We start from the raw sequence: 144,179 nt of genomic DNA, 5'->3' as shown, positions 1-144,179 counted from the left end.
GGTTCGAGTATTGGTTGTTACTAGTGCTTATGTAAGACAACCCAAATGAAAATGGACTAGTGTCACATTTAGTTCAAAGAGAGTGGGAAATGAGGGGAAGATGGGCATACCAACCTCTCTATCTATGGGGTCAAGTCCTACTTTGATATCCTAAAACAACACTAAGTTTGGGTTATGGGAGGACATATTGGGACATTTAGCTCTTCCTAGATCTTCCTAATCTAATATTCTCATGAGAAATCTCTCGGTTATTTGAGACCACCCAACCATTGCACGAAGCCATATAGAGATTCATCCACCATTTCCTTCAAATTAGAAGTAGTTTTTAGTTTTCTAATTAGTCCTACTATAATTATGTTTGACATTCATAAATGACTTCCTTAATTAACATGTTAGAACTCCTTCATTATTGTAAAGCTAGAAGAGATATAAAGAAAAGTGGAAAATAGTCTCTTTGATAAAGCATGTGATCTTTATTCCAAGAGAAATGTGTACAATCCTTCATCAAGTTTTAGTCCATAAAGCGGATTTATTCTAGGGTTGTGAAAAACCTTCCCTTGTGATGACAAAATCTTGAAAGAAGGCCCTCCAAGTATGTAGACTTGACAAAACCTTGAAAGAAAGCCCTCCAAGTATGTCGACTTGACACCTTGTTAAGCCATTTTGTCTTAAGTCTTATTACGGAGATAATACCTTATTAGTCAATGAACATGATATAACATAGTCAACAAAATGACATTCTATTGGCCACTCCTTTTAATGAATATGGTCTTATCAAGTATGACTATCGAAATAACATCAAGGCTATCTTAACCCTACTCCTCTTTTTAGCATGGTATGATCACATGAAGGTTCATATTGTATTATCTAGTCTACTAACTTCTCTGCATAAGAAAAAGAGTGAGTATTAAATCTAATGATCTCTTTAATTATAACCTTAAAATAATGGTTTTATTTAGATAAATAAATAATCATTCCATTGTTGTATGTGAAAAAAATCTAATCAATTTGAATAGCACCCTACATATGGACTAGGTTCCATCATGGGAGGGGATGCTTCTTAGAAAAATTCAATCTTAGGCACCCAATTTATTATCTATCTACTTAATCCAATATACCCACAAGGATTCCCAAAGGAGTAGTTATCCTATATTAGTTTATCCTTCCATAAACAATCACTAGTTCAACTAGTATTATAATGAAGAACATATAACCTAGATGCAAAGAGGGGCACTTGAGCTTGAGTTAATGTACATGGAACCTCATTTGTTCGAACAATCTCTTGCCCATCTCTAGTAGTCCTTCTCTTGGCGGCCATCACCAAAACAAAAATTCTTCTAATTCACTCTCCTCGCTTAACTCCTTACTCAATCCTTGTTGAGCTCCCTAGTTCGATGCTCATATGATCTTTGAGATGGGGCTTGGACAAGGGTAAAATGAGCATTTGATTTGAGCAAAAGAATGCATTAGTAATTTGATATGGATAGTAATATAAGGAATTGATATGATGTGTTGATTAGGAAGAATAGACTTGATAGGCACTAATGTAGTGTAGGGATTGTGAATAAAAGGGGATGTGAATTGTTTTGATACGGAATTAAAGTGGGGGAAATAGTGAGCCATGGATATGACTTAGAATATACAAAGAACCAAACAATCCTTTACAATGCATCAAGTAGTCCTTTACAATAAAAATCCATGTATCGGATGTATCTAAGTACCTTGCTCTCTAACACAGGGTTTGTTCAACCAATTAAGTTGCCATGAGCTTGAGATAGCCCTTAATGTGCCTCTTGGAGGTATATGATCTATCTAAGTATCTTGCTCTCTAGCACAAGGTTTATTCAACAAATCAAGTGGCCATGAACTTGAGATAGGCCTTAATATGCCTCCTTGGAAGAAAGTGAATATTTTGTATCTTGCCCTCTAGCACGAGGTTTATTCAACAAATCAAGTGGCCATGAACTTGAGATAGGCCTTAATGCATCCTTGGAAGAAAGTAAATCTTTTGGGGTTGTTATGGCATCTTTAACTTAGCCTAGATTCTTCCTTGGAAATTTATTCCTTCCTAAGTTTGTATCTGATGCCAGGAGGCATATTCCACGGTGGATTCCGTGAGGTTTTATGGTGGATTCCGTAAACTTAGATGACCGGGGCTCATACACAAAGAGGATTCTTTGTGCGAGAAGTTGATGGGGACGCCTGTCCTTTTCGGGCGTTTCATTAATTTAGTGTGTACATGGGTGATTCCATAGCGGGTGATTCCGCAAAATGCATATTAAATTAATAAACATTTATGAGTTTAGAGTGCGCACTCGTAATAAATTAAGGTTAGGATTTATTTCTAACCAGTTGATTTATTTATGTAGCTGAAGACTGCTAGGTATTCACTTTTGGCGGTTTAATTGTATTATTTTACTAACGATTGTAAATGCTTCAGTTGATGTGTAGAGATAGCAGCAGTGGCGAAGGAAAGCATTGGAGTCTAGCGAGTATTCAACCTTTGGATTATATTTTGATAGGCGCCACGCCTATATTTTGTTATGTCTATTGAGACATTGATTATTGATTATTATTTTGTATGCGCCTATGCGCACGGATATGTTATTTCTATTTGGACATTGAGATTGGGCGTGCCAGACTCTATGGGCACCGTCCATTAGCTTTATTTTCCTATTTTTGTAGAAAGCAAACTCAAAAGCTAAAAGCTTGTCATATTTTTGTAAATTGGGCTATTATTGAGCATGAAGATGGAAATATACATAAAATACATGCTTTGTGAAGCGCTCATACAAGGCATGGGGGGAGATTGAACCCAATTGGTCTCTTGCTTCTTGTCGTTCATGCTTTTACATTGTTTTTTGTGCAAAAAGGTAGAGTTCATTGTTCTTGGGGACCTTCTGGGATTCACTACATGAGCATACTGCGACCGATCTGCGCACCAGTGGTATCAGAGCGGAGCTGAGATCAAGAGCTTCCAATCGCTACCCATCTCGAGCGAAGGCGGAGCTCCAGGAACGATCGGGCTCTACAGTCAATCTCATCGCGAACCGTCGATACAGGCAGAATTCTGGCGATCAAGAACCCTTGTTTCTACTCTCAGATCGCGAAGGACCAGGCTGTGTAGGCGGAGGACCACGCATTCATCTCCTTCATCAAGTTGTGGTTATACAGTGAGAAAAAAATTTTCATATCTCTTATTTCTCATAAGTTTAAGCTTAACTTAAGCTTAGAAGAAGCTTAATTGCTTCAAATCTGATATCGTGGTATTTGAGGAGCCTTCCGCGTTTTTCGCGACGTCCACAAAACGGCTCCCCCTCCCCCCCACGAAATCAATCGACGCCTTCATTAAGCTTTTCAAGCTTAATCTCCTAAGTCAAAGCTAAGGTTTCTGCAAGTCACACAGGGCAAGAAAGTCACCAAACTCCGGGTCCTGCGCACCAGAAGTCAAGTTCTGCAAGTCGACTGGAATCAAGTCCTGCAAGTTCATCAAGTCGGCCTAAGTTCTGTAAGTCTGCAACTCTGCAAGTCGGCTAAGTCAGCAACTCTGCAAGTCAGACTAGTCAACTGGAGTCAGAACTGACTAGTGCTCAAAACTCCTAGAAGGGTTGTTCCTACGCAAAAACTCTGAACTGGAAAGTTGTTCCTGGCAAAGTGTTCTACCTATCTACAGGTTCGTTGAAGTATTTTCAGCAAACGAAGACGGAAATATTGCAGATTTTCTGAAAATTGAGAAAGAAATACCCAAAAACACATAGCCTTGTAACCCCGAATTTGAGCTACGCTCATCCCGCTAATCTGATTTTGAGTGAGAAAGGTTTATTGAGTTTTACAAGATGACGACCCCACATATGGATGATCCTATGGCTGAAGACGACCTACCTGAGCAATTGGAAGAAGAACGAAGGGCTAGGTAAGCATTGCAAGCGCAATTGACAAAATTACAAAGAGCATCTACCGACAAAGAAGAACCTCAAGCTGAAGATTTGATTCGACGTACCATCGACGCCACTCTTGAAGCACAAACCATTCGCAAGGAATCAAAGATAAGTAAACGAAGTTTCAAATTTCGCACTTTCAATGGCATACGAGAAGGAAAGATTGTTTTATCATTCATTAGCCAGTTTGATGACTATTTCCATGAGGAAACTTATCCAGAAAAAGATAAAATCAAGTGTGTTACTAATCATTTGGTAGACAGAGCATCACTTTGGTGGACTGTAGTACGCAAGAGCATAGAATGTCCTGCTACTTGGGAAGATTTCAAGAAGAAGTTCATGCAGAATTTCCTTCCACCGCAATTTCATGAGAAGGCTATCAAGCAATGGGATTTACTTCAACAACGGGATCGTGAGACTATTCCACAGTATACAGAGCGTTTTTGGAATGCACTCCTACAGCTACGCATGCTTGAAGACGTACCAGAGATGACACATAAGCGGAAGTATATGTCTGGACTTCTTGGACATTACTACGCTGAAGTGAACATGTTCAAGCCTGCTACCCTTGAAGACGCCATCTCACTAGCTCACGACAGTGAAGATAAGTTACGCGGAAGAGACAGACGACCACAGCAATTCCAAGCCAATGGTAATTATGGATCTAAAAAATTCAATTCCAATTTTAGAAGGTTTAATCCAGGTCGTTTCTCATCACCATCTTTCCGCAAGAATTTGGCTAAACCACCTGCATTACCATCCAATGTCAATCCAAATTCTAAGCCTATTCCACAAGCAAATCCAAATGTACCTAGACTTCCAGCCATTGCAAATAATGTAACCAAAGCCAAGCCAATAGTATGCTATAAATGTCACCAGCCAGGGCATCTCGCAGCAAATTGTCATTCAAAGAAGCCACCAGCACATATCAACTATCTTGGAGCCATGGACAAAGACGAGCATGAGGATATGCCTGATTTCACTGAAGATGAGGATGATACTACTAGTACTTCTGACACTTTACCAGGTATGCCTACTCCACATTCATTATTGACTATGAAATGTTTGGTGCATGGAAAGGAAAGAACTATCTTGCATGATGACGGTAGTACTCATGACTTTATTTCAACAAAATTGGTAAAGGAATTGAAATTACAGACTGTACCTATGCATTATCGCATAAAAGCTGCATTTTTAGGCACTAGGTACAATGGCACACAAGAAGTACAAGATTTAGAGATTCAAATTGGTTCATACATTGAAAGAAGAAATTTCTTAGTTGTTCCATTACAGTCAAGCGACATCATTTTAGGAATGCCTTGGAGACACCAGTATAATCCAAATATAGATTATTCCACACACACAATGAATATTAATTTTCAAGGAAAATCTATTACATTATATGGTATGCATGCATCTAATATTTTTCCACTGCTTTCGCATACTCAAGCAAAACGTGCATTACGCAAGAGTAGTAAATCACATCTCATTTGGGTGAATGAATTGCAAGCAAAGGAAAATCATATGCACCCTAGGCATAAGGAATTTCTTGCATATTTTACGTACTGTTTTGCAGAAGACCTACCACCAGGTTTACCACCTTCACGTCCAAAAGACCATAAGATTGATTTAATCCCTGGCACACAACCACCTTGCAAAGCACCATATAGGCACAATCAAATAGAGCAAAAAGAAATCCAGAGTCAAGTTGAAGAATTACTAAATAGAGGTTTAATTCAACCTAGCAGTTCTCCATTCGGTGCACCTGTACTCTTAGTCAAGAAAAAGAATAATACCTATCGTATGTGTATTGACTACCGAGCTTTAAATAAGATCACTGTAAAGAATAGGTATCCTATACCTAGAGTTGATGACCTTATGGACAAACTGCAAGGATCTTCTATATTTAGTAAAATTGACCTTAAGTCTGGATATCATCAGGTGAGGCTAGATAAATCTGACATATTTAAGACTGCATTCAGAACATAGTTTGGCCATTACGAATTCTTAGTCATGCCATTCGGATTGACTAATGTACCTGCCACTTTCAGTAGAATGATGAACCGTATCTTTCTGAAATATCAGTACTGTGTGATTGTTTTCTTTGATGATATTTTGGTGTTTAGTCAAAGTGAGAAAGAGCATTATGAGCATTTATCATTAGTTTTTCAATTACTCAAAGAAAATCAATTGTTTGCAAATCCTGAAAAGAGTGAATTCTTTAAGACAGAAATTGAGTATTTAGGTCATATTGTATCAAAACAAGGAATTAAAGTTGATCCTAAGAAAATTGATGCAATATTGCATTGGCCTGTTCCTAAAAATGTGCATGAGTTACGCTCATTCCTTGGTCTTGCTAGTTTCTATAGGAAGTTTGTACGTAATTTTTCATTACTTGCTTTACCATTAACCAAACTTCTTAAGAAAGGAATTGTTTATCAATGGACTGAAACTCAGCAGAAATCTTTTGACTTACTGAAACATGCATTAACCAATGCCCCTGTTTTACAGTTGCCTGACTTTAATAAACCATTCTTTCTAGTTGTGACCGATGCTAGCGGATCAAGAATAGGAGCCGTACTAATGCAAGACAATCATCCAATAGCATATTCTAGTTGTAAGCTAAAACCCTCTGAGTTGAAATATTCCACTTATGACAAAGAACTATTAGCAGTTGTACAAGCATTAAGACAATGGAAACACTACTTAATGGGTTCAGAATTCATGATAAAGACCGACCAGCAAAGCATTAGACATTTACTTAGCCAACCCCAAATTTCTGACCGTCATATCAAATGGGCTTCCTTCATTCAAAGTTTTCATCCTATCATTCAATACCAACCTGGAAAAGAAAATGTAGTTGCTGATGCATTGAGTAGAAGACCTGCAATTCATAATATTTCTGTCATATCTTTTGATTCTTTGATTGCTATGAAAGATACATATCACCAGGATATTACTTTTCATTCTGATTGGCATAAATTAGTTTAAAATAATTTCATTCCTGTTGATTCATTGTCATATAATGATGGATTTATGTTTTATGAAAAGAGACTGTGTGTTACTATTCCATTCCGATCTTTTGTTTTGAATGAAATTCATTGTCCCCCATATCAAGGTCATAGAGGTATCATATCTACATTACGCATGTTAACTGAAGATTTTTATTGGCCGCATATGGATGCAGATGTATCTAATTTCGTTTCTGAATGTTTGATCTGTCAAAGAGTAAAGAGACATCATGGTAAACATTATGGATTATTAATGCCTTTGTCTATTCCATCTAAACCTTGGGAACATATTTCTATGGATTTCATCACTGGTTTACCGAATACTAAATCTAACCATGATATGATTTGGACTGTTGTAGATAGATTTAGTAAGCAAGCATATTTCATTCCATGTAAGAAAACTTTAACAGCATCACAAGCAGCACAGTTATTTTTGAAAACTGTTTTTACTAACCATGGATTGCCAAAAGTGATTATTTCAGATCGTGATTCTAGATTTTGTAACAAATTTTGGATTACACTGTTTGCAAATCTAAGCACAAAGATTGATTTCTCATCTGCATTTCATCCAGAAACAAATGGACAAACATAAGCCACAAATAGCACCATTCTAGATCTTTTACGTGCATATACTATCTCTAAACCTCAAACATGGGATACTCATTTGCATTTATTACAGTTTGCATATAACAATACACCGCACACATCTACAAAGAAAGCACCTTTTGAAGTCATTTATGGATATAGATTATCTACACGTGTTGCATCTTTGTCTAATAGAATTCAGAGTGTTGATGATATTGCTAGTATGCATAACAGTATTTTTGATAAGGTTAAGGATATGATTGCTAAAGCCCAGCAATTATATACCAAACAAGCCAACAAGAAAAGACAAGCCATGAATTTCAAAGTTGATGATTATGTTTGGCTGAGAATAGAAAAGCGTAGACTGCAAAGTGTAGATAGACATCCAGTTGTCAAATTAGCTCCTAGATTCTATGGACCATTTAGAATCATTCATAAGATTAATGATAATGCATTCAAATTAGAATTACCATCTCATTGGAAAATTCACAATACATTTCACATTAGTTTATTGAGACCATTTAGAGGCAAATTACCTATCCACCCTGTTTATGAAAATCCACCTTTATTAGAGGAAGAGACTGAAATACTTGAACCAGAAGCCATCATAGACACTGACTACATGACCACTAGAATTGGCCGAAGGTATTCTAGATACCTAGTAAAATTTAAGAACCATCCTGTAGAGGAAGCACAATGGATGCACGCTAGAGACTTAAATGCTTTCCCCACTCTGCTAGCTCCACATTGAGCTAATAGCAATTGAGGTCAATTGCTATCCCACCCCGGGGGTATGATGCCAGGAGGCATATTCCACGGTGGATTCCGTAAACTTAGATGACCGGGGCTCATACACAAAGAGGATTCTTTGTGCGAGAAGTTGATGGGGACGCCTGTCCTTTTCGGGCGTTTCATTAATTTAGTGTGTACATGGGTGATTCCATAGCGGGTGATTCCGCAAAATGCATATTAAATTAATAAACGTTTATGAGTTTAGAGTGCGCACTCGTAATAAATTAAGGTTAGGATTTATTTCTAACCAGTTGATTTATTTATGTAGCTGAAGACTGCTAGGTATTCACTTTTGTTGGTTTAATTGTATTATTTTACTAATGATTGTGAATGCTTCAGTTGATGTGTAGAGATAGCAGCAGTGGCGGAGGAAAGCATTGGAGTCTAGCAAGTATTCAACCTTTGGATTATATTTTGATAGGCGCCACGCCTATATTTTGTTATGTCTATTGAGACATTGATTATTGATTATTATTTTGTATGCGCCTATGCGCACGGATATGTTATTTCTATTTGGACATTGAGATTGGGCGTGCCAGACTCTATGGGCACTGTCCATTAGCTTTATTTTCCTATTTTTGTAGAAAACAAACTCAAAAGCTAAAAGCTTGTCATATTTTTGTAAATTGGACTATTATTGAGCATGAAGATGGAAATATACATAAAATACATGCTTTGTGAAGCGCTCATACAAGGCATGGGGGGAGATTGAACCCAATTGGTCTCTTGCTTCTTGTCGTTCATGCTTTTACATTGTTTTTTGTGCAAAAAGGTAGAGTTCATTGTTCTTGGGGACCTTCCGGGATTCACTACGTGAGCATACTGCGACCGATCTGCGCACCAGTATCTTATCGAGATATTAGGTCTTCCTCAACCTTAGCCTCTAATTTAAATTAACCAAGTCTTGTCATCACACTTTATTTGAGGGTTATGAAAGCCATTCCGTGGTGATGGAATTGTGAAAGAAGGTCCTCCAAGTATGTAGATTTGAGACATTTTTTAACAATTCTATCTTAAGTCTTGTAATGAAGAATATAATACCTTATTACCCAATGAAAATAATATTTCCTAGCCAAAAAGACAACATTCTTCTAGTGACTCCTTTCAATGAATAGAGTCTCACCACGTATGACTATCAAAATAATGTCAAGGCTATATTAGCCTTAGTTCTTTTTTTAGCATGATGGCATGATCACATGAAGGTTCATAACATACTATCCATTTTACTGACTTTTCTTAAGGAGAAGAGCAAGTATTACTTCTAATTCTCTACCTTAAAATGACAGGTTTCCTATAGATAACTAAATAATCGTTCCATCATTGCATGTAATAGAAAATTATAATCTTATCAATTTGAATAGCATTCTAAGTATGGACTAGGTTTCACTATGGGAGGGGATGCTCCTCACAGAAATTCCCTTCTAGGTAGCCTATCTATTATTCATCTACTCAAATCCGAGGTATCCATGAGGATGCTCGAATTTGGTAGTTATACTATGCTATTGATTCTTCCACTAGCAATCACTACAACTAGTATTATAGTGGAGAATGTATAACCTATATATGCAAAGAGGGGCACCTAAGCTTGAGTTGGTGTAGATGAAACATCATTTGTCCGATAAATCTCTTGCCTATCTCTAGTGCTCCTTCTCTTGGGGGTCATCATGAAAACAAGAACTCTTCTAAATCGCACTCCTTGCTTAGCTCGTTGCCCAATCCTCATTGAGCTTCCTAGTTCAATGCTCATATGATCTTCGAGGTGGGGCTTGGACAAGAGCAAAATGAGTTTGTGATTTGGGCCAAAATTAGGGGTTCCTTGGTAATTTGATATGGATAGTGATATGGGCAGTGATATAGAGAATTTATATGATGCATTGATTAGGAAGAGTAGACTCGATAGCTTCTAATTTGGTATAGGGATAGGGAACACAAGGTGATGAGACTTTTTTAAATACGGAATTAAAGTGGGGGAAATAGCGAGCCTTGGATATGAGCAAGGGGGGAAGTTGATTCCAATGTGGGCAACGGAAAGGTTAATAAACCTAGTTGATGGTGTGATTGGGAGATCAATACAAATATGGGGGAGAGGGGGAATCGATAAGAATGGTGTCATAAATAGGAAATATATCGATGTAATTCTTTGATTTCACAAGTTCCTTCTTGTCTCTAATCTCTCTTCTACTCCTCTATATCTTTCTAATTCTCTTCTATCCTTCTCATTTGCCTATGTGTCTTTTCTTCTTCTTCGCTTCCTCACTATTCTCTCCCTATTTCTTTCTCACTATTCTCAAGCAAGAAAAAGGCTACCAATATCCTTTGTCTAAGGCTCATTATGTAGCCTTCCCTTTACCTCAGAATAGCCTCTCTCACTCTTGGATATATCTTAGCTTATCTCCCTCTCCACTCTACTATTCTTGTAGTAGTCTAATGAGGAACTCGGTGAAGAGCTCTCCCGAGTCCCTCCCTTCTCGAGATGATGACGAAACCGGTGGACATGTCCCCGTCCCAACTTCTCGCGACGATGACGGAATTGCAGTTGATGATGACGATGCTGGTAGCCTAAATCCCAATTTTCTCCTTCTCCTCTTGTGTTGAGTCCTGTTTTGGCGGCACTGGATATGAATATCGTCGAGTTGATGGAATCAAAGAGAAATAGAAAAAGGAAATCTATTCTTATACTTTTTATTTATTAGCTTGAAGCTAGCAGCTTATGGGATCTATCTGAATCATGCATATGGGATCTATCTGAATCATGCATATGGGATCTATCTGAATCATGCAGGATCTGCTAGGAGATGAGCATAGCTCATCATCTTAATGGGTACAAAATTATAACGAGGGAGAGTAGTGATCCAAAGGTGATACTACCTTTGCCCAGGAATAACAAGAGAAACTCGGAATGCCTCGATAGTCAATATTGAATTAAGGCACCGAGGAAGATTTAAAAACCGAAAAGGGCAAGATTGGGATCTGCAATATGGGAGGTTAATTTGTCTAAGCAAGAGTTTGAAGAGGTTATGCAGGCCACCTCGAGTACGCAGCTGCCCTTGGAAGGAGAAAATCTGTCTGTGCATGGGCGTGTTTTAAGCAGTAGATAAACTCAGTGAAAGAGGTACCTTCGACGGGAAATGGTGCTGTGTCAGAAGGAGTCCCTTCGTCATCTCTCTTTGGGAGGATCACGGATGCCAATTAGCAAAAGGCCTCTAGCAAGGGGTGGCAGCTCATCAATAGATTGATAGTTGCAATCAGAAGAAGTTGTTGGGTTTCTTAAGGGACGTCCAGACAGAGGCGTTCTAAAGCTTCATAGTATTAGGTTTCTCTGCACTTTGCAGGCGATATGGGAGCGCGCAGGACCTCATACATAAGCTGTATACGTGGTTGTGGAACTTGGTTTGAGGTTGGGGGGAAGTTAGAATATTCGCGATCCTAGTAAGGTAGAGAGCTCGGATCTCGTATTTACCATTGGCATTGAGCCGTCCGAAAGGCGGAGGGCAGTTTTTTTTCAAATGTTTACTTGCCAAAATTCCATTCCGATTGTAGGTTTCAGCGTTTGCTGTCCGAGTGTGTAACGGGCCTAATATGCTATACACGTATATATAGAGGCCTTGGTTCTTCTGGACACTTGTTGCCCCATCCTCATCTGTCTGATCACACAGTCGGAGCTGCATCATGCAGGAGCCGAGAAGAGAGGTAGACGGTCTCAGACGGATGCTCAAGAGCGAGGCTAGGAAATACCAACGACAGACGAATTAGAGGGAGCGAGAACGCGCAGCAGCACCTGAGGCGACGGCGGCACAACATGCAGATGAATATGTGACAGCTGCGGCTGTTGGTATGTTGCAGGAGCGCGCTGATGGTAAAAGCAGATTTGCTGAAAGGAAGATGATGCTCTCAAAACGGTCGCCCTTTTGAACTTGTTTCTCCATGCTGTTGCTGCTTTCAGCAGCAGACGATCGTCAAAAAAATAGCTCGCCTTTTCTTAAATTGCATGAGAAGATGATCATGATCATGACGGTTGCTGCTGCTTTTCTGCAGCAGATTTCATCAAAATAGCTTGCCTTTTTCTTGATAGCTGCCTTTTGCTTGCATGCACTATGCTGCTTTTTGCATCCAGTACATTACAATAGCACAATGCAGCATGCGAAGCACAGCAAAAGACACCAAGCCTTGATATTCGTTTTCAATTCCGTCTAGTTACTAGGGCTTTCTATTTCTTCGATGCGGCCAAAGAGCAGGTCGCAGATGCTAAAGGAGAAGCAGCAGGAGGAACTTGAAGGAGGAAAGGCCAAGCTCCGGCAAACATTGTTGGAAGCTCTGGTCTCTGCCGCCAGTTACCACGGAGGATTGCTTTACTCTCCACAAGACTTCGCAGCGGATGCAGATCCTTCACGCACATTCAACCTACAGACTTTTGCGATTTGAATGGGGATTCTTCCACCCGATGAAGCCGGCAAGGAGAGATACGATGCCCGGGAGTTGAGAAACGCGGTTGTCAGAGAGCTCGCAAAACGGGGGCAGTTGTATAGTCCTAAGTCAGAAGCTGCAGACGATGATAATGATGCAGGTCTCCCAAGGGCGAAAACGGTGCACCAGACCTTCACAGAGATGTTACATGTGCTTGACAAGGCCGCTTCGCAGTACGGCTCCACACGGAGTTTGTTTTCCAGTGATGCAGCCATCTCTACTGCGAGCGGCAGGCTTGCAGATTACCTCTGCAACGTGTTTGTGGATGCCCTGAGTTCAAACTCCTCCACCCGGAATATCACAGTCATTATTCGTGCGATGGACTATGCGGCCGACAGGTAATGGAGCTACAACTCTCAACAATTTCGGGTAGAAATACTTCTTCAACACTCCTACAGTCTGCTAATTACTCTGCCATTGACGTTTTCGCAGGATGCAGCGATTCATAAAGGATTAAAAACGATGTACTCAGATGTTTTAGGTGTTTGCGCTAGTTTAGCGAAATGTCATGACAATGTAAGGTTTAGGCTTCGTGTAAGACCAATACCGTCTGTACAGAGTATGCTGTAGTAATTCAGGCATTGTCTTCCATTAGCAAACACTGCAACGATTTCCTCGGCCGATAGTTTCAGGTATCTGCACCAGTTTAGCGAAACGTCATGAGTCATGACAATCTAAGTCTTAAGATTCATATTAAACAAACCGGCAAAGTCTGTGTACATGATCTGTTCTAATTCAGGCATTGTCTTGAAGTTGTAAGCGCTTCCAAGATAGTGGTTTTGTATCGAAAGAGTAGCAGCTTTTTCGATCCGTTATTTAAACTTATTTCCATGCTTTTTTTCGGTGTATTAATGACCGCGTGTCGACTCTGATCTGGAGTCTGGACGTGATTTATCTCTAGACTCTGTGTATCACATTGTCACGAAGGATTAGCCTGCAGGTTCTGTCTGGTACAAGGCTTTACAATGTGCGTTTGTCATTGGCTAGATTGGGAAGTCCGTCGTGACTCGTGACATATGAGCAACAGTCATCCTGTCTGAATAATTGTTGCTCATCTCTTCTGTCGTCTATCATTCACCCACGGTTGTGTGTGTCTCGTGAGGAGTCCAAATGCTACTAAAGTTTGAATGAAGACTACCCCCCGGTCGGGCTTTGTCGTCCATCATTCACCGCAAGGTTGTGATGAGTCCAAATGCTGCAGAAGCTCGAATGAAGACTAACACCGGGCTTTGGCTTCAGCTAGCACTGCATGCTGCTCAAGGCCAGTGCTAGTACTGCAACTCTTACAAGATGATGTCATTGGTTCCAAACGTACTAAGTGCCATCTGGCTATAGAGCCACAGCTCCATTATAAGTATTTACAAGGAGTCTCTCAGAAGCTTCTCTATATCGCACCATTGAGTCTTGGAGAAGGGGCATGCAGCGGTTATGGGAGTTTTCTACTGTTATGGAAATTTTCTAGCTGGTATTGTTATGGAGGTTTTCTGGCTGGTTTGTCACACTGTCTACAGGATGAGGAAATGATCGGTGGTTGTAAAGTTATAATTTCTGAGCTATGATCAGAGGGTTGTTGGAATTGGTGTCTCTCTGAGAAAAGGCCGAGAAGAAAGGCATGCCTACTCTGGAATGGGAACATTACCATGCTACTTGAGAAGAAAAGGCCAAGAAGAAGGTCCTGTTGTTCAAGATCGTGAGGCGTATCTTAATCAGCGTGTCCCATGTCCTTACTCTCAATACAAGTTAGCAATTAGACAAAAACGCCGATTGTCTATAGAACACGTACGACAATTTGGCGAGTGTTAATGTAAGATCATTGATCAAGCAATTGCGGATTTTCAGCAAACGAAATTTGAAGTTAATATCAATCATGCATTGTACTCACAAGCTAATTGAATACCATATACAATAAGATTGGGTCTTGCTGGTAAATTTTCTATCCAGGGAGGTGATGTCTCGTCCCAAGGGGGAGTGCATTCTTTGCGGCCAATTAGAAGAGTTCGTGGGCGTGAAATGGATGGAGTGCAGGAGCCAATCCGCCACTCGCAAGGCCAATCTATACCGTCAATGCCAGAGGAGACAGGCAACCTTCCAAACCTACCTACAATCTTGGAGCCTGAGATGGAGGCAATGATCGATGCATTGATTCCCATGGATGTTGAGACTTCTGATCCGCTTAGAGAGGAAGCATCCGTACCATTATATGATGGGTGCCGAGTATCTCGGTTGAAGACACTGCTTGCACTCTTAAGTATGCAAGCAAAATACGGGTGGAGCGATACGAGTGTGACCGAGTTGTTCAGGTATCTTGTACATAGGCTTCATTGTTTTTTTTTGACACTATTATTACAAACATTTGTGCTTTTTCAAGGTGTTTTATGATTTTTTTCAGGTTATTAAAATATTATATATTACCACCTGCAAATACCATGCCTGAGTCTCGTGATGATGTACGACATGTTTTACAGAAGCTTGGCATGGACTACAATAACATCCATGCATGTATCAACGATTGCTGTATGTTTCGAGGAGAATATGAGACTATGGAGACATGTCCAAAGTGTGATGCTCATAGGTATCGACAGGACTTGCAAGGGCAAACCATCCCTCAAAAAGTTCTCAGACACTTTGCGCTCATCCCCCGCATAAACCACATGTTTCGTACGTCCGGCATGGCGAGCTTGACAATGTGGCATGCGCAGAATAGGTCCACGGATGGAGTTCAACGAATATCAGTGGATTCGCGTGCATGAAGCCACATTGACTCTACCTTCCCAGGCTTTGTGCGAGAGCCAAGGAATCTTCTGCTCGGTGTCACAATGGATGGCGTGAACCCATTCGGTCTGCGCCCAACTTCTTACAGTGTGTGGCCTATAGTCCTTGTCAACTACAACATCCCTCCATGGCTTTTTACAAAGAAAGGACATCTCATCCTTAGCTTGCTCATCCCAAACCGCTACAAAGTAAAAAATATGGACGTGTATCTTCGTCCATTAGTCGATGAGCTTAAGATTTTGTGGGAGGAGGGGGTCACTATGCAATATATGAGCAGGCGCGATAGTCGGCGGTTAGCCAATATTCGAGCCATTCTCATGTGGACGATGCATGACTTTTCGGGATTGGGAGAGTTCTCAGGTGAGCACGCCTCCGTTCTTGTTGGTAATATCTATATTTTATCTCTTTCAATCAAGTATTCACTAGGCTGTGGTGTTGGAACAGGTCTGGTTACCTCAGGTTATCATGCATGTCCATTGTGCGGGCCACAGTTAGACTCCCGAAGGTCACGAACCATGAAGAAGATGGTATATCAAGAACATGTTGCTTTCTTGTCAGAGGATCATGAACTCAGGAAAGGTTTCCTTGGACGACCTCCAATACGTATGAACGCCGCAAGCTGGTACGAGCTGAAAATGGTCTACGCAGAATCACATCCAAATGGAATGCAGCGGTTCGCAATTTTTTACGAGTTGCCATATTGGACCCACTTACAGGTCAACCACTTGTTGGATCCTATGCATATTTTCAAGAATGTGGGCAGCTTACTATGGGACCACATCACAGGAAAGAGAGACACTATAGGGGCACGAATGGATTTGAAGAAGGTAGGTAAGATGGAGGCGCTTTGGCCACAGTCGAGTGTTGATGGTCGCATGCAGCTTCCTCGCGCTCCTTGGGTTTTGTCCACTAAAGAAGAGCGCATTGTGAAGCAAGTAATAAAGTCTATCCACACTCCGACGGGTATGATGCGTTTTCTCAGGTCCCCATTTTCTAAAGATGACCAATTATCGGGGCTAAAATTCCATGATTGGCATAAGATATGTCAGGTTTGTACTACGAATGGATTGCAATTAGCGTGGGCATTTTGCTATTTGGAATGTGGCCATTATTCATAATGCTTTCTCATTTGTAGCAGTTTGTACTACCGATCGTGATCGCAGGATGTCTTACTCCAGAAATTCGCGGGGCCATTTACAAGTTGTCGACTTTGGTGCAATGGATCTCATAGAAAGAGATTAAGATGTCCTCTATTGAATCCGCGAGGCGGAGAGCAGTGGAGACGGTCTCTCTTTGAGAAATACCTGCTCACCAACATGCTCATGATACAAATCCACCTTCTTGTGCATCTTGTGGACGAAGTGGAGATTGTTGGACTTGTCCATACGCGATGGATGTTCTTCCTAGAGCGCTTCATGAAAACCCTGAAAGGCTTTGTGCGACAATGAGCTCGGCCAGAAGGTAGCATGGCCGAAGGTTGGTTGGTGTCTGAGGCGCTAGTGCATATTTCACAATGGCTACCAACGGTGGAACCAGACAATGAAATGCTATGGTCGCTGAAGGACAATGATAGGCTGACTGGAGATGTGGTGGTTGGAAATGGGGTAGAAAAAAGAATGGATGGCTCAATGGAAGAGAAGATGAATCGCTTTTGTATGTTGCACCATGCCTCCATGGAGACGTGGCTCGCCAAGTACCAGATTGCAAGGCAAGATCGAGAGGAAGTGTGGGTTGAATTCCGACGTAGTACGCGTCATCGATCGATTTGATACCCGAAGACATGGAGGAGATGTCGCGGTTTATGTCAACACGATGGTTGCATGGAGCCTTGACCGCAACATCTCGCGAAGGGACAGAGGTCTCAATGGAGGAGTGGGAATTCTCGAGGGGATGTAGTCCAAAGGTGATGAGGGGTTTAGAATCTGTCGTATCTAAATTTTATATGTGACATCTAATTTGAGTGTTTCAATGTATAGTACAAAATACATAGTGCAACATGGTCACGCGGACGGCATTTTTTCGCGTGGAGCGTATTGACAAAATGCACTCCACAATGGACTATGGTGTCATGGCAAGATTCGAGCAAGAGAGTCGGCGATGAGCAACGAATCCAAACACGGTTGTGGATGAGATGGAGTATTTTGGGAACTTTCAAAGTATTGTTATGGTGGATTATCGTAGCTTCTCCATGATACTATTCGATATGCAGTGGTTCAAAGTGGTACTTGGAGGAGCTAGAGCAACAGCTTGACGAGGTCCATCTGGATTTCTCGAAATAGATTCCGAAAAAAATGGACAGATTTACGCGACACCTTTGTGTTCCCGGCCCATTGTGAACAGGGGCATGGAGTCATTTGCTTGCTAATTGTATTACGACATGATTTATGTCACGATGGTTTGAACTCTCTTGTATGTATTTGTGAACAGGTAATCTTCTATCCAAACCCCCAATAACCTCGATGGTGGTATGTTATACTTTCAACTCCCCGAAGTGCGAGAGTATATGATCACAGTGATATTCCGAGTATAGATGAAGATAATATGCAAATAGAGGGGTCGATATTGCAAGGGGTGGAGGCCATCGAAAGCTTCGAGCCAGCATCGGCTAACAATGATGAAAATACAGGAGTCCAAGAATTCTTTGAGAACGAGGCAGACTCATTCTTTTGTGGTGACATATCTATCAACCTTCCAGTGTATGCGAAGTTGTGTCAGGAGATTCACATGGGACCATAGGATACTTCATACTTGGAGCATCCACTTACTCAATTCGTTGACCAATCTCTTATAAGGGTACATAAAATATGCATTTTAAGTGAGATTTTTTTTAAATGATTTATATTACTGTGCTTTGTATGATTTAAATTGATTATTCTAACATCATTTTTTGTCTATGCAGGTGACATTTTCAGGATGAGTCGAGGGATGAGCGATGAGGAGTTAGAGAACATCTTCGCATATATGTCTCCAGACCAGATCGCCAGATTCAGAGAGATGGTAGACCAGGAGCTATCTCGTTCTTCGTCAGGACGCTCTACTAGATCTGCTTCAGCGCGATCGGATGCTTCGGCTTCGAGTAGACAATCTCGACGCTCACAACTTGGGCTAGAGGGAGGGAGTGCATCCGGATCAGGGGGATGCTGCTGTGGAGACACGGATGTGGTTTCTCCGTCTCGTCATTCTGCTGGAGCTGCATCACCTTCAGGATTTGTCACACTTGTGGGGACGTCTACTCCAGTTACTCCGACTTTTGTGCAGCCGTCAGTAGGTGGCACCCCTTTGGGTGCCACTCCGAGAGAGATTACCCTCGTCGATACACCAGATGCAGAGGGATCTGTTGGATATGCCCAAGAGCATGGACGCAGATGGGAGAGGACCCATCTTAGGCAGACTCTTAGGGGTTATGGATATCTGATCGATAGTAGGTGAGGAGCCATCATCATGAATGATGAGTGGAGGAGGGTGATGGCTCGCATAAGAGAGTTGTGCCAACAATTTTTTCGGCACAACGTTTTGGATCATTGGAAGAACATACCAGAGGGGAGCAAGGACTACATAGTAGCATCCTTGCACAAGGAGTTTCCGGTGCCAGCCGCAGTTGATAGATTCTCTACGGGCTGGATCCTGGATTGCATGCGTGCATACATGTCACATAGACAATCCGATGCACACAAGGCAATCAAGAGTGGGGCTGCAAAGCTCGAGTAGTTAGATGTCGACGACTAGCACCGACTGAGGGAGGACGCTATAGATTCTCCAGGACGTTGGAGTCAGCAGCGCGAGGCGGCGAGGGCACGACTCGAGGCCGAAGTGGTCCATCATCTTGGGAGTGGCGGCCACATGACATATTTGGAGGACTTTGTAAGTTTTTCTTTTGTTTTGCTTGTTTGTTTATTTGAAATATTCTTTGTACTGACAATCATGTTTCTAACAATTAGCATTTTGTTTTCTTTGCAGTACTCCATTACAAATCGTGATTCATCTGACCTTGAGACTCGATATGCAGAGAAGCACAGTCTCAATGCATTGATCGACCGATTGTATAGATGCGATGGCCATGTAAGTCACTCATCTTTCTTGTCTGTAGTTACCATGAGATATTTGAATGCATTATTGTATGGTGGACTGATATATTATTTCTTTTTCTGCAGAGTCCGTTCGATGTCCTTTGCGGCGGGATGAGCTTTCGGGGGAAGAGGATGCATAGCTCGCCCTTGGATCTCTGGAGCTCACACACCTTTATTTTTGAGTCGCCTGATCTATGTAGACATGTTCTATGTATTAGTGATATCCTGTCATGAGTGTACCAATCGCTTTTTATGCGATCATGTATTTATTTCATGTATCAGTTTTATGTTTTCAGTATACATTCTTTTTGTTTGCAAGCCCTTTGTACACAGTAGTGCAGAAACTATTTTGTATGGCTCTCATAAAAAAAAAATTATCCCTGTTACCATCGCTATTAGCATCACAAATTTTATTGCTCATGTCGCTATTGGCGTTGTTATACGCATCGCAAACCGTCGCTATTAGCATCACTATTGGCGTCGCTATCAGCGTCGTAAATCCGACACTGATAGTGATGCCAATACCGACATTTCCATGGCATCGTTAATAACGACGCTTTTTGCGACGACGGGGGCAATTTTTGTTGTTTGTATTTTCGTCGCTTTAAACGTCGGTATAGGGCCTATATCTTGTAGTATTGGAAGTGTCCTGGAGATCCACGAAGCTAAGACTATGTGTGAAATTTGAATTTTCTTTGGCAATCAATGTGTGTCTTAGTCATTGAATGCATTATGGTAGTGGCTATTTGTGTATGCAACTATAGAATTATAGTAGTCCCTAAACAAAATACCTAAAAATAATAAAAAATAACAGTAAAATTGAAGATTGTAGCCATCTTATACCATTGAGAATATGCATATGAAAAAAAGTGAAAGTACAAAGAATAAACGATGACAATATGCACAGTGAAAGAACATAAGAACTCAAAAAGAGTGATGATGAATGATCAATGGAATCCATAACTCAAAGCATGAGAACGATCACTACAAATCACACATGTTCCAGCCCATGTGATGATCAATAGTGCATTTAGTCTCCCTCTCTCTAAGTAATGTGATCTAATACTAAAGAGAGCCGAGGAAGAGACATCCATATATAAGCCTTGAGAGTGCCACCCTACACAAGAGGTTAGTTGGTTGGATCGACCAACTAACACTTGAAAGTAGCTTAGATATGGCTCACAAAGGCCCCTATAGCAAAGAAAATACAGTATCCTAACTAATACATTATGCACACCAAGTAAGTGGAGGTGCCCGTGGTGGTGCTTGTTGATGGCAAATGATGTGTTGACCATGGTATGGCTTTAAGACACATAGTGGTTATGGCATTTTATGATGTAGCAAGGTTGATTACATGTCTACCGCACTATCATATTAAGTCTCAAAGCTCACTATCTACCAAGACAAAAGGGTGCAACAAACCCAATAGCATCATTTAGGCAATGCAAATTCCTTACCAAAGTATCTATGTCTCGTCTCAAAATATCTAAAGAAAGTTCTAACTACTTTCTCAATAGCATCATTATGTTGATGCTCTACAATTATAACCCTAAATTCTTTTGAAACCAAAGATGACATACATTTTAATGAATCCATCCCATTCAACCATCAAACTCAACATGGCATATGCTTTTCCTATTAGAGGTCCAAACACATCAAGCTACCATAATGAGAGATTTATCCACTCCCATCCTAAATGCGTATCATCCTCAAAGCTTACATCAGCAATTAGTAGATCAAGTGCACAAAAGCAGCCAACAACCATGTACAAAAGCCCTCAACACAAGTCTATCATTGAAGCTTGGAAGATCATGAACACAAAATCTTTGACAAACTATAACCAATTTAACGATAGTTCATGTCATAGTGTCCATTGCTTTGAAAGCCATACTTTGTGCAAATATGCATTTTCCAACTACACAAATGGAAGAAATATCCTCAAGTGCACTCCTAAAAGCATAACAATGGTCCATGCGCAAAAATACCTCACATGACAAAAGTATCACATCATAGTAACTCACATCTCTTGTTTATTCTTCAAGAACCAAAGTGAAAACCAAGCATGAATCCCCCAGGGGGTTCACCTATAAGAAATCATCGATATAACATGCATTCAATGGATATTATGAAATATCCTTTCTTTACATGCTATAAGGCCTTAAAATGATCCCTTTTACTTTACTAAACTTAAGATTTTTTTTACATTTTAATTCAAAAACCCTTTTTATAAATATAATCTTGTAAATTATACTAAATATAATACTCTTTCTTTTAAACTCGCATGGTATCTTATATGTTCCACCCATAATGACTAATTTACAAGACGCATGTCTAGGCATGGTTGCTTCACAAGACTTATGTCCATAGCCATCCCTAGAGATCCATACTACTTTACTAGAATTACAATCATGGCCTTCCCAAGAGATCCATAGTGGGGACACATCTTACGCATAAAACCTTTGCATTCAAGGTAAACAATCATGCATTTAGTGCACCCCACTCTACATACCAAACAAATACATTGCCTTATGGCACAAATGACATAAAGCAACATGTGCACTATTGCTACCAAAAACATATCCACAAGTGTAATTCGAATCACAATTGCCCAAAAATACTCACTGCCATGCTAGTGGCTACAAATATAAAGGCACAAGAGGTACCACTCTTGCATTTGCACCAGCTACACCCATGCTTGGGTTATTACGACCATCCCTAAACTTTGCATTCTGTGCTACCCTTCAAGGGCTCCCACATGCCCATACAAGCTTGCTTGTGACTTTGACTACATGCTAATATTTTCATTTTCCATTTTGAATTCCTAGTTGTGCACTCTTGGACCTCCTAGAGCAGCTGGAGCTAAATATGCTATCCCTTCACTAAGAAATGTTACCTCACGACACATGTTCCTAAACATACTATCCATTCATCAATCATTTCACCTTAAGCACTACTCCATGTATACTTTGGCTACATGATGACATTTGATGCATGACTAAAAACTCACATTTTTCTCTCTTCAAATAGATTATTTCTATGCTTAGGGCCTCTGGCCAAACGAGGTTACTATTGGCTCTAAAGAGGGGCCTATTTGCCAGTTGTTGGCATCCCAAGGGAGTAGATAGTAAAGGATATTGTGGAGTATGAGTAGCTCTCCAATGAGGAGTTAGAGGTGACTATCCATAGACTACATGATATCTTGAGGCGTGTATGCCTAAATGAGGGCTCTTCACAAGATCCACATGTAGGACTACGAGCTCACAAGTTTCAATCGTAGTTTACGTAAATAATATATTGTTTGTATGTATGTATATAAAAGTATACCATTTCCTAAATCTTAATATTTTGATCCAATAACACATATTTCGGAGCCACATAGCACAACACAGTAGAATCCTCCTCTAGGCGATGCCATAGCAAAACCTTGCTATATGGTAGGAATTTATCTATAGCTACAAATGTATAATGTTCTAATTTTTTTTTTCTAATTATCGTTTTATTTATCCATGCATATACTGACCCTCTCCAACAAGGACAGACAGAGCTCAATGATCACATCTACATCTATGACCCTAACACCCTCTTCATTGACTCCTCACTCATCTACCACACCCTCGCCAGGGGCCTCTACTAAGCTCTAGGAACCGTTTCATACCTATGTTAGCTCATATGGACTCACACGTGACATCGGCATGGATGGGTGGATCATACCCCTCGGAGGTGGACGAATCTTTTTTTAGCACATGGAACATTTTAGTGGAGCTTTGTATGCCTTGAGTCCACATACTCTGGCCAGACGTACTAATTTCTTCATTTAATTGTTTACAATAGTGTCACTTTATTCTAATCTGTCTTGCTTCAATGCAAAGATCAGGTAGACCTCAACAAAACATTTGTGATTGCTAGTTGGAGCAAGAATTTGGAGTGTGATTGTCTAGCTAGAGTAAGAGTTTGGAGTGGGATGCAGGCAAAGGAGAGTGCTAATGAGTGAGATATGACAATGCGTGATTAGTCTCTTACATGTATGTGTGTGTGTGTGTGTGTGTGTGTGTGTGCGTGTGAAAGATGAATTAATGAGAGAGAGAAATAAATTGAAATGAGTTTACAATTGTTTGAACAAAATATGTAGCACAAAGAAAATAAGAAGGAAACTAACTAAGGCTATGTGCAAAAAATAGAACTTTATCTAGTAACTAAAACTAGCATGTAGATTTGATCTATGGAGCTATGAACATAAACTCATAGCACACATGCTCTATTCAATTCTACAAAGAAAACAAATGACATAAAGAAGCTGAGAGCTACAACACTCTTGCACAGTAGATGACACTAAATTGGCCCTCAAGGTGAGTGCCACTTACAATATTTCTTCAATATTGAAGATCATTCTTTATAAAAAACATGTGACCCATCCACGCAATCAACACAGCCAGCAGACCAACACTATTTTTGCCAATGATTCCTCATGTGGCTTGCTCTTCAATAGACCATATTCACTCAACTTCTATATCCTTTAATTTCTCTCACTAACCTTAAACCAATGAGCTTTGAATCTATCTCAATTATGCACTTAAACTAGTGTGTTTCCAAGTATATAGAGGTACAATAATTGCCATGTTGACCAATATGGCATTCAGAAATGCATCAATGAGGAATTTATATGAATCTCGATCCTAGACTACTCTAATTCATTGAATGATGCACCATTGTTGATTGTCTAATAATCTTAGAGTCTTCCTAACCAATGCACCTTCAATTCACTATTGTCAAATTGGAGTACTTTAGACATATAACCCTACTATCCATATATCCTAATTTCTGGCATGCATGCTAGTTCAATGATATAGGGATCCTAGAATTAGAGTTTATTTCTGTAACGTGTCCCCTAGTATCATCCAGGACACGTCTTAGCAGTCCATCGGAAAGGATGTCTAGAAAACTCCGCCCAACACTCCCATGGAATGTTACGGGTTTTGCGATCTAGATCTTTCCGCGTCTGCCACGTAGCGGAAGTATCTTGGCCGTTCCCACTTAGGATCGACCGGAATTAGGGTTTTCCTGATTGGTCATTAGCTAACAACAACTAGCGTCAGACCCGAGCGAATACTTTACGCAGAAACGCCAGGTCCGAAGCGGATTCACGCTGCACTTGGTTTAAGGAGAATGGGAAACGAGAGGGATACAAATCTCAACCTCTCTGCCATAAGGCATAGTCCCATTCTGTTCCCCTAAAACAGCGTAAATCGGGTAAGACGTAACTCTAGGTCATCGTTCTCGTTATTCGTTTTGATGATGATGATCATCCCGTTGTTCTTCGAGATTTTTGAGAAAAGTTCCCGGCTAACCGGGACCACCCAACCGTAGGATGGACCCATGGCCCATCCTCCGCACTTTCCTCGATTTGTTTTAGTTATGTAATTATCTAACACATTAATTTGACATATAACAATCAGCTTCTTTAATTAACCCTGTTAAACACTGGTTCCTTCACGTAATCTTATCACGTGACATAGAAAAACAATATCAAGCAAGTTCCTTTAACATTTCATCATTTTATCTTTGAAATACAAGGAGTTCCGCCCGTAGGCTTGTCCATAATCCGCCCAAAGGCTATCCAGTGATTCCCAGGGATCACTATTCCAAGCTTCCGCCCGTAAACTAGTATGCGGGCCTCGAGATCCAATCCCGAGTCACATTAGCCTCTTGTGCAGGACTCCGAAGGCGAGGGATTTACGGCTAGAACCCCCCCTGGCACCCAAGCGTCCTCCTACTCCAAGTAGAGCTCAACGGAGAGACCTCTCGCGGCAGGTTCGGTCCACGTTCCTGGCGCGGTCAACAACCCCCTTGGTTAGGGTCATGCAGGCAGTCGGGTGTAACTGAAGTTGCCTCTCCCTTCAAGCCATTAACCTGAAGCATAGACACTCATTTAATTTGTAATTCATAATTCAAACAGAGCCCTAAAATCTCTAGCAAGCACAAACATTTCCATTAATCAACCGAGTTGTTTGGCAAACTGCTAAGGAAGTGTTCTTTTCTTTTGAGTTTATCAGCACTTGTCTCCAAGGTGTCTTGTAAATTGGCAAGATCCTTTACATTCTGGTGTAGGGCGTACCTTATTAACCCAACTTGGTCAACCCTAAAGTTCCTTAGATATGCTAGTTTCCGGTTTACAACTTTCCTTATTTAGAAGGATATCCAAAAATATGTCTTTTTGCAAGATAACTTGCGTATGGATCTGCCAACCTTGATGAGGGTTTTTACCCTTTCTCCTTGTGAATCAATCACAAGACTAAATGATTTCGTACTTGCTGCGCAAGTCCTGTGATGGAGTAATCCGTTATAGATCCTTTAAGCTGACATATGTCGGCCTAGGGTTTCTTTTTAAGGAACTCAGGGACAGCCCTAATTCCTTATCTCTACGAATTTTTTTGACCCTATAATAAGGAAAATAGTCAAGTTCTTAGGGTATGAATATTTCTATGTCTAGATTGGTTTGGATAATTTTTGGAAGGTAATATTAATCGTCTTATCACAGTTTTGCTATTCTTGTGACAATTTACTTTTTCAATCAATACAGTTCAATTTAAACTTCCGTTTTCTTTACAGACGAACTCATGCCAAATAACAACATTTTCCTTGCTAAGATGTGCAATTAGCAAAGATAACTTTCTAGTAAATTGAGCAACGAAAGAAACCTTTCATGAATTTAACCATTTACAATGACTCGTTGCGAAAGAAATAAGGCTAATGGTGCAAGATATTATTTCTACACCTTTAGGACTAAAATATACTACTATAGTAAATGGATAATCTTGCTCGTAATTTATAATGCTTGACGCAACTCAAAGAAAACTAAATTCTATTCATTATCATTCATTCAAATAAGCTAAACTTCTTTATTACTAATAATTCGGACAAATATATCCTATCCTTAACAATTTCTCTTTGCATGATCGACTTAAAAACGAATTAAAGCCGAGAAGAAAAACCTGGTTTTGGGGTGAGATATCCACATGAATACCGGGAGATGACCCTCCCGCAGCTACACCTTGGACTTTCTTAGGCGGCATCGTAGTTCGAATGTGAGATAGCCTTTTTCACTTTCTTCTAGAATTCCACCGTCTCTTTGGAAAAAAAAAGTTTATGGGTGAGTGTGGTTTTGCAACCACAAGAACCCTTGGAGGACTTTGACTTGGGGGAGAAGGAATAGAAAGCACTTATTCTCCTTCCTTCCCTTTCTTTTATCTTTTCCCCACTCTTCCTCCTTCACTCCTTCTTTTCACTCCCTTTACTTTCCCTCCCTATCTTTTATCTCACGGCTACCTTTTTCCTTACGGGATATCATCCGAGGCCATGATGATGATTTGGATTTTGATAATAATGGGGATATGGGGGATTAAGAAAAAGCTTAGGGGTTTGTGGAAATAAAAGAGTTATGACGGGGATGAAAAAGGGTTAAAAGGGTTATAAGGGGGTGAAAAGGGGCTTAGGGGAATATAACACGGGGGGGGTAAAAAGGGTTTTATGAAAATCCACGGGAAGGCTTTACAACCGGGGTAAAATGGATTTCCGGGGGGGAGATGCACGGGGAAAGGGGGCTTAAATCCCGAGGGGGGGGTAAAAAGGGCTGCTTGTGTAGGATCCAATGGGAAGGGGACTTATAAAAGCCCCCTTAGAAGCTTCCTAGAGAAGCTTCTAAGAAGCTTCAGCATGTGGCGACTTGGAGACTTCCTGGCGGTGGCCAAACAAGCCCAGGCGGCGGGGATCTGGATTGGTGGAAGCTGATGCAGTGCGGCTCTCTCCCCCTTCCTCCACACGGCACGGCACGTCACTGTCCTCCTTCCTCCACACAATGAACTTCCACAGTCAGCCAGCCTCTTCTCTTCCCTCACGCCCTCACTTTTGGCACAGCGTCATGGCAGCAGCCTTCCGTCCTTTTCCTCATCTCTGGCCCGTCATTTAAATAGTGGAGGGGAGGGGGATCTTCCCTCCCCTGCGTATCATTACGCATGTTTCCCCCCTCATTCCAAGCTCCACAAAGGAGCTTAATTGCTCCTTCTACTTCCCTCCCCTCCAGCTCGTCAGTCGGCTGGGGGGATAGGGGGAAATAATATTTTTTAAAAAATTCATTTATCCAATTCGTTTTTCATTTGAGGCCGTTCACGTGTTTAGCAAATCGAAATATTACATTCTCTCCCCCTTGGAGGAATCGAGATGTCCTCATCTCGAGATAAACTGGGGATATTGATGGTTGAGAGAGCTTTCATCTATCCAAGTGGCATCCTCTTCGGGATAATCTTTCCACTAGAAGAGGCATTCTCTCAAGGTTCTAGATCTTAACTGTCTTTCCCTAACATCTAAGATCCTATCCGGCCTTAGTTCAAGGACTCCTTGACTAGGCATTACAATTTGTTGGTCATCAAGTACATGATTAGGGTTGGGTACATATTTTTTCAAGAGGCTAATATGGAATACATTGTGAACTTTTAGGTTCTCAAGGAGTTGCAATTTATAAGCATTGGGTCCTAGGAATTTGAGAATTTTGTACGGCCCACAATATCTTGGACTTAGCTTCTTGCATTCTCCTAGGGATAGAAAACTCTTTTTAGGGCATACACGAATGAAGACCATGTCTCCTTCTTCGAAGATTCTTTCGTGACATTTCAAATCTGCTTATGCCTTTTGTCTATCCTTGGCCGCTTGTATGTCTTGTCTTATTGACTTTATTTGATCATCCATGTCTTTCAACATCTGTCTTGAAGATTCAACTCTTAGGGTTGGATCAGAAACGTTTAGGGGACTTCGACAATCATGACCATACAATGCCTGGAAAGGGGTCATCTGAATGCTCTGCTGGTAAGAAGCATTGTAGGCAAATTCAACCAAAGTCAAGTATTGAATCCACCTCTTAGGCTCTCGACAGCAGTATGCCCTAAGCATATCCTCGATGACTTGATTTACTCGCTCTGTTTGGCCATTCGTTTGGGGATGGTAGGTGGTGCTAAAACAGAGTTGAGTCCCAATAGCTTCAAAGATAGCTCTCTAGAAGTGTGATGTGAAGAGAGAATCTTGATCACTAATGATTCTTCTAGGTAACCCATGTAGCTTGAATATCTCTCTGATAAACAATCTTGCAATGTCGGAGGCTTTATAATTTGTCTTTACTAGAATCAGGTGTGCAACCTTGGTAAGCATGTCAACCACAACCATAATGGAATTTTATCCTCCTTGGACTTGGGGTAGGCCCACAACAAAATCCATATTGATGAATTCCCATTTCATTTGGGGAATGTCAAGCGGTTGCAATTTCCCTGGCATCATGACATGTTCGGCTTTGATACGTTGGCAAGACAAACACTCAGTGACATACTTGAGAACGTCACTTTAAGCCTCTCCCAATGATAGCTCTTCTTAACTGCATTAAGAGTCTTAGCATAGCTAGGATGTCCTGCGAAAGGAGAATCATGAGCTTCCCATAATATCTTCTGCTTAAGTAACTTGCTTGCTGGTATACACAGCCTTGTTCTGTAGTAGACAAGTCCATTATCAATGGAAAATTCCTGATACTTAGCTTGCAACTTCTGATTCTGCTCCTTGGTAGATATTTCATTTATCATTGTTTGGTAGGCCAAATCATGGCATGCTTCCTCTCTAGCTAGTTCAAGTATAGGGTTGTTTGGTATAGATACTTTTGTAGCCAGAGATCTAGCCGTTCATGGATTCTGCAAGATTAGGGAATTTAGGAATGCCTTGCGACTGAGTGCATCGACAACTACATTCTCCTTCCCTGGTCGGTACTTGATTTCAAAATCATATTCCTCCAATACTTCAATCCACCGACTTTGTCTCATGTTGAGCTCGTTCTGGGTAAAAATCCATTTGAGAATCTTATGATTGGTTACTAGAGTAAACTTGTTACCCAACAGGTAGTGTCTCCAAAGCTTTAGAGCATGGATGACAGCTAGTAATTCCAGATCATGCGTGGCATAATTCTTTTCATGACTCTTCAATTTCCTTGAAGAGTATGCTACTAGATGACCTTCCTGCATAAGTACACACCCCAAGGCAAGAATGCTAGCATCAGTTACTACCTCGAACTCCTTACTGAGGTCAGGAAGTTTTAGAATAGGTGTTGATACCAAACTTTGCTTCAATTTGTCGAAGCTATTTTGTTCGAAAGTTGACCATGTAATGGAAGTCTGCTTCTTTAGTAAGTCTGTAAGAGGTGCTGCAATCAAAGGATAGTTTTTGATGAAGACCCTATACCATCCTGTCAATCCAAGAAAGCTACATATCTCTTTGACGGATACTGGTATTGGCCATTCAAGCACATCTCTGACCTTGGCTAGGTCTACTGATATTCCTTCTGATGATACTATGAATCCCAGATATTCAATCTGACGCTTGAAGAATGCACACTTCTTCATTTTTGCATACAGCTTATGAGACCTCATTGTCTCAAGGACAATCCGAAGTTGAGGTTCATGACCTTCTTCCTGTTTAGAATAGACTAAAGTGTCATCGAAGAAGACAAGTACGAAATCATCAAGATATGGTCTAAAGATATCTTGCATTAATCTGTTGAAGGTGGCAGGTGCGTTTGTAAGCCCAAATGACATAACCAGGAACTCAAAGTGCCCATATCTTGTATTGAAGGCCGTCTTTGGAATATCTTCTTCCTTGATCCTTATCTGATAGTAACCTGACCTGAGATCAATCTTGGAGAAGATCTTTGCACCTTGAAGACGATCAAGAAGCTCATCTATTCTAGGAATAGGATACTTGTTCTTGACTGTTGATTGATTCAACCCTCGGTAATCAATACATAGTCGAAGTGTCCCATCTTTTTTTTTCTGGAATAGTACTGGAGCTCCCCACGGTGAGTTGCTAGGCCGGATGTAACCCTGTTCTAACAGTTGCTTGAGTTGTTCCTTCAGCTCAATTGCTTCCGGTATGGACATTCTATAAGGTCTCTTTGCAATTGGTGTAGCTCCACGTACTAGCCTAATCTCATGATCTACTTCTCTTTGAGGCGGAAGTTCAATCAATCCCTCAGGGAATACGTCAGCGTATTCCTTTAGCCAAGAAGGTCCTTCATGAGACTCTTGCTTTTGATCTAACTTGTTGAGTTTGATCAGGTAAAGGGGTAATCCTTTTCTGACTCCTTTTATGATCCGAGATACTTTGGCTAATTGGATTCTTGGCACTCCTGCCTCACCTTGAGTTGTGACAAATTCCCTTTCGGATTTTCGAAAGGAAACTTGACCCTTTCCACAGTGGATGTGGGCATCGTTGGGCTTAAGCCAATCCATCCCGAGTAGACACTCATGGATACCTAAATTCATGACTCTGAATTTGACTGAAGTCTTCTTTCCTCCCAGAAAGAATTCCACCTTAGCAGTTTGCCTGGTACAAGTTACCTCACGACCGTTTGCCAATTCCACAAGCAGGGTAGGTGCTTCTACTGTGGCTATTCCTAATCTTTTTGCACATGTTGGTGAGATAAAGAAATGTGTACTGCCACAATCAATCAAGGTTTTGAAATCTTTATCTTGATAGTCCGACGGTGTCTGAATCACCGAGAACTGGCGATTCGGCCCTTTCTTATGTAAAGCGACATGAATTGTCGCTCTTTCGAATTCTGCTTCCATAGTCGGATCTTCCTCTTCTTCTTCTTCGCATCTTTGCCTATTGGCAATGCAGGCAGTTCTTCCTCTTCCACGGGTGGCGGCTCCTTGACCGCGGCCTGCACCTTGGAAAGGCGTTTGACGATGTCCTCCGCTGAGCTTGGGACATTGCCTCTTGAAGTGACCGGGTTCGTTGCAGTGGAAACAACGGAGGTTTCAGTCATTACTTTGAGTAGAAACAAAGTTGTTGACATTATTTGTCCTTTCTTTCTTTCTTTGTCCCTAATTGTGACCTTGAACTCTCTTCATTTGAGGTCTGAATGCTCCTCTGTTCGGGTCACTATAGGACCAAGTTTTGTTACCCCTTGGTCTAGCTTGCACCTCCTGAATTATAGGCGCCGCTCAAACGAGTGCATCCTGAAGATCTGATGGATGCATAGATTCGAGACGGGTATTTACGGGTGGATTTATGCCCGCACAAAATTTGGACACCTGCTGCATCATGTCCATCTGTGGCGCATACTTTAAAAGTGAGACGAATTTAGAGTAGTATGTGTCAAGAGTGAGTCCTAGCTGTTTTAGCTCGTAGAACTCATTCATTTTCTGCGTACGATATGCAGGTGGCAAATATCTTCCCTGTACGACTTTCTTCAACTTCTCCCAGGTAACGGACCCCTCTGAAGTCCCTTGATCCCTGCACCATTCATTCCACCAAAGTCTTGCTTCGCCGGTGAGTTTTAACTCGGCGAGCATGGCCTGATTGGTAGGTGCAGTACCAGCTGCTTCAAAGTAATCCTCCATGGATTCAATCCAAATTTCAGCATCAGCTTGGACGAATCTGCCTCTCCCGTCAAACTCGGGTGGCTTTATCTGCTTGAGGAGGAACTTCTTCTCCTGGGTCACATCACTACTTGATGTAGGAGGCGAATTTGGAACCTGTACCTAGGGTTGTGCCTGGATAAAAGTTTTCTTAATGTTTATTATATGATAATCGACGTTAGCTTTTCATTTTTAGTTCAGCTATCTCGTAAATAATGTAGCTACTTAACTTTTTAACAACTCTTATGCACATCCAGATATTGATAAAAAGAAGTCTTTATTTGTATTTACATGGGCATAGCCTTTTTGAATACGACATTTCGTGTGATGATAGGCCAATCATTACATTCAGTTTGGGGAAAACAACGTTGTATTGTATTTGTCTACAGGAACTGTGTAATAGTAGGGTTTTGGGTCATGGATCTTTAGGAATCGATAATTCATTGGAAGTTTAGGATACCCTTTCCGTTGGAATCCATACTTCTCATGGCGGCCCAACACTTTAATCCTGTCGGCTGGGATTACACGGGTTACTTCCTCATATACATATGAGTTCATTTCAACCCTCCGACCTTGAATATGTAAAGTCGAATTTACGTGAGCTTCCACAAAAACGAACAGCTTTACGACTTTCAAGTCTTCCAACCACTTGATCCTCTTTAGGTTGGTCTGTAGATAAGCAAACCGGTGGGCGGCTATATAGTAGATTCCTGAAGACCCTGTCCATCTTCGTTCTATGTATAAAGGTGATGGATTATAAATCTCCTCCAGGATGTTCATCATTCCAATTCTTTGTCTATAAAGCGGAGAATGCATTGTAGTCATAAACATGACCCGAAATACCAAAAATTTGTTCCACGCTTCATAACTCTGCAAGATAGCATTGAAGGTAAGGAAATGTTTGGATAGTAGCAATTTCTTTACTTCATTTAATTGGGATTTTATAAAAGCAATTTCGTTATTGGTCGGCTATGATACCAACTGTAACGTGTCCCCTAGTATCATCCAGGACACGTCTTAGCAGTCCATAGGAAAGGATGTCTAAAAAACTCCGCCCGACACTCCCATGGAATGTTACGCGTTTTGCGATCTAGGTCTTTCCGCGTCTGCCATGTAGCGGAAGTATCCTGGTCATTCCCACTTAGGATCGATCGGAATTAGGGTTTTCCTGATTGGTCATTAGCTAACAGCAACTAGCTTCAGACCCGAGCGAACTACTTTACGCAGAAACGCCAGGTCCGAAGCGGATTCACGCTGCACTTGGTTCAAGGAGAATGGGAAACGAGAGGGATACAAAGCTCAACCTCTCTGCCATAAGGCATAGTCCCATTCCGTTCCCCTAAAACAGCGTAAATCGGGTAAGACGTAACTCTAGGTCATCGTTCTCGTTATTCGTTTTGATGATGATGATCATCCCGCTGTTCTTCAAGATTTTTGAGAAAAGTTCTCGGCTAACTGGGACTACCCAACTGTAGGACGGACCCATGGCCCATCCTCCGCACTTTCCTCGATTTGTTTTAGTTATGTAATTATCTAACACATTAATTTGACATATAACAATCAGCTTCTTTAATTAACCCTGTTAAGCACTGGTTTCTTCACGTAATCTTATCACGTGACATAGAAAAACAATATCAAGCAAGTTCTTTTACCATTTCATCATTTTATCTTTGAATTACAAGGAGTTCCGCCCGTAGGCTTGTCCATAATCCGCTCGAAGGCTATCCAGTGATTCCCAGGGATCACTATTCCAAGCTTCCGCCCGTAAACTAGTATGCGGGCCTCGAGATCCAATCCCGAGTCACATTAGCCTCTTGTGCAGGACCCGGAAGGCGAGGGATTTACGGCCAGAGCACCCCCTGGCACCCAAGCGTCCTCCTACTCCAAGTAGAGCTCAACGGAGAGACCTCTCACGGCGGGTTCGGTTCACGTTCCCGGTGCGGTCAACAACCCCCTTGGTTAGGGTGAGGTAGGCAATTGGGGGTAACTGAAGCTGCCTCTCCCTTCAGGCCTTCAACCTAAAGCATAGACACTCATTTAATTTGTAATTCATAATTCAAACAGAGCCCTAAAATCTCTAGCAAGCACAAACATTTCCATTAATCAACCGAGTTGTTTGGCAAACTGCTAAGGAAGCGTTCTTTCCTTTTGAGTGTATCAGCACCTGTCTCCAAGGTGTCTTGTAAATTGGCAAGATCCTTTACATTTTGGTGTAGGGCGTACCTTATTAACCCAACTTGGTCAACCCTAAAGTTCCTTAGATATGCTAGTTTCGGGTTTACAACTTTCCTTATTTAGAAGGATATCCAAAAATACGTCTTTTTGCAAGATAACTTGCGTAGGGATCTGCCAACCTTGATGAGGGTTTTTACCCTTTCTCCTTGTGAATCAATCACAAGACTAAATGATTTCGTACTTGCTGCGCAAGTCCTGTGATGGAGTAATCCGTTATAGATCCTTTAAGCTGACGTATGTCGGCCTAGGGTTTCTTTTTAAGGAACTCAGGGACAGCCCTAATTCCTTATCTTTACGAATTTGTTTGACCCTACAATAAGGAAAATAGTCAAGTGCTTAGGGTATGAATATTTATATGTCTAGATTGGTTTGGATAATTTTTGGAAGGTAATATTAATCGTCTTGTCACAATTTTGCTATTCTTGTGACAATTTACTTTTTCAATCAATACAGTTCAATTTAAACTTCCGTTTCCTTTACAGACGAACTCATGCCAAATAACAACATTTTCCTTGCTAAGATGTGCAATTAGCAAAGATAACTTTCTAGTAAATTGGGCAACGAAAGAAACCTTTCAGGAATTTAACCATTTACAATGACTCGTTGCGAAAGAAATAAGGCTAATGGTGCAAGATATTATTTCTACACCTTTAGGACTAAAATATACTACTATAGTAAATGGATAATCTTGCTCGTAATTTAAAATGCTTGACGCAACTCGAAGGAAACTAAATTCTATTCATTATCATTCATTCAAATAAGCTAAACTTCTTTATTACTAATAATTCGGACAAATATATCCTATCCCTAACAATTTCTCTTTGCATGATCGACTTAAAACTGAATTAAAGCCAAGAAGAAAAACCTGGTTTTGGGGTGAGATATCCACATGAATACCAGGAGATGACCCTCCCGCAACTACACCTTGGACTTTCTTAGGCGGCATCGTAGTTCGAATGTAAGATAGCCTTTTTCACTTTCTTCTAGAATTCCACCGTCTCTTTGGAAAAAAAAAAGTTTATGGATGAGTGTGGTTTTGCAACCACAAGAACCCTTGGAGGACTTTGACTTGGGGTAGAAGGAATAGAAAGCACTTATTCTCCTTCCTTCTCTTTCTTTTATCTTTTTCCCACTCTTCCTCCTTCACTCCTTTTCACTCCCTTTACTTTCCCTCCCTATCTTTTATCTCACGGCTACCTTTTTCCTTACGGGATATCATCCGAGGCCATGATGATGATTTGGATTTTGATAATAATGGGGATATGGGGGATTAAGAAAAAGCTTAGGGGTTTGTGGAAATAAAAGAGTTATGAGGGGGATGAAAAAGGGTTATAAGGGGGTGAAAAGGGGCTTAGGGGAATATAACACGGGGGGGTAAAAAGGGTTTTATGAAAATCCACGGGAAGGCTTTACAACCGGGGTAAAATGGATTTCCGGGGGGGATATGCACGGGGAAAGGGGGCTAAAATCCCCAGGGGGGGGGGGAGGGGGGGGTAAAAAGGGCTGCTTGTGTAGGATCCAATGGGAAGGGGACTTATAAAAGCCCCCTTAGAAGCTTCCTAGAGAAGCTTCTAAGAAGCTTCAGCACGTCGCGACTTGGAGACTTGCTGGCGGTGGCCAAACAAGCCCAGGCAGTGGCGATCTGGATTGGTGGCAGCTGACGCAGCGCGGCTCTCTCCCCCTTCCTCCACACGGCATGGCACGTCACTGTCCTCCTTCCTCCACACAATGAACTTCCACAGTCAGCCAGCGTCTTCTCTTCCCTCACGCCCTCACTTTTGGCACAGCGTCATGGCAGCAGCCTTCTGTCCTTTTCCTCATCTCTGGCCCGTCATTTAAATAGTGGAGGGGAGGGGGATCTTCCCTCCCCTGCGTGTCATCACGCATGTTTCCCCCCCTCATTCCAAGCTCCACCAAGGAGCTTAATTGCTCCTTCTATTTCCCTCCCCCTCCAGCTCGTCAGTCAGCTGGGGGGATAGGGGGAATAATATTTTTTAAAAAAATCATTTATCCAATTCGTTTTTCATTTGAGGCCGTTCACGTGTTTAGCAAATCGAAATATTACAATTTCAATAAAATCATTAAGCCCATATCTCTTCTAATGACATACCCCCTCTAAAAGTGTTGCAAGTGACCCGAATTGCACATAGTTATTAAGATCCAACATGGCATACAAAATGGCCAATATATGTTTCTTGCTGATAATGAAGCATACTACCACTACTGCATGCTTTCAGAAGTGGATGCAACAATGAAAGCATGAATGAATATTGAAATAAACTATTGAACACAAGACATAATAGAGAAAGAGAAAACATAGAAATGGATCAAGAGACTTTGGGGGAGTGTAGAAGAAAGCCTACTCACAAAATTTGTTGGTAGAATATATGGTTTCCATGTTTTTTGTAATATCTTTGAAGAATTGATTGACCAAAAACCACATGGCTCTTGTCTCATTGTGGCTCTAGCCCCTTTGTATTTAGCATGAAAGAAATCAACCTTCGATGCAACTTGTTATATAAAATATTCACATTATCTTTGAAGAAATGTTTAAGTCATAAATGTTTTAAAAATTTGTATACCTAAAAGTTCATATTACCTTCTTAGAATCACAATAGTACAATATTTCATAAAATATCAATTATGGTTCCCACATAGCTAAGATCATTGTCAATAGGGTTTGTGTCTCTTGCACCCGCATGTGATTGCTACCTAAGAGATGAAATAATGTAAGAATCTTGAGTCTAATGTCATTCATCAATCTTGTCGACTGAAAGATGTTGTCCATAGGCCCACATGTTGCTATATGATCATACCTACAAATGTAAAAATGGAGTAGATTAATTTTAAGTAAGAATACTAGAATTTCATATAACTTAGTAAATATACATGATTACAAGAAATGTTACCTCTCTATTACAGCGAGATTACAACCAAATCCAATCTCTCTTTGTTCATTGATGACATATTCCCCTTTGAGAATCCCATCTCTACTACAGTTAAATAACCATAAATGAATAGATGGAGGTTCAATCTTGGTAAAATTTCCACCTCTTCATCTTTATTGTGGGTTGCAAATTTCATGAAACTCTTCAACAAATCTTTCCATGCACTAGGACTTGTAAATAACAAACATCAAGAAGTTCTCCTATCTTGTGGCTAAGACCTTGTGAGGAATGCCCAAATCTCTCCATCTGTAATAAGAAGTGATCGTCTTTTCCATCCTTCATAGCATCTGCGACTATATATCTCTATGAGAGATTCCATGTGATCAAGCAATACGTATTTTCCTGAGTCTCACTCTCAAGGCTGAGAGGTAAAGGCTATCGTGCAAGGCATCTTTTTACAGTTGTTCAATTGGTTGACCATATTGTGTGCAAGTATGACAAGCATCTCAACCATAGATTACATACTCATCATCAACTAGAGATGCATATCCCTACATGTGAAATGTTATTTGTATAATTGGCATACCTAGTTATAAGAATCCAAAACAATGAAGATAAGAATACGCGGAACACTAGCCATAGGTTGATTTTGGTTTGCGACTCTTAGTGCAGAAGCAAAAACACCCCAAGAAGACTCATATGAACAACAATAATGTCGCAAAATTTGATGTAAGTGGTAGCATCTATCACATCAACGTGGAATCTATTCCTCCTCATAGTAGGATAAAGCTACAAGTGGCTCTTCTCCATGTCCCATCATAGCAGTGTGACCTCCATGGCTATAATATGAAGCCGATGTTGTATGAGAGGAATCAAAACATGTTTAAAAAAAGAGGTTAAAATTCAATACACTTTTCTTAATATTAATTTTAAAAAAACATTCTCATTACATTGTGTTGAATTTGATTCCCACTACTAGCACTAAGAGAATGCACAAGTGTAATTAATAAAAAAAAGCTAGCATATTATAATATTTTTTCTTATATGAATACAAAGCACAATTATGCCATGGTCCCTAAAAATAATAGACCTATGGGATTCCATGAGGAGTCTTAGACCTCCTTTCAACAAGAGATATGATTAGGAGTGTCATTTTGTAGTAGAGAGTATGTTTTTTATCATTGCAATAAGTTACTTAGCAATCTAGATCTCATGTCAAGTTATACTCTATATATTCATATATAATGTACCTTTCATGTCATTTTTATTTCACCTAAATTGATTTAGGAGGCAACACAACATAGGGTTGTGAGCAATCACACATTCTACTTAGGTCGCATAGGCAGGACACATCATTATAATTGTTGTATATGGTAGAATATATTAAAATATTTTCTTAAAAAGTCATGCATGCCACAAGATCAATATCCTTATAATGCTAGGAAACATTGCAATATCTTTTGTGTGGGGAGTGAGCAATAATTAGCCACTAGGCTAACAAACTGCTATACTAGTAAGTGACAAAAAGCTTAGGTCAATTTTTTATTTTCCAAAATCTCAACTCTTGAACTTAACTTCACGTGCTCTCACATTTTATCAAGTGAATGCAAGAAAAGTACGTGATAAGTGGTATGCTCAAGGCAAGGATATTGAAATAGCAAGTCAATAACTATTCAAGAACTATAAGACTAAAGATAAGGATGCACTAATCATTAATCTACATCAAGGGCATGGGAAAAGACATTCAACATTAGGGAGCTAACTTCATGGCTTCATAGCCACTCTTGTAAGTATATGCTTATTAAGTTCTCACAGAATAGAGATACTACATATAGACTGGACAAAATGAAAAAAAAAACTTTGGATCTATTCTTGTATAGAGCAGAGACTCCAATTTCACCCCACTCTAGTAGAGATCTAGATGACCAAATATCGAGGATAGAGAGCCTTGTAGTGTTGGACACTTCCATCAACACACCCTTTTGTGAGTATCATTTGTAATGTTTAGATATCTTTTCAAGCTAGAATGATTTCTTAAGTACTTTTTAATCATCGAGTAATCTAACTTCAGTCTTATTAATGCATGAGATTCAGGTAAGAGAGATCTAGAGGTGGTTGCCAGGGAGCAAGAGTAGGGTAGGTGGATAGACGAGGAGCTTGTGTTGCATCCTCACAGCAAAGCCACCTTGTAATAATCGTACACAACATGGTAATGGCGACAATGATGATGATAGTAGCTAGCCCCCCTCAACAACGTCTTTTGTTGATATTGTATGCATACAACTTTCTTTTAGACGATGTACATTGTATTTTCTACATGTTGACATTGTATATATACATATTTATATTCACATATTCACTCTACTCTAGTTATCCTTATCTATTCAAGTTTATTTTATTCAAGTTAAATTTTTGAAGTGATGAATAACTAAGTAGAAAAAAGGCATAACATTATGACCCATACTTCTATTTTTGCTCAATCATCATTGCTTTGGTTATTGATCACCTTTTTTTGTAATATATATAGAATGTCCCCAAGTATATGTTGTATATAGAGTTAACAATATACGTTATGGACTTCTAGTCCATGTGTTTGTATGTATGTCACTATGCACGAGAGAGAGAGAGAGAGAGAGAGAGAGAGAGAGAGAGAGAGAGAGAGAGAGAGAGAGAGAGATTGCCACTTGAACATTTGAACTTGCATTCCTCTATAGTAAGTTGAGAACTCTATCTTCTCATATTATTTTGCATTTGTATTACAACCTCAACACACTTAACCATTTATATAATTTCATGTCCATAGTACACATGCAATAAAAAATGGCGATTCAGGTTGTTGTGTGATGTATTTTTATCTTATAAACATTATATTATTAAAATTGTAGTTGTGTTTTCTACTTTTAAAATGAGAGATCATTCGTGCATCATCTTTAGGTTTTATTTTTCAAAGCTCTAGATTTGTAATTATCATTCCAAAGCCAAAGCACATATCATTCAAAATAATCTATGGTTTAAACTAATTTGGAATACATGTCACCTTATTAGGAGGAGGAGCTATCATAAATAAGAAAACTAGAACTTCTAGCCACCAATCGCCAACAATTGGAACTTGTAGTTATGCAATCTCTAAAGAAGATTGTATGTTTTTGTTAACCCACACACTAACAAAAGTGTAGTCATGACTCCTTTAATGCTGAGCAAGAAGAAAATCTATACATTGTGACACCTTCCATGAGATCCTCAACCATTATCAATTGTTAAACTTATAGGTGATGGACTACAACATGCAGCTTGGAAGTATGTAGGACACCCATAAAGTTAAGATTACCTACAAATCCTAGTTGATCATCCTTGAAGTGGAGTAAAGGCACTTGAAGATTTGAACTTGCATCCCTTTGTAGTAAGTTTGAGACCCCTTTATTCTTAGGTAATTTTGCATTTTTATTGCACCTTTTACACAATTTCATGTATGTTATCTATTATAGATGCAGTATGCTTAAAATGAAAGATGGAGACTTACTTTCTTCAATGATGTATTTTTTATCGTAGTTTCTTTTTCTATTTTTAAAAATAATATCTCATTGTCATCCATTTATAATTTTTAGATTCTATTTTTCAAAGTCCTATATGTTCAATTATTATTTCATTGGTTTGGAATACGTTTCACCTTAGGAGTAGGAGTCATGACAAAGTAGAGAAGTAGAGCTTTTGTTGAGTGCTAAAATGATTGTATTTATATATATATATTTTGGATTTTAGGTGATTTTTGTTTAATTTTTTGGTTGATTGATTGGTTTTTGGATAGTTTGGAAATGTTTTGGAGTATGTTGGAATGGGTTGAGTAGGTCTGAGAAGCTCATGATGGTTTTTCGTTGAGTTATGATGTGCTATTTGGTTTTGTGGTGTGTTTGTTTGGTTTTGATGTGTCTGTTTTAGCTTTTCTTTTGAGAAGTTATGATTGTGAATGAGTGGTTTGGAGAATGTTTGGGAGTGAGTTGGATGGTTTTTTATGGATTGGATTGAGCTGAATAGTTTCTGGTACTTCATGTTGAGCTTATGTGGATCTTTTGTTATCTTCTATATGCTCATTTGAGTGTTCTATTTGTGGATTGGGGGAGTTTTCTAATCTTGGAAATGGAATAATATCAGCGCAAAAGAGTTTGAAGAAGCAAAGAAGGTAGCTTTTGAAGACTCAAAGTGAAGACCGAAGTGATAGTGATAGTATTGAGCCTTGAGAGGTTACTATAGTGTATCTGGTGTCTCTTCATATTAGATATACCTCCTGGGAGGTGTATCTACGAGAAAGAGAGGATTCTTGAGTGTGATTCTTTGTTATTCTCATGTACTATGAAGGCTATGAAGATGATATGATATGAATATTATGTGATGAATTCCATTCAAAGTTGATCATTTGTTTGTGTTCCTTTGGTTTTTTTATGGTTTCTATGAGGGCTGCTTTTCTCTTTCCCTTCCTCTCCCTCTCTCCCTCTCTCTCTTTTCCCATGTGTGTGTGTGTGTGGTTGAGAGAGAGAGAGAGAGTACAGAGAGATACACAAGACATCCTCCCAAAGAATGATTCATATTGATGTAGAGTTAGTATATATAGGTGAGACCCAAGTCAAGTGAGAGATGATATATATAGTTGTAACATGTGTGTCCCCATGTGGAAGCCTCACATGTGAGAATACTGTGGAAGTACTACAAGTGACACACACTCATACTCACACTCTAATGTAGTCTTGGGATGTACTCTCTCGACTCCTTTTTTTTGTTTGCATTGGGGTAAAATTTCCTTGTAATGCATGGATACTATTGTTGCAAATTAGTACAGGTTGTTTTCATGTTTCTATGAACAAGGAGCATCTACAAATGATTTGTCTTGTTGGTCTTGTAGGAAAATCCCTTGCAACAATGGAACCCTCCATGATCTCTTCATCACTCAATAGAGAAGTTGAACTTCAGTGCCTCAAAAGTGGAAGAAACAAGTGAAAATGGTGAAATTCAAGAGCTTTATGCCCACCATCCAAATGTCTTTACAACCTACACCTAGTGCATTGCCATTTGAAAGTGGTTCCTTACCACTTGCAATTGAAAGCCTTCCACCAGCAGGCAAGTGCACCATTTTTCTTGGGTGGTTTACCACATTCCAAGTGATTATCTACCACTTCACGGTGGTGATTATCACTTAATTCATCTAGTACCATTGTCAAAGGGCACACCACTAACCAATAGTAAGCCACTTGTAAATATTTGTTGGCTAAACTCGTGTGGTTTATAGGCCAACTATTTATGCTCATTGCTTGTTTGTGGATGTAGATCCTTTGTTTGTGGCCACCACTTTCGCTTTTTGTGCTAACACAGACAAGCAAGCACAATGGGTAACTTATAATTTAAAAATGGCAAATCAACACTTTCAAGTGATGATCGCTACATTCAACTGGTGACAAACCACTCTCTAGTGGTTTCTTTTCACTTATGAGTGGCTACCACCTCTCAGAAGGGGGACCAAATCCCATAAGCAAAGAGAGGTGTATACCCAAGCAAAAAACCTATGAAAAGATATACTTCCTCAATCACGCTCTTTACCATTTCATTATGGTCTCATTTTTGTTGTTCTTATTCCCTCCTTAATCACCTATCTTTCTTGTGCTCTACCATGTTTCTTAACACTACCATATTCCTTAATCGCCTATCTTTCTTGTGCTCTACCATGTTTCTTAACTCTAAGCACTTACAAAGCCCAATAGCCCATTCTAAAATATCAATTTCTCACCAGCTAGGCAACCCTCGCAAGCCAACCCAACTTGCCAAATTACCAAATGAAATAACCAGGCATGAAGGTGCACATAGAACAAAATAACCAGGTAGAGGTATACGCAACCCCTTTAGCTACCAGCCTCTATAAGAAAGTCTGGTGCACAAATCGAATGCTAGATGTGTGCATAGTGAGCACCGAAAAGTCCCCAAGAACAAAAGAACTCTACTAAAGCTCATAAAAAAAGAAGAAAGATTTGCATGACATGAAGAAAAGAGGCAAATTGGGTACAATCTCCCCCCATGCCTTGTGTGAGCGCTCCACAAGGCACGTATTTATAAATTTATTAGTCTCCAAGCTCAAAAACAGCCCAATTTTACAATTAGCATGCATTGGCTTTTGTGTTTACTTTTGTCCAAATAAAGAATAAAGCGGTTGGGTGCCCCAAAAGTCAAGTTGTGCCCAAATACAATGTCCAATAATGAAATATTTAAACCGAATGCCCATGGGCATACAAAATAATAAATATTTGTCAAGCACTTCAATAAATAAGCGTGCCTAAATAAATATTAGCGCCATGCCTTTAATAATAAGGGGCGCGTCCATCAAAAATGATAATTTCTTCTAGGTAATCTGAATACATGCCATTGCCGCGGATGCTTCCCAATGCTACCACTACCTTATCTACACATCAACTGAAGCATTCACAATTGTTAGAAAAAAATAAAATTAAACCGACAAAAGTGAATACCTAGTAGTCTTTAGCTACAAAATAAATAAATAGGTTGGAACTCTGTCCGGAACCTTAATTTAATACAAGGTCTAAACTCATAAACATCCATTAATTTAAATATGTATTTTGCAGAATGAGCGGCTGTGAAATCACCCACGTGCACATTAAATTGACATTACGCCCAAAAAGAACAGGCGTCCGTGTCAACTTCTCGCACAAGGAATCCACCTTGTGTACGTGCCGTGGAAAATAAATATAGTTTTATAAAATCCACCAGAAAACCTCACGAAATCCACCATGGTCTCATGGAATCCACCATGGAATATGCCTCCTGGCATCATACCCCGGGGGTGGGATAGCAATTGTCCTCAATTGCTATTAGCTCAATGTGGAGAGAGCGGTGAGGGGTAAGCACTTAGGGCACGGGTGTGCATCCATTGGGCCTCTTCAACAAGATGATTTTTAAACTTAACCAAATATCTAAAGTATCTACAGCCAGTTCTAATGGTCATAAAGTCTAAAATAGTTTCATGTTCAAGGATTTCAGTTTATTCTTCTAACAAAGGAGGGTTTTCATAGATAGGGTGAACATGTAATTGGCCTCTAAAAGATCGTTACAAACTGATATGAAAAGTATTATGAAATTTCCAATGTTGGGGTAGTTCTAATTTAAATGCATTGTCATGGATTTTGTGAATGATTTTGAAAGGTCCATAAAATCTAGGCGCTAACTTAACAACAGGGTGTTTCTCAATACTTTGCAATCTTCTCTTTTTAATGCGTAACCAAACATAATCATCAACTTTGAAACTCAAGGCTTTTCTTCTCTTGTTAACTTGTTTAGTGTATAATTGTTGGGCTTTCATAATCATATCTTTAACTTTAGCAAAAATAGTAGCATGTGTATTGGTAATATGATCAATATCTTTAACTTTATTTGACAATGATGTAATAGATGTAGGAAATCTATGTCCATAAATGATTTCAAAAGGTGCTTTATGTGTAGTTGTATGTGGTGTATTATTGTATGTAAATTGAAGTAAATGCAAGTGTGTATCCCATGTTTGTGGTTTTGAAATTGTGTATGTACACAAAAGATCTAGAATTGTACTGTTAATAACTTTTGTTTGCCCATTGGTTGCTGCTCGTAAGAAGGTTGATTTCTCAACAAAGAAAATGGCACAATCATCTAATAGCCTCAAGCAAATCATTCAGCTAGTGCCACGCCCACCTAAGAGTCCTAGATCTCCTACACCCTCTTTTCCCAAACAAACACAGGAAGCACAACAGCAGTCGTCAAGGGTGGATGCTCAATCCCTGAGCAACCTAATGCGACTAGATCAACTCATGCTCGATCTACACAGATGAATGCTCAAAGGGCAACAAAAGACATGACCACTTCCGATCGCCCTAGGGACTTGACACCGCAATCCACCAAGGGTAGCTAACCCACTAGACTAGTCGCTACTACTTCCAATCAGGGATCACAACAGTCACAGCCCTTGGCCGTGACAATGCCTCTTGTAGAACGCGTCCTTAGTAGTTTACATGTGGAGGAGGTGTCACAACCAACTTCCTTGAGAACTCCAGCACTTCCAAAGTGCCTAAAGCCTAGGTTGGAGGAGTTAAACACAAGGGAATTGGCTGAAAAGCTAGACTCTCCGAAAAGGGAGGCAGTTATACCCTCACCACCTAGTGAGGCTATTCAGCAGGCCACGACTACGTTCCATAAGGACACACTAGAGAAAGAGAATGCTGAGGCCCAACCAAGCACATCAACGGTTGACCTAGTCCAGGGTCCTGAGTCATTGAGAGATTCACCTTCATTGACCAAGAAAAAGAGGAGAAAACAACAAAGACAATAGCAGTCACAGGTGGTTGTGGATCCCAAGAACCTTGGCACCAAGAGCGCTAGAGAGATGAGGAATAAAGCATCAAGTCCATCCACCAATGACCCCATTGATGCCTCTCCTAATAGCGATGAAACCTCAGACACATCCGTGTGCTCTGAAAAATCAAAGCAGTCGTTACCATCAGCAATTGCTTACAACACTCAATCCATCGACAACAGAACTCGCATTGACCAATCAAGAGTGGATACAATGCTGTCACAATAGGGTGATAAACCTATACCAGTCACATCCAAGGAAAACCATGATGCAATAACAAAGCTCCAGGAGAAACACAGAAACCCCGAGAGCATAAGAAATCCTAGCGTCGTCCAAACCTGCTCATCTAGGCCTAAGCCCCAAACAATGCTGAAGCCCAAGCAAACTCCTAGAACCTTGCATGAGATAGCAACCGAGCAAGCCCTCATTGAACATAGAAGTGTCCCAGAATGCTTAACCAAGTTGGATGCTAAGCTCAAAGTGTTTGCACGTGTTTACGTCCAGGCAGACATGGGCACATTCCCTAAAGAGCAGCTTGAAGAATACTTGCCATTTTCCTTATCCTAGGAAGAGCAAGAACATCTTGATGAGCACTATAACAGGCTCCTGTATGAACGCATGCGACTCATCTCTGACGAGAAAGCCGACGAACTACGCTTAACTGACACAATCAATGATATGCTCTGCCAACCAAATCTCTTAGAGATAGAGCAACTAAAGTGATTGTCAGAGGGTCAAAGTCAATTCGAACAACATTGGTGTGAAAACTGTGTTGCAATGGCCGAACTAGGAGCCCAGATTATGGCAATCTCAGAGGAGCGATTGGCCAAATGGCGATCTCAACGAGACCCAACCTATGTGGCACCAACTTCCTTTCGAGTGCTGACTACTATTCAGGGCACGGACTTCACTGAACCTAGCCAAGAGAACTCTCTGTTTGATAAGGTTCTCACTAAGAAGGAGTTACATGTTGCTAGTAGAGGACAAGGTTCCATGCTACTCGATGTTGCAAAATATCTATCGGTATTGAGTAAGCTACCACAAGTACTAGATGCGTGTGCAACACTCCAGTACAATCCGAAGCTCTACAATTGGCTTTTATCCTCGTGATGTGACAAGGATTCGTAAATATGTACATAAATAGACAATGAATTTTGTGACCCTGTATAGACAATATCAACACACACAAGCAATGATAGTCAAGCGCAGGGAGAAGATTTGGGTTCAACAAGCTAAGCTCCTCAAGTCCTCCTCTCACCACACATTTAGAAGTCGTGTGACCATTCCCACCTCTAGGTGGAGGGCATGCAACCCTCATTACCACCATAGGAAGCCCTGACCAACATCTTTAAGGGTGTAAACAAGGTATTGTCCCTTTCTATACACCTTTCTCCATTTTCGGTCTATCCTTCCGAGGATAAGCCCTGCCCCACTCCATGACAACTAGTCCACGCAACTTAGCATAAGCCAAGATCTGGTAATGGCTCGGGGCAAAATGAACATCATCATGGGGGGCCATCCCTCTACAACAAACACTACATGCCTCATCTCTTCCCTCCTTGTCATATGCACTTGATAACCCACACTATAATCCCCTGCATGCGAATGGTTTTATCATGTATCAAGGCCTAATCCTTGGTTCGTATTTTGCAAGTCCCCCTACGTGGAAGACATGGAGCACCCAGGGCAGCTAGCTTGTAGAGACGCTCTCTATCGTCAAAGGGAACATGCAGCACAAGCTTCTTCACCGTTGCACTACGTGCCTAGCCTCAAAAGGTATGCAAAGAAACGAGGTCCCAAGCGACATTGCCTCGAATGTAGGCCGAAGAATCCCCAGGCCAGGGGAGTAGAAGCTCAAAGAAGCACACAAGGTGTGGCAACACCGATTGTGCAAACCCCCAAAAGCATTTTGGAAAGGGTTGCAGCTAGAGACTACACCATTTAGGTCCCAGCCGACATATTTCCTGCCCAACCTCACAGGAGTCCCTCACAAGCAGAGCCTCAGTTTCCTGACCACCCGGACTTACCCTGCCTCGTGCATATCGAGTAGCCCCTATGATATACAAGCAACTTAACAAGCCATCCTGCCATAACTTTTTGTCTTTTGATGGTTAAAGGGGCAGGCTCCCCACTTGTACACACTTCCCTTACCTATCACTAATATATGCCACGTCTTTAACAAGCACTGGAATAGGCATCGCAATCAGCATCATAGGATTTTGAAAAATTTATATCTTGACACGATTACATTTGTTCGTTTTACTTGACGCATGCGACTTGCATATACTCTCATGAAGTGACAAGTGGATGCAGGATGACACAGGTCTTTGTGCAAACATGTTCAATGTCCAAGTCACCACAAGACCACCAACCTCACAAAGAACCGCGACAAAGCCACGCTGCTGAACACGAAAAATCACCCTTACGCGTGCCCACATCGCACAAACCAAAGCATAGTCATGGGCTACGCTCTCTTCCTGGGTCAAGCTCTACAGTGGGCTCACGACAGTTGTTACCTCAATTGTACCAACATCGCGTGTCGCAAAGAGGTTTGTAGTATCTCAAGTGTATCTCCATATCTCAACAACTGCTTCTCTAGCAACGAGGCTAGGGTACAATCATCACTGTAATATCCATTTCCTGAGCCTTTGAAGCTTGAAATTTCCCAACCCATTGAAAGGTTGATAGCCTCAAGATATTGCAATGGTTGTACTTAGGCAAGCCAAAAAAAAAGAGAAAAAAAATTAAAGAAAGAAAGAAAAAAGTATAAGAAAAAGAAACAAAAAAGAAAACAGAAAAAAAAAGAAAAGAAAAGAACAAAATGATAAGAAGCACCCACGATCACAGCACAGCACCTAGGGTTCCTCAAATTAGGTGTGTCCAGTGACCTTGGTCAGCTGGCTCCACCCCTAGTCCCCTAGTCCCCCTAGCATCACCCACAATAGTTCAAGGCACATTAAGGGCAGGACATACCTATGGAGCTTGTCTTGGCTATGGTTAGACCTGTCACCCTGTCCCATTCACACGATTCCCTCTTGCACTCTGCCTTAATACCATTGCAATCAATTGTGGTAAGCATCGCACGAATGGCCATGAGAAGTACACTATCCTCATCACGCAGGTCCAATAGCTACCAGCTACTACCGATCGTGCAGTGTCCCTGTGTTCAATTATGTTATTCATGCAGTCACATTGAAAAGGATGTCGCAGACACCTTCACATGTACTTCTTCTCAGCATGGACAACTTTTGCTTCATCCACACATTGTTATGAGAAACCAGCCTGTGGTCTTCTACCTATGTAATATCTAAGTATGCACGAGCACTCACATCATATCTACACCAAAATATATACACAGTTTGGGTCCTCAAGTGTAGGACAATACTCTCAGCTTGCTTAGAGTTCGACCTATCTCCCAAACTAATTAAACTATGTCTTGTGCACGATAGAGAAAACTAGCACTACCCCTAGGGAGAGACCACTTATGAGAGGTTTTCAAATTACCGGTTGTGAAGACCCCAACAAAAGTGTCGTGGGTCTTTATCGACACCCAACTCAAAATTCTTATCCTTTATCATCCTGCAAGCTTGCAATGAATCGTCATGTGCAGAATCCCCAACAAACCAACACTTGTGCTGTCCATCAGTGCAATCCCCCACAAAGAATAGCCCTACCACCAAATCCAACACCCCTTCCCCCAGCCACCTAGGCCACCAACGTGCCCCCAAGGACCTTCCTCCACACCACCACCAACACTCCTCCACACAACCATAGGCGTCCTTGCCACCCACATCCTTGGTTCATGCTACAACGTTTGCTACCTACGACAGTCAGTGCCATGGGACTTGTACTCCTCTAGGAGGGGGGTAATGTTAACCCTCAAATGAACGAAGATGGAAAATACAGAAAAGCTAAAGCAGAAGACAAGGGCTAAGGCAAAGTGAAATGGAAGACAAAGATGCACAAGGAGAAGAGTCCTAAATAAGGGAGAAAGGTGCACAAGGAAAAGCGCAAGTCACTACTTTTGTAAAAGAGCGCAATCGCATCATGATTTAATTTAAGGAGCGCTGGGCTCTCACCCATGTAATTTGTAAATGTAGATGGGTGGTGGAAAGGAAGCCAGGAAGATAAAAGGACAATGGAAAAAAGGGCCTAGGCCACGATCGGCCATGTAAAAAAAGGGGATAAGGGGATGACCGCCCAAAAGGGATTTAGGGTTTTGTATATAAAGTTGAAAAGTGTATGAGAAGCTCATTCTTGTGTGTGGCCAAAAGTGGCTCTCCTCTTCTTCTTCTTCTTCTTCTTCTTGCTTGCATGAGCATGTGCTTGAGAGAGGGAGTGTGAGAGTGTGAGGGAGTGAGTGTGTCAGGGTGAGAGACCGGGGAGGAGAAACTCTCCATCTTCTCCTCTCTTCTTCTATTCTCTTCTCTTCTCTTCTCTTCTCTTCTCTTCTCTTCTCTTGCTCATGGAGGTGGAGCTTGGAGCGTGGAGCTTGAGGATGGAGCTTGCTTGAAGCTTACACTTGGATCGTGGAGCTACCGGAGTGCGTGAGAGAGGAGGTAACTCGATCGGTATGGAGGTAAGCTCACTACACCCGTAGTTATGTATGGCACGTCGGCTATGTGAGATGTAGCCATTAGTGCTCAGCTTGGAACGCTTAAAGAATAAGCGGTCCGTGGGTCTTGGCAGTTGAGCGAAAGCTCCCACATCGCGCTTGGGATTTTTCTCTTTATTCTGAATTTCCTTCAGCATTTGTTGATATTTGGGATCATTATTCACCTTTTCCTTGGCTAGCTCGATGATGGGATTGCTAGGCATTAATATCATTGTAGCTAGTGTTTGAGCTCTAAGAAGTTCTTCTAAGATAAGTGCATTGAGAAATGATTTGTGGCTTAAAGGATCTGCAATTAGATTCTCTTTGCCCAGTCTATATTTGATCTCAAAATCATACTCTTGCAAGACTTTGATCCATAGACGTTGCCTCATATTTAGATCTGGTTGAGTGAAGATTCATTTAAGACTTTTATGGTCAGTTTTACCAATGAAAATTTCTTCCCAAGTAGACAATGTCTCCATAGCTTAAGAGTGTGGATAATCGCAAGTAATTCCAAGTCATGAGAAGCATAATTTCTCTCGTAAGTCTTCACTTTTCTAGAGGAATATGCTATTGGATGTCCTTCCTCCATGAGTACGTATCCCAAAGCAAGAGAGCTCGCATTGGTCACCACTTCGAATTCTTTGCTAAGATCGGGTAGTTTGAGGATTGGGACTGTGACTAAGCTTAGCTTGAGCCTATCAAAGCTATATTGTTTAACTTGGGTCCACCATTTAATTGCAACTTGCTTCTTGAGTATGTCAGTGAGGGGTGCAGCAATCAAAGCATGATTCTTGATAAAGACCTGATACCATCCTGTTAAACCCAAAAAGCTACGAGCTTTGCTTATAGTGGTTGGAGGCGGCCAATCTTGTACATCCTTGACCTTCGTTGGATCTACTGATATTCCCTCTACTGAAACCATAAACCCTAAATACTCGATTTTTCTTCTTGAAGAACGCACACTTCTTCTTCTTAGCATATAGCTTGTGAGTCCGCATTGTCTCAAGAACTGTCCGCAGTTGTGATTGGTGACTTCCTTCATCCTTGGAATATTTTAAGATGTCGTCAAAGAATACAATGAAAAAATCATCAAGATAAGGTTTGAATATATCTTCCATTAATATGTTGAAGGTAGCGGGGGCATTTGTTAATCCAAATGACATTACGATAAACTTGTAATGACCGTAGCTTGTGCTAAAAGCAGTTTTTTGGGATATCTTCTTGCTTGATTCTGATCTGGTAATACCCTGATCTGAGATCAATCTTGGAGAGAATCCTCAGTCCTTGTAGTTGATCAAGTAGCTCATCGATCCTTAGAATTGGATACTTATTCTTGATCGTTACCTAATTCATCCCTCGATAATCAATGTAGAGACGGAGAGTCTCATCCTTCTTTTTTTGAAATAACACTGGAGCTCCCTAGGGTGAGTTACTGGGTCTAATGTATCCTTGATCTAAGAGCTGTTTGAGTTGTCCCTTTAGTTATATGGCTTCTGGAATGGACATTCGATTTGGTCGCTTTGCACAACTAGTGCAACTCCTGGTACTAGCTTGATTTCGTGGTCGACTTCTCTCTGTGGTGGAAGTTTAGTTAATTCTTCAGGAAATATGTGAGCATATTCTCTAAGCCACGACAATTCATTTTTGACTTCTTTATCCTCAATTCAATCTTATTTAATTTGATTAGGTATACAAGTGACTCTTTTCTTAAACCTTTAGCTATTCAAGAAGCTTTCGCTAATTGAATCTTTGGTTTTCTTGCTTCTCCTTGTGTGGTCACTTGTTGTCCTACAAGATTCAAGAATGTGAATTGGCCCTTTTTACAATGAATATGAGCGTCATTGGGAATTAAACAGTCCATTCCTAGCATGCACTCATAGGTTCCCACTTTCATCACTCTGAATTGCATGTTGGTCTGATTGCCACCTAGATTAAACTCCACCTTACTTGTCAATTGTGTGCACTTAATTGCCAAGTGACTAGGGTAGTTGTTTTTTTTGTTCTATAACACAGTTTTAATAAGCTAGTCTTGGGAGGGTCTCCCAAGTCTTTCTTCCATGAACTGGCATATAATACCTCATTAACAACATAAATCAATTTTCTTTGAAATGTATACGCACATTAAAATAAACTAAGTAATGGGGACATTACAATTGCATTGATTTTCTACTCATCTTCTCTAGCTCTTGATAGTCAACAATCACTCATCTCTAGCTTGCATACTCATTGGACTACCACTTGGCATTATACTCAATTATTAGCTTTTTGAGGCCTCTCATCTTCATCTTTCTTCTCTAAAACCCTAATACACAGTAGGGCAGTCATAGCCACAGATTTGGAAGCTTCAATTTCTTCAATATATAGCTCTTCTCAACTTTCAAGGCTTCTCTACCATCATTTTGGAGCAGGATAGACTTCAAGATTGAAGGCATTTCAAACATTTCAACATATTGAGCCTCTTGAAGCTCGTATTGGAGAATTATTTTGGGACTTTTCTTAAACAAGCTTGAATCTTCAACATTCAAGTGTTCAAGTAAGCCCGGGGTATTGATTCTTCACAGATTCAATCTTATCCAAGTATATATGGGCTGATTTTATGGATTATTGGAGATTCATGGTGGAGTGTGTTCATAGATTTCCAATCTTGTGTATTAAAACTAACTAGCAACTTCTAAACATGCTATCATTCAAACATAATAATACATGTTGGCTTTAGGTGTATCGAATCCTCTAAAATAGTGAAGTAGCCCCATATTTGGCCTATCAAAAGTAGGTTGCAATTTAGCATTAAAATTTGCAAATTTTTTGTCATTTTGTCTAGTGAGCACCATATCATATACGTAAAGAATGATGACGATAAAATGCCCCCTTCCTTCTTGACTTAGAGGGTGGGTTTAATTGAGTTGTTTTGGAATGCTTGTGTGGTAAAAAATGCATCTATCTTGGATACCAAGCATGGGGGGCATGTTGTTTTAATCCATGCAAGGCTTTATTCAGCTTGTAAACCTTATGCTCTTGACCTTGGACAATAAAATGTGGAGGTTGTGCAACATATATATCCTCTTCCAAATGTACATTCAAAGATGCTATTTATATCCAATTAATGTACATCCCAAGTGATATATGCACCCATAGCAATCATGCATCTAATGGCTGCCATCTTGAATATAGGAGCAAATGTCTCCTCATAGTCAATGCCCTTTTCTAAGTATATCCCTTTGCAACTAGCCTTTCCTTGTATCTATCAATAGACCCATCAGATCCACTTTTTAGCTTCTAAATCCAATGTATGACAATAGCCTTTTTGCCAAAAGGCAAGTAAAAAAAACTCTAGCATTTATTTTTCGCAATAGAGTGCATGACATCACTCATGGGCTGCACCTAATGCATATCATGTCATGCATCCTCAAAACATTTAGGCTCATCCTCATCCAAAAGAGTATTATTAAAAGCATATGCTTCCTCATCATCAATATGATGGTCTATATCCTAGAAGCATTTCTACCACCTAAACATGTACATTGAAATGAAGGAGCATCCATAAAACTCTATTTAAAAGTCTAAATAACCATTTAGGGATTGTTTTGGCTATCATCCCTTCCTTGCACAACTATGTCATCCACTACTCTAGGAAAACATGGATCAATTGGAGGCCAAATTTGGGCAAGTGGGGCAAGTTCAAGATTTTGTAATGGTTGATTTTTTGCATCAAAATTACTCCTTGAACAAATAGCATATGGAAGGAGACCCTCAAATACATCCAAAGAGTTTGATGTGGTTAGCATTTAAACTTATCATGCATATGTGCTGAATTTTCAAAGAATATGACATTTCTACTCATAAAAACCTTGTATATATGCTAAATTTTTAGAGAATATGACATCTCTACTCACAAAACCTTACATGTGGAAGGGTTATACCCCTATACCCTTTGCTTTCCATGCTAATTTCAACAAAAATGCATTTTGCTATTTGTCATCAAGCTTTCCACAAAGCTCTTTGGGTGACATGCATATGCAGCACAACCAAAAACATGAAAGTAATGCACATTAGACTTCTTGCCATACCATGCCTCATATGATGTAATGGTCTTCAATGCTTTTTTAGGAACATGAATTGCACATATAATCTCTTCAAGACAAAACCTATGAGGAAGCCCTTCGCTCTTCAACATGCATCTAATCATTTCCATAAGAGTATGGTTCTTACATTCCACCACTCCATTGTATTTGAGGAGTTATCCTTACTATAGATTGATGTGCAATGCCATGATCTAACAAATAAGCCTCAAATGCTCTAGACATATACTATTCTCATCTATTTGTGCAAAGCGTATGCACTTTCAAAGTAGTTTATGTTTCCAATTTGGCTATTCAATTGAAGTACATAAATGTATCTGATTTGGCCTTCAAGCCATACACCCAAGTGTACCAAAAGCAGTCATTCATAACAATGACAAAATAAAGATGACCCCCAAGAGCATGAGTTCTCATGGGACCACATACATCACTATGTATAAGTTGTAATTTTAGGACAACATGGAGTGTACCATCCTTCTTAAAGGTAAATCTATGCATTTTCCCAAGAATACAAACCTCACAAGCATGGGTAGGTGGAATATCCAAAAAGAGTGAACTAGACACTCATGTTTTTCTATAATCAATAAGCTTTGTGGGTTGCCCTATCATTATAATAAATATATTATGCATTACAAAATTCTATATCTTATACATTACAAAATTCAAGCTCACTTGTATTGACACCTCTTGTTTGATAAGATTTGTTATCCATGTTAGTGTAGCTCATATTCCTTCCATTTTTGCTAGATCTTTTAATTTTCTTCATTCAATTTGACACTTTTACTTGCCCATTAGCTCAACTTGGTTTAATATCATCTTTTTCCGTCCTTTTTCCTTCCCTTTCACATTGTCTCTTAGTTGGTTCCTTGCTAGATTTTGTTAGTCCCTTAACACTCATGGTAGGGCAGAAAGAGGTCTTCAAGGATAATGAGCTTGTAGTGAAAGTGTAAGAGAGTGTTTGTGGGTCAATCACTGGTTTCCTATAGTGAAAACGTGCCCAAAACAGGTGTGCCTACTAGTAGTTTCTAGTGATGTGGAGAGTTTGTATGGTTGGGAGATACACCCTGAGTCAGAGCTCCATATGTATATCTTACATTTGAGAGCCCAACTAGTGTAAGGGAAGGTTTGTTGTATTTTTTCTAAGGGTTAAGGTCTTCTAGATGAGCTTAGGGGAATTTGGCCTTTCATATGGCTTGAAGGTGTTTGTGGAGGGAAACTATGGGGTTAGAGGAGTCAATCAATTGAGACCATTGGGCATCCCCAACTTTAGGATGCCTAGGTGGAGTGAGGATGCGAATTTATTTTATTTTATAAATTTCCCTCTTTTTTGGTTTTTTATTTCATAAATTTGAGATAGGTGGTGGAGGGAGTGGGTGGAATGATTCAAAGAGAAGATGGTGGCTACGGAGGTACCAATGTAGAGATAGTCAAAGGTAGCAAAAAGGAAGGGGTAGTGGTAAAGCCTTGGAATCTTATAACTTGGTTGGAATTAATATTTGGATTCTAATGTGAAAACATAGATGTTGAGAATCTTTGGAAACTAAAAGATACATGAAGGTCTGTCAAAGCCTTTACTGAAGTTGCATGAATGAGGAAAGTGTTTGTCAATCCAAGATAGTTCCCATGGTCAACATCAAATAAAGAAGCATGCAACCACATGCCCCAACAAGGTAGTGTATTTGAAGATTCAATCTAGAAATATACATAGATTAAACTCCAATGAGAAAATTTAGGGCTTAGTCAAGGTGTGACTCCCTAACTCCATCGAGAGCATGAGAAGAAGGGATTTTAACTTGAGTAAAAGAAATATATTTTGGAATAAATGGTTGGATATTTTTATTTTTTTCTTGGAGAATGTGTAACAAGTTGTTTAATGGACTGATTAAGAAATCTTATCTTATGTGTTTCATATATGGTAGCATTGGAGCTAATGGGTACATTGGGTGGAAAATGAATGCGGTTGTAACATTTAAGATTTTATCTTATGGACAATGGATCTAATTAGTTGGGAAATTTTTGCCTAATAAAACATGCTAGATAATTATTTAGGATCAATATAGGTTCCAAATCAACTTTTTTTTGGTGAAAGGGATGGTATAGTACTCATCAGCTAATCATGGAAGCTGGTATCAATCCTCCATGAACCAAGTGCAAGTTGGTTATTCTAGGAAAGCATCCATTAGCCCCAATGATATAGTGCTCTTAGACTGCTTAAGGATTGACCTAAACCAAATGTTTGGTTAAATGTAGACCACCTTCACTATTGCAAGATAATTGTGGTGTTCTCTTGATGAATCATTGATTAACTACGGATGGACTTCATATTGCAAGCCTCCTTAGACAAGGGGTATAATATACTAAGATTAGACATCTAAGTTATTTAAAGTTTCTAAATAGGGGTGTGTCGCAACTAAGCTGAAATTATCACTTGACCATCAAGTATCCCCTATAAACAATAATGATAGTAAGCTTTAGGAATAGAAGTTTCTCCTACAAAAATCAAGCCACTAGACTTCAATGGTGAAGGATCCATGATTGAAACTGATGCTAAGTTTAGATTGAAGTCATGGAATATTATTTTCCTATAATATGCACTAGTGTTGCAAACTAGTTAATGATTTCTCCTTTATGTGTGATGGATGAAACTAGACTTTGGTGAAAAGAGTGGTTTATGACAATAGGATGTTAAAAGACTTTTGAATTGAGGAGTAGATTAAAGAAATGGTGTACTCAATATAGAAATGGTGTAAAAAAAATGTAAATTGTCTATCCTTGTAATCTTTGTTCACTAGTCTAACATGGATTATTGTTCAAACTTGAATGAAACCCCAAGCACCAACAAAAGTAGTAACGCAATAAATATAATTGAGGTACATGAATGTATAAGATAATAAAAATATTACAAAATACTTGATAGTAGGAAGACAATATATAATGATGCTCAAATGATACAATGACAAATGAATTTGAATGATACAACCACAAATGATACAACAAGATGTCCATATAAAACTGTAACTCCAAACAATAAAATTGAATATCTATATAATAAAAATAATGAGATTTGTAATCAAATATCTTATATCACTCTCTTAGTCCAATGTTACAAGAAGAAATAAACATAGATTATAATAATTGTTTAATAAGACATAAAATGCAAGCTTTTTAGGATATAATAGACCAGCCACCTCTCCTCCCCATGCACATACCCCCTCCACAACTTCTGTAATCCATGCAAATCTACATACTCTTTCTCTAACTTTGTCATTGAATGACTCGTGTATCCATACTAGAAAAACAAAAGACACACATGAATGTTAGAAGGAATAGATATGATATTGAAATGACTCATAAAATCCAAACATAGAATACAAGCAAATAAAGCCAAATACTTGCAAATTTTGTTTTGAAGAAGGCTCAATAACCATTCCTCTTAAGATGTGACAATAAGCATGTTGCAACTCGTGGGAGTGTTGCCTCCTTTTGCTGCCTCCTCTTGTTGGTATTTTCCTTTATATCATCCTTTATCTTCTTCCATTGGTCTCAATCAATCCGTCTAGGCTTTCTTAACCCATTGTTACAAGCATTTCATACCTTGGGCTAGGTGTCTCTAGATATGCATCTACATTTAATCAATGAAAAACCTATGAAAATTAGATGACCATGGAAACTCATCATGGAGAGTAAGTATGATATACTCCTTCAATACGAAGTCCTTGTCTATCCATTTCTATGCACGAGCTTGTGCAAACTGGCAATGACTCTCTTCCCTTCATTGTTCATGGTTAAGTGACCTACACAACTAATGATAAAGTATGCCATTCTAGGAGGAGTTATGGGGGACTTGAGCTTGTAGGTTGTAGTAGTCTTGGAATAGTAGGAACAATCACTATTGGTTGCACTTTGTGTGCCACTAGGCCCAACTCCCATATCAAGGCAATCTTGGTAATACATGGTGAAGATGACAATGGAGTTGGGATCTGGTTGGTGGGGATGGGCAAACAAGAGCTTAGTCTAGTGTAGTAGGTGGAAAATCTTTGAGTTGGCTCAATAGAATCAAAACTCACAAAGCCATGCTCTTGTAGGTCTAGTATCACCCCCCCCCTTAGTATAGGAATAGGTGAAGATGGATAAGAGATGATAGTAGAAGATGACATGGATTGCCCAGTGGATGAAGAAACTAAATAGGAGAATGGTGGCCTTGCAATCTACAAGCTTCAACGGAGGGGAGTGTATGAAGTTGAGCAATGGTGTAGTGAGATTATCATCACATACAGATACAAGAATCTAAGGAGCATTGACCATGAGTGTGTCAACTTTGTATGCTATGATAGTATTGCTTTGACTTTGCATATGAAGTAGAAAATATATTTGTCTTCTATCATATTCCAATATGTAGTCATGAAGAAAGAGGATTGTCTCTATGTAGTGCTTCCAAGTTGCACAGTTGCTCTTGTTGAGCTTTGTTGAAGATTCAATGTTGATATTACTTAAGAAATGGATCTCTCCTTGCACTCAAGATAAGTAGAAAATCAATCAAGATAAGAATGCTCACATTATTCAATAGGCTTATTAGTAGAATCATGTATTCAAAGCTTTGCTAAGAGAGAAAATTGGCTTTGATACCATGTGAGAAGGAGATGTGGAGAAGGAGGAAGAGATGAGGCTCAATTAACTAGTAAAACAATGAAAGATAGTGCTATTTAAAATTGTTTTTTACATAGACAAAAGTACTTTTTACATAAAAATAGTATAATTTAAAAGTATTTTTTACACACAAAAAAGTTCTTTTATAGATACAAAAGAACATTTGACATAGTTAATTGTTTAGCAAATAATGAGAGGTAGAGCATAACTGAAAGCACACAAGTGGAAGAAAGAGCAATGCAAGAGCTATGGTAGGTGTAGAAAGAGAGCAAAAGAGAGAGAGACACCATATGTGGGAACTCCAATAGTCACAATGTATGATCAACCTTCCCTTAATCAGTAGCCCCATTGAAAGAATAAAAAATAAAGTGACAATGATGGGCATCCACCACCTATAGTGTAAATGTGTGAGTATACACTATATGGTGAGTCAATGTGGGCAGCTAGGCATTTACGCCTTTGCACCCAATAACCTCCCACTTAAAGGTGAATGTGCCTTATTGAGGAGTAAAAGAAAAAGAGAAAAGTACAACAAGATGAGAAAAGTTCCACTGAGACAAACTTGTAGTGAATAGGTCTACAAGATTCTCATCAGTCAAGAAATTGACAAGCTCAACAGAATTTTCTCTACCACCTCTTTGATGAAGTGATAATGCACCTCAGTGTGCTTAGTTCTTATATTAAAGATTGAATTATGTGCCAAGTGAGTGTTAATCATCAAGTCCGAATGTAGTATAGGAGTAATAGTAGTACCAAGGTCTGCCCACTAGATAGCCTAACCATAGGGCCTCCTTACAAGCCTTAGTGGCTGCAGTATACTTTACATCAGCAGTAGGTAAGGCCGTTAATTTCTACATCCTATATATCCAAGAAATAGCACCTCATAGATAAAGACACCCAAAGATGGGCTTCCTACTATCTACATGTCTTGAGTAATCGAAATTAATGTAACCCATTACTAAAATATCATGGTTGCTAGCAAATGCACATATCTATAGTGCCTTTTAAGTATCTCATGATACTCTTTACAACGTTCCAATGTCGGCTACAATATTCAGCCATATAATGTGCCAAAACTCCCACTACAAATGCTATGTTAGGATGAGCAGACATCAAATTTCCCATTGCGAATACATACAAAACGTTGGCTATCTCACCCCTCTCATCATTTGACTATGGATAATTAGCTTGACTAACCTTTATATGAGAAGGTAAAGGATAGCCAATAGGTTTCATATGAAATTTCTCAAGTACTCTATGTATGTATTCCTTCTGGGACAAGTAGAGAAGTCCCTTTGAATGATTGCATGTAATGTGCATACCAAGTATGACTCAATATGAGCACTCCTAGCTATATGCATATCATAAACATAAAGTACCAAGATAATAAGGCTACCATTACAAGCCTTCTTCTGTATAAACATGGATCTATCTTAGTGTAGAAATACCCATGCAAATGCATAAAAGCATCAAACTTATGGTACCACTCCCTAGGCATCTAGTTAAGTCCATAAAGACTCTTCTTCCATTTATATACTAGGTTTTTCCTACCTTTCTCCATAAAGCCCTTAGACTGCTACATATAAATCTCATCATGCAAGTCCCCATGCAGGAAAGTTGTCTTCACATCCATTTGATAGAGATCCAAATCCAATTGACCAACCAATGCCAAGACTAAGCATAGGGTAGTCATCTTGATTAAAGGAGAAAATCCTTCATTGAAGCCAACATCATACTCCTACTTATAGCCCTTTCCAATAAATCTAGCCTTATATGTTAGCTTAGGGTGATTAGGGATACTCTTCAGCTTGTATATCCACTTGTATGGAAATGCACGTTTCCCATAAGGCAAGGAAACCAAGTCCCATGTATGGTTCTTTTACAGCGAATCAGATTTAGACTGCATTGCCCTCTTCTAATAATGAGAATCACTTTTGCACGTAGACTCCTCATCAATAAGTGGCTCAATAGAGTTTGTCACCATGACATAATCCATAGAGGGTTCATAGGGACCAGGAGGATGTGAAGCTCTAGCAAAGCATCTCAAAGTTGGTTGTGGGGTCAGTGTGACATGTTCTCTTTGTCTATTAATATGTTCCTACAAATGGGCGGATCATGGACCACTATATCATCAACAATTACAATAGCCTATCTCATTGGAGCTAGCTATATGGTAATAACAGAAGGCCCTCCTAAAAGACCACTCTACATATCTCAATTACTTAAATTACTAAGGATGCTTATGCACCCTCTCTTCATGAAGCACAACATCATGGCTATACGGATAATCTTCTGAGCTTGGAAATCCCAAATGTGATAGCCCATCTAAATATCATCACCATACCCAAGAAATATGCATTTTATAGACTAGCTTGTTGCATTTGTCATTGGGAACATGGCAAAAATCCTCACATCCAAAGACCCTCAAACGAGCATATGATGGAGGCTTTTCAGACTATGCCTCCTTTGCAATCTAGCAACCAAGAGTAGTGCATACAGTAAGCCTACTTAATGAAGTATACTATAGATTCTTTCTTGAATATTCTTGTTCATGTGCTCTACAATATCATTTTGGGGTGGTCAACTAACGCTTAATGTCTTGTTCATTGTAAAACTACTCAAATGCCTTAGAGACACATTCACCCCCATTATTAGACCTTAGGTACTTTAGCCTATGCCTAGAGTGATTCTCAACAAGAGCAACAAAGTCATTATGCTCAAGTGTAGCTAGAATATCCTATTTTTTCTTAATAGAATAAGCCCAGACCTTATCCAAATAATCATCAATAAATGTCACAAAGTATTTTACATCACCTAATGTGACTAGGCATGGGACCATATATATTGGAATATGTAAGAGCCAAAGGCTCACCCATGTATATAGAGCAGACTTTTTATGAGAGAATTACGTGTCTACGTGTCATAAAGACAACGATCACATGAATCAAAATGTGAGTAATCAAGAGGCAGAAGGTACTAGAAATGAGTAAATACTTTCATTCCTTTCAAAGTCATGTGCCCAAGTTGACAATGCCATAAACAAACATGTAGTTAATCGGTAACAATCAATACATAGTTAACAAACCTAAAAACACACAAAGGATAGAGGTTGTTAGCATCGGCACCTTGAGCAAAAACAAGGTGACCATGGATAATCTTCCATGCAGAATCACCAAAAGAGACATGATATTTTACATCATCCAACTATCTAGCAGAGAGTAGGCTTTTGGCCAAATTCGGTACATACAATATGCAAAATAAAAGAGTTATCTAAATAAAACTGCAATCTAACATCTTCAATGCCCATGATATCCAATGCATTGTCATTTTCCAGTCTCACAAAACTTGTAATGCTACAACAGGTATACAACAAGTATGAAACCAATCCCCATTGGCAATATGGAAATATGCCCCCAAATATAAAAACCAACATTGAGAATAAGTAGATGAAGCATTGGTTAATTGAGTAGCATCAAGGCATGAAGCAACTAAGATATATCATCATTAGTAGACTCAAACTGCACTATATTTTATCTCTTTAGTCTTCACACTAGACTTACTAAGGACAATGCTCTGATCATTATACTTTGCATTATCTTGTCCTTTCCCCTTGAGTTTCTCATTGAGCCTATCATTGCACATTTTATATCACTATCATTGAATATGAGCCTACTGCCAACAATACTAACATGTCAAAGAGGATTTACATCCGCTAACCTTATTGTAAGATTGTCCATGCCATTACCACCATTTTTCCTCTAATAGTATAGGTTGAGTCCCTATCTTGTCGGATTTATATGAGAAGCACACATTGATCATGTGCCCTCTCAAACCAAGTTTACTAATTTTCTCTCATCCCGTGATTTCTCCAACCATCGAATCTCACTCACTCAACTAGCTACACATTGCTACCCGCTACTCGCTAAGCAAAAGAATAACAAAATAGAATAGTTGGATCACAGATCATTGCATTGTAGTCTAGATCGTTATTGTGAGCTTCGAAACTCTGATGACTCTTTCGACATCTGTGCTCAAGCTCCACACTTCTTGATCTAATCCTTTGTGCAAGTAGCCAATCCCCTTCACTCGTTCATCCGAGCCAAGGTGAATCCACCCTCTCTCTCTCTCTCAAGCCCTCTACTCTTGAAGTAACAACTCAATCTCTCTACCTCTCAATCTAGGAAGAATCCCAAGAAGGTGAGGAGAAAATATGGAGGAGTAGACAACAAAACAAATAATAAACACACAAGCCCTCATAAGACTTCTCTCTTTGTCTCATAGAGGGTTTACATGCACAAATTGCTCAAAGAAAAAGAAATAGAATAGTGGTAGAGAATCAAATAACATTTTGTTGCATTAGTTGTGGAATCCTTTACAATAAGGTTTTTGAACCTTATATATGAGATTTAGATTTTTGGGCCTTGGGAAAGGCCTAAGTTCTCATCAATGCCCCTTTTATGTTCCTCTAAAACCCATCTTAAGGGTCATATGGCTTGTTATATTTATTTTAAATAAAAATGATGCACACACTCACATGCTATTAATTATGCCTGGATTTTACCATTTGCATGGGAGTGAGCATGGTGCTCATAGAAACTTAACTTTACATTTTTTGCCCTCAAGCGGCATTATTTTAATGTAAGGAAATTTTGTGTCACATGATCCTGTCGTTTTCTTGTCACTTGCACTTTCTTAAATTTTTTCTAATTTTGACTTTCTTGTCTCTTTTCTCTACTTTTTCTTTCTTATTGGCCATTTTTTGCTTGCTCTACTTCATTCATTCTTGTTTCACTCCACTTTATCACTTGAAACAAATTAACATTATCCCCCTTACTATTGAAGTGCCAATCCCATGGCATTGGTGAAAGTGCATGGAATTTGCATGAAATGATGGAAGGGAGGGTAAGAGGTCACGTGATGATGAGGGGTGGGGGAGATTGTTGATGTTTCTTCATTGCTCCTCAAGTACCTGCAAAGGAAGAGTTGGTGTGTGGTGGGTGAATGGCGAGATTGGGGGATGGGTCTACATTAGAAAACATGAGACTTTCTAGGTCCATCCCACACTTGAGGGCCCAATCGGTGAGAGATGAGGTGTGTTGTGGAGCAATGACCATGGAGACATGTTTGGCAATTCTAGGGTGTCCTGCCAATTAAGGACCTTGAACATGTTGTGGGGAAGAAATGAGCTAGGGGGTTGAGGATGGAGCTAGCCGACAAAGGTCACTAGGCACTCTCAAGCTTGAGGACCCTTAGGTGTTGTGCAAGTGCAGAGGTACTTTTGTGTGTGTGTGTGTGTGTGTGTGTGTGTGTGTGTGTGTGTGTGTCCTTCATTTGTATGGTCTCCTTGTCTCCTTGTAGTTGGCTAATCTGATCTTCTTATTGCTTCACCTTGTCTTCCAATTGGGCCATAATGGCTGGGAATTCCTTATGCTATGCCTCCCTTCTTTGCCTGATCTCCTTCTCATGTGCATATTGCAGTAGTACTTCCTCATATTTATCATTGTCTACTCTTCTCTTTGCTAGTGTTGCTATCTCCATCCTTAGAGCATACACCTCCCTTGTGTACTGTCTTTGTAGGGTGACATAAGCTTCTTTCTCTTTTTCAAGTGCTATCATTGTTTCATTTCTTCTATCCTTGGAACTTTCTCACCTCTCTTTTCTCATTTTGCCTTCTTTTGGTCATTCACTTTGACCTGCTAACTGTTAGTTCCTCTGATCTACTTTTGGAGACTAGTGAATAGATGGCATCATGAAATTGTGCTGCCAAGGCCTCCTGGTTGCTCCCTTCACCTATTAAGGGTAGTGGTAGGGGTGGTAGATTTAGTGGTAGGGTGGCTCTTTCCACCTATTGGCTTGGTGGGAGGAGTGGTGGTAATGGTTTGGCCAATTCCTTTACTTTGCCTTCAATCTTATGCTATTCTCCTCTAGTTGAGCACCCCACTTTCTTTGTGCTCTTACTCAATCCTACTCCATGTGGGGTGGGTTAGGTGGAACTTCAACTTTTTCTCTTCTTTCCCCTCCGATTTGTTCTATAGAGTTCCTTATGGCATGATGGTAGTCTGTACTATCCTGCATTTCTTTAGCTTGGCATTCTTTCTTTGCCTTGGAGACTCTTCTGTGGTTGTTTCAAGGGCATTGTTCTTCTCTGATGGTGTTTCTTCCCCTTCACCCTTTTCCTTTGTAATCTCTTTCTTCTTCCCCCCTTTTTTAGTCCCTTTGTCCTTGTTATGGGTAGGGGAGTTGATGCTCAACTCCCCCTAGTTTCTCACTCTCATTGAACTAAGTGCAATGCTCACCTATCTTGATCTTGGAAGTTTAATATTAGATTGATGCTAGAGAGAATAATTGTATCTTTAGGAACCTGTAGGTCAATCCTTATGGGATGACTAGATGCTTCACATTCGAGGCAGACAAGCCTAGTCATCTAAGTCTACATGCTCAAAGTTATCACGGATGGTGATTACTAGAATTGGTCCCTAGACTACCAAACTACCCTTCCTAATTTAAAATTATTAAATAAAGATATTTAAGTTTATTCAACATATTGAATCACCTTGATTATCCCCTCTTGGCTATGGATGCACATAAAAAATCCTCTTGTAAATATATAGTTAAGCTTAGCAAAACCACTATCAATTTTCCAATAGAGTATAAATTTAGGCTAACTAGTATCTTGTAAACAAAAGGAAAGAAATTCAAATAAGTGAATAACATATGAAATCTAAAGGATTTTACGTCGTGTACTTTAATAAGAGAATAGTTTTAAGCAATCCATGAGCATCGTAAATCACTAAAATTTTATAAGGAAAAAATATTAGGGCACTCTCTTACACTTAATATCCTACGCATGAGAACTTTTGTTTGATGTTTCCCTTGGTATACCAAGTTAGCTCATAGTTCAATCTACCTTTGCAAGAGCATGTGTTCCATTTGATGGAGTGGATTTTTGCCCCCTTGTTGTTTCTCTCACTTGTTCTTCTCTCTCCCTCCCTTTCTCACTCTCTCTTTGTCTCTTTCTTTGAGGCAAAGATGAGCTTTCATCTCAGAAAGCTACCTCCTCGCTGCCACTTCTTTCACGCTTGCCAATGGACATAGTATAGATATCCTCAGTGAGCCATCCAAATATGAGGCTATCTCCCTTCAACAATTCAATGGTTGATTTTGTATATCATACATCTTTTGAGTAAAATAAAGCCTTGTATATAAGTAAAAAATAATATAGTTGAATTTTATTTATTTTCACTAAGTTGCTTTGTCTCTAGCATATATATAATTATGTTAAATTAGTCTACTTGTCACATATAGATTCAAAGTGAACCTTGGCATAATATCTTAGCGTTTCACATTATGTATCAATCCGCTATACATTCATTACATTATGCTTGGCGAGAAGACTTTATGAAGATCCTAGAAAACCTCTATTACCCTCTTGGATATCATGAAGATCCTATAAAAACCATTATAATTTTGAATGATCAAAGTATCCATCAAAATTGATATATCTATGATAGAGTTATCAACATCCTACCTCTTGATAGAATAGCTCACTAGGTAGACAAAAGTGAAATGACTATATTATCAAGGGATTCCCCAAATAGCCAAGCTCCTATCGACTTCTTACATTTTACAAAAGGATTTTATGCACATCCATAGCCAAGAGGGGATAATCGAGGTAACTCAACATTTTTAGGTCAGGGATGAAGGAATCATGAGATCACATTCCAATGCAATTAGGGCTTACAACACTTGTGAGTGTGACTACACATATTGATTCTGGTTGATCAATCGCTTATTTATAAGAATGAGGGCCTCTAAGTCTTTGGTTCCAAAGAACCAAAAGGCTTCAATCAAATTAAGTTATTTAAGAATTTGAGCTATTAGAATATCATTTTCAATGTGCTTGACTTTCTTTGCATCCACTTTGTAATTGTTGGATCCACAAGCGATAGTATATAATGCTTGAAATATCTCCTTGCCTAAAAGTTGATTAAGAAGTCCCTAAAATAATAAGTTCAATTTTAGTTCACTGATCACAATGTTGAATAAACTTAAAAATCTTTATTTGACATATTTAGTATCATCATAGTGATGGAGTATAGTTAAAATTTAATGTTTTGATTCCACATGAAATGTACCCAACCTAATTTCAACTTAGGGAGGATATCTAGTATCATCATAGTGATGGAGTATAGTTAAAATTTAATGTTTTGATTCGGCATGAAATGTACCCAACCTAATTTCAACTTAGGGAGGATAGTTTGGTAGATGTCTAGGGACCAATCCTAGTCACCACCATCCATGCTAACTTTGAGCATGCAGACTTAGATGACTATGTGTGTCTACCTTGGATGCAAAGCAACTAGTTGCATCCCATGAGGATCGACTTACAAGTTTCTAAAGACACAACTACAATCTCTAACATCGAGCTTAAAGCCTTTTTTTGCAAATCATCCAAGATCAAGATATGCAAGCACTACACTTGGTTCAATGAGAGTGAGAAATGAGGGGGAGCTAAGCGTCAACCCCCCTATACATGAGGCATAGGCTCGCATCAGTGCATGCTCTTAAGTTATAAATATTAAGCAATTCATTTGAAGACAAATCTGTTTTTTATTTGTATTCTCATATATACAATCGCTTCAAAAGTGAATCAACCCAAAATCAGGCTACCACCCTTCCTCTATTCATACTAGGCCATCACACACTCAACCACGCTGGGCTCATATTGGTTTCCAATCCTATTTTAGGTCCAGGACTGAGATTACAACTCAAACTAGGGCCTTATTGGTTCTCACTTGCTATAAAGGTGAACCTTCTTATATGGAAGACCAAATGTACCTAAGCGATGGTCAATCACATTAAGCAGTGTACAAATACTATGGGTGAAAAATAATCAACATGGCCTTAAGGTTGGCATCACGCCTCATTTCCATTCGCCTGCTTACTGAAGTTGATAACATAATTAGTATAATTCTTTTTGTACCTTAAAGCCACAATCAATTTCTAGTTTTCTACCAATCATTCCTTTCAAAACAATTTTTAGTAAGTCAAAATTAACAAAAAGATATTTTCGATAATTTCTCAATCAAACAAAGGTCATCTCATACAATGTTTCACTTTATGTGAGTGTGAACACATCTTATTTCCTTTTTTTTTTGTTCACGAAAGTATTCTAAGTATTTCAATGCATGTGAATGCACTCAAAAAATGTAATGAGAAACTAAATTAATCTCATTTTTAAAAATAAATAATGATTTATCATAATGTGAGTATTATCCTAATTTATGCCAAGCAACTAAATAATAAAAAAATAAAAATGACATTCACAAAGAAAATGTACTTTTTACCAAGTTTAATTTTTAACTTACAAGAACGAATTAAATTTATGATTCAATAATTTGATAAATCAACTATCTTAGATGTTAAATAAGATTTTTTATAAATTTACATCAATCAAAGTATTTATACGAAATTTTATTACTTTTTTAATCAAAACTTTCTTAAAACTAACATTTTTAATCATAATTACTTTTAATTTTAAATCTAGATTTTTTTATTTTTCATTCTATTATATTTTTTAAAGAAATTTTTATATTATTTTGCTTATATTTTTACTTTTAAAAGATAAAAAAGTTTTTAAAATAATTATTACTATTTCATTATTTTAAAATGAGTTTCTTTTATTAAAGTTAATAATAAGCTACTTTTAAAATAAAAAAATAATATTTTTAATATCTAATTTAAAAATAAAATCATATACATTTCCTGTATATTAATGATTGACATTACGATATCATGGCTACTCAAGGGTCCCGCTATATTCATATGCTAATGAGGGGCCATTATGGATGGACAGGACAAGAAAAGAAAGGATTTTGAGGTAGGGTAATGGCACATAAACTGCTGCTAAATCCTTGTAAAATTTCATCACCTCCTGTGACTCTTTTTTTTTTGGGGGGGGGTAGGGGGGTTCCTCTTTTAGTGAGGTTTTGATAAGGAAAATTATTTTCAATTTATTACCTAAGGGATTTCTTTCGTTTTTTAATTAAAAGATGAAATTTTAATTAATTTAGTGCAAAATTTTTACTCTTTTTTTTTTGGGAGGGAGAGATATATGCATGGGCTTGTGGTAACTACAAGGCAAATAACATTACACCCTTCTCCTGTATTTTAAGGCTTGAAGTTTATGGGCTTGTGGTAACAACAAAGTAAATCCTATTACCCCCTTCTCCCTTCTTTTAAGGCTTGAGGCCTTCCTCTACATATCTACAAGTATTTTTTATTTTTTAAATTTTTATTATAGAATTATTTTAGAAAATTAAAAAATTAAAAATGGTAAATAAGTTAAAATAATATTTGGAATATTTTAAGGAGAATATGACTAAGAAAAAATTAAAAAAGTATCAAGAAATCAAATTAACTTTGAATAATTATTATAAAACTCATTAAAATTTTTTGAATGTTAACCTTGATTAAGATAAGCTTGTTAAATCAATAAAATAATTCAAAACATGGATTGGTTCAAGATATTCCCAATAGATAGTAAATTTATAGATTTGTTTCAAGAGATAGACCAGCCTTTCTATCAAGTTTGTCACCTCTCTCTATAATATCCAAGCTACTTCTATCATGGAGTCATAGAAAGCTACCATTTAGGATTTGGAAGCTAAATTAGCTAAATCTCAAGCCACTCGTGTTTTCCTTATTATAGAGTGAATCATGCTCTTTCAAAGATGCTTGGTCTAGCCACTAAAGTTGGTACTTATGAGGATGAGTTACAATAGATTCATGATGTTATTAAGTCTGAAACAAAAGACCATCCAGGACTTACAGAGTCATGTGGCTAGGCTTTCTATTCCTCCTCCAACTCCTAACAATCACTTTTAAGTTGCCTTCAATGGTTGATCTTGCTCATCTTCAAACACAAGCTAAGATCTATGATGCTTTTTTTGATCGTGTGGAGTGATTGCAATGACAATTGAATTTTGTATGTGAGGATTTTCTCTTTTTTCAAAATCTTGTCTCTCCTCCTCCATCCTTTTGGATCAAATGTCAACAACAATGTTATACTCTTTACATTTCTCTTGGCACTGTTAATCTAGAGCACCCTATTGATGGTTGGACGAATCCTTGATCTTGTGACTTGCTGAGATCGGTGTTTGATAGAGCAATGGGCCAATTCATTAGTAATAAAGCAATTTTCTCTCTTTCATGTATATTTGAGGTGATCTTTAGATTCTAGATGAGGAGGATATGAATCTCTATGTGCAGATTATAAGAGTCTTCAAGCTATTTCATATGTGCACTGTGTGAAAATGACTTTTACAAAGGCATGTTGATGTTTTCCCAACATACATCATGGTTTCATGAGTGTCATTGGCATCCACCTCAGATATATGATTATGTTCAAGTTAGCACCATTGATAGGTAACCTTCTATAAATGTGGCATTCAACCTTTGCAAACTATTCCTCCAATCATTGATATCTTTTTCCAATCCTACCATTGTTGTAGTTCTCTCTATGCACTAGACTCTTCCATGGGTGCTACTTATTATCAACAAATGACTCATCACCTTCCTCATTAAATCACCCTACTTACTTTTTGTCTTAACTCTATTCCACTTTTATCTTCTTCTCCCTTTACTGCCCCTCAAATTCCTATCTTTATTACCTATTCCTTTATTGCATATCCCTCCTTTTCTCCTACTCTTACAGGTCCCCCTCCAGTTGAACCAATTATTCCTTCTAACGTTTTCGTAGAATCCCTCCAATCATTTTTTACCTCTTTCTTTCTCTTCCCTTTCCCTTCAATTATCCAATTTCTATGATCTATCTTTTCTATCTCTTCATTATTACTCCCTTATTCCCTTTTCTCAACCCAAAGAATATATCAATGTTTCTCCACAAATGGTTCTTGACACACCTAGATTTGATAATGCTATCCTCCATCGATGAAATGGACCTTACAGAATTTCTTAATATGACCAATTTTTAATTGGGCTATCATATTTGGATTCTAGGATACCCCTATGGCTTACACTACAAGATATAGACCTTATACCGACGTTTAAAGTGACGAAAATACAAACAACAAAATTTGCCCCCGTCGTCGCAAAAAGCGTCGATATTGACGACGCCATAGAAACGTCACTATAGGCGTCACTATATGCGTCGCAATTGCGACACAACCAGTAAATTTGCGACGCACATAGCGAGGCCAATAGCGACTCGAGCAGTAAATTTGTGACGCAAATAGCGACGGTAACAGGGAAAAAAAAATTTGTGGCTTGTGGCAGGGCAGCAAGCTGCCCTGCTACATATAGCACTGTGTACTGTATGAGAGCCATACAAAATAGTTTCTGCACTACTGCATACAAAGTGCTTGCAAACAAAAAGAATGTATACTGAAATCATAAAGCTGATACATGAAATAAATACATGATCGCATAAAATGCGATTGGTACAATCATGAAAGGATATCACTAATACATAGAAAATATCTACATAGATCAGGCGACTAAAAACTAAAGGTGTGTGAGCTCCAAGGATCCAAGGGCGAGCTATAAATCCTCGTCCCCCGAAAGCTCGTCCCGCCGCAAAGGAGCATGGAACGGATTCTGCAGAAAAAGAAACAACATATCAATCCACCATACAATAATGCATTCAAATATCTCATGGTAACTACGGACAAGAAAGATGAATGACTTACAGGGCCGCCGCATCTATACAATCGGTCGATCAATGCATTGAGACCGTGCCTCTCTGCATATCGAGTCTCAAGGCCTTGCGGATCGTGATTTGTAGATAACTGTTAGAAACATGATTGTCAGTACAAAGAATATTTCAAAAAAACAAACAAGCAAAACAAAAGAGAAACTTACAAAGTCCTCCAAATATGTCCTGTGGCCGCCACTCCCACGATGATGGACCACTCCGGCCTCGAGTCATGTCCTCGCCACCTCCCGCTGCTGACTCCAACATCCTAGCGAATCTGTAGCCTCCTCCCTCAGTCGACGCCAGTCGCCTGCATCTAACCACTCGGGATTTGCAGCCCCACTCTTGATTGCCTTGCGTGCGTCGGATCGTCTATGTGACATGTATGCACGCATGCAATCCATCATCCAGCCCGTAGAGAATCTATCTACTGCGGCTGGCACTGGAAACTCCTCGTGCAAGGACGCTACTATGTAGTCATTGCTCCCCTCTAGTATATTCTTCCAATGATCCAGGACGTTGTGCCGAAAAACTTGTTGGCACAACTCTCTCATGCGATCCATCACCCTCCTCCCCTGATCATTCATGATGATGGCTCCTGACCTACTATCAACCAGGTATGCATAACCCCTAGGAGTCTGCCTAAGATGGGTCCTCTCCCATCTCCGTCCACGCTCCTGGTCATATCCAGGAGACTCCTCTACATCCGGTGTACCGACGGGGGTAATCTCTCTCGGAGTGGCACTCAAAGGCGTGCCACCAAAGGGGGTGCCACCAAAAGGGGTGCCACATGCTGACGGCTGTGCGAAAGCCGGAGTAACTGGAGTAGACGTCCCCACAGGTGAGACAAATCCTGGAGGTGACACAGCTCCAGCTGAATGACGAGACGGAGGCACCACATCCGTGTCTCCACAGCAGCACCCCCTGATCCCGATGCAGTCCCTCCCTCTGGCCCAAGTCGTGAGCGTCGAGATCGTCTGCTCAAAGCTGAAGCATTTGATCGCGCTGAAGCAAATCTGGCAGAGCGCCCTGACGAAGAACGAGATAGCTCCTGGTCTGCCATCTCTCTGAATCTCACGAGCTGGTCTAGAGACATGTGTGCCATCATGTCCTGAAACTCCTCATCGCTCATCCCTCGACTCATCCTGAAAATGTCACCTGCACAGATAAAAAATGGTGTTAGAATAATCAATTTAAACTATACAAAGCAGAGTAATATAAATCATTTTTGAAAAATCCCTCTTAAAATGCATATCTTATGTACCTTTATGGAAGATCTAAACAACGAATTGAGTAATACAATTCTCCAAGAATGAAGTATCCTATGGTCCCATGTTAATCTCCTGACACAACTCTGCATACACTGGAAGGTCGATAGACATGTCACCACAAAAGAACGAGTCTGCCTCATTCTCAAAAAATTCTTGGACTCCTGTATTTCCATCATTGTTAGCCGATGCGGGCTCCAAGCTTGCGGTGGCCTCCACCCCTTGTAATATCGACCCCTCTATTTGCATATTATCTTCATCTATGCCCGGAACATCGCTTTGATCATATACTCTCGCACTTCGAGGAGTTGAAGGTATAACATACCACCATCGAGGTTGTCGGGGGTTTGGATAGAAGATTACATGTTCACAAACACGTACAAAGCGAGTTCAAACCATTGTGACATAAACCATGTCGTATTACAATTAGCAAGCAAATGACTCTATGCACCTGTCATATTATAATTTAGATATGACATATTCTAAACCCCTCATCACCTTTGAACTACATCCCCTCGAGAACTCCCACTCCTCCATTGAGACCTCTATCCCTTCGCTGGATGCTGCGGTCAAGGCTCCATGCAACCATCGTGTTGACATAAACCGTGGCATCTCCTCCATGCCTTCGGGATATCGAATCGGTCGATGACGCGTACTGCGTCGGAATTCAGCTCGCGCTTCCTCTCGATCTTGCCTTGCAATCTGGTACTTAGTGAGCCACGTCTCCATGGAGGCATGGTGCAACATACAAAAGCAATTCACCTTCTCTTCCATTGAGGCATCCATTCTTTTTTCTACCCCATTTCCAACCACCACATCTCCAGTCAGTCTATCATCATCCTTCAGCGTCCATAGCATTTCATTGTCTAGTTCCACCGTTGGTAGCCATTGTGAGATATGCACTAACGCCTCTGACACCAACCAACCTTCCGCCATGCTACCTTCTGGACGAGCTCATTTTCGCACAAAGCCTTTCAGGGTTTTCATGAAGCGCTCCAGGAAGAACATCCATCGTGTATGGACAGGTCCAGCAATCTCCACTTCGTCCACAAGATGCACAAGAGGGTGAACTTGTATCGTGAGCATGCTAGTGGACAGGTATTTCTCAAAGAGACAGACCGTCTCCACTGCTCCCTGCCTCACGGATTCAATAGAGGACATCTTAATCTCTTTCTGTGAGATCCATTGCACCAAAGTCGACAACTTGTAAATGGCCCCACGAATTTCTGGAGTTAGACATCCTGCAATCGCGATTGGTAGGACAAACTGCCACAAATGAGAAAGCATTACAAATAATGGCCACTTTTCAAATTGCAAAATGCCCACGCTAATTACAATCCATTCTGTTCACAAACCTGACATATCTTATGCCAATCATGGGATTTTAGCCCCGACAATTGGTCATCTTTAGAAAATGCGGACCTGAGAGAACGCATCATACCCGTCGGAGTGCGGATAGACTTGATTACTTACTTCACAATGAGCTCTTCTTTGGTAGACAAAACCCAGGGAGCACGAGGAAGCTGCACTCCCCCTTCAGAACTCGACTGCGGCCAAAGCGCCTCCATCTTACCTACCTCCTTCAAATCCACTCGTGACCCTATAGTGTCTCTCTTTCTTGTGATGTGGTCCCATAGCAAGCTGCCCACATTCTTGAAAATATGCATGGGATCCAACAAGTGGTTGACCTGTAAGTGGGTCCAATATGGCAACTCGTAGAAAACTGAGAACCGTCGCATTCCATTTGGATGTGATTCCGGGTTTACCATTTTCAGCTCATACCAGCTTGCAGCGTTCATACGTGTTGGAGGTTGTCCAAGAAAACCTTCCCTGAGTTCATGATCCTCCGGCAAGAAAGCGGTGTGTCCTTGATATACCATCTTCTTCATGGTTCGTGACCTTCGGGAGTCTAACTGTGGCCCACACAATGGACATGCATGATAACCTGAGGTAACCAGACCTATAAGGCGAGCCACGACCTAGTGAATACTTGATTGAATGAAATAAAATATAGATATTACCAGCGAGAACAGAGGTCTGCTCACCTGAGCACTCTCCCCATCCCGGAAAGTCATGCATTGTTCACATGAGAATGGCTCGAATGTTGGCTGACCGCCGACCATCGCGCCTGCTCATATCTTGCACAGTGACCCCCTCCTTCCACAAAATCTTAAGCTCATCGACTAATGGAAGAAGATACACGTCCATATTTTTTACTTTGTAGCGGCCCGGAATGAGCAAGCTAAGGATGAGATGTCCTTTCTTCTTAGAAAGCCATGGAGGGATGTTGTAGTTGACAAGCACTATAGGCCACACACTGTAAGAAGTCGAGCACAGACCGAATGGGTTCACACCATCCATGGCGAGACCGAGCCGAAGATTCCTTGGCTCTCATGCAAAGCCTGGGAAGGTAGAGTCAATGTGGCTCCATGCGCGCGAATCCGCTGATATTCGTTGAACTCCATCGGTGGACCTATTCTGCACATGCCACGTTGTCAAGCTTGCCATGCCACACGTGAGAAACATGTGGTTTATGCGGGGGATGAGCGGAAAGTGTTTGAGAACTTTTTGAGGGATAATTTGCCCTTGCAAGTCCTATCGATACCTGTGAGCACCACACTTTGGACATGTCTCCATAGTCTCATATTCATCTTGAAACAGTATGCAGTCGTTGATACATGCATGGATGTTATTGTAGTACATGCCAAGCTTCCGTAAAACATGTCGTGCATCATCATGAGACTCAGGCATGGTATTTGCAGGTGGTAATATATGATATTTCAATAACCTGAAAAAAATCATAAAACACCTTGAAAAAGCACAAATGTTTGCAATAATACTGTAAAAAAAAAAATCAATGAAGCCTATGTGCAAGGTACCTGAATAACTCAGTCACACTCGTATCGCTCCAACCGTATTTTGCTTGCACACTTAAGAGTGCAAGCAATGTCTTCAACCGAGATACTTGGCACCCATCATATAATGGTATGGATGCTTCCTCTCTAAGTGGGTCAGATGTCTCAACATCCATGGGAATCAATGCATCCATCATTGCCTCCATCTCAGGCTCCAAGATTGTAGGTAGGTCGGGAAGGTTGTCTGTCTCCTCTGGCATTGACGGTATAGATGAGCCTTGTGAGTGGTGGATTTTCTCCTGCAATCCATCCATCGCACGTCCTGGAACTCTTCTAATTGGCCGCAAATGGTGCACTCCCCCTTGGGTCGAGACATCACCCCCCACGATAGAAAATTTGCCAACAAGACCCAATCTTATTGTGTATGGTTTTCAATTAGCTTGCGAGTATAATGCATGATTAATATTAACTTCAAATTACCGTTTGCTAAAAATCCGCAATCGCTTGATCAATGATCTCAAATTGAAACTCGCCAAATCGTCGTACGTATTCTATAGACAATCGGCATTTTCGTCTAATTGCCAACTTACATTGAGAGCAAGGACATGGGACATGCTGATTAAGATACGTCTCGCGATCTTGAACAATAAGACCTTATTCGTTTTCCATCTTATCTACATTACAGCAAACGAGGCTTAAATGGATAGCTTTATGGAGATGTACGTCAAGTTGCAAGTTGACCATAAATCTTGCATTGTACATAGTAGTTGAGAGATTTATTGATGTTATATCTCGGCCTTGTATCATGCTCAAGGATTTGTTTGTCTCGGTAGATAATTATTCGTTATTGTAAAAAACTGCACTAGAGGGCTTTGAGTATAAGTAATCCATTTATGAGCATCATTGAGGATCTCTTAGTCTGATAATAAATCAGTCTCAACAAAAAGCATCTTAAAAATGTGTTTTTTTTAATCCTAGGATCGTGTATTAAAATTAATGCCATCTATGAAACATAGTAATAAAATTTATTTCAATCAATTCTACTCATAGTCATAAGACCTGAGAGAAAATATCCTATACTCAATTTAAGGGATTCTTCTTCTATAACAATACTTTTGGGTTCATTTTGATGAAGTACCGTAATGACCATTAGCTAGGGTATCATTTTCTTTTAGTCCTTCCATTGACTAGTTGGCATGATTTCTAATTTGTTATGCCTATAAAGTTAATAAAAAAACAATGAATTATGCATATCACAATTAGATCCCCTACTTGGACATTATGAAGGACATGACCAATTTTAAGCCATCTTAAAGAGTCACCAATGTACGTGGCCCACGGCAAAGCACATTGCATACCATTATCGTAAGTCTATTATTGTGCATCTTAAATCTCCTAATTAGACTTTATAAATGGTATGACTAATTTTTAGCCCCCTTAAGGAGTCGATGTAATGGTACCCATAAAAAAAGTAAAGTAGATACCATTACCATAATCATGGATATGCTATCATTCCAATATATGTTATCTTTCTCTTTCTCTCCCTCTCCCTTCCTCTCTTTCTCTTTCTCTCATATTTCCTCTCCCTCTCACAATATATCTTAACACTTTCCAAAAGCAAAAGGGAGAGGGAGAGAGAGAATGCACTCTCCCTCCCTCTCCCTCTCCCGCTTGCTCTCTTTCTCTTTCTCTCCCTCTCTCATTTCCTTCCCCTCCCTCTCCCTCTCTTTCTCTCTCTCTCTCTCCCTCTCCCTCTCTTTCTCTCTTTCTCTCTCATTTCCTCTCCTAAACAAGCAAAAAAGAAAGTGATTCAAACATTAAACAAGCAAGAGGGAGAGTGAGAGAGAGAATGCACTCTCCCTCCCTCTCCCTCTCCCTCTCCCTCTCTTTCTCTTTCTCTCTCTCTCTCATTTCCTTCCCCTCCCTCTCCCTCTCCCTCTCGGGAGCGGGTTACTGGTAGAGTCAGATGTCCGGGAGGTATATCAGATCCCCTTGTGAGCACCATTGGTGTGAAACAAGGATGCCCGCTCTCACCGACTCTATTTGGGCTATACATTGATGAGATAGCAGAGTTTATTCAACAGCGAGCCGGTGGAGGTATAGATCTCAGTGGAGCCACAGTTCATATCTTACTATATGCAGATGACATTGTGTTGGTCTCAGACTCAGCTCAGGGATTATAGCAGCATTTATTAGCATTGGATGATTTTTGCATACAGAGAGGCATGACAATGAACCTTGGTAAAACCAAGGTTCTTATATTCCATACATCAGCTCAGATACGCAGACAGAGTATTTTCATGGCAGCAGGAGGGAGTATTGAGGTCACTGGATCATATGTATATTTGGGAGTTACCTTTACAGCAGCTTCAGGGACTTTCTCGATGACACAGGCAGCTCGTGACCGCCTCACTAGAGGATACTCAGCATTGGCTCTTATGGAGCAACAATGTCATCAGGCACATTTCCAGGAGCCCCGCACCAAGGGGTGGCTCTTTGATACTCTAGTCACTCCAGCACTGATGTATGGAGCAGCTATATGGGGGCCAAGCCTTGCCGATTATGTATGGACATTGATGGAGAGACCTCAGGTGATCATGATATCTAGATTGATTCGCAGCAAGGCCTCATTCCCACATGACATTGTGTGAGCAGAGCTTGCCACACCGCCCATGCTAGTCGAGGCATTATTTCAGACAGTCTGCTTCTTACACAGATTTCAGGATATGGACAGAGATCGCATTGCATACAGAGCATATATGGCATCTCAGGAGATGGCTCGAGCGGGGGATACCACATCATGGTATGCACAGACTAGAGCTTGGTTTGACAGACATGGGCTGGACATTGATAGACTCCCACCTCTTCTATATGATACTCAGGCTCCCACTTACACCCTCTCTCTCTCTGAGAGGAACAGAGTCATCAGACAGGAGATATGGCATATTTATATACAGAGGACATGGGTCAACCCTGCACAGCCACTGCCATCGAAGATGGCACATTATTATACACAGTTCTTGAGCATATCAGAGCAGGGATTCATAGAGATTCCGAGATATATGAAGATCTATATGCCACATTGATTGAGAGTTCTTATTGGACAGCTCACGGTATCATCACATCAGCTTATGATTGAGAGTGGCAGAGCCAGTGGCATCCCACGAGAGGAGGGGATATGCCCCCTTTGCAGATCAGAGGTGGAGAGTGAGGAGCATTTTGTTCTTAGATGCCCAGCATACTTAGAGTTGAGATTTAAATACACATTGAGCAGCTCACTTCAGGGATGTATGACTGATATGGATCAGAGATCATTTGGCCGTTTTCTGGGAGAGGCATGGCACATCAGAGAGTAGAGCACACAGTGGGTCCCAGTCAGAGAGGGGCCCACCCAGACGACTATTACACAGTTCTTTCAGACAGACAAAGTGAGAGCTACTATACCAGTCCCCAGCCAGACCTCCGGGCTTACACTACAGTAGGCTGAGGACCAGCGTACCCGACGCTGCACGAGGATCCGTGGGTTTCGGACCCCACAGCCACACCAACAAGAGATCCAGAGGATTCTTGATCTACATCGACAGCAGACTGAGATCCGACGACACTCGACACATTGGATCTCAGATCTCCAGTTTGCTCTTTCTCCACCGCCGATGTACCACATCCTGCATCCAGGAGGGATCACCTGCTATTAGCGACTTCGACAACTGCTACTACATCCCAGGATAGTATATCTCCCTGCATCTGTTACATATACACATCACACCACTTTATCACAGCCGACAGTTGTTCCCCTATCACAGCCGACATTTGTTCCCACTTTGTAGCCATTATCTGGAGTACTAGAGCTACATACGCACATACACATACACGGCACTTATTACACTCACAGCACCGTATTTTATGTTTTCAGTTTTTAGCTTTTCATTCAGCACTTTTATTTTGGATAGCTGGACCTCATCAGTTGTATCACAGTTTGTCTCATAGGCCAGTTTTGGTCTTTAGAAGACGTTAATATAACTTTCTTTCTTTCTTTCTTTCTCCCTCTCTTTCTCTCTTACTCTCTCATTTCCTCTCCTAAACAAGCAAAAAAGAAAGTGATTTAAACATTAAACAAGCAAAAGGGAGAGGGAGAGAGAGAATGCACTCTGCCTCTCCCTCTCCCTCCCTCTCCCTCTCTTTCTCTTTCTCTCCCTCTCTCATTTCCTCCCCCTCCCTCTCCCTCTCCCTCTCCCTCTCCCTCTCTTTCTCTTTCTCTCCCTCTCTCTCCCTCTCCCTCTCTTTCTCTCTCATTTCCTCCCCTAAACAAGCAAAAAAGAGTGATTTAAACCTTAAACAAGCAAAAGAAAGAGAGAGGGAGACTCACCGATGAGATATGGCGAGCGTGGGGCGGCTCCTCTTTGCGATGAAGGCTCCTCCTCTCCTTCGCGAACAACGGCGGCAGCGGTGGCAGCGGCGGCAAGTCTTCTTCCTCTCCTTCTCTCACGATGGTCACACTCTCCCTCGCTCTCCCTCTCAAAACTCACAAGCCGCAAATGCGAAATGAAAACCGTGCTCGGTTTCGGCCGCTTTTTTTCCCTGTGGAGCGTCGCTATTTGCATCGCAAATGCGACGCAAATAGCGACGCTATTAGCGACGCCAATAGCGATGCCGCTATCCGCCGTCGCTAATCGGCATCGCTACTAGCTCAAATCCTTGTAGTGTTATTCAAATTCCTATCTTCAGTTTGCTCAAGCACAATCAAAATCAAGGAATGTCTTTATGTGATTGGCTACCTACTTCTTATGGTACTCGGCTTTACAAGATTGCTTAATATGACAATTTTGAATTGGGCTATCATTTTTGGATCTTACGATACCCCTATGGCTTATTCAAATCCATATCTTCAATTTGCTCAAGCACAATTGGGATGTCTTTATGTGATTGGGCACATAATTCTGATGGTACTTGGCTTTTATGCACACCACAAATTGCACATTAGTACCCACAAGTCAATTCCATCATTGGTTATCAATCCTAATGAGAGTTGTGTCTTGCTTAGATGGATGTGCGTTAATATTTTGCACAAGTATTTCCTACAAGATTTCAAAATTTGTTGGAGAGGATGTGTTGTCTGTCATTCCTCCAAAATGCCCCCCCTTTCTTTTATGAGAATAGATTGGTGGAGATACTTAAGTTCAACATGCAATTTAAGGCAAAGAGCTTGTATCCTAACAAGCATATTGATGTATCTTAGTTTTCGTGTTAATCTAATACAATTTCCACCTTTGGGAGTTTCGCCATTCGAACTATTGTGCCTCTATTGTGTCTATATGTGTATTTTTGTATATGTGTCTATGTGAATGTCTTTTATATATTATATGTATGTTTTTAGTTAATTTTTGAAGATTTTATAAAAATAAAAAATAAAGAAAGTGATTGGTGAAATCACACGTGCTTTAATCGCAGTCTACAGGCAGTAGACACTAGTTTGAATAGGGAAAGAAAGAATGAGTGATCTGAAAGCTTTTTAATCAAGTGTCTTGGGGTTTTACCCTCCTTTTGGACTCCTTTTGGAGCCAATGGAACCATCAGATTTATGAGTTAAGCATCAGATGACTAAGTTTTCCAAGAGTCCCTTCATCGAGAACTCTTGTTCTTAGTCACATCCCCTCCTCTCTAATTCATTATAAATATGAGGCATGGGGAGGCACAAGGAAGCATAAGGAGACCCTGAGAGCCTACGAGAGAGAGGTAGAGAGAAGGATATAGGGCCCTCCAAGAGATTGTGAGAGAGAGCTTGAGAGAGAGAGAGAGAGAGAGAAGATAATCCCGAGAGGCTGCACAATTCCCTCTATCTCGATCCTCGACTTAACCATCTTCTCTTACGCTCTCCCATCTCGAATCTATTCTGACTTCTTAATCTCTTGAGTCTACTTGCGGACGATGGCCTCCAAGCAAAGAATGTCATGTGCGGATGGCAATCCTATAACCAGCCACAAAACTTTGGGCAAAGGCATCACTGTCAATCCAACTGTGGTTTTGGTCGTAAGTAATGTATTTCTATATTGATAGATGCTTGCTTTGATTCTCGCATGAGATACATTAGGCTCCATACTATGATGTACGAGAGTAAGTCATGGGAAGGGATAGGCCTCTTCTTACATATTTGAAAGATGGAGTTTGCAAAGTGCATGTATTAAAGAAAGTTAATTGCACTTAGTTATGTATGGCTTATTCATTGATAGAGGAATCGTTCAGGGATTATGAATAGCATAATTGTAAAAAGAATAACATTAGGAATTGTGCATACAAGTATTAAGAAAATTTTACATAGAATCGCTCTTTGATCCCAAGGGGGAGAGCCAATATGCAATGGAATTATTATCGTGTCTATTATTGTATTTTTTGGTAAAGATACAATTAGTTTTCTTGATTGATTGGACAATACCCTAAATGTTTTTTTTCAATCAATTGATTGTTGCCTTTCTTATTTGGATAAATATTCAAACTGATTGCATTTGATGGTAAAAGCATGGCAAAGGTCAATAATGACAAGTAGCCATGGGAAATAAAGAAGATAATATTAGGCTGATTGCCTTGATTATGCTTGATTCTTAATTGGATCAATTAAGGAAGGATATTTTGCAGGGGTAGATCATCTCCAAGGTCGCACTGCGGATTACCCCGAGAGAGCACTGCTCGATTCACGAGCTGAAGGTCAAGTGGTGAAAAGGCCAATCACAAAAATGGCATCTCACTCCTAGACCGCTTGTGGGTCAAGTGGAGCTCTCGACACCCCTTGCCTGTCCAAAATGGAGTTGGAGATCCCCATGAACCCAACGTCTAGGGCATTGGAAGATCCTCTTCTAGATACAGGATGGAAATTTTGGTGCCATGTGATTTGGACCAGGTACTTTTGTTGGCCAAAAGGGATATATAATTATCTTATATGGGCAGGAGACAAAGATTAACTTGAAGATAACTTAAGGAACTCGTTTGTCAAAAGGATTTCTTGTTTTGTTTTCATGTCTGTGCTGCAAATTACACGAACAAACCTTGTTCCATAAAAGGCTTAATTAATGAAGCGGATTTCTAAATGTCAAACATAAATGTGGTAGGACCTAATTAGAAAACTAAAGCTATCAAGGGAAGCGGGTGGACACAATCCCCCAACGGGTTCGTCCTATGGCAGGGTGGTCCTCCTAGAGAATTGGGAGGCTTCTCACAAGGATTTATCGCCGTTTGACTTTAGGTATTGTTAAGTTAGAACCCAATTCATGCTGTTCTAGGGGACCGGAATTGGACTATGCCTTACGAGCAGAGAGGTTGAACGACGCATCCCTCTCGTTTCCCATTCTCTTTGAACCAAGTGTGGTATAGATCTACTTTGGATTGGGTATCTCTGCATAAATTAGGATGTCCAAAACTCAACGCTAGAATGCTGTTAGGAGACCTTGGCCCTAGGAACCTAGATTTCAGGTCGATACTAGTGGGTTCGCCGTGGACTTCCATTGTGAGGCGGACTCGGAAAACCCTAGGTGACAAACCTGAAACATTCCATGGGAGTGTTGGGCAACGACACTTAGAATCATTTCTCATTGGACCGCTAAAACATGCTTGGACAGCGGGCACGTTACATTTAGTAGGTCTCCCAAGACCAGTAGTTCTTCTTCTGGAAGATTTAGATCCACCTTCATGTGACATTCGGCACCTTCAGCAAGTGGTTGACTTGTAAGTGGGTCCAATATGGCAACTCGTAGAAAACTGAGAACTGTTGCATTCCATTTGGATGTGATTCTGGACCATTTTCAGCTCGTACCAGCTTGCGGCGTTCATACGTATTGGAGGTCGTCCAAGGAAGCCTTCCCTGAGTTCATGATCCTCCGGCAAGAAAGCAACGCGTCCTTGATATACCATCTTCTTCATGGTTCGTGACCTTCGGGAGTCTAACTATGGCCCGCACAATGGACATGCATGATAACCTGAGGTAACCAGACCTGTTCCAACACCACGGCCTAGTGAATATTTGATTGAAAGAGATAAAATATAGATATTACCAGCGAGAATGGAGGCCTGCTCACTGAGTACTCTCCCAATCCCAGAAAGTCATGCATCGCCTACATGAGAATGGCTCGAATATTGGCTGACCGCCGACCATCGTGCCTGCTCATATATTGCATCGTGACCCCCTCCTCCCACAAAATCTTAAGCTCATCGACTAATGGACGAAGATACACGTCCATATTTTTTACTTTGTAGCGGCTTGGGACGAGCAAGCTAAGGATGAGATGTCCTTTCTTCGTAGAAAGCCATGGAGGGATGTTGTAGTTGACAAGGACTATAGGCCACACACTGTAAGAAGTTGAGTGCAGACTGAATGGGTTCACGCCATCCATTGCGAGACCAAGCCGAAGATTCCTTGGCTCTCCCGCAAAGCCTGGGAAGGTAGAGTCAATGTGGCTTCATGCGCGCGAATCCGCTCATATTCATTGAACTCCATCCATGGACCTATTCTGCGCATGCCACGTTGTCAAGCTCGCCATGCCGGACGTAGAAACATGTGGTTTATGCGGGGGATGAGCGAAAAGTGTCTGAGAACTTTTTGAGGGATGGTTTGCGCTTGTAAGTCTTGTCGATACCTATGAGCACCACACTTTGGACATGTCTCCATAATCTCATATTCTCCTCGAAATAGACAGCAATCATTGATACATGCATGGATGTTATTGTAGTCCATGCCAAGCTTCCGTAAAACATGTCATGCATCATCACGAGACTCAGGCATGGTATTTGCAGGTGGTAATATATAATATTTCAATAACCTGAAAAAAATCATAAAACACTTTGAAAAAGCACAAATATTTGTAATAATAGTGTTTTAAAAAAAACAATGAAGCCTATGCACAAGATACCTGAACAACTCAGTCACACTCATATCACTCCACCCATATTTTGCTTGCACCCTTAAGAATGCAAGCAGTGTCTTCAACCGAGATACTCGGCACCCATCATATAATGGTATGGATGCTTCCTCTCTAAGCGGATCAGAAGTCTCGACATCCATGGGAATCAATGCATCGATCATTGCCTCCATCTCAGGCTCCAAGATTATAGGTAGGTCTGGAAGGTTGCCTGTCTCCTCTGGCATTGACGGTATAGATTGGCCTTGCGAGTGGTGTATTGGATCCTGCATTCCATCCATCTCACGCCCACAAACTCTTCTAATTGGCCGCAAAGGATGCACTCCCCCTTGGGACGAGACATCACCTCCCTGGATAGAAAATTTGCCAACAAGACCCAATCTTATTGTATATGTTATTCAATTAGCTTGTGAGTACAATGCATGATTGATATTAACTTCAAATTACCGTTTGCTGAAAATCCGCAATCGTCTGATCAATGATCGTTGTACGTGTTCTATAGACAATCGGCGTTTTTGTCTAATTGCCAACTTATATTGAGAGCAAGGACACGGGACACGCTGATTAAGATACACTTCGCGATCTTGAACAACAGGACCTTCTTCGTTTTCCATCTTGTCTACGTTACAACAAATAATTTAATGGCTTGTAATACAATTTGGGAAAACGAGGCTCAAATGGATAGGTTTATGGAGATGTATGTCAAGTTGAAAGTTGACCATAAGCTCTTGCTTGAGAGGTTTTAGCCTCTGCAAGAGGTTGAGAAGCAAATTTTGAAAAACATTGAGGTTGATATTGATGCATCCATGGTGTTGAAATCTAAGCTTCAAGATATAAGAAATGCTTTACTGATTGATGTAAAAAATGCATGGAACATAGTAGTTGAGAGATTAGTTATACAACTACACTAGAGGGCTTTGAGTATAAGTAATCCTAGGCAACAAAATTTATGAGTATCATTGAGGATCTCTTAGTCTAATAATAAATCAATATCAACAAAAAGCATCTTAGTAATGTGGTTTTTTTGTCCTAGGTCCATGTATAAAAATTAATGCCATCTATGAAATTTATCAACTTTTATTATAATGATTGGAAGACATCAAATGCAACAATGTAATACAAGGTTACCATGTCAAAGACAATATCAAATAGTAAAAATGTTTGTGCCTATGTGGGTGTGTGTGTGTGTGTACCATAGTTATAAAATTTGTTCCAATCAATTATACTCATAGTCATAACCTTTGAAAAAAATATCCTATGCTCAATTTAAGGGATTCTTCTTCTATGGCAATACTTTTGGGTTCATTTTGATGAAGTACCATAATGACCATTAGCTAGGGGATCATTTTCTTTTAGTCCTTCCGTTCACTAGTTGGCATGATTACTAATTTGTTATGCCTATAAAGTTAATACAAAAACAAGGAATTATGCATATCACAATTAGATCCCCTACTTGGACATTATGAAGGATATGACCAATTTTAAGCCATCTTAAAGAGTCACCAATGTACGTGGCCCATGGTGAAGCACATTGCATACCATTATCGATAAGTCCATTATCGTGCATCTTAAATCTCCTAATTAGATTTTATAAGTGTATGACCAATTTTTAGCCTCTTAAGGAGTCGATGTAATAGTACCCATAAAAAAAGTAAAGTGTATACCATTACCATAATCATGGATATGTTATTGTTCCAATACATACACACAATCAAGCAAGAAGATAACCCAAAAACTTCTTTTAGCACAAGGTACGGTCATTACAAGTTTATCGTAATGTCATTTGGATTAACAAATGCCCCCGCTACCTTCAACATATTAATGCAAGATATATTCAAACCTTATCTTGATGATTTTTTCCTTGTATTCTTTGACGACATCTTAACATATTCCAAGGATGAAGGAAGTCACCAATCACAACTGCGGATAGTTCTTGAGACAATGCGGACTCACAAGCTATATGCTAAGAAGAAGAAGTGTGCGTTCTTCAAGAAGAAAATCGAGTATTTAGGGTTTATGGCTTCAGTAGAGGGAATATCAGTAGATCCAACCAAGGTCAAGGAAGTACAAGATTGGCCCCCTCCAACCACTATAAGCAAAGTTCCTAGCTTTTTCGGTTTAACAGGATGGTATTGGGTCTTTATCAAGAATCATGCTTTGATTGGTGCACCCCTCACTGACATACTCAAGAAGCAAGTTGCCATTAAATGGTGGACCCAAGTTAAACAATATAGCTTTGATAGGCTCAAGCTAAGCTTAGTCACAGTCCCAATCCTCAAACTACCCGATCTTAGCAAAGAATTCGAAGTGGTGACCAATGCGAGCTCTCTTGCTTTGGGATACGTACTCATGGAGGAAGGACATCTAATAGCATATTCCTCCAAAAAATTGAAGACTTATGAGAGAAATTATGCTACTCATGGCTTGGAATTACTTGCGATTTTCCACACTCTTAAGCTATGGAGACATTATTTACTTGGGAAGAAATTTTCATTGGTAAAACTGACCATAAAAGTCTTAAATGGATCTTCACTCAGCCAGATCTAAATATGACGCAACGTCTATGGATCAAAGTCTTGCAAGAGTATGATTTTGAGATCAAATATAGACTGGGCAAAGAGAATGTAATTGCAAATCCTTTAAGCCGCAAATCATTTCTCAATGCACTTATCTCAGAAGAACTTCTTAGAGCTCAAATACTAGCTACAATGATATTAATGCCTAGCAATCCCATCATCGAGCTAGCCAAGGAGAAGGTGAATAATGATCCCAAATATCAGCAAATGCTGAAGGAAATTCAGAATAAAGAGAAAAATCCCAAGCTTGATGTGGGAGCTTTCGCTCAACCGCCAAGACCCACGGACCGCTTATTGTTCAAGCATTCCAAGAAGTTGAGCACTAATGGCTACCTCTCACATAGCCGACATGCCATCCATAACTACGGGTGTAGTGAGCTTACCTCCATGCCGATCGAGTTACCTCCTCTCTCACACACTCCGGTAGCTCCACGATCCAAGTGTAAGCTTCAAGCAAGCTCCATCCTCAAGCTCCACGCTCCAAGCTCCATCTCCACGAGGAAGACAAGAGAAGAGAAGAAAAGAGAAGAAGAGAGGAGAAGATGGAGAGTTTCTCCTCCCTGGTCTCTCACCCTCACACACTCACTCCCTCACACTCTCACACTCCCTCTCTCAAGCACAAGCTCATGCAAGCAAGAAGAAGAAGAAGAGGAGAGCCACTTTTGGCCACACACAAGAATGAGCTTCTCATTCACTTTTCAACTTTATATACAAAACCCTAAATCCCTTTTGGGCGGTCATCCCCTTATCCCCTTTTTTACATGGCCGATCGTGGCCTAGGCCCTTTTTTCCATTGTCCTTTTATCTTCCTAGCTTCCTTTCCACCATCCATCTACATTTACAAATTGCACGAGTGAGAGCCCAACGCTCCTTAAATTAAATCATGATGCGCTTGCGCTCTTTTACAAAAGTAGTGACTTGCGCTTTTCCTTGTGCGCCTTTCTCCCTTATTTCACTTTGCCTTGGTCCTTGTCTTCTACTTTAGCTTTTCTGGATTTTCCATCTTCGTTCATTTGAGGGTTAACATTATCCCCCTCCTAGACGAGTGCAAGTCCCATGGCACTGACCGTCGTAGGTAGCAAACGTTGTAGCATGAACCGAAGAAGTGGGTGGCAAGGATGCCTGTGGTTGCTGTGGAGGAGTGTTGGTGGTGGTGTGGAGGAAGGTCCTTGGGGGCACGTTGGTGGCACGTTGGTGGCCTAGGTGGCTGGGGGAAGGGGTGTTGGAGTTGGTGGTAGGGTTGTTCTTTGTAGGGGATCGCACTGATGGACATCACAAGTGTTGGTTTGTTGGGGATTCTGCACATGACGATTCATTGCGGGCTTGCAAGATGATAAAGGATAAGAATTCAGAGTTGGGTGTCGATAAAGACCCACGACACTTTTGTTGGGGTCTTCACTACCTGTAATTTGAAAACCTCTCATAAGTGGTCTCTCCCTAGGGGTAGTGCTAGTTTTCTCTATCGTGCACAAGACATAGTTTAATTAGTTTGGGAGACAGGTCGAACTCTAAGCAAGCTGAGAGTATTGTCCTACACTTGAGGACCCAAACTGTGTATATATTTTGGTGTAGATATTATATGAGTGCTCGTGCATACTTAGATATTACATAGGTAGAAGACCGCGGGCTGGTTTCTCATAACGATGTGTGGATGAAGCAAAAGTTGTCCACATTGAGAAGAAGTACACATGAAGGTGTCTGCGACATCCTTTGCAATGTGACTGCACGACGTAACATAATTGAACACAGGGACACTGCACGATCGGTAGTAGCTGGTAGCTATTGGACTTGCGTGATGAGGATAGTGTACTTCTCATGGCCATTCGTGTGGTGCTTACCACAATTGATTGCAATGGTATTAAGGCAGAGTGCAAGAGGGAATCGTGTGAATGGGACAGGGTGATAGGTCTAACCATAGGCGAGACAAGCTCCCTAGGTATGTCCTACCCTTGATGTGCCTTGAACTATTGTGGGTGATGCTAGGGGGCTAGGGGACTAGGGACAGAGCCAGCTGACCAAGGTCATTGGACACACCTAATTTGAGGAACCCTAGGTGTTGTGCTATGATCGTGGGTGCTTCTTATCGTCTTGTTCTTTTTCTTTTCTTTTCTTTTTTCTTTTTTCTTTTTTGTTTCTTTTTCTTATGCTTTTTTCTTTATTTCTTTAATTTTTTTTCTCTTTTTTTTTGACTTGCCTGAGTACAACCATTGCAATATGTTGAGGCTATCAACCTTTCAGTCGGTTGGGAAATGTCAAGCTTCAAAGGCTCAGGAAATGGATATCACAATGATGATTGTACCCTAGCCTCGTTGCTAGAGAGGCAGTTGTTGAGATAGGGAGATACACTTGAGATATTGCAAACCTCTTTGTGACACGCGATGTTGGTACAGTTGAGGTAACAACTGTCGTGAGCCCACTGTAGAGCTTGACCCAAGAAGAGAGCGCAGCCCATGACTATGCTTTGGTTTGTGCGATGTGGGCATGTGCAAGGGTGATTTTTCGTATTCAGCAGCATGGCTTTGTCGCGGTTCTTTGTGAGGTTGGTGGTCTTGTGGTGACTTGGACATTGAACATGTTTGCACAAAGACCTGTGTCATCCTGCATCCACTTGTCACTTCATGAGAGTATATGCAAGTCGCATGCATCAAGTACAACGAACAAATGTAATCGTGTCAAGATATAAATTTTTCAAAATCCTATGATGCTGATTGCGATGCCTATTCCAGTGCTTGTTAAAGAGGTGGCATATATTAGTGATAGGTAAGGGAAGTGTGTACAAGTGGGGAGTCTACCCCTTTAACCATCAAAAGACAAAAAGTTATGGCAGGATGGCTTGTTAAATTGCTTGTATAGCATAGGGGCTACTCGATTTACATGAGGCGGGGTAAGTCCGGGTGGTCAGGCAACTGAGGCTCTGCTGGTGAGGGGCTCCTGTGAGGTTGGGCAGGGAATATGTCGGCCCGGACCTAAATGGTGTAGTCTATGGCTGCAACCCTTTCTAAAATGCTTTTGAACAATGCATCGAATTCTTCCTTGTCTCGAGCTATCCTTTCTGCCTTTGAGCATATGGTGCCCGAGCGTCTGTTGGGGATTTGCACAATCGGTGTTGCCACACCTTGTGTGCTTCTTTGAGCTTCTACTCCCCTGGCCAGGGGATTCTTCGGCCTACGTTCGAGGCAATGTCACTTGGAACCTCGTTTCTTTGCATACCTTTTGAGCCTAGGCACGTAGCGCACCAGTGGAGAAGCTTGTGCTGCATATTCCCTTTGACGGTAGAGAGCGTCTCTGCAACCTAGCTGCCATGGGTGCTCCATGTCTTCCACGTAGGGGGACTTGCACAATACGAACCAAGGATAAGGCCTTGATATAGGATAAAACCATTCGCATGCAGCGGATTATAGTGTGGGTTATCAAACACATATGATGAGGAGGGAAGAGATGAGGCATGTAGTGTTTGTTGTAGAGGGATGGCCCCCCATGATGATGTTCATTTTGCCTCGAGCCATTAGCAGATCTTGGTTTATGCTAAGTTGCGTGGACTAGTTGTCATGGAGTGGGATAGGGCTTATCCTCGGAAGGATAGACCGAAAATGGGGAAATGTGTATAGAAAGGGACAATACCCTGTTAGCTTGTTGAACCCAACTCTTCTCCCTGCGCTTGACTATCATTGCTTGTGTGTATTGATATTGTCTATACAGGGTCACAAAATTCATTGTCTATTTATGTACATATTTACGAATCCTTGTCACATCACGAGGATAAAAGCCAATTGTAGAGCTCCAGATTGTACTGGAGTGTGGCACACGCATCTGGTACTCATGGTAGCTTACTCAATACCGATAGATATTTTGCAACATCGAGTAGCATGGAACCTTGTCCGAGTGTACTGGCAACATGTAACTCCTTCTTAGTGAGAACCTTATCAAACAGAGAGTTCTCTTGGCTAGGTTTAGTAAAGTCTGTACCCCGAATGGTAGTCAGCACTTGAAAGGAAGTTGGTGCCACATAGATTGGGTCTCGTTGAGATCGCCATTTGGCCAATCGCTCCTCTGAGATTGCCATAATCTGGGCTCCTAGTTCAGCCATTGCAACACTTTTTTCACACCAATGTTGCTCGAATTGACTTCGACCCTCTGATAGTCGCTTTACTTGCTCTATCTCTAAGAGATTTGGTTGGCAGAGCACATCATTGAATGTGATAGTTAAGCGTCGTTCGTCGGCTTCCTCGTCAGAGATGAGTTGCATGCGTTCATACAGGAGCCTGTTATAGTGCTCATCAAGATGTTCTTGCTCTTCCCACGATAAGGGAAATAGCAAGTATTCTTCAAGCTGCTCTTTAGGGAATGTGCCCATGTCTGCTAGGATATAAACACGTGCAAACACTTTGAGCTTAGCATCCAACTCGGTTAAGCATTTTGTGACACTTCTATGTTCAATGAGGGCTTGCTCGGTTGCTATCTCATGCAAGGTTCTAGGAGTTTGCCTGGGCTTCAGCATTGTTGGGGGCTCAGGCCTAGACGAGCAGGTTTGGACAACGCCAGGATTTCTTATGCTCTCGGGGTTTCTGTGTTTCTCCTGAGGCTTTGTTATTGCATCATGGTTTTCCTTGGATGTGACTGGTATAGGTTTGTCACCCTGTTGTGACAGCGTTGTATCCACTCTTGATTGGTCAATGCAAGTTCTGTTGTCGGTGGATTGAGTGTTGTAAGCAACCGTTGATGGTAACGACTGCTTTGATTTTTCAGAGCACACGGATGTGTCTAAGGTTTCACCGTTATTAGGAGGGGCATTTGGTGGATGGACTCAATGCTTTATTCCTCAGCTCTCTAGCGCTCTTGGTGTCAAGGTTCTTGGGATCCACAACCACCTGTGACTGCTATTGTCTTCGTTGTTTTCTCCTCTTTTTCTTAGTCAATGAAGGTGCATCTCTCAATGACTCAGGACCCTGGACTAGGTCAACCGTTGATGTGCTTGGTTGGGCCTCAGCATTCTCTTTCTCTAGTGTGTCCTTATGGAACCTAGTCGTGGCCTGCTGAATAGCCTCACTAGGTTGTGAGGGTATAACTGCCTCCCTTTTCGGAGAGTCTAGCTTTTCAGCCAATTCCCTTGTGTTTAACTCCTCCAACCTAGGCTTTAGAAACAGTTGTCAAGGAAGTTGGTTGCGACACCTCCTCCACATATAAACTACTAAGGACGTGTTTCACAAGAGGCATTGTTACGGCCAAGGGCTGTGACTGCTGTGATCCCTGATTGGAAGTAGTAGCGACTAGTCTAGTGGGCTAGCTACCCTTGGTGGATTGTGGTGTCAAGCCCCTAGGGCGATCGGAAGTGGTCATGTCTTTTGTTGCCCTTTGAGCATTCATCTGTGTAGATCGAGCATGAGTTGATCTAGTCGCATTAGGTTGCTCAGGCATATCCTTGGGCCGAGAGCTACGGATGGTGTCATGTCCCACCTCTTGGACATTTGGAAGCTTAGATGGAGATAGAGATTGGGATTGAGCATCCGCCCTTGACAACTGCTGTTGTGTTTCTTGTGTCTATTTGGGAAAAGAGGGTGTAGGAGATCTAGGACTCTTAGGTGGGCGTGGCACTAGCTGAATGATTTGCTTGAGGCTATTAGATGATTGTGGCATTTTCTTTGTTGAGAAATCAACCTTCTCACGAGCAACAACCAATGGGCAAACAGAAGCTATTAACAGTACAATTCTAGATCTTTTGTGTACATACACAATTTCAAAACCACAAACATGGGATACACACTTGCATTTACTTCAATTTACATACAATAATACACCACATACAACTACACATAAAGCACCTTTTGAAATAATTTATGGACATAGATTTCCTACACCTGTTACATCATTATCCAATAAAGTTAAAGCTATTGATCATATTACCAATACACATGCTACTATTTTTGCTAAAGTTAAAGATATGATTGTGAAAGCCCAACAATCATACACTAAACAAGCTAACAAGAGAAGAAAAGACATGAGTTTCAAAGTTGATGATTATGTTTGGTTACGCATTAAAAAGAGAAGATTGCAAAGTGTTGAGAAACACCCTGTTGTTAAGTTAGCGCCTAGATTTTATTGACCTTTCAAAATCATTCACAAAATCCATGACAATGCATTTAAATTAGAACTACCCCAACACTGCAAAATTCATAATACTTTTCATATCAGTTTGTTACGATCTTTTAGAGGCCAATTACATGTTCACCCTATCTATGAAAACCCTCCTTTGTTAGAAGAATAAACTGAAATCCTTGAACATGAAACTATTTTAGACTTTATGACCACTAGAACTGGCTATAGATACTTTAGATATTTGGTTAAGTTTAAAAATCATCCTGTTGAAGAGGCCCAATGGATGCACACCCGCGACCTAAGTGCTTACCCCTCACCGCTCTCTCCACATTGAGCTAATAGAAATTGAGGACAATTGCTATCCCACCCCCGGGGTATGATGCCAGGAGGCATACTCCATGGTGGATTCCATGAGACCATGGTGGATTTTGTGAGGTTTTGTGGTGGATTTTATAAAACTATATTTATTTTCCACGGCACGTACACAAGGTGGATTCCTTGTGCAAGAAGTTGACACGGACGCCTGTTCTTTTTGGGCGTAATGTCAATTTAATGTGCACGTGGGTGATTCCACAGCGGCTCATTCTGCAAAATACATATTTAAATTAATGGATGTTTATGAGTTTAGACCTTATATTAAATTAAGGTTAGGATAGAGTTCCAACCTATTTATTTATTTTGTAGCTAAAGACTACTAGGTTTTCACTTTTGTTGGTTTAATTTTATTATTTTCTAACAATTGTGAATGCTGCAGTTGATGTGTAGATAAGGTAGTGGTGGCATTGGGAAGCATCTGCGGCAATGGTGTGTATTCAGATTACCTAGAATAAATTATCATTTTTGATGGGTGCGCCCCTTATTATTAAAGGCGTGGCGCTAATATTTATTTAGGCACGCTTATTTATTGAAGTGCTTGACAAATATTTATTATTTTGTATGCCCATGGGCATTCAGTTTAAATATTTCATTATTGGACATTGTATTTGGGCACAACTTGGCTTTTGGGGCACCCAACCGCTTTATTCTTTATTTGGACAAAAGCAAACACAAAATCCAATGCATGCTAATTGTAAAATTGGGCTATTTTTGAGCTTGGAGATTAATAAATTTATAAATACGTGCCTTGTGGAGCGCTCACACAAGGCATGGGGGGAGATTGTACCCAATCTTTCTCTTTTCTTCATGTCATGCAAATCTTTCTTCTTGTTTTATGAGCTTTAGTAGAGTTCTTTTGTTCTTGGGCCGACCTTCCGGTGCTCACTACGCACACATCTAGCATTCGATTTGTGTACCAGACTTTCTTGTAGAGGCTGGTAGCTAAAGGGGTTGTGTATACCTCTACCTAGTTATTTTGTTCTATGTGCACCTTCATGCCTGGTTATTTCATTTGGTAATTTGGCAAGTTGGGTTGGCTTGAGAGGGTTGCCTAGCTGGTGAGAAATTGATATTTTAGAATGGGCTATTGGGCTTTGTAAGTGCTTAGTGTTAAGAAACATGGTAGAGCACAAGAAATATAGGCGATTAAGGAATATGGTAGTGTTAAGAAACATGGTAGAGCACAAGAAAGATAGGTGATTAAGGAGGGAATAAGAACAACAAAAATGAGACCATAATGAAATGGTAAAGAGCGTGATTGAGGAAGTATATCTTTTCATAGGTTTTTTGCTTGGGTATACACCTCTCCATGCTTATGGGATTTGGTCCCCCTTTTGAGAGGTGGTAGCCACTCATAAGTGAAAAGAAACCACTAGAGAGTGGTTTGCCACCAGTTGAACGTAGCGATCATCACTTGAAAGTGTTGATTTGCCACTTTTAAATTATAAGTTACCCATTGTGCTTGCTTGTCTGTGTTAGCACAAAAAGTGAAAGTGGTGGCCACAAACAAAGGATCTACCTCCACAAACAAGCAATGAGCATAAATAGTTGGCCTATAAACCACACGAGTTTAGCCAACAAATATTTACAAGTGGCTTACTATTGGTTAGTGGTGTGCCCTTTGACAATGGTACTAGATAACTTAAGTGATCAGCACCACCGTGAAGTGGTAGATAACCACTTGGAATGTGGTAAACCACCCAAGAAAAATGGTGCACTTGCCTGCTGGTGGAAGGCTTTCAATTGCAAGTGGTAAGGAACCACTTTCAAATGACAATGCACTAGGTGTAGGTTTTAAAGACATTTGGATGGTGGGCATAAAGCTCTTGAATTTCACCATTTTCACTTGTTGCTTCCACTTTTGAGGCACTGAAGTTCAACTTCTCTATTGAGTGATGAAGAGATCATGGAGGGTTCCATTGTTGCAAGGGATTTTCCTACAAGACCAACAAGACAAATCATTTGTAGATGCTCCTTGTTCATAGAAACATGAAAACAACCTGTACTAATTTGCAACAATAGTATCCATGCATTACAAGGAAAATTTACCCCAATGCAAACAAATAAAAGGAGTCGAGAGAGTACATCCCAGGACTACATTAGAGCGTGAGTATGAGTGTGTGTCACTTGTAGTACTTCCACAGTCTTCTCACATGTGAGGCTTCCACATGGGGACACACATGTTACAACTATATATATCATCTCTCACTTGACTTGGGTCTCATCTATATATACTAACTCTACATCAATATGAATCATTCTTTGGGAGCATGTCTTGTGTATCTCTCTTGTACTCTCTCTCTCTCTCAACCACACACACACACACACACACACACACATGGGAAAAGAAAGAGAGAGAGAGAGAGAGGAAGGGAAAGAGAAAAGCAGCCCTCATAGAAACCGTAAAAAAAACAAAGGAACACAAACAAATGATCAACTTTGAATGGAATTCATCACACAATATTCATATCACATCATCTTCATAGCCTTCATAGTACATGAGAATAACAAAGAATCACACTCAAGAACCCTCTCTTGCTCGTAGATACACCTCCCAAGAGGTATATCTAATATGAAGAGACACCAGATACACTATAGTAACCTCTAAAGGCTCAGTACTATCACTATCACTTCGATCTTCACTTTGAGTCTTCAAAAGCTATCTTCTTTGCTTCTTAAAACTCTTTTGAGCTAATATTATTCCATTTCCAAGATTAGAAAACTCCCCCAATCCACAAATAGAACACTCAAAGGAGCATATAAAAGATAACAAAAGATCCACAGAAGCTCAACATGAAGTACCAAAAACTATTCAGCTCAATCCAAGCCATAAAAAACCATCCAACTCACTCCCAAACATTCTCCAAACCACTCATTCACAATCATAACTTCTCAAAAGAAAAGCTAAAACAGACCCATCAAAACCAAACAAACACACCACCAAACCAAATAGCACATCGTAACTCAACGAAAAACCATCATGAGCTTCTCAGACCTACTCAACCCATTCCAACATACTCAACCCATTCCAACATACTCCAAAACATTTCCAAACTATCCCAAAATCAATCAATCAACCAAAAAATTAAACAAAAATCACCTAAAATCCAACAAAAATATATATAAATACAATCATTTTAGCACTCAACAAAAGCTCTACTTCTCTACTTTGTCATGACTCCTACTCCTTCTAAGGTGAAACGTATTCCAAACCAATGAAATAATAATTGAACATATAGGACTTTGAAAAATAGAATCTAAAAATTATAAATGGATGACAATGAGATATTATTTTTAAAAATAGAAAAAGAAAATACGATAAAAAATACATCATTGAAGAAAGTAAGTCTCCACCTTTCATTTCAAGCATACTACATCTATAATAGATAACATACATGAAATTGTGTAAAAGGTGCAATAAAAATGCAAAATTACCTAAGAATAAAGGGGTCTCAAACTTACTACAAAGGGATGCAAGTTCAAATCTTCAAGTGGCTTTACTCCACTTCAAGGATGATCAACTAGGATTTGTAGGTAATCTTAACTTTATGGGTGTCCTACACACTTCCAAGCTGCATGTTGTAGTCCATCACCTATAAGTTTAACAATTGATAATGGTTGAGGATCTCATGGAAGGTGTCACAATGGATAGCTTTGCTTCTTTCTCAGCATTAAAGGATTCATGACTACACTTTTGTTAGTGTGTGGGTTAGCAAAAACACACAATCTTCTTTAGAGATTGCATAACTACAAGTTCCAATTGTTGGCGATTGGTGGTTAGAAGTTCTAGTTTTCTTATTTATGATAGCTTCTCCTCCTAATAAGGTGACATGTATTCCAAATCAGTTTAAATCATAGATTATTTTGAATGATATGTGCTTTGGATTTGGAATGATAATTACAAATTTAGAGCTTTGAAAAATAAAACCTAAAGATGATGCACGAATGATCTCTCATTTTAAAAGTAGAAAACACAACTACAATTTTAATAATATAATGTTTATAAGATAAAAATACATCACACAACAACCTGAATCGCCATTTTTTATTGCATGTGTACTATGGACATGAAATTATATAAATGGTTAAGTGTGTTGAGGTTGTAATGCAAATGCAAAATAATATGAGAAGATAGAGTTCTCAACTTACTATAGAGGGATGCAAGTTCAAATCTTGAAGTGGCAATCTCTCTCTCTCTCTCTCTCTCTCTCTCTCTCTCTCTCTCTCTCTCTCTCTCTCTCTCTCTCTCTCTCGTGCATAGTGACATACATACAAACACATGGACTAGAAGTCCATAGCGTATATTGTTAACTCTATATACAACATATACTTGGGGACATTCTATATATATTACAAAAAAAGGTGATCAATAACCAAAGCAATGATGATCGAGCAAAAATAGAAGTATGGGTCATAATGGTATGCCTTTTTTCTACTTAGTTATTCAACATTTCAAAAATTTAACCTGAATAAAATAAACTTGAATAGATAAGGATAACTAGAGTAGAGTGAATATGTGAATATAAATATGTATATATACAATGTCAACATGTAGAAAATACAATGTACATCGTCTAAAAGAAAGTTGTATGCATACAATATCAACAAAAGACATTGTTGAGGGGGGCTAGCTACTGTCATCATCATTGTCGCCATTACCATGTTGTGTACGATTATTACAACACAAGCTCCTCGTCTATCCACCTACCCTACTCCTCCTCCTTGGCAACCACCTCTAGATCTCTCTTACCTAAATCTCATGCATTAATAAGACTGAAGTTAGATTACTCGATGATTAAAAAGTACTTAAGAAATCATTCTAGCTTGAAAAGATATCTAAACATTACAAATGATACTCACAAAAGGGTGTGTTGATGGAAGTGTCCAACACTACAAGGCTCTCTATCCTCAATATTTGGTCATCTAGATCTCTACTAGAGTGGGGTACAATTGGAGTCTCTGCTCTATACAAGAATAGATCCAAAGTTTTTTTTTTCATTTTGTCCAGTCTATATGTAGTATCTCTATTCTATGAGAACTTAATAAGCATATACTTACAAGAGTGGCTATGAAGCCATGAAGTTAGCTCCCTAATGTTGAATGTCTTTTCCCATGCCCTTGATGGAGATTAATGATTAGTGCATCCTTATCTTTAGTCGTATAGTTCTTGAATAGTTATTGACTTGCTATTTCAATATCCTTGCCTTGAGCATACCACTTATCACGTACTTTTCTTGCATTCACTTGATAAAACGTGAGAGCACATGGAGTTAAGTTCAAGAGTTGAGATTTTGGAAAATAAAATATTGACCTCAGCTTTTTATCACTTACGGTATAGCAGTTTGTTAGCCTAGTGGCTAATTATTGCTCCCTCCCCACACAAAAGATATTGCAATGTTTCCTAGAATTATAGGGATATTGATCTTGTGGCATGCATGACTTTTTAAGAAAACATTTTAATATATTCTACCATATACAACAATTATAATGATGCGTCCTGCCTATGCGACCTATGTAGAATGTGTGACTGCTCACAACCCTACACTGTGTTGCCTCCTAAATCAATTTAGGTTAAATAAAAATGACATGAAAGTTACATTATATGTGAATATATAGAGTATAACTTGACATGAGATCTAGATTGCTAAGTAACTTATTGCAATGATAAAAAACATACTCTCTACTACAAAATGACACTCCTAATCATATATCTTGTTGAAAGGAGGTCTAAGACTCCTCATGGAATCCCATAGGTCTATTATTTTTAGGGACCATGGCATAATTGTGCTTTGTATTCATATAATAAAAAATATTATAATATGCTAGCTTTTTTTATTAATTACACTTGTGCATTCTCTTAGTGCTAGTAGTGGGAATCAAATTCAACACAATGTAATGAGAGTGTTTTTTTAAAATTAATATTAAGAAAAGTGTATTGAAGTTTAACCTCTTTTTTTAAACATGTTTTGATCCTCTCATACAACATCGGCTTCATATTATAGCCATGGAGGTCACACTGCTATGATGGGACATGGAGAAGAGCCACTTGTAGCTTTATCCTACTATGAGGATGAATAGATTCCATGTTGATGTGATAGATGCTACCACTTACATCAAATTTTGCGACATTATTGTTGTTCATATGAGTCTTCTTGGGGTGTTTTTGCTTATGCACTAATAGTCGAAAACCAGAATCAACCTATGGCTAGTGTTCCACGTATTCTTATCTTCATTGTTTTGGATTCTTATAACTAGGTATGCCAATTATACAAATAACATTTCACATGTAGGGATATGCATCTCTAGTTGATGATGAGTATGTAATCTATGGTTGAGATGCTTGTCATACTTGCACACAATATGGTCAACCAATTGAACAACTGCAAATCGATGCCTTGCACGATAGCCTTTACCTCTCAGCCTTGAGAGTGAGACTCAGGCAAATACGTATTGCTTGATCACATGCAATCTCTAATAGAGATATATAGTCGCAGATGCTATGAAGGATGGAAAAGACGATCACTGTAATATTTCGTGTTACAAAAAAATGTGATAAATGAATTTTTTTTAAATATTCCCCCCCTTATCCCTCCAGCCGACTGACGAGCTGGAGGGGGAGGGAAATAGAAGGAGTAGCTAAGCTCCTTAGTGGAGCTGTGATGGAGGAGAGGACATGCGTGTTGACATGCAAGGAGGGAAGATCCCCCTCCCCTCCACTACTTAAACGAGGGGGGGCTGCTGGAGAGAGAAAAAAGGCTGATCCGTGTGAGAAGAGAGGAGACGCTATGTAAAAACTTGTGAGGGAGAGAGAGATTGAAGACGTCAGTTTGTTGTGCTGTTGTGGACCAGGAATCGCCGCCATCAGTCGTTGGATGCCGCCGTCTGCGCCAACCCTTCCGCCGCCTGAAGGCCGTATCCCACATTGATACAATCCACCTCCTAGCCATCATCGCCTGGGGGAGTCAATTCCCCCCCCCACGTGCCCTTTCCAGGAAGCTCCTTGGAAGGTTCCAAGGTGGGCTTCCTAAGCCCCCCCTGTGTAGAAGCTTCTAAGAGGGCTTCATAAGCCCCTTTTCCCCCCCCAAAAAAAAAATGACCTTAAAGGTCCTTGTTATCCCCGTGTTTTTTTAAACCCCCCTAAGGACCCCCTTAGGCCCCCTTTCCCATAGCCTTTAAGGCTACTTTTTTTTCCCTCCTGGAATTTCCCCCCTAAGGGCCCCCCTTAGCCCTTTTTCCTCCCCCCCTCAAATTTCCCCCTTGGACACCTTAGGCCCTTTTTCACCCCCTCAAAAATCTTTTACCTTAAAAGCCCTTATTCTTTTCCCCCGTATCTCAAATCCCCCTAAGGGCCCCCTTAGCCCCTTTTTTCCCCATGCAAAATACCCTTGGGGCTTTGTTTTTTTGTTTTTCCCCACTCGTAAAAGGAAAGAAAGTGTTGAGGGTCTTTTAACACCTCCCTTTCCCACTCAAAAACCCTCGTAAGGGATTCCACACTTTTATTTTATTTTATTCCTTGTTTGTGCGAGTTTTACAAGGCCATTAAGCCTCTTCTATGGCTTTAATGGGTCTTATCCGCAAAAGATTGTGAATCACCCCCTTCCGAATTCCCTACTTCAAGGAGGAAGCCTTCTAAAACTACTTTTGACGGATGGTGCAAGTTATTGTAAAAGGGAGCCAGGGTGGAATTTCAAAAGGAATTGTAAAGCTACTTCCACGACAGAAAGACTACAACTACGATGCCGCCTAAGAAAGTCCAAGGTGTAGCTGCGCGAGGGTCATCTCTCGGTATCCATGTGGATATCTCACCCCAAAAGCAGGTTTTTCTTCTTAGCTTTGATTCGGTTTTAAGCTGATCATGCAAAGAAAATTTGTTAAGAATAGATTTGTTCGAGTTATTGTAACGAAGGAGTTTAGCTTATGAATGACGATGTATAGAACTTAGTTTTCTTCAAATTGCATCGAGCATTATAAATAGAACTTAGTTTTCTTCAAATTGCATCGAGCATTATAAACTACGAACAAGATTATCTATTTACTATAGTAGTATATTTTAGTTAAATCCTAAGGTGTAGGAATTATATCTTGCACCATTAGTCTTATTCCTTTCTCAACGAATCATGGTAAATGGCTAAATTCATAAAAGGTTTCTTTCGATGCTCAAATTACTAGGGAGTTATCTTTGCTAGTTGCACATCTTAGCAAGGCAATTGCTGTTATTTGGCATGAGTTCATCTTTAAGGAAAATGAAAGTTAAATGTTAGGAATTAACAAGTATAAAAATTAGATATACGAACTCATTTGGAAAGAAAATGTAATGGGGGATCGCTGGATGACACTCTATTAACACTTTTCCCTTGCTATTTGAGGACTTGGGGACTAATAAAGTGTGTATACACCAATTTCACAGCTAGGCCTTTTTGTCCCAAGGAGTATTGTCGCTCTTTGTATCAGCTTGGCATTATGCTATATGCCAAATTAAACTGTATTGATTGGGAAAGTAAATTGTCACAAGGTTAGTAAAACCGTGACAAGACGATTAATGTTACCTTCCAAAAGATAACTCAACCAATCTAAACATAGAAACATTCATACCCTAAACACTTGGCTACTTTCCTTACCGTAGGGACCATAAATTCATAAATATAAGAAACTAGGGTTTGTCCCTAAGGTTCTTAAAAGAAGAAACCCTAGGCCTGACATACGTCAGCTTAAAGAATCTAAACAGATTATTCCATCGCAGGACTTGCGCAACAGGTATGAAATCATTTAGTCTTGTGATTGATTCACAAGGAGAAAGGGGAAAAACCCTCATCAAAGACGGCAGATCCTTACGCAAGTTATCTTGCAAAAAGACGTATTTTCCGATATCCCTCTAAATAAGAAAAGTTGTAAACCGGAAATTAGCATATCTAAAGCACTTTAGGGTTAACCAAGTTGGTTATGCCCTAACACCGGGATGTAAAAGGATCTTGCCAATTTATAAGACACCTTGGGAACGAGTGCTGATACACTCAAAAAGGAAAGAACACTTCCTTAGCGGTTTGCCATACAACTGGGTTGATTAATGGAAATGTTTGTGCTTGCTAGAGATTTTGGGGCTCTGTTTGAATTATGAATTACAAATTAAATGAGTACCTATACTTTAGGTTAAAAGGCCTGAAGGGAGAGGCAGCTTCAGTTACCCCCGACTGCCTGCCTGACCCTAACCAAGGGGGTTGTCAACCGCGCCGGGAACGTGGACCGAACCCGCCGCGAGAGGTCTTTCCGTTAAGCTCTACTTGGAGTAGGAGGACGCTTGTTGAGTGTTGAAATGACTTGTTTTTTGGCTGATTTTTGTTGTTTTTGAGAGCTGAATGGTTGATTTTATGAGATGATTGATTGGTTTGGAAGTGGTTTGAGAGTGTTTTAGATGATAATGATTGTGTTTTGGAAGATCATGATGTTTATTGGTGGTTCTGTGATGTTTTGATAGGTTTTGATAGGCTCTGTTTTGTTCTGTTTTGCTCTGTTTTGCTCTGTTTTGTTCTGATTGTCTTTTGTAAGGAGGGATGGAGTATTGATTGATGAAGATTGAGATATTGTGAAAGTTTATTGAATGGTTTGTGAGAGTTTGGAATGGTTTGAGAATGAGTTATGTGGTTTTGATGACCTTCTGTAACCTTCTGTGGGTCTTCTATAGAGCTTCTGCTTCTGTTCTGTCTCTGTTCTGTTCTGTACTGTAGCTGTTCTGGTACTGTTCTGTAGACTGTTCTGTATGCTTCTGTAAGTGTTCTGTGGAATGTATGTGTGACTTTGGGAAAGTTTTCTAACCTTGGAAAGAGGTGAATACAAGTGCAAAAGAGCTGAAAGAAGTGGAAGAAGTAGCTGCTAAAGACTCAAGTGAAGACTAGAGTGAAGTGACAGTAGTGAGCTATGAAAGGACACTGTAGTGGCTCTGGTGACTCTTCATATCAGACATACCTCTTGGGAGGGGTATCCACGACCTAAGAAGGATTATTGAGAGTTATTTTTAAGAGATTGTAGTGAGGACATGATGTATTATTGATGGAGAGAGAGAGAGAGAGTCAGAGATAGCCAATTCTACTGAAACAGAGTGATTGTATATGAGAGATTGAGAGAGAAGACTATGAAGATATTGAAGATGAATACTATGTGATGTATTTCCATTCAAAGATGGTGTATTCCTTTGCTTTCTTTGTTCTGTTGATGGATTTTATGAAGATATTGAAGAATATGGTTGATTCTATTAAAATCCGTGGGAGATCTACATGATGCAGCTGTATGAAGATTTGTTGTGCCTGGTGTTCTTTTCTTCATTGTGATCATATGAAACATGATAAACAAGCTTGTTGATGTTACAAGATATATTTTCTTGCAAGAGAATTCCTTTTTTCTTGGTGTTCCTCTTGGGGCTCCATGTTTTTGGTGCACAGCCGGGGAATCTTGCCATCAACAAGCACCAGAAGAGGCTGAAAATAAAGGAAATGGCATTGCCAAGAAGAGAAGAATTCAATGGATGTTTGTAAAGTTCCTTCTTCCACTGAAGAGTTGGAATTCCTCATAATCAAAGCCACTTTCCATAAGAAGTTCATCCCACGATGGCGGAAACACATCACTATCATGATGCATGCTCTATGTGGTGGACAGTTTGCTCTTCCTGTTGAAGCAACAGAAACTTGCATCTTGGTAGCAAACTGTTTGGGAACAAACTGAAGAGCAGAAACAGAGAGAATGACCATCCATGGAAGAGTTGACATTCATTGAAAAGTTTCCAGACAACATCAAGTGGGAGATTGTTAAGAAGCTACAGGAGTCTTGGTCTGTAGAGGTTCACAAGGACAAGAAGGAAAAGAGTTGGAATTTGTTCGTGGACGCTCAACAGCAAGATACATGGGATGCTTGGTGTACTGATAATCTTTTGTTTGTTCAATTAGCAACCCACTCGAAGTTGGTAGACAGAGTGTTTTTCACAACATACACTGTTGAAACCATCAGAAGCTGGCATTACTATGATGATGGCACTACCACAATGCTCAGACGTATGCATTTTGACACCTTCAGAACCGAATACCTTCCTCTGTGCAGTGGCATGAAAGTAGAATTCAGGGACGTTGAAAAGAAAGAAGTAGAAGGAATGTTGGCAATAGAGTCCTCCAGAGACTGAAGCCTTCTGTTAACCCTCTGTGGAGCACTAACAACATAGTGGAGCCACACCCCTGATGAATGATGCAATAAAGAGGCAAGCATTAGAACGAGTCCAGAGGTACGTGAGAAGAGAGAAAGCAAGAATCAGAGCCGAGAGCAAGCTCACAGCAGAAGCTGCCTTTGACGCCCTTGCGGAACTCTTTACAGAAGTCCCAATGGCACATCAAGCCCTTCCTCCTCCTACTGGAGGTCCACTTCCAAGCCAGATCCGTCCTAGAAATATTGATGACAGGCCAGCGAATGTAGTTCCATTGCCAGTTTTTAAGGGAGAGTACAATGAAGACCCCGATCTTCATGTAGCAGAGTTTATGGTAGCATGTGTGGCTAACAATGCCAGAACCCCTGAGCATTGGTTAGCGATATTCCCCGCCACTTTCAAGGGCGCGGCGTTTCAGTGGTATGAGAGACAAGCAGCACGAACTTTTGGCACATGGGACGACCTGAAGTTGGCCTTCCTCACTAAATTCAGGCGTGAAGGTTTTGAAGAGCGGATGCGAGAGGAATTTATGAACCTAAGTCAGTCCTCTGGAGAAAGAGTGGAAGCTTATGTCTCACGAATGGAATCCATCCTGAAGAGATGGACTAACCATAATCTAGATGATGGCATTCAAAAGGGGGTGTTTCTCAGAGGATTACAACCAGAAGTCCATAAGTTTGTGGAGCTACAAAGACCAACTACCCTGCAAGCTGCAAAACAGAAGGAGCAAGACTGTACGATGAAGTGGAAGCTCGATTAGCAATGAATACAGGAAGAGGAGTCCTACCTCCTCTGATGCCAGGAATGATGTATTCACCAAATGCAGTCCCAGGGACTGTTCCCTACCCCTACCAACAGATGTCCCCGGTATCACAGTACAGTGCACCAAATCCACAGTGGCCACAATCCATGCCACAAATGGTGGTTCACCCACAACAACAATGGTCCCAACCAATTTCCTCAATGTCAAATCAGCAGCAACAGTGGAATCCTACCAACTGGAGCCAACATCCAACAGTTCAAACAGGAGCACTGAATCAGAACCAGAACAGAGACCCCTCTGTACCAGCCCAACCAGTTTATGCAGTGATTACAGAAACTCCTCAAAACCCTCCTGCCAGTACGTCAGGAGGAGAAAGCTTGAAGGATTATTTATCCAACTCAGTTGCAAACATCAAAAAGGAGTTGATGGATGTGATTACAGAGCAACTACAGACGTTGAAAGTGAACACCGCGAGCATATCCAACGTTGCAGGAGCAGGAAGAGATGTGATGCGGTCAAATACTTGGTGTGGTAAGTGTTATCAAGCAGGCCATTTAGCCACTGAATGTACACGAAAACCAACCATCCCTGGAGCCTTCTGTTCCTACTGTTTGCGCAAGAACCATACAGATGACATTTTCTCTCTGAAGGAGATGCATGATAGGAGAAGGAAGGAAGAAGACGCAAGATTCAACTTGTTGGAATCCAAAATGACAACATAGGATATTGGACCCAAGCCTAGAGAGTTTGGTCCTAATTTCGGACCCAGAAGATTTCCTTCCCAAAGTTACAGAGGAAGACATTCTGCGGTGGTCAGAGATCAGAAGTGGAATGTTACAAATGCGGAGAAAAGGGACACATCTCACCAAATTATCTAAATCCTCGAAGGTCAGTGGATTACAAGCCCTTATGCAGTCGATGCAAAGGAGAAGGCCACACTGCAAAAGACTGTCCAAGCCTAGCCCCATTGAAAAACAGTGCTACTGATAGTCCGGCCAAGGCTCACGAGCCTACCTCCAATTTAGTGGAATTGGAAGTTGCTGCCATCACGCGTGCAAAGCAAAAGGAACCACCTGTCCAGAAAGAAAATAACCCTCCTGTCAGAACAGTGAAGTTCAATCTTCCACCAGAAGAACAGAACAGAACAGAGCCTAACAGTGCCGTACAGAGCACTACAGTGCCACAGAGAGTTATAGAGACAGTTACAGAGACAGGACCAGAGGTCCAGGAGACAGAAGAGGAGGAAGTGCCACAAGTGGCAGAAGAAGTTCCTGTAATTCCTCTATTGGAAGAAAGAGGGAAAATGAAAATGGGTGTTGCCCCATTCCCTAATCGGTTAGAGAAGCCAGTGGATCCTATTAAGGAATACGATCTGGTCAGAGATCTAGATACCTTTAGACCAAACCTCACATTCCGACAATTATTGTTGTTGTCTCCCAGTTGCCGGAAAAGGTTCAAAAGTATACTAACAAGAAGACGTGGTTTAAGGATTGCTCCCTCAACAGCAACAAAGTCCAACAAGGTTTCAGAGCCTGTACAAGAAGTGGATGTGGCTAATGCTTTCCTAGATCCAGGTACTCCAGAGACTGGCGTATGGATAGAAGGTTGCTTTATTGCAAATGCACTGATTGATGGTGGTTCATCAGTGAACATTATGACAGATGTGACAATGAAGGATCTAGGCTTACAAGGTGTGCAACCAACCCAATGGCTCATCAGACTGGTGGATCAGAGTAGGATCAAGCCTTTGGGCATTCTCCCATATGTGAAGACTACAGTGGCTGGAAAGGATTATTGGCTAACCTATTTGGTGGTGAAGCCAAACTCTTATGGCACATCCTATCCTCTGTTACTAGGCAGACCATGGCTTTTTGAAGCCCGAGCAAGGACGGATTGGTTCAAAGGAACCTTGACCTTGGGTAGAGGACCCAACAAAGTGGTGCTGAAACTGTATGGTTCTCAAAAAGGACATGGATCCACCTCCTTGGAATTATCTTCTGACTCCCCTAATGAGGCTACAGATGGAACATCAGCAGACGAAGATGCTGTCAAACAGATCCTTCCCAAGAAAACAATGGCACATTCCTTAACAGTGGATACTGTAAGCCGACTTCCAAAAGATGCAAAGCCATTATCAATGGGTGAATACTTCCTGCTTGAACCAGGAATGACTTCTGAAATCACTTCTGACAGTGAGATAGAAGCATGGATGTATTGCTCTCCCTGTTACATGGCCATAGCAAAGCCAGAGACAGAGATAGAAGATGAAACAGAGAATCTGTTCTTCTGTTACAGAGCGCCTACAGAGACAGAAGCAGAGATAGAGACAGAAGAGGATGGATATGATATGGACGAAGAAGATTATGAAAGTGAAATGGAAGAGTCTATCCCACCTGAAGAGGATACATTTGAAGAAGAAGTTCCAGAAGCATCAGAAACAGACGAGCTCATGCTATGGGACAGAATGGTGATGGTACCATTTGGTCTAGTAAATGGATCTTCTCATATGCAAAACCTTTATAAGAAATGGATTAAGAAGAACACGCCGTCTTTCAAGAGTGGCTCCTGCCATCCTAACCCATCCTTGCCAAACAAAGATGATGATGATGCAGCGTGCCAACAAGCACCAATTCCACTAACCCAACAGGCATCAGAGGGTCCCTGTTATGTGACGTTCTTGGATGTGTCTTCAGAAGATGAGTCTTCAAGCCAAGAGGTAATTAATCTTGAAATCAAACCCGAAACGGCTCTAATCTCATTTCAACATCTTAAGGAGCAACCTAAGTCTCCACCGAAAGAAGAAGTTGGTTCTAGTGGGACATCAGAAGAGGACACCATTCCCTTGAAGGAGTCGGATCTGTATCCAGAAGCAGTCCGTGGAACCTTCATCCGTGAAGTAGAAGGTGAAAGGCAGTTAACCTTTGTGGATGCAGATGGCACTGAACGCCACTTGAAGGTGGGTAGTAGTCTCCCAGAAGAGGAGTTGTCAACCTTGTACAACTTGTTGAAAGAAAATTTGGACGTGTTTGCATGGTCCTACAAAGACCTAAAGGGTATTGATCCCACAATATGTCAACATCATATTGACTTGGAGCCTGATGCCAAGCCAGTACGGCAACGACAGAGGCGAATGAACCCGAATTATTCCACATTGGTGAAAGCGGAGCTGTTGAAGCTTCTGGAAGCTGAGTTCATCTATCCAGTGGCAAATAGTGAATGGGTTTCACCCATCGTGGTTGTACCCAAGAAGAATGGCAAATTGCGAATATGTGTGGATTTCCGAAAGCTTAATTCCAAGACAAAGAAGGATCACTTTCATATCCCTTTGAGAGACCAACTGTTGGACACAGTGGCAGGACATGAGCTTTATTCTCTTCTGGATGGATTCAGTGGATACAACCAAGTCCAAATCGCAGAAGAAGACCAGTCCAAAACAACCTTCACCACAGAATGGGGGACCTACGCTTACCGAGTGATGCCATTTGGACTATGCAATGCCCCTGCTACTTTCCAGCGAGTCTTGATGGCTGCATTTCAGAATCATCTTCACGACTTTATTGAGGTATATTTGGATGACTTCTGTGTTTATAGTTTGATCCGTGAACACTGGGAACACCTGGAACAATGCTTTGACCAATGCCGGGAGTATGGGATTTCCCTCAACCCTGACAAATGCATCTTTGGGGTCTCTTTTGGAGTTCTGTTGGGCCACATTGTCTCTGCACAAGGGATATCAAGAGACCTTGCAAAGATCGAAAAGATCGCAGCTCTGGCAGCACCCACCAACCTCAAACAGTTGAGGGGATTCCTAGGCCATGTGGGTTACTACAGAAGGTTTATAGCCCATTTTGCGACAAAGGCAACCTCCTTGCACAAGCTCCTGAGGAAAGATGCAGAGTTTACTTGGACGGATGAATGTGACAGAGCCTTCCACACTCTGAAGCAGTGTCTGATAGAGGAATCCATTCTGCAACCTCCTGATTGGACGAAAGAGTTCCATGTACACACTGATGCATCAATTGAAGGCTTAGGTGCTCTCCTCTGCCAGAAGGGCTCCTCGAAGTTGGATCAATCGATCTATTACGCAAGCCGAAAAGTCACTGATAGGGAACGGAACTATACAGTGACAGAGCTGGAGTGCTTGGCAATGGTGTTTGCCTTGGAAAAGTTTCGCCATTACCTCCTATCTACCCACTTTAAATTTTATGTGGATCATGAGGCCCTGTCCTTCTTGATGAACAAAGCAGATGTGAAAGGATGAATGATGAGATGGCTCCTTTTATTCCAGGAGTTCGACTTTGAGGTGATTACTAAGCCTGGTCGTTCCCATGTTCTGGCTGATCATCTGTCGCGGATCCCATAAACTGAAGACGAGGAGCACGATGATCCAGACCTCCCTGATGCTTCCCTATTCTTGGTAGAAACTGTAACTCCCTGGTATGCAGACATTGCCAATCTGCTGGCAATCCAACAGTATCCTCCTGGTATTTCTAGTTGGGAAAGGAAGAAGCTTATGCTAGAATCAGCCCCCTACATCTTGTTAGGCGGTGCACTGTACAAGAAAGGCAAAGATGAAGTGATTAGAAGATGTGTCGCAGGAGAAGAGATTGGGATTGTTCTGAAGGCTTGCCATGACGAGCCATGTGGAGGTCACTTTGCAGGAGAAGCTACAGCCAGGAAGGCTCTGCTAGCAGGTTATTGGTGGCCTACCATTCACAAGGATGCCTATGATTACTGTAAAAGATGTGATGCTTGTCAAAGAATAGGGAAACCCACGAAGACAAGTGCCATGCCATTGCAACCTATCCTTCCTTTGAAGCCGTTTGAGAAGTGGGGCATCGACTTCGTAGGTCCGATCGATCCTCCTACCAGAAGGAAACAGAACCGATACATCCTCGTATGTACGGATTATGTCACAAAGTGGTGTGAAGCTAAAGTCCTAAAGCGGGACGATGGTAACAGCATGGCCCTGTTCATGTACGAGAATATCATCACCCGTTTTGGCAGTCCCTTAGAGCTGGTAAGTGATAGAGGCACTCATTTCCTCAACAAAGTCATGGAAGAGTTGACAGAGTTGTATAAGATCCGCCATCGCAAGTCCACTCCCTATTACCCTAGAGCCAAGGGCCAAGTCGAAGTCACGAATCGCATCCTCTGGTCGATTCTGACAAGAACAATTGCCGCACATCGTCGTGATTGGGATGATCGACTTACAGAGGCCCTCTGGGTGTACAAAACCTCCCATAAAGCAACAACAGGACAGACACCATTCCAGCTGGTGTATGGTACAGAAGCTGTTTTTCCTGTTGAACTGGAATTACCCTCTTTGAGAGTGGCCATCAAAGAGCGTTTGGGGGACGATGATTCACTGCAACGCCGTCTCCTGCACTTGGAATGTTTGGACAAAATTCGCAGGATGGCTCTACAATGCATGGAAGCCACGCAAGCTCGACGCAAGGCTTACCATGATAGCTTTATCAAGCATAAGGAGTTCAAAGAAGGTGATTTGGTCCTAGCCTATGATTCACGATTTGGCAAGTTTCCTGGCAAGCTCCAACAGCGGTGGATGGGCCCTTATAAGGTACTTGCAGTCAACCCTAATGGCTGTGTTCAAGTGCAGACCGTTGATGCCTCTGATGATCCCTTTCTGATCAATGGGTATCGCCTGAAGAAGTACTTCCCTCCTTGGGGATCTTGACAATTACGGACACTTGATCCTTTCCCTCATTGGCGCGGCACTGTACTTCTTATGATGCTACTTCTGATAGCAGTTCTTCAGTCATTCCTGATGAAGTGGACGCAACCCTCTACCCCCTCAAACCCCCCTTCCAGCCTTGATCTCTTATCCTCTATTTTTCACCAGCAACAGTGGCGAGGTTGGTCTTGACAAATGGTCTTTCTACCGTTCCCTTGCTCAATTTGAAGAAAAAAAAAAAGGAAAAAAAAACAAAACATATCGGTCATGGGAGAAAAGGACTTAGGTCCCTGTCATGCCGACCTATTCTTCGAGAAAAGGTGGAAACACCCTCGGGAATAGGGGAAAACAAGAAAAAGAAAAAAAAAAGGAAAAAAAAACAAACAAACAAATCTGTTATGAGAGAAAAGGAAGCAATTCCCTGTCATAGCAAGCCTCGTTCCAAGAAAAGGTGGTAAACACCCTTGAACGGGAAGCTGGCTGTGGAAAAGGTGGCAACACCCAGCAGTCCAGAAAGGGATTCATTAATTGATATTCCCAGGATTCAATTCCGAAGCTACCTCCCTTGGTACGCTGTGTCCTGGGTCTCTCTGTAAAGCGTCTAACTATCCTCTAGCAGACAACATGTTTCTATCCAATAAAATATTCGATTGGATGGCTACCTCCCTGGGTACGCCTCTTCAACAATTGACGACGCGATCTTCATCGACAAACAATCGAGTGATGTGAGCTTTCATCCTAACCGGATGGGGAAGTGAGTAAGGTTGCCCTCTGTATCTATCAATAGAGAGTGAGACAGAGGGTGGGTCGAGAGACCAATCTTTTCCCTTCAAATCAATTACCGAGAGGTGAGAAGTGTGAATAAAGTGTTGCACGCACGGGATGGGCCTCTCAATGCACAATGCACGATTTGTTTCTGTGCACTACACCATAAGGCTCCCTGGCCTTCCTTCTTGCACTGTATGCCGACACAGGGCGGGATGCACAGTTGCACCATCAAGGGCGCACAAGGCATACAATCTTTGCACCAGTGACTGTGAGGATTACATCAACGGGTTTCAGGAAAAGGCTGCCCTCCTGTACCTATCAACCGAGAGTGAGACAGAGGGTGGGATGAGTGTGACTGGAGTTTCTTCAATTACTTACCGAGAGGTGAGATTGAGGAACGTTACGACACTTGGAGTCAGGTATGTTCCCATTTCCCTATGCACCCACGGGATGGGTCTTTGCCATCATCACAAGACACGCCACCCTGTTCTGTCCACCGCACTGTAAGGCTCCCTTGCCTTCTTCCTTGCACTTATGCCAGACGGGTTGGATGCACTAATGCACCATCAACTGTGCACCCTGGCATACTCCTTCTGCACCATTCATCCTTGTCGATTCCTCAACCGGGTATGAGATATGGGTTTCAATTCTTATTTCTCGAGTGATATTAGTCATGGGGCGAGTGACTGTTCTTTCATTCCAATTGAGTGACTGTGAGTTGAGTATAGTATTCCTCATCATCGACGGATTTCCTGCGATTCCTTCAATCAGCTACCTCCCTGGGTGCTGCCGCGTGGTCCTTCCATGACGGACGTGTGCCGAGAAGATTTTTTTGGTCCCTCCAGCGCCGACAACAACACTGGACGTGCCATCGACCCTCAACCTTTCTTCTTGACAAAATGGGCCAAGTTTTTCTAACCCTCCCCCTTTGGTTTCTTCGTGACGGTCATGTTTTAAGTGTGGGGACGTTAGTGGATGGTCTGTGGCGTGGTCCTAGGTCCCTGTTGCTCGGTTAACCCTATCCGTTAAGGTCTTAAGTGTGGGGACGCGTCCCTGCGCGTCTACATTGCATACCCTTCTGCATATGCCTTGTCTTGCTCATGCATGTATGCCATGCCTTGCTTTTACCCTCATGGGATCCGTTCCCACCCACCCGGTTATGTTCCACCCACCTTTGGGACTGTTCCCTTGCAGTTTTCCTTCATTCCTTGATTTTGAGGTCCTACTATGTGAATGCACCCTACGTTCACCAAAGTCCAAATCCAACCTTATAGCCCTGTTTCTCCCGTTGAACTGACCATTTTTCCTTTTTAATACCCTTGTTCCAGTGCACGGTTTTTGAGTTATTAATTTTTGAAGCATTTTGCTCAAATTAGCCGGTTTCCCATGTGAACGCGCTTTTCTTGCTTCGGAACCATGCTCTGACATCATGGCCCTGCCAACCACTTTTCCCCTGACATTTTTCCTTTTTACTCTGAGTCATTTTGATACACGGTTTGTCCATTATTAATTTTCCGGTTTTTTAAGACTTTTTCATGCGTCTTTTTGCTATTTTTCCATGTGAACCTGCCCTATTTGCATCGGAATTCCAATTTGATTTGACAGTCGTATCCTCCGTGTCTTTCCCTACCTTTTTCCTTTTTCCTCCACCCTTTTTCGACTTCCGGATTTTTACTTATTAATTTTTAAATGAGTTTTCAGGCATATTTTTGGAGTTTTTCGCATATGAAGCCCTCCTATTTCCACCGAAACTGCGTTTTAACATGATAACCCTGTGCCACTCCTTCCTGCGGACATTTTTCCTTCTTACTGCATGTCATTCCGGTGAACGGTTTGTCCGATATTAATTTCCGATCCCATTTTCAGGGTTGTTTTTTTGGGTTTTTCCATGTGCCCGCGTCTTATCTCAGTCAGAACTATGTTTTGATGTCATAGGATTGTCGGGCACATCTTTCTGCACAGTTTTTCTTTTTTCTGCACCTCATTTCGATGCACGGATTTTTTGATATTAATTTTTAATTGCGTTTTTTGGTTCGTTTTTTGGATTTTTTGCATGTGACCGCCCTTTCCCCCCCAGAACCTCCGTCCCGTATTTTCCTTGTTTTTCCCATGTCGTCCTGCCCACTTTTTGTTTTTACGCTATTTCGTTTTGACGTTCGGATTGGGAGTTATTAATTTTTCTTTATTTTTACGTGTATTCGCGCGCCCGCTTTGCACGTGAACGCGCCCTTTTTCGATTTTACGCGTCTCCACGCGCCCCGGTCGTGTCCCCATAACCCGTACCGTCATCCCGGTGCCATTTCGATTCTGTCACGGCAAATTTTTTTTTACCCCGCCCCGCGCATGTGCGCGGGACGGGGGTACGCGCCCATTTCCCACCCCCCCCCCCCCCCCCCCCCGCCCCAACCCCCTACCCTACCCTACCCTCTTCCACCCTTACCCTTTTCTTGGGTACCCCCCACCCCCCTTGTCCCTGCCCACCCCTATTCCCCTACCCACCCCCATGGGCACCCACCCCCCTTGTCCCTGCCCATCCTCCCCCCTTGGGCACCCTCCCCTATCTCCCCCCTACCCGCCCTTTCTCTCTCCCCGTCCCCCAACCGTCTCCCTCTCCCTCTGCGTTCTTCCCCTCCCTCCATCTCCACCTCCCTCTTCACCTCCATCTCCTTCCTCTCCTCTCCTCCCCTCCGTCCTCCCACCTGCCCTCCTCTTCCCCCTCCTTCTCCCTCCTCCCTCCTCTTCCCCCTCCTTCTTCCTCCTCCCTCCTCTTCTCCCTCCCCTCCATATTCTCCTCCTCCCTCTTTGTTTCCTGCCCGTTGCCGCCTGCACAGGTCGCCGAAGCCGCCGTGGACGCCGCCTGCGGTGGCCTAAGCGCCCTCCTCCCTGCTCCTCGCCGTGCAGCCTGTGCAGGCGCTGCCCAGGAAGCCGCCGTCACTGCCCAGGAAGCCGCCGTCGCAGCAAGTAGCCGCCGTCGCAGCAGGCAGCGCCTTCGTCTCCTGCCCTGGCCGTCGTGCCTTCCGCCATCCCCGACGCCCTGCTGCCTGCCGCTAGGACGCCGCCGCCGCCTCTGGACTGCTCGTCGCCAGCCTGCCGCCGCACCCGGAGCTCGCCGCCTGCCATCGTCGTCCGCCGGTGCCACCTCCTCCTCCTCTACCCGCCGCCGCCACCTTCCTCCTCCCCATCCTCCTTCCTCTCCTCCTGCACCTCCACCTCTAACCACCTCCTCCACTAACCATACTAAGGTTAGTCACTAATCTTGGTTAGTTAATCACTAACCTTAGTTAATCCCACTTAACTTAACATTAGTTCCCTCTAACTTAACTCTAGTTAACCACTAATTAACTAACCCTAGTTAGTTGGTTACTAACCCTAGTTAGTTGGTTACTAACCCTAGTTAGTTGATTAACTCACTCTAGTTAGTTGCAACCAACCCTACTTACCATCCCACTAACCCTAACCCTAACCCTAACTAGGATCCCACTAACCCTAACCCTAACCCACCTTAGGTTACCTAACCCCCTTTAGGTTAGTTTCTACTAACTGGACTAATCTGACTTATCTAACCTGACTAACCTAACCTAACTTAACTTCCTGTGACTAACATGACTTACCCAGACTAACCAGACTTAACTGACTTATTTCTAACTGACTTATCTGATTAACATGATTTATGTGATTTAATTAATTTTTAACTTAATTTTTCCATTAAAAAAAGTAAAAAAAAATCTAAAAATTCCCTTTGCTTTTTGCCAATTTTTGGGAGTTTGTCCGCTGGAAATTACCGACCCTACAATTTCTGAAAATTAAATATTTCCTCATTTATCCCCCAAATTGCCAATAAATGTAGCAAAATCATTTAAAAATAGTAAAAAAAATCTTTAAAAATTCTAAAAAATTCTAAAAAATTTCCCTCACCTCCCTTGATCATGTTCCATTTATTAAACCATAAATAATCACAACTTTAAAAAAAAAATAAAATAAAATAAAATAAAATACACATAACAAACCAACACAAACCACATCCACACATCCGCTAAGGTGTTGTCGTTGTTGTTTCATCAATGGTCTTTACTTTTCCTTTACTGGATTCACTTATTTTGGGAGACTCTTCCGTGCACATTTCTGCATTACATACACACCCCTTCCAGGTATTTATTTTATGTGCTTTATTTATTTTCATTTTCCCCTTAATCACAAATTCATTGTTAAAATGAACCCTTTATTCACCCACAGTTTCCACGCGCATTCGCGCTCAACACACACATACTTTTTAATTAAAATAAACTCGCCGTTCACTTAGCACGCGCTACGTGCGCTACAGAGGCACTTTTAAATTTTAATTAAAATGAACCAGCCGTCACATGAGCACGGGCTGGCAAAAAAGCGCTCCACATCACCTTAATTTGTAATCAATGAACTTGCATTTAGAGACCCAGTCGGGTATCGAAGTCCGGGATTCGAATAAAAGCACCGTTTTAACCTAATAATTGGTAATTAAATTTCTTATAAGGAACCGCCGTTTTCTTGCTAAGGTTTCATTCCCCTTTTTAATGAACCGTTTCGTGGGATGGGTATGCGCAGTCATTCGAGTTGTTTTCCATAGTCACAACATGGTTTATCACCGATGTAGTATTGATATGTGTCGGATTAGTATTGTTTTGGTTTACTCTCTTTGTTACGGTTATGGGTACGGTATGCAGTTTTTTTCTTTTATTGCCTGATACGGGGTTCTGGGTATTTGTCTGATGCATCGCATGAAGCTTTCGGTCGCATTTGTCTCAAGGTCATGTCGAATTTTTTCTAGGATGTGGTTTGCTTGGGGTTAGTTGGTCAAGTCACATTTTCTTATTTGGTTGTTCTCTTATCCTTGGTTTCTGTCTGTTGCTTTGCAGGCATTCTCCTTGATTGTCTGTGTTTGTGGTGTGTGTAACCATCTGAATGGCGCCTTCTCATGCTCCTCCCCCTATCCAGTACGTCCCACTAGTTAGTAGGGATTACTCTTTCCTACTTACTTTTGAGCCCCTCACGAAGGCGAGACTTGCTGCTTTTGTGGCTACTCCTTTTTCCCTGCTTCCAGAGGATCCGTCGTTATGTGATGAGTTCCTGGCCTCTTACAGCAAGAAGACAGGACTAGTCCAAGGAATTTCTATGACTTTGACACCTCGAGGCTTAGGGAAGGCTCTGTCTCTACCCTTCAAAGGTGAACCTTTTGTGACCACTCGTCAGCTTTTCTCTAATGAAGAGATTCTGAAGCTGTTGCAAAAGCAGACAAGGGAAATCCTCGATGTTAAGAAGGTGATCAACTCTTCAGGAGTTTCCTTTTCTATGATCACTGATCCCGTATGGAAGACGCTCTGTCAGTTCCTTCAGGACAGGTTTATGCCTGCCAAAACGCCATCCCACTATTTGTCCAAAGAGCTTTTCATAGCTTCCAGGATGGTGCTGAAAGGAGTTGCTATTGATTGGAGCACTTACCTCCTCACTAAAATGGATCAGCATTTTGTTAAAGTCACTAGGGGTAATGTTACCAATGTCACATATGGATCATATTTGTCTGCCTTCTTGACCTATTCAGGTTTACAGAAGACTATGCCTCCACCTCCTCCATCAGATCCATTACCTCCTCCTCCACCTTCAGAAGAGTCAGAACCCATTGACATAGAGGATGATGATTCTCCGCCTCCCCTGGTCATACAGCGCAAACGCTTGAAGAGGGTAGCGGATAAAGCTCCTTCCGTACTACCTTTAGTGCCCATTCCTGCTACTTCTGGCAGTGAACTCCTTGGGTATCTCACTTGTACTAACCTGTTCAGAGCACATCGAGAAGGATCATTGGACATATCAGTTCCCTCCCTGAACAATCTAGTTTCAGGAGATGCTATTCCTTTCCTCTGCAAGGATATTCAAAGTTCCATTGAGTTATCAGTGACAGTCTGTGTTCAACAGCTGTACGCGTCCTTTTATGAAGAGCTCATGCAGTCTAAGGACCAGTTGCATAAGGCAACATCTGAGTTAGCTTCTGTTAAGGATACCCTAGCAGATTTATTTAAGCAAATGGAACAGCAAACCCAACTGGTTGCCACCCAAAGCGATGAGATTTCTTCTTTGAAGACCCAGTTACTAGAGGCTCAATCCCAGGTTACTAGCCTTTCAGAAGAGAAGGAGAGGATGTCCAGAGAAGCGAAGGAGTTCCAAGCTATCTTAGATGACAAACTTTCAGCTTTACAGACTGCTAATGACACAGTGGCCAACCAAGCCTCCCAAATCCAACAGTTGCAAGATCAACTTGCAAAGTCCCGCTCTGTTCCTCCAAGCCCTAATGTTCCATTGATTCCTTCTCTTTCACAGCAGGACTTGGCTGCTCTTCAGAGACAGGCTACTTTGTGCCCTCTATTCCAAGATAAAGTGGAAAGATTGCAGTCCAGAATGGACTTATTATGGTCTACCTTTGAGCAGTTTCAGGAATATGTCTTACCAGACCATTCTTTCTTTGTCCACTACCACTTACAGAAGTTGGTCTTCTACATGAAGCTTTCCACGATGGATTTACCTTTTCCAGAGGATGGCTGGAGTGGGGCTTGGTCTGCTGAGTTGTTGACAGAGGTAGTCAGAATGGTGTTTGAAGATTCTGTCACGCCAGATACCATGTTGATGTCATACATGTATCTACGAGGAGACTTGTTAATTCCAGATGAGGTAGATATGGCATGGTATGTGGGGGATGTGGTATTACAGGCTGTTTTGTATGTCAATCATTTGGAGTTGCGCATAGCTGATATGTTCTAGAGTTATTCCTCCAAAGTGGCTGATTGTCATGATAATTCGTGGCATCCCATGATTGATTCGGTGGTCCTAAATCAAAGACAAAACATAGCTCCTACCTTTGCCCAGAGTACTAATCAACTGAGGATGGATCTCTTAGCCTATCTTTTAAAACATAATCCATTTGATGCTACCTTCTTTGATGCCTATCATAGACGATCTCTCTTAGGCCCTTCTGTTCCTACCCTCCTCTATTACCAACAAATGGCTCACCACTATGCTATATATCTTTCCCTTTGTCAATCTAATTCCACCATTATTTTACCCCTTCTTTTCCAACCTTCATCTTTCCCTCAAATTTCCATTTTCACTTATTGTTCCTTTATTGAGGATAGGATATTTTCCCCTTCTCCGCCCTGTCCTTCTCCCTCCATTAATGTACCCTCCACATTTCCTATTTATCAATTAACACCGTTCCTTAGTGATTCCTTACAAATTTCTGCCACTCCTTCTTTAACCTTTTCTTCCTTTTATGATTTTTCCTATCCTTCCCTTCATCCACTTTTCCTTATTCCATTACCCTCTCCTAACACTTCTATATCTCAACCACCTCAGTTGGTTAGTGACTGTGACGGGTTTGATAATCAGATTTCGAGAAGAAGGGGATAGAGTTCGGATGATTGCCTTACAGGACCGCAGATCAATTGGCCAGTAATTCCAGGAGAATGGACAGCTTTCAGTCAAGCTTATCAGAACTATGTTCATCTTTCCCAGCAGTATTCACAGTCTGCTGATCCCTCAGTGAGATTAACTGCTCACTTTGCTTGGTACCTGGCGTATATGCATAGGCACTCTCATAATGATTCCAAGCCTATTCCAAAGTTGTGCATGAATGTCAATGTAAGCATTGATTTACAGCAACTGGACATATTGTATTTTCATGCCCTCTGTTTGCCTAGCAGATACTTGGTCCTGTTGGAAAGGATGTGTTGTCTCCAATTTTTTCAAAATCCTCCTAAAAACTTTGTAGATGAATCCTTATCTATGGATCGTTTCCAACAACATCAATCTTTTAAGAGGGATCATCTTCATTGATACCTTTCCAATGTATGGTGGAAGCTTTCTAATGAAAAACTCTCTTTTTGAAGGAGTCATTCAGATGGTTGTGTTGTGTATTAGTGTTTGTGTTGTGAGTTCATTCATGTCAAATGAACGTGGTGGTTTCCTATTGGATTTCGTGTACAAGCTACGTTTTGGAGATTTGTGGTGCTGGGTTCGTGGTTGCAGAGTTGAAGCTGATGCTGATGAAGACGAAGAAAAATTTTATATCCTTTACAAATTTGTTGTGATTTTTAGTTTACTAAGAGGTGTTAATGTATAACGAGTTTTCCTTTCTTTGTATTTTTATATTAGAAACAGGTTATAAGTTGGGGTCGTGGTGGATGGATTCTTTGTGAGGAGATATTGAAGATCAAAGTTGAGTTTTTCAATGAACTTGTATTCTCTTTTTCCTGGGTCGCGAGGACGCTTCCTTATTAAGTATGGGGATATGTTGAATGTTGAAATGACTTGTTTTTTGGCTGATTTTTGTTGTTTTTGAGAGCTGAATGGTTGATTTTATGAGATGATTGATTGGTTTGGAAGTGGTTTGAGAGTGTTTTAGATGATAATGATTGTGTTTTGGAAGATCATGATGTTTATTGGTGGTTCTGTGATGTTCTGATAGGTTCTGTATACCTTCTGTTTTGTTCTGTTTTGCTCTGTTTTGGTCTATTTTGTTCTGATTGTCTTCTGTAAGGAGGGATGGAGTATTGATTGATGAAGATTGAGATATTGTGAAAGTTTATTGAATGGTTTGTGAGAGTTTGGAATGGTTTGAGAATGAGTTATGTGGTTTTGATGACCTTCTGTAACCTTCTGTAGGTCTTCTGTAGAGCTTCTGCTTCTGTTCTGTCTCTGTTCTGTTCTGTACTGTAGCTGTTCTGGTACTGTTCTGTATGCTTCTGTAAGTGTTCTGTGGAATGTATGTGTGACTTTGGGAAAGTTTTCTAACCTTGGAAAGAGGTGAATACAAGTGCAAAAGAGCTGAAAGAAGTGGAAGAAGTAGCTGCTAAAGACTCAAGTGAAGACTAGAGTGAAGTGACAGTAGTGAGCTATGAAAGGACACTGTAGTGGCTCTGGTGACTCTTCATATCAGACATACCTCTTGGGAGGGGTATCAACGACCTAAGAAGGTTTTTTGAGAGTGATTTTTGAGAGATTGTAGTGAGGACATGATGTATTATTGATGGAGAGAGAGAGAGAGAGTCAGAGATAGCCAATTCTACTGAAACAGAGTGATTATATATGAGAGATTGAGAGAGAAGACTATGAAGATATTGAAGATGAATACTATGTGATGTATTTCCATTCAAAGATGGTGTATTCCTTTGCTTTCTTTGTTCTATTGATGGATTTTATGAAGATATTGAAGAATATGGTTGATTCTATTAAAATCCGTGGGAGATCTACATGATGCTGTATGAAGATTTGTTGTGCCTGGTATTCTTTTCTTCATTGTGATCATATGAAACATGATAAACAAGCTTGTTGATGTTACAAGGTAGATTTTCTTGCAAGAGAATTCCTTTTTCCTTGGTATTCCTCTTAGGGCTCCAATGCTTGGGTGCTAGGGGGGGCTCAGGCCGTAAATCCCTCGCCTTCCGGGTCCTGCACAAGAGGCTAACGTGACTCGGGATTGGATCTCGAGGCCTGCATACTAGTTGTCGGGCGGAAGCTTGGAATAGTGATCCCTGGTGATTACTGGATAGCCTTCGGGTAGATTATGGACAAGCCTACGGGCGGAACTCCTTGTATTTCAAAGATGAAATGATGAAATGTTAAAAGAACTTGCTTGATATTATTTTTCTATGTCACGTGATAAGATTACGTGAAAGAACCAGTGCTTAAAGGGATTAACTAAAGAAGCTGATTGTTATATGTCAAATTAATGTGTTAGATAATTACATAACTAAAACAAATCGAGGAAAGTGTGGAGGATGGGCCATGGGTCCGTCCTACGGTTGGGTGGTCCCGGTTAGTCGGAAACTTTTCTCAAAAATCTCGAAGAACAGCGGAATGATCATCATCATCAAAACGAATAACGAGAACGATGACCTAAAGTTACGTCTTACCCGATTTACGCTGTTTTAGGGGAACGGAATGGGACTATGCCTTATGGCAGAGAGGTTGAGCTTTGCATCCCTCTCGTTTCCCATTCTCCTTGAACCAAGTGCAGCGTGAATCTGCTTCGGGCCTGGCGTTTCTACGTAAAGTAGTTCGCTCGGGTCTGACGCTAGTTGCTGTTAGCTAATGACCAAACAAGAAAACCCTAATTTCGGTCGATCCTAAGTGGGAAACGACCAAAATACTTCCGTTACGTGGGAGACGCGGAAAGACCTAGATCACAAAACCCGTAACATTCCTCGGGAGTGCCGGGCGGAGTTTTCTAGACATCCTTTCCGATGGACTGCTAAGACGTGTCCTGGATGATACCAGGGGACACGTTACAGTTGGTATTAGAGCCGACCAACAACGAAATTGTTTTTATGAGATCTCAATAAAATGAAGTAAAGAAATTGTTGCTGTCCAAACATTTCCTCATCTTCAATGCTGTCTTGCAGAACTATGAAGCGTGGAACAAGTTTTTGGTGTTTCGGGTCATGTTTATGACTGCAATGCATTCTCCGCTTTATAGACAAAGAATTGGGATGATGAACATCCTGGAGCAGATTTATAATCCATCACCTTTATACATAGAACGAAGATGGATGGGGTCTTCAGGAATCTACTACATAGCTGCCCACCGGTTTGCTTATCTACAGACCAACCTAAAGAGGATCAAGTGTTTGGAAGACTTGAAAGTCGTGAAGCTGTTCATTTTTGTGGAAGCTCACGTAAATTCGACTTTACATATTCAAGGTCGGAGGGTTGAAATGAACTCATATGTATATGAGGAAGTAACCCGGGTAATCCCAGCCGACAGGATTAAAGTGTTGGGCCGCCATGAGAAGTATGGATTCCAACGGAAAGGGTATCCTGAACTTCCAATGAACTATCGATTCCTAAAGATCCATGACCCAAAACCCTACTATTGCACAATTCCTGTAGACAAATGTAATACAACGTTGTTCTCCCCAAATTGAATGTAATGATTGGATTATCATCACACGAGACGTTGTATAAGGCTACGCCCATGTAAATATAAATAAAGACTTCTTTTATCAATATCTGGCTGTGTGTCAGAGTTGTTAAAAAATTAAGTAGCTTCATTATTTACGAGATAGCTGAACTAAAGATAAGCTAACGCCAATTATCATATAATAACGTTAAGAAAACTTTTATCCAGGCACAACCCCAAGTACAGGTTCCAAATTCACCCCTACATCAAGTACTGCTGTGACCCAGGAGAAGAAGTTCCTCCTCAAGCAGATAAAGCCACCCGAGTTTGACAGGAGAGGCAGATTCGTCCAGTCTGATATATGCTGAAATTTGGATTGAATCTATGGAGGATTACTTTGAAGCAGCGGGTACTGCACCTACCAATCAGGCCATGCTCGCCAAGTAAAAACTCACCGGCGAAGCCAGACTTTGGTGGAAACAATGGTGCAGGGATCAAGGGACTTCAGAGGGGTCCGTTACCTGGGAGAAGTTAAAGAAAGCCGTGCAGGGGAGATATTTGCCACTTGCATATCGTACACAAAAAATGAATGAGTTCTATGAGCTAAAACAGCTAGCACTCACCCTTGACGCATACTACTCTAAATTTGTCTCACTCTTAAAGTATGCGCCACAGATGGACACGACACAGCAGGTGTCCAAATTTTGTGCGGGCTTAAATCCACCCGTAAATACCCGTCTCGAATCTATGCATCCATCAGATCTTCAGGATGCACTCATTCGAGCGGTGCCTATAATTCAGAAGGTGCAAGCTAGACCAAGGGGTAATAAAACTTGGTCCTATAGTGACCCGAACAGAGAAGCATTCAGACCTCAAGTGAAGAGAGTTTAAGGTCACAATCAGGGACAAAGGAAGAAAGCAAGGACAAATAACGTCAACAACTTTGTTTGTACTCAAAGTAATGGCCGAAACCTCCGATGTTTCCACTGCAACGAACCCGGTCACTTCAAGAGGCAATGTCCCAAGCTCAGCGGGAGACATCATCAAACGCCTTTCCAAGGTGCAGGCCGTGGTCAAGGAGCTGCCACCCGTGGAAGAGGAAGAACTGCGTGCATTGCCAATAGGCAAAGATGCGAAGAAGAAGATGAGGAAGATCCGACTATGGAAGCAGAATTCGAAAGAGCGACAGTCCATGTCGCTTTACACAAGAAAGGGCCGAATCGCCAGTTCTCGGTGATTCAGACACCGTCGAACTATCAAGGTAAAGGTTTCAAAACCTTGATTGATTGTGGCAGTATACATTCCTTTATCTCACCAGCATGTGTAAAAAGATTAGGAATAGCCACAGTAGAAGCACCTACCCTGCTTGTGGAATTGGCAAACGGTCGTGAGGTAACTTGTACCAGGCAAACTGCTAAGGTAGAATTCTTTCTGGGAGGAAAGAAAACCTCAGTCAAATTCAGAGTCATGAATTTAGGTATCCATGAATGTCTACTCAGGATGGATTGGCTTAAGCCTAATGATGCCCACATTCATTGTGGAAAGGGTCAAGTTTCCTTTCGAAACTCTGAAAGGGAATTTGTCACAACTCAAGGTGAGGCAGGAGTGCCAAGAATCCAATTGGCCAAAGTATATCGGATCATAAAAGGAGTCAGAAAAGGATTACCCGTTTACCTGATCAAACTTAACAAATTAGATCAAAAGCAAGAGTCTCATGAAGGACCTTCTTGGCTAAAGGAATACGCTGATGTATTCCCTGAGGAATTGATTGAACTTCCGTCTCCAAGAGAAGTAGATCATGAGATTAGGCTAGTGCCTGGAGCTGCACCAATTGCAAGGAGACCTTATAGAATGTCCATACCGGAAGCAATTGAGTTGAAGGAACAACTCAAGCAACTGTTAGATCAGGGTTACATCCGGCCTAGCAACTCACCGTGGGGAGCTCCAGTACTATTCCAGAAAAAGAAAGATGGAACACTTCGACTATGTATTGATTACCGAGGGTTGAATCAATCAACAGTCAAGAACAAGTATCCTATTCCTAGAATTGATGAGCTTCTCGATTATCTTCAAGGTGCAAAGATCTTCTCCAAAATTGATCTCAAGTCAGGTTATTATCAGATAAGGATCAAGGAAGAAGATATTCCAAAGACTGCCTTCAATACAAGATATGGGCACTTCGAGTTCCTGGTTATGTCATTCGGGCTTACCAATGCACCTGCCACCTTCAATAGATTAATGCAGGATATTTTTAGACCATATCTTGATGATTTCGCGCTTGTCTTCTTCGATGACACTTTAGTCTATTCCAAACAAGAAGAAGATCATGAACCTCAACTTCGGATTGTCCTTGAGACAATGAGGTCTCATAAGCTGCATGCAAAAATGAAGAAGTGTGCATTCTTCAAGCGTCAAATTGAATATCTAGGATTCATAGTATCATCAGAGGGAATATCAGTAGACCCAGCCAAAGTCAGAGATGTGCTTGAATGGCCAATACCAGTATCCGTCAAAGAAATACGTAGCTTTCTTGGATTGATAGGATGGTATAGGGTCTTTATCAAAAACTATGCTTTGATTGCAGCACCCCTTACAGATCTACTAAAGAAGCAGACTTCCATTACATGGTCAACTTCCGAACAAAATAGCTTCGACAAAGTGAAGCAAAATTTGGTATCAGCACCCATTCTAAAACTTCCTGACCTCAATAAGGAGTTCGAGGTAGTAACTGATGCTAGCATTCTTGCCTTGGGATGTGTACTTATGCAGGAAGGTCATCCAGTAGCATACTCTTTAAGGAAATTGAAGAGTCATGAAAAGAATTATGCCACGCATGATCTGGAATTACTAGCTGTCATCCATGCTCTAAAGCTTTGGAGACACTACCTGTTGGGTAACAAGTTTACTCTAGTAACCGATCATAAGAGTCTCAAAGGGATTTTTACCCAGAACGAGCTCAACATGAGGCAACGCCGGTGGATTGAAGTATTGGAGGAATATGATTTTGAAATCAAGTACCGACCAGGGAATGAGAATGTAGTTGCTGATGCACTCAGTCGCAAGGCATTCCTAAATTCCCTAATCTTGCAGAATCCATCAACGGCCAGATCTCTGGCTACAAAGGTATCTATGCCAAACAACCCTATACTTGAACTAGCTAGAGAGGAAGCATGCCATGATTTGGCCTACCAAACAATGATAAAGGAAATATCTACCAAGGAGCAGAATCAGAAGTTGCAAGCTAAGTATCAAGAATTTTCCATTGATAATGGACTTGTCTACTAGAGAACAAGGCTGTGTATACCAGCAAGCCAGTCACTTAAGCAGAAGATATTATGGGAAGCTCATGATTCTCCTTTTTCAGGACATCTTGGCTATGCTAAGACTCTTAATGCAGTTAGGAAGAGCTATCATTGGGAGAGGCTTAAAGGTGACGTTCTCAAGTATGTCACTGAGTGTTTGTCTTGCCAACATATCAAGGCCGAACATGTCATGATGCCAGGGAAACTGCAATCGCTTGACATTCCCCAAATGAAATGGGAATTCATCAGTATGGATTTTGTTGTGGGCTTACCCCAAGTCCAAGGAGGATACAATTCCATTATGGTTGTGGTTGACATGCTTACCAAGGTTGCACACCTGATTCCAATAAAGACAAACTATAAAGCCTCCGACATTGCAAGATTGTTTATCAAGGAGATATTCAAGCTACATGGGTTACCTAGAAGAATCATTAGTGATCGAGATTCTCTCTTCACATCACACTTCTGGAGAGCTATCTTTGAAGCTATTGGGACTCAACTCTGTTTTAGCACTGCCTACCATCCCCAAACAGATGGCCAAACAGAGCGAGTAAATCAAGTCATCGAGGATATGCTTAGGGCATACTGCTGTCGAGAACCTAAGAGGTGGATTCAATACTTGCCTTTGGTTGAATTTGCCTACAATACTTCTTACCAACAGAGCATTCAAATGACCCCTTTCCAAGCATTGTATGGTCATGATTGTCGAAGTCCCCTAAACTTTTCTGATCTAACCCTAAGAGTTGAAGCTTCAAGACAAATGTTGGAGGACATGGATGATCAAATAAGGTCAATAAGACAAGACATACAAGCGGCCAAGGATAGGCAAAAGGCATACGCAGATTTGAAACGCCAAGATAGAGTCTTCAAAGAAGGAGACATGGTCTTCATTCGTGTACGCCCTAAAAAGAGTTCTCTATCCCTAGGAGAATGCAAGAAGCTAAGTCCAAGGTATTGTTGGCCATATAAAATCCTCAAATGCCTAGGACCCAATGCTTATAGATTGCAACTCCCTGAGGACCTAAAGGTTCACAATGTATTCCATATCAGCCTATTGAAAAAATATGTACCCAATCCTAATCATGTACTTGATGACCAACAAATTGTAATGCCTAGTCAAGGAGTCCTTGAACTAAGGCTAGATAGGATCTTAGATGTTAGGGAAAGACAGTTAAGATCTAGAACCTTGAGAGAATGCCTCGTCCAGTGGAAAGATTATCCCGAAGAGGATGCCACTTGCATAGATGAAAGCTCTCTCACCCATCAATATCCCCAGTTTATCTCGAGATGAGGACATCTCGATTCCTCCAAGCGGGAGAGAATGTAATATTCCGCGTTACAAAAAAATGTGATAAATGAAATTTTTTTAAATATTCCCCCCCTTATCCCTCCAGCCGATTGACGAGCTGGAGGGGGAGGAAAATAGAAGGAGTAGCTAAGCTCCTTAGTGGAGCTGTGATGGAGGAGAGGACATGCGTGTCGACACGCAAGGAGGGAAGATCCCCCTCCCCTCCACTACTTAAATGGGGGGGGACCGCTGGAGGGAGAAAAAAGGCTGATCCGTGTGAGAAGAAAGGAGACGCTATGTAAAAAATTGTGAGGGAGAGAGAGATTGAAGACGTCAGTTTGTTGTGCTGCTGTGGACCAAGAATCGCCGCCATCAATCGTTGGATGCCGCCGTCTGTGCCAACCCTTCCGCCGCCTGAAGGCCGCATGCCACATTGATACAATCCACCTCCTAGCCATCATCGCCTGGGGGAGTCAATCCCCCCCCCCCCCACGTGCCCTTTCCAGGAAGCTCCTTGGAAGGTTCCAAGGTGGGCTTCCTAAGCCCCCCCTGTGTAGAAGCTTCTAAGAGGCTTCATAAGCCCCTTTCCCCCCCCCAAAAAAATTTTTTGACCTTAAAGGTCCTTGTTATCCCCGTGTTTTTTTTAACCCCCCTAAGGACCCCCTTAGGCCCCCTTTCCCATAGCCTTTAAGGCTACTTTTTTTTCCCTCCTGGAATTTCTCCCCTAAGGGCCCCCCTTAGCCCTTTTTCCTCCACCCCTCAAATTTCCCCCTTGGACCCCTTAGGCCCTTTTTCACCCCCTCAAAAATCTTTTACCTTAAGAGCCCTTATTCTTTTCCCCCGTATCTCAAATCCCCCTAAGGGCCCCCTTAGCCCCTTTTTTCCCCATGCAAAATACCCTTGGGGCTTTGTTTTTTTGTTTTCCCCCACTTGTAAAAGGAAAGAAAGTGTTGAGGGTCTTTTAACACCTCCCTTTCCCACTCAAAAACCCTCGTAAGGGATTCAACACTTTTATTTTATTTTATTCCTTGTTTGTGCGAGTTTTACAAGGCCATTAAGCCTCTCCTATGGCTTTAATGGGTCTTATCCGCAAAAGATTGTGAATCACCCCCTTCTGAATTCCCTACTTCAAGGAGGAAGCCTTCTAAAACTACTTTCGACGGATGGTGCAAGTTATTGTAAAAGGGAGCGAGGGTGGAATTTCAAAAGGAATTGTAAAGCTACTTCCACGACGGAAAGACTACAACTACGATGCCGCCTAAGAAAGTCCAAGGTGTAGCTGCGGGAGGGTCATCTCCCGGTATCCATGTGGATATCTCACCCCAAAACGAGGTTTTTCTTCTTAGCTTTAATTCGGTTTTAAGCTGATCATGCAAAGAAAAATTGTTAAGGATAGATTTGTTCGAGTTATTGTAACGAAGGAGTTTAGCTTATGAATGACAATGTATAGAACTTAGTTTTCTTCAAATTGCATCGAGCATTATAAATAGAACTTAGTTTTCTTAAAATTGCATCGAGCATTATAAACTACGAATAAGATTATCTATTTACTATAGTAGTATATTTTAGTTAAATCCTAAGGTGTAGGAATTATATCTTGCACCATTAGTCTTATTCCTTTCGCAACGAATCATGGTAAATGGCTAAATTCATGAAAGGTTTCTTTCGATGCTCAAATTACTAGGGAGTTATCTTTGCTAGTTGCACATCTTAGCAAGGCAATTGCTGTTATTTGGCATGAGTTCATCTTTAAGGAAAATGAAAGTTAAATATTAGGAATTAACAAGTATAAAAGCTAGATATACGAACTCATTTGGAAAGAAAATGTAATGGGGGATCGCTGGATGACACTCTATTAACACTTTTCCCTTGCTATTTGAGGACTTGGGGACTAATAAAGTGTGTATACACCAATTTCACAGCTAGGCCTTTTTGTCCCAAGGAGTATTGTCGCTCTTTGTATCACCTTGGCATTATGCTATATGCCAAATTAAACTGTATTGATTGGGAAAGTAAATTATGACAAGGTTAGTAAAACCGTGACAAGACGATTAATATTACCTTCCAAAAGATAACTGAACCAATCTAAACATAGAAACATTCATACCCTAAACACTTGGCTACTTTCTTTACCGTAGGGACAATAAATTCATAAAGATAAGAAACTAGGGTTTGTCCCTAAGGTTCTTAAAAGAAGAAACCCTAGGCCTGACATACGTCAGCTTAAAGAATCTAAACAGATTATTCCATCGCAGGACTTGCGCAACAGGTATGAAATCATTTAGTCTTGTGATTGATTCACAAGGAGAAAGGGGAAAAACCCTCATCAAAGACGGCAGATCCTTACGCAAGTTATCTTGCAAAAAGACGTATTTTCGGATATCCTTCTAAATAAGAAAAGTTGTAAACCGGAAATTAGCATATCTAAAGCACTTTAGGGTTAACCAAGTTGGTTATGCCCTAACACCGGGATGTAAAAGGATCTTGCCAATTTACAAGACACCTTGGGAACGAGTGCTGATACACTCAAAAAGGAAAGCACACTTCCTTAGCAGTTTGCCATACAACTGGGTTGATTAATGGAAATGTTTGTGCTTGCTAGAGATTTTAGGGCTCTGTTTGAATTATGAATTACAAATTAAATGAGTACCTATACTTCAGGTTAAAAGGCCTGAAGGCAGAGGCAGCTTCAGTTACCCCCGACTGCTTGCCTGACCCTAACCAAGGGGTTTGTCAACCGCGCCGGGAATATGGACCGAACCCGCAGCGAGAGGTCTTTCTGTTAAGCTCTACTTGGAGTAGGAGGACGCTTGGGTGCCAGGGGGGGCTCTGGCCGTAAATCCCTCGCCTTCGGGGTCCTGCACAAGAGGCTAACGTGACTGGGGATTAGATCTCGAGGCCTGCATACTAGTTGTCGGGCAAAAGCTTGGAATAGTGATCCCTGGTGATTACTGGATAGCCTTCGGGCAGATTATGGACAAGCCTACGGGTGGAACTCCTTGTATTTCAAAGATAAAATGATGAAATGTTAAAAGAACTTGCTTGATATTATTTTTCTATGTCACATGATAAGATTACATGAAAGAACCAGTGCTTAAAGTGATTAACTAAAGAAGCTGATTGTTATATGTGAAATTAATGTGTTAGATAATTACATAACTAAAACAAACCGAGGAAAGTGCGGAGGATGGGCCATGGGTCCGTCCTACGGTTGGGTGGTCCCGGTTAGCCGGGAACTTTTCTCAAAAATCTCGAAGAATAGCGGAATGATCATCATCATCAAAACGAATAACGAGAACGATGACCTAAAGTTACGTCTTACCTGATTTATGCTGTTTTAGGGGAACGGAATGGGACTATGCCTTATGGCAGAGAGGTTGAGGTTTGCATCCCTCTCATTTCCCATTCTCCTTGAACCAAGTGCAGCGTGAATCTGCTTCGGACCTGGCGTTTCTACGTAAAGTAGTTCGCTCGGGTCTGACGCTAGTTGCTGTTAGCTAATGACCAAACAAGAAGACCTAGATCACAAAACCCGTAACATTCCTCGGGAGTGCCGGGCAGAGTTTTCTAGACATCCTTTCTGATGGACTGCTAAGACGTGTCCTGAATGATACCAGGGGACATGTTACAATCACTTCTTATTACAGAAGGAGAGATTTGGGCATTCCTCACAAGGTCTTAGCCACAAGATAGGAGAACTTCTTGATGTTTGTTATTTACAAGTCCTAGTGCATGGAAAGATTTGTTGAAGAGTTTCATGAAATTTGCAACCCACAATAAAGATGAAGAGGTGGAAATTTTACCAAGATTGAACCTCCATCTATTCATTTATGGTTATTAGTAGAGATGGGATTCTAGAAGGGGAATATGTCATCAATGAACAAAGAGAGATTGGATTTGGCTGTAATCTCGCTGTAATAGAGAGGTAACATTTCTTGTAATCATGTATATTTACTAAGTTATATGAAATTCTAGTATTCTTGCTTAAAATTAATCTACTCCATTTTTACATTTTTAGGTATGATCATATAGCAACATGTGGGCCTATGGACAACATCTTTGAGTCGACAAGATTGATGAATGACATTAGACTCAAGATTCTTACATTATTTCATCTCTTAGGTAGCAATCACATGCGGGTGCAAGAGACACAAACCCTATTGACAATGATCTTGGCTATGTGGGAACCATAATTGGTATTTTATGAAATATTGTACTATTGTGATTCTAAGAAGGTAATATGAACTTTTAGGTATACAATTTTTTTAAACATTTATGACTTAAACATTTCTTCAAAGATAATGTGAATATTTTATATAACAAGTTGCATCGAAGGTTGATTGCTTTCATGCTAAATACAAAGGGGCTAGAGCCACAATGAGACAAGAGCCATGTGGTTTTTGGTCAATCAATTCTTCAAAGATATTACAAAAAACATGGAAACATTCTACCAACAAATTGTGTGAGTAGGCTTTCTTCTACACTCCCCCAAAATCTCTTGATCCATTTCTATGTTTTCTCTTTCTCTATTATGTCATGTGTTTAATAGTTTATTTCAATATTCATTCATGCTTTCATTGTTGCATCCACTTCTGAAAGCATGCAGTAGTGGTAGTATGCTTCGTTATCAGCAAGAAACATATATTGGCCATTTTGTATGCCATGTTGGATCTTAATAACTATGTGCAATTCGGGTCACTTGCAACACTTTGAGGGGGTATGTCATTAGAAGAGATATGGGTTTAATGATTTGATTGAAATAAACTCTAATTCTAGGACCCCTATATCATTGAACTAGCATGCATGCTAGAAATTAGGATATATGGATAGTAGGGTTATATGTCTAAAGTACTCCAATTTGACAATAGTGAATTGAAGGTGCATTGGTTAGGAAAACTCTAAGATTATTAGACAATCAACAATGGTGCATCATTCAATGAATTAGAGTAGTCTAGGATCGAGATTCATGCAAATTCCTCATTGATGCATTTCTGAATGCCATATTGGTCAACATGGCAATTATTGTACCTCTATATACTTGGAGACACACTAGTTTAAGTGCATAATTGAGATAGATTCAAAGATCATTGGTTTAAGGTTAGTGAGAGAAATTAAAGGACATAGAAATTGAGTGAATATGGTCTATTGAAGAGCAAGGCACATGAGGAATCATTGGCAAAAATAGTGTTGGTCTGTGGCTGTGTTGATTGCGTGGATGGGTCACAAGTGGTTTTTATAAGGACTGATCTTCAATATTGAAGAAATATTGTACGTGGCACTCACCTTGAGGGCCAATTTGGTAACATCTACTATGCAAGAGTGTTGTAGCTCTCAGCTTCTTTATGTCATTTTTTTTCTTTGTAGAATTGAATAGAGCATGTGTGCTATGAGTTTATGTTCACAGCTCCATAGATCAAATCTACATGCTAGTTTTAGCTACTAGATAAAGTTCTATTTTTTGCACATAGCCTTAGTTAGTTTCCTTCTTATTTTCTTTGTGCTACATATTTTGTTCAAACAATTGTATACTCATTTCAATTTATTTCTCTCTCTCATTAATTCATCTTTCACACACACACACACACACACACACACACACACACACACACACACACACACACACATGTAAGAGACTAATCATGCATTGTCATATCCATGTTTAACAAGCTAAGCTATCTCACTCATTAGCACTCTCCTTTGCCTCCATCCCACTCCAAACTCTTACTCTAGCTAGACAATCACACTCCAAATTCTTGCTCCAACTAGGCAATCACAAATGTTTTGTTGATGTCTACCTGATCTTTGCATTGCAACAAGATAGATTAGAATAAGGTGACACTATTGTAAACAATTAAATGAAGAAATTAGTACGTCTGGCCAGAGTATGTGGACTCAAGGCATACAAAGCTCCACTAAAATGTTCCATGTGCTAAAAAAATATTCGTCCACCTCCGAGGGGTATGATCCACCCATCCATGCCGATGTCATGTGTGACTCCTAGAGCTTAGTAGAGGCCCCTGGCGAGGGTGTGGTAGATGAGTGAGGAGTCAATGAAGAGGGTGTTAGGGTCATAGATGTAGATGTGATCATTGAGCTCTGTTTGTCCTTGTTGGAGAGGGTCAGTATATGCATGGATAAATAAAATGATAATTAGAAAAAAAAATTAGAACATTATACATTTATAGTTATAGATAAAGTACTACCATATAGCAAGGTTTTGCTATGGCATCGCCTAGAGGAGGATTCTACTGTGTTGTGCTATGTGGCTCCGAAATATGTGTTATTGGATCAAAATATTAAGATTTAGGAAATGGCATACTTTTATATACATACATACAAACAATATATTATTTACGTAAACTACGATTGAAACTTGTGAGCTCGTAGTCCTACATGTGGATCTTGTGAAGAGCCCTCATTTAGGCATACACGCGTCAAGGTAACAGGTAGTCTATGGATAGTCACCTCTAACTCCTCATTGGAGAGCTACTCATACTCCACAATATCCTTCAGTATTATCTACTCCCTTGAGATGCCAACAACTGGCAAATAGGCCCCCCTTCAGAGCCAATAGTAACCCCGTTTGGCCAGAGGCCCTAAGCATAGAAATAATCTATTTGAAGAGAGAAAAATGTGAGTTTTTAGTCATGCATCAAATGTCATCATGTAGCCAAAGTATACCTGGAGTAGTGCTTAAGGTGAAATGATTGATAAAGGGATAGTATGTTTAGGAACATGTGTCGTGAGGTGACATTTCTTAGTGAAGGGATAGCATATTTAGCTCTAGCTGCTCTAGGAGGTCCAAGAGTGCACAACTAGGAATTCAAAATGGCATATGAAAATATTAGCATTTAGTCAAAGTTACAAGCAAGCTTGTATGGGCATGTGGGAGCCCTTGAAGGGTAGCACAGAATGCAAAGTTTAGGGATGGTCATAATAACCCAAGCATGGGTGTAGCTGGTGCAAATGCAAGAGTGGTACCTCTTGTGTCTTTATATTTGTAGCCACTAGCATGGCAGTGAGTATTTTTGGGCAATTGTGATTCGAATTACACTTATGGATATGTTTTTGGCAGCAATAGTGCACATGTTGCTTTATGTCATTTGTGTCACAAGGAAATGTATTTGTTTGGTATGTAGAGTGGGGTGCACTAAATGCATGATTGTTTACCTTGAATGGAAAGGTTTTATGCTTAAGATGTCATGTGAGGTATTTTTGCGCATGGACCATTGTTATGCTTTTAGGAGTGCACTTAAGGATATTTCTTCCATTTGCATAGTTGGAAAATGCATATTTGCACAAAGTATGGCTTTCGGAGCAATGGGCACTATGACATGAACTATCGTTCAATTTGTTATAGTTTGTCAAAGATTTTTTGTTCATGATCTTGCAAGCTTCAATGATAGACTTGTGTTGAGGGCTTTTGTACATGGTTGTTGGCTGCTTTTGTGCACTTGCTCTACTAATTGCTGATGTAAGCTTTGAGGATAATACACAATTAATATGGGAGTGGATGAATCTCTCATTATGGTAGCTTGATGTGTTTGGACCTCTAATAGGAAAAGCATATGCCATGTTGAGTTTGATGGTTGAATGAGATGGATTCATTAAAATGTATGTCATCTTTGGTTTCAAAAGAATTTAGGGTTATAATTGTAGAGCATCAAGGTAATGATGCTATTGAGAAAGTAGTTAGAACTCTCTTTAGATATTTTGAGACGAGACATAGATACTTTGGTAAGGAATTTGCATTGCCTAAATGATGCTATTGGGTTTGTTGCACCCTTTTGTCTTGGTAGATAGTGAGCTTTGAGACTTAATATGATAGTGTGGTAGACATGTAATCAACCTTGCTACATCATAAAATGCCATAATCACTATGTGTCTTAAAGCCATACCATGGTCAACACATCATTTGCCATCAACAACCACCACCACGGGCATCTCCACTTACTTGGTGTGCATAATGTATTAGTTAGGGTACTTTATTTGCTTTGCTATAGGGGGCCTTTGTGAGCCATATCTAAGCTACTTTCAAGTGTTAGTTGGTCGATCCAACCAACTAACCTCTTGTGTAGGGTGGCACTCTCAAGGCTTATATATGGATGTCCCTTCCTCGGCTCTCTTTAGTATTAGATCACATTACTTGGAGAGAGGGAGACTAAATGCACTATTGATCATCACATGGGCTGGTACATGTGTGGTTTGTAGTGATCGTTCTCATGCTTTGAGTTATGGATTCCATTGCTCATTCATCATCACTCTTTTTGAGTTCTTATGTTCTTTCACTGTGCATATTTTCATCGTTTATTCTTTGTACTTTCACTTTTTTTCATATGCATATTCTCAATGGTATAAGATGGCTACAATCTTCAATTTTAATGTTATCTTTTATTATGTTTAGGTATTTTGTTTAGGGACTACTATAATTCTATAGTTGCATACACAAATAGCCACTACCATAATGCATTCAATGATTAAGACACACATTGATTGCCAAAGAAAATTCAAATTTCACACATAGTCTTAGCTTCGTGGATCTCCAGGACACTTCCAATACTACAAGATATAGGCCTTATACCGACGCTTAAAGCGACAGAAATACAAACAACAAAGTTTGCCCCCATCCTCGCAAAAAGCGTCGTTATTAACGACGCCATGGAAATGTCGGTATTGGCATCGCTATTAGTGTCGGTATTGGCGTCACTATCAGCGTCGCATTTACGACGCTGATGGCGACGCCAATAGTGATGCTAATAGCGACGGTTTGCGACACATATAGCGACACCAATAGCGATGCGAGTAGTAAAATTTGTGACGCTAATAGCGATGGTATCAGGGATAATTTTTTTTTTATGAGAGCCATACAAAATAGTTTCTGCACTACTGTGTACAAAGCGCTTGCAAACAAAGGAATCTATTTCGAGAAATCCAGATGGACCTCGTCAAACTATTGCTCCAGCTCCTCCAAGTACCACTTTGAACCACTGCACATCAAATAGTATCATGGAGAAGCTACGGTAATCCACCGTAACAATACTTTGAAAGTTCCCAAAATACTCCATCTCATCCACAATCGTGTTTGGATCTGTTGCTCGTCGCCGGCTCTCTTGCTCGAATCTTGCAATGACACCACAGTCCATTGTGGAGCGCATTTTGTCAATATGCTCCACGCGAAAATGCCGTCCGCGCGACCACGTTGCACTATATATTTTGTATTGTACATTGAAACACTCAAATTAGATGTCGCATATAAAATTTAGATACGACAGATTCTAAATCCCTCATCACCTTTGGACTACATCCCCTCGAGAATTCCCACTCCTCCATTGAGACCTTTGTCCCTTCGCGAGATGCTGCGGTCAAGGATCCATGCAACCATCGAGTTGACATAAACCACGGCATCTCCTCCATGTCTTCGGGATATCAAATGGATCGATGATGCATACTACGTCGGAATTCAGCTCGCACTTCCTCTCGATCTTGCCTTGCAATCTGGTACTTGGCGAGCCATGTCTCCATGGACGCATGGTGCAACATACAAAAGCGATTCACCTTCTCTTCCATTGAGGCATCCATTTTTTTTTCTACCCCATTTCCAACCACCACATCTCCAGTCAGTCTATTATCATCCTTCAGTGACCATAGCATTTCATTGTCTGGTTTCACCGTTGGTAGCCATTGTGAAATATGTACTAGTGCCTCAGACACCAACCAACCTTCGGCCATGTTACCTTCTGGCCGAGCTCGTTGTCGCACAAAGCCTTTCAGGGTTTTCATGAAGCGCTCCAGAAAGAACATCCATCGCGTATGGACAAGTCTAGCAATCTCCACTTCGTCCACAAGATGCACAAGAAGGTGGATTTGTATCATGAGCATGCTGATGGACAGATATTTCTCAAAGAGAGACCATCTCCACTACTCCCCACCTCGCGGATTCAATAGAGGACATCTTAATCTCTTTCTATGAGACACTACAACAAAAAGGCCTCGTAGACGCACATTTAGACGCGATTTTTGAATACAGAGAAAAACTTACGGCCGCCTCCATCCGCCCGTCTATTTGCCCGTCTATAATCGCATGTATCAACAAATTTACACGCACAAATAGATGCGCAATAGACGCACATATACACGCGCATATAGACACGCTAGTAGACGCGCTTTTACAAGCACTGATAGACGCGAACGGAAAACAAAAAATGTCATTTAAAAAAAAGATATTTAATTTCTTTTTTTAATTTGAATTATGAAGTACGTGTATAAGCGCGTGTACTCTGCATTATAGATGCGTGAATAAATACGAATTATCTGCAATTTAGACGTGCTAATAGACGCGCAAAAAAGCAACCACATGCTCTCTGGCTTTTTTTTTCCCCCTCCCATACATCAAATTGTGTATTTGAGAAAAAGACAATGTATCTTACGGGCACGAGAATTGAAAATAAAAGTCCATGTGTTCATTATATATCAAAGCATTTACAAGGGAAGTTTAAGTGCTTGTGACCTAAAGTGTGGCCGCAAGCAGTAGGCTCAAAGAGATATCATACATATACAAGAAAAGAAGGCCTCATGAGGAGGTATGGTGCTCCTCTACGAATCTGAAGAGGAAACATCCTCGCTAGTACCACCATAGCTACTAGCGTTGCTATCCCCCTCCTGGCTATGCTCCACATCCGGGTTCGCCTACACACACAAAAGATCAGGGTTGCTTACATAGACAAGGTGGAGAAAAAGTTATAATTAGTTATACTTTTAATAGGAAAGTAAGAAAAACATACATTCTCTGGCTGTCAAATCCTCATGGCCCGGTTGTATTAGTCCTCAGTGATGAGACCCTCCTCATAAAAGTGAAGCCATGTCATTGCGTGGTTATGGCCTCAATGGTAACCTACCTCTCTAGGGGTAGGTGTCCTACCAACGATGGTAGTCTACAAAACATTTAGAGATATACAAACAATTAGACATCACAATATATTAGACTAAAATATATAAAGAATTGAAAGAAATATAAATTTAAAAAAACTAAAAATCAAAATATACTTACAAACTCTGCCTCCCACGACTCTCTGCCACCCGATCCGTAATGCGACGATCCTATGGTTTCCGTTTGGATCCGTCGCGCCTCTGCGTGCTGGCGACTCTTCACTTTCTCAGTTGCTTTCTTCTTGGCTTTCTTCCACTCTTCACGGTGGCACATAGGTGGTTGGCTGTAGGCTCCACGTCCCTCCTCCAGCCTCCGCAGTGAGTCCCTGGCCCGTGTCATGAGGTGGGATCTTTTGTTGTGAAGCATATCCCTCACTTTTGTACGTCCCCAATCATCCGAGAATCGCTGACCCTCAGGATTTGGGTACCTCCTATGGACTGCCCTCAACACCTCCTGCCACAAGCCGCTTTTCTGATTTTTGAAGGTAATGAAATAATCTTTATACGTCGCATGCACGACGCTCCTCATGTACGCCATTATATCCCTTCCCTCATCATCATGAAAGATGCCACCATCATCTGTAACTCTATAGTAATGGCGTACAATCTCCTCTACATGATCTACTGGTGAGGGTGATCGCTCGCCACCTGCTAGGCAACCCCCACACAACCCTCATCCTCCCCCTTGACTCTCCCTTCTCCTTTCTGTCGACTGTCCTCTGCATTGCTGGACGCACGAGCTTCTGCAGATGCACGTGCTTCTATAGATGCTTGTGCTTCTGCAGATGCTTGTGCTTCAGCCGATGCACGTGGAGCACGTGGAGTACCTGCAAATGGAGTACTTGCATATGGAGTACCTGCATATGGAGTACTTGTATGTGGAGTACCTGCATGTGGAGTCTGGGAAGTAGTGCCAGGCAAAGACACTAGAGGCGTCCCAGACATGACACTGAACACCTCGTCTGCTATGGGAGAGCGGCCAAGGTGTCCGGTCATCTCTCCCATGAAGTCTTCCCTACTAGGAAAACCTCCAAAAAATACATTGATCCCCCTGCCAAAGGAGGCCAATGTATCATTCATGCGATCCACATCTGGGTCATTGCTAGATGAACGAGGAAACGACATCTACAAAAAAAACACAGGAAAAAGAAAAATTTATTTGCACACAAAAAATCATATATTACCTACATTTTCAAAGAGCTTTCTTTAGACATTGAGCATAATACTAATGCTAATGCTTATCTTAATATTAGAACTAGAAGACCTGGCGCATGTATCCTCGCGTCTATCTGCGCATCTAACATGCAGCACAGACGCGCATCTCAGGTCAATTTCTATCCAGCACGTCTATCTGCGCATCTAACATGCAGCACAGACGCGCATCCCAGGTCAATGCGCATGTATAATCGCGTGTACACTGCAGGACAACCTTCTATGGAGCGCGTGTATCATTGCGTGTACACTGCAGAGCACATACGCTCTAAGACGTGCCCTCAGACGCTTTGAGAGGAAACATTTTTTCGCGTCTATGTTTGCGTCTACACTGAGATGTAGATGCACTAGCAGACACGCTCGGTTGGCCGATTTTAGGCCGACGACCGCCATTGACGATTTACATAATGCAATACATAATGGAATCACAAATCCTAAATACACAAACAGAGTAGAGAGAGGAAGAGAGAAACAAAGAGAGAGAGAGAGAGAGAGAAAGAGAGAGAGAGAGAGAGAGAGAGAGAGAGAGAGAGAGAGTCACCTTGGGTGTTTGGTGTGGCGGGTGGTAGCGCTTCGCCTTCTCCTTCTTCCTCTCCTTGGTAAGTTACCCTCTCTTGATGCTTGTTTGCTTGCTTGCTGCTTCTTCTTGTTCTCCTCTTTCTTGTTCTCTCTTTCTTCCTCTCCTTGGCTTTCCTTTTTCCCTTCTTGTGTGTTTGAAATGAGAGAAGAGGTGAGTCATGAGGAGGTGAGGCATGAGGAGACTAGGTGAGGCATGAAGAGACTGCATATCAGCTAAACTCAAGCTTTAGAACCACAAAAAACGCAGGAAAGGAAAGGTGCAGTTTGAAAAGAAATGATTTAAGTATGGTTTGAATTTTGACGTGTGCGTCTATTTTCGCGTGTATATGTGCGTCTATTGTTCAGACAGACGTGAGTATAGATGCGAATATAGACGCGTAGTTAAACACGGATATAGACGTGCATTTGGGATTTATCATCATTTTTTGTTTTTAAGATAAGTTTTGATAGTGAATTCTTATCATAAGTTTTAATGTATTTATGATGATTTTTGTGTATTTAAAATTAAGATCTTATGTAAACATATGAATGACAAATATTTTGATGTTGTCATGAATTAGGTTTAATCATGTCGACGTCATCATCACCTAGTGCGGTGCAAGATGATGAGTCAATGAGCACATCCTCAAGTGAGAATGAAACATTGCATCTTCATAATCGAGATGCATGGCTACGACGAAAAATTAAATGCATGTGTGATCGTTGTCGAGGGTGTATTTTTTGAGCATGTCGAATTGTAATGTCACACCTCAGCTTGTATGGAGAATGGGACTGAGAAAAATCATCGGTATTCATAGTTTTTTTACCACTAACATTGCATGTCTATGTTACGAGAATTATATATCAACGTACATGAAACTCCCTTTTGTGGTTGAGTAGGATGTGGTACCACATCCTCAGATGCTCCCTCCCAGGCGTCGAGAGGCTGCAAAACGTCGATGCGAGGAGGCAGAGTCTTCAAGAAGAGTAGAGACTGACGAACATGATAGTAGCCCTAATGAAATGCCCCATCAAGTCGTAGAGGATGAGATTTTGGACAACATGGTACACCATCTATTTTTGCAACCGGTTCAGGGAGAAGGTCACTCTACGAAGCCAAATGATCCACTATATGTAGAATCATCTACTCCGTTGTATGAAGGTTGTACGTACTCCATTCTTCGTGTGTCCCTCAAGATACTTAACTCGCAAACAATTTATGGATGGAGTAATGTCAGTTTGGATGCGTTATTGAAGTAGGTATCAATTCAGTTTGGCTTATATATGAATCATAATATTAATTGTTAATTTTATTTTGAAATCAGACAAAAATATATGTTGGTGGTTTTTTAACTCACTTTTAAAATATATGTAGGTTATTATCAAAAATGCTTCGAAAAGGAAACAAATTGCCAACTAAGAGAGAGCAAGCAAGACATTACTTGACATCTCTGGGAGGCCTCGATTATGTCAAGATCCATGCATGTGTCAATGATTGTGTCTTATTTCGTGGGATTCATGAGTTCGCACGAGAGTGTCCTGTTTGTGGCGAATCAAGATATGAAGTGGAGATGAAGTCAATGGATATGCCTCGTAAGGTTTTGCGACATTTTTCGATTGTTCCACGTATAAAACTTATGTTCAAGTGTAAGTCTATTGGAAAGCTCATCTCATGGCATGCTAATCATCGTTCAAGTGATGGAAAACGGAGGATCCCTACAGACACACCCGCATGGCAACATATAGATAATTTGTGGCCCGTTTTCAAAGAAGAGCCAAGAAATTTGAGATTTGGTTTAGGTATGGATGGAATCAATCCATTTGGCATCAAAAGCACATCATACAATGTAGGGCCAGTGGTATTGGTGAACTATAATATTTCTCCATCCATGGCAATTAAAAAGGGACATGTGATGTTGTCTTGTCTAATTCCTGGAAAGCACAAGGTAAAAAACATGGAGATTTACTTAGAGCCTTTGATTGAAGAGTCAGAAATGTTATGGGAAGGTATTGAGGTGCAAGATACAAGTGCATCTGCATCCTCTAGAGATTTCACATTGAAGGCCATGTTGTTGTGGACCATGCACGACTTTCCAGAATACGGAGAGTGTTCAGGTACATGTATATAACTCTATATTTGAAATTCAAGACTTGAATCAATTGCATTTTATTAATTCACTTGTTTTTTCAGGTTTAACCACGTTAGGATATCATGCATGTCCTATTTGCGGTCCCTCTCTAGTTTCCTCTAGGCCGGCACGTTATAAAAGGTTATCTACGATAATTATCATCGATTTCTTCCTATTGACCATCCCAAATATGTTCTCCCTACTAATGGAATGACTCCACAATCTCTAACCATTCGAGATTGGAAGGAGAGATGGATTAATGCCGACAGCCACCCTCCACTCGGCATGAGTCAGTAATAAGTGCATTTCTCTCGATTGACTTTAAAGTATTTAGCATGATGAATTGTTTACATAATATATTGTTTGTTTGTTAGGTTCTCTATATTCTTTCTTCTTCGGTACTGGACTAAACTCAAGACCCCATGCACATATTAAAAAATGTTGTATCTACATTATGGGATCACTTGATAGGGGCTCTTGATTCAGTTAATGTAAGGGAGGATTTACGTAACATTGGTCAATCTAGCCAATGACAAACGCACATTGTAAAGCCTTGTACTAGACAGAACCTGCAGGCTAATCCTTCGTGACAATGTGATACACAGAGTCTAGAGATAAATCACGTCCAGACTCCAGATCAGAGTCGACACGCGGTCATTAATACACCGAAAAAAAGCATGAAAATAAGTTTAAATAACGGATCGAAAAAGCTGCTACTCTTTAGATACAAAACCACTATCTTGGAAGCGCTTACAACTTCAAGACAATGCCTGAATTACAACAGATCATGCACACAGACTTTGCCGGTTTGTTTAATATGAATCTTAAGACTTAGATTGTCATGACTCATGACGTTTCGCTAAACTGGTGCAGATACCTGAAACTATCGGCCGAGGAAATCGTTGCAGTGTTTGCTAATGGAAGACAATGCCTGAATTACTACAGCATACTCTGTACAGACTGTATTGGTCTTACACGGAGCCTAAACCTTACATTGTCATGACATTTCGCTAAACTAGCGCAAACACCTTAAACATTTGAGTACATCGTTTTTAATCCTTTATGAATCGCTGCATCCTGCGAAAACGTCAATGGCAGAGTAATTAGCAGACTGTTGGAGTGTTGAAGAAGTATTTCTACCCGAAATTGTTGAGAGTGGTAGCTCCATTACCTGTCGGCCGCATAGTCCATCGCACGAATAATGACTGTGATATTCCGGGTGGAGGAGTTTGAACTCAGGGCATCCACAAACACGTTGCAGAGGTAATCTGCAAGCCTGCCGCTCGCAGTAGAGATGGCTGCATCACTGGAAAACAAACTCCGTGTGGAGCCGTACTGCGAAGCGTCCTTGTCAGGCACATGTAACATCTCTGTGAAGGTCTGGTGCACCGTTTTCGCCCTTGGGAGACCTGCATCATTATCATCGTCTGCAGCTTCTGACTTAGGACTATGCAACTGCCCCCGTTTTGCGAGCTCTCTGACAACCGCGTTTCTCAACTCCCGGGCATCGTATCTCTCCTTGCCGGCTTCATCGGGAGGAAGAATCCCCATTGAAATCGCAAAAGTCTGTAGGTTGAATGTGCGTGAAGGATCTGCATCCGCTGCGAAGTCTTGTGGAGAGTAAAGCAATCCTCCGTGGTAACTGGCGGCAGAGACTAGAGCTTCCAACAATGTTTGCCGGAGCTTGGCCTTTCCTCCTTCAAGTTCCTCCTGCTGCTTCTCCTTTAGCATCTGCGACCTGCTCTTTGGCCG

General features: G+C 40.9%; 1 protein-coding gene across 1 annotated transcript; it reads left to right on the top strand.

Moving 5' to 3' along the window:
• Positions 1 to 12,748: 12,748 nt before the first annotated feature.
• LOC148023520 (uncharacterized) lies at positions 12,749 to 13,320 on the top strand. The gene is made up of 2 exons (XM_087695411.1): positions 12,749 to 13,128; positions 13,223 to 13,320. The coding sequence occupies exons 1-2, from the start codon at positions 12,749 to 12,751 to the stop codon at positions 13,245 to 13,247; spliced, it is 405 nt and encodes a 134-aa protein (XP_087551537.1). The 3' UTR covers positions 13,248 to 13,320.
• Positions 13,321 to 144,179: the final 130,859 nt, after the last annotated feature.

Source organism: Lygodium microphyllum, chromosome 16, assembly GCF_053477565.2.
Source record: "Lygodium microphyllum isolate KBCC chromosome 16, Lygodium_microphyllum_v1.1.10, whole genome shotgun sequence".
In the NCBI taxonomy this organism is placed as follows: domain Eukaryota; kingdom Viridiplantae; phylum Streptophyta; class Polypodiopsida; order Schizaeales; family Lygodiaceae; genus Lygodium; species Lygodium microphyllum.
The sequence above is the reverse complement of the archived record's forward strand: the minus strand, read 5'-3'. Positions and strand labels throughout refer to the sequence as shown.

Bases quoted from the DNA above. Each gene is read 5' to 3' on its own strand.
- LOC148023520 (XM_087695411.1), top strand. From the start codon at position 12,749: ATGGGGATTCTTCCACCCGATGAAGCCGGCAAGGAGAGATACGATGCC. The intron at 13,129-13,222 runs GTAATGGAGCTA...ACGTTTTCGCAG, and splicing joins ATGGACTATGCGGCCGACAG to GATGCAGCGATTCATAAAGG.